Source organism: Pongo pygmaeus, chromosome 18 (genome assembly GCF_028885625.2).
Source record: "Pongo pygmaeus isolate AG05252 chromosome 18, NHGRI_mPonPyg2-v2.0_pri, whole genome shotgun sequence".
Classification (NCBI taxonomy): Eukaryota; Metazoa; Chordata; class Mammalia; order Primates; family Hominidae; genus Pongo; species Pongo pygmaeus.
Window position 1 is genome coordinate 27,728,623 of NC_072391.2, and position 135,313 is coordinate 27,863,935.

Consider the following 135,313-nt stretch of genomic DNA (forward strand, 5'->3'; position numbering starts at 1 on the left):
TATTCACACAAGTTCACACTATGGTTGCTTCTTGTGAGGCTGGGTGTTGGCCAGACTGAGGTTGTGTTTGAGGGATAGTTGAAGTAGTTTTATAATGCTTTCAGTTTTTTATAAGGAGCAGGTATTTTTGTATGCCTTGGGTAATTAAAATATTCACGTGTGTTAAGGATCAAATATTGTAAAATACACGAGTGTATAGTTGGTATATAAGAAAAATAGATGAATGGCAGAAAAGTATAAGTTGCATAAAAATTAAAAAATTTAAAGTTCAGCATGAAGTGACTCACACCTGTAATTCCAGCACTTTGGGAGGCTGAGGAGGATGGATAGCTTGAGCTCAGGATTTCAAGAACAACCTGTGCAACTTGGAGAAACCCTGTTTCCAATTAAAAAAAAAAATAGAAAAATTAGCTAGGTGTGCTGGTGGGCACCTGTAGTCCCAGCTACTCAGGAGGCTGAGGTGGGAAGGTCAAATGAGCCTGGGAGGTCTGGGTTGCCATGAGCCGTGATCACAACACTGCAATCCAGCCTGGGCAACACGGTGACAGCCTGTCTCAAGAAACAAAGAAAAAAAAAAGTAAAAGTTCTGTTTTTTGGCTATGTCCTACTCTTTTCCATTTCCCAGAAAACTATTATTAATCTGTATTTTTCCAGATCTTTTAAAAATATGTGCATGTCTGTATTAATGATAGTATATTATTCTCTGATATGCTTTCTAAAAAAAAATCACTACACTTTGGAGATCTCTTAAAATGTGAATGACTCCATTTTATTCCTTTTAAAAGTGGAATTTCGTCCTATAGATATCCTCCAATTCATTTCAACAGCTCCGATTCATCAGCCTTCAAGCAGTTTGTGCCCCAAATGCTATCAAATGTCTGTGGTCAGCTCCCTTGAGATCAATTTCCTTAAGGGCCCCTCCAAATCTTTATCACTTTCCTCAGGCATGATCATGCCTTCTACCCTCTCGCAGACATTAAAGACCAGCAGTCAAGACCCCCATGCCCCCTGCCTATATCTCACTATCCTTTCTTTATTCATCTCTACTCCTTCCCTTTTGCTCAGAGGAAAAGGGATCCAGCTTTGCAGTTGAAGGCTAACAGTCCCCTGGGCATTACTCATTCAGACTTCTTTAAAGACCTCATTCTACTGATCTCCCATTCTGCTTTGTCTTTCATCTGTCTCTATCCCTAAGCACACAAGTATGCCCATTTTTCCTCGCACATCACATTCTCCTTTCTGCTCCTCCAGCAACCAACCACTTTATCTGTCTACCTTTCACAGCCAAGCCTCTGAAAGATCACCATCTTGTTCATTGACTTGTTTTTGAAAGCTCTACAAAATCTTGTCTCACTCATGCCCCAGCTATTTTCTGTTAAATCCAATGCATACTCTTTGTTCACTTAACCTTTCCGTAGTGCCTGATAAATATGAAACACCACATCTTCATTCTTTACATTTTCTCTGCATTCTTCATTTTTAATGATACCACTCTCCCCAGATTCCCCTCCTAATGTTAGAACCTTCTTTATAAGTCTCTTTGGCTTATTGTTCTGACACTTTTTTTTTTTGGAGATGGAGTTTTGCTCTTATTGCCCACACTGGAGTACAGTGGCGCAATCTTGGCTCACTGCAACCTCTGCCTCCCAGGTTCAAGCGATTCTCCTGCCTCAACCTCCTGGGTAGCTGGGACTACAGGCGCCCACTACCACGCCCGGCTAATTTTTTGTATTTTTAATAGAGATGGGGTTTCACCATGTTGGCCAGGCTGGTCTGGAACTCCTGACCTCAGGTGATCTGCCTGCCTTGGCTTCCCGAAGTGTTGGGATTACAGGCGTGAGCCACCGCGCCCGGCCATTCTGACACTTATGTGAATATTCTCCAAGGTACCATCATCAGCTAACAGGATCTTCTTACTCTGCTTGCAGTCTCAGGACAAACTTATCCACTCCCATGATTCAACTTTCACTGGTATGCCAATGACTTCTGAATGTCTATGTCTAACCTCATCCTTCTCCTGATTCCACACTGGTTTATCTAATTGTTTGCTGGATACTTCTCAGGATGTCCATGGGCTTCTCAAAATCAACATGTCTAAAAAGAAACTCAATATATTCCATTATATCCTTATCACCCAAGGATGAGCCCTCAGAATCATGATTGATCTCTCTCTCTCATCCACTGCATATCCAATGAACGAACAGATATTTTCTAATTCTTTCCTTTTTTCTCCTGTTCCCATGGCAGTGGTCCATTCCTTCCTGTCCCCTGTACCAACTGGTACAGCTGACTCCCTGCTGATCTTGCTGGTTCCACCACTGGCCCCACCTTGAGTCCGTTCACATTGCTGTGAGGGTCCACTTCCTTGGATGAAAATCTGATAATGTTACTTCCCTGCTTAAAATTATATTAAGTTCCCACTGCCTGGAGTCCAACTTTAACAGGATATTCGAGGCCTTGCCTTTTTATCCTTACTCTTTACTGGTGACCTACAGACTGGTCTCCCCTCAGCCACATCTGACACTTTCTTTCTTTTTTTTTTTTTTCTCATTTTTTTGAGACAGATTCTCTGTCACCCAACCTGGAGTGCAGTGGCATGATCTTGGGTCACTGCAACCTCCAACTCCTGGGTTTAAGCGATTCTCGTGCCTTAGCCTTTCAAGTAGCTGAGACTACAGGCATACGCCACTATGCCTGATAAATTTTTGTATTTTTAGTAGAGACAAGGTTTCACCATGTTGCCCAGGCTGGTCTTGAACTCCTGGCCTCAAGTGAACCGCCCGCCTCAGCCTCCCAAAGTGCTGGGGGATTATAGGTGTGCCACCGTGCCAGGCCTGAAAATTTACTGACAGGTTCTTAATAGACATTTGTTGACTGGAATTGGTAATTGAATAATTAAATTCATAACTAGACAATTCCATAACAATTAAAAAAAATGACACATACAGAAAACTCATATAAAGAAATACAAATATAAGGACACATTCATTTCCACCTTAATGAAAAAAATTTAAATAGCTAGCAAATTTTTAAAACATACGTAAGCAACTAAGGTAGTGGCAAAAGGCGATACTTATCATGTTGTGTATAATGACATGCATTATAGTGCAGCATCACTTTCTGGAGAATAAATTAAATGACAGCATTATCATCTCAGGAAATTTGGAATTACTGTCAAAAATAAATATTAATTTCCTATAAATGTAGGAATTCTAAAGTCTACAGAATTCATTGGAAAAAAATAATTTAGGATAGAACAGATATAATCATAACAATGGTGACTACCACATCAGACAGAAGTGACAGCTAGATGACGAAAAGGATAAATCCAGCTCAAACCAGAAAAGCCAGTTGGATGACAATTATGAGTGCAGGTGAGAAACAATGAGCACTTGATGAAGGTAACAGGAAGGACAGCCAGAGAAGGAGAGACTGAGTCAAAAGATAACCAAGGAGGCAGCACTGCCAGATCACAGTAATAGCCAGGGTATAGAAGACAGAGGAGAGGCTGGGCACAGTGGCTCATGCCTATAATCCCAGCACTTTGGGAGGCCAAGGCGGGCGGATCATGAGGTCAACAGATCTAAAGCATCCTGGCCAACATGGTGAAACCCTGTCTCTACTAAAAATACAAAAATTAGCTGGGTGTGGTGGCATGCGCCTGTAATCCCAGCTACTTGGGAGGCTGAGGCAGGACAATTGCTTGAACCCAGGAGGTGGAGGTTGCAGTGAGCCAAGATCGCACCACTGCACTCCAGCCTGGAAACAGAGCAAGACTCTGTCTCAAAAAATTTGAAAAAAAAAAGAAAAAAAAAAAAAGAGGAGAAACAGCGGGACTGCCAAGTGTATGGTGAGTAACATGAGGGCATTCAATACCCTAGGGCAGGGGTCAGAATACTTCTTATTAAGGGCCAGAGAGTAAATACTATAGAACTTGTGAGTTGTATAGATCACTATTCCAACTAGGCAGCCCTGTTGCTGTAGTGTGTGGCTGTGTTCCAATAAACCTTTTGCATAAAACATGCAATGGGCTAGATTTACCCTGCAGGCCAAAGTTTGGTGACTCATATATGGACTAGGGGACAGAGGAAACGAAGCCAATTTGAGGATGAAGTTCATGGGTTCAATTTCATTTTATTTTGAAAATTTTTTATAATAAAATGAAAGAATGGAGATGAAATCTCCCTATGTTGCTCAGGCTGGTTTTGAACTCCTGTGCTCAAGCGATTTTCCCGCCTATGAGTTCAAGTTTAGCAGGCCATGTCAGCAGAGACATTCAAGATGGAGATGGCAGCATCACTCTAGGGATGAAGAGATGCCAGCACTGGAAGCATAAAACAGTCATCAGTCATGAGGTGACAGTTTTGGAGCTGAGATAACCCAGGGAAAAGATCTCAGAGGAGACGAAGGACATCTTTCTTTCCCAATATAAAGACAGATACCTAATGTTACTTCAGATCACTATGGCCCTGGAAAGGTAGAAACATTACAATCTAACCTTTTTTTTTATTTTTATTTTTTTGAGATGGAGTCTTGCTCTGTCACCCAGGCTGGAGTACAGTGGCACGATCTTGGCTCACTGCACGCTCCGCCTCCCGGGTTCATGCCATTCTCCTGACTCAGCCTCCCCAGCAGCTGGAACTACAAGCGCCTGCCACCACGCCTGGTCAATTTTTTTTTTTTGCATTTTTTTTAGTAGAGACGGGGTTTCACCGTGTTAGCCAGGATGATCTTGATCTCCTGACCTCGTGATCTGCCCGCCTCGGCCTCCCAAAGTGCTGGGATTACAGGTGTGAGCCACCGCACCCAGCTACAATCTAAACTTTTTAAACTCCTACTTTTACTATATCTATATCTATCTATCTATCTATCTATCTATCTATCTATCTATCTATCATCTATCTATCTATAGAGAGAGGTGGGGTCTCGCTATATTGACCAGGCTAGTCTCAAACTCCTGGCCTCAAGCGATCCTCCCATCTTGGCCTCCCAGCGTGCTAGGATTACAGGCATGAGCCACAGTGCCTGGCCACTAAACTACTTTTAAGGAGGGCTCCTATTTTTAAAGTGGGGCTTTCATTTCCTTTTCCAAGATAAAAAAATTTAAAGTTTCAAATTTGTAGATAAGAAGGAAACTTCCCACTGGCCAGAAAATGAGGCAGGTCTAAAATAAAGTGACTATCAAGTTGTCTAGGTTTTGTTTGTTTTTTGTTTTTTTGAGATGGAGTTTCGCTCTTGTTGCCCAGGCTGGAGTGCAATGGCGCGATCTCGGCTCACTGCAACCTCTGCCTCCCAGGTTCAAGTGATTCTCCTGCCTCAGCCTCCCGAGTAGCTGGGATTACAAGCATGTGCCACCACGCCCTGCTAATTTTTTGTATTTTTAGTAGAAATGGGGTTTCTCCATATTGGTCAGGCTGGTCTCAAACTCCCGACCTCAGGTGATCCACCCACCTTGGCCTGTCTAGGTTTTTTTATTATGAAATATTTTATACACAAAAACCATATAGCATATATATGGGGCGTAATGAATAATTACAAAACATATGTATCCATCCACATCTAAAGAAGTAATTAATTATCAACAACACTGACAACTTTTCATACCATCGGCATTAATCTGCAAACCAGAAGTAAAGCAGGCAGGCTGCAGCCAGATAAAACCTGCAGATATGTTTTATTTGGCTAATACAGTGGGTTTCTTTTTTCTTTTTGGTTGCCAATATTTAAATATCAAGAAACTTCACATGGAATTCAGCATTCTGGAGTATCATTAAAAATGGAAGATGAGGCTTCACTACTCCCACATTCCCCATGGCAATAAGTGGCCATGTTCCCCTTTGAATGAACACGTACAGTCCCCCCATTCCCTACTGTCCTATACCCGCCTCCCACTTATTTATTTTACTGGCCTTTGCACTTGAGTTTGTGACCCCTGCTTATACAATATAACTGTGGTTTCCAACCTTTTGGAATATGGAAAATATTCTTTAAAGTAAAAAAATTTCACAGACTCTCAATAGGTACTTATACTAAGACAGGTCCACAATCCCTATCTACCATTTTGAAATCCAAAAAGCTCTACAAAATAAGTTTTTTTGTAACTTATTTGGCAACAAAAGTTGACCTGAGTTGACACGAAGCTATGTATAATCTTTACGCATCCATGAAGTGTGAAAATATTCATACATTTTGCTATAGTAACAATAATATGTTTGACTATCAGGTGTTGTCCCAGAGCCCACAGCATTATATAACCACATCATATGTGCATTATTACTTTTAGAAAAATCTGAAACAATCTGAATTCTGAAAGTTATCTGACCCCAAAACTTCCAAATAAGAGACTGTGGCTCTATTGTACTTTTAATATCTAACTTTAAGGAAAGACACATACACCAAGCAGAAAGGAGTATGATTTTTTTGAGTCGGAGTCTCACTCTGTCACCCAGGCTGGAGCGCAGTGGCGAGATCTTGGCTCACTGCAACCTCTGCCTCCTGGGTTCAAGCGATTCTTCTGCCTCAGCCTCCGGAGGAGCTGGGACTACAGGCGCCTGCCACCACACCGGCTCATTTTCGTATTTTTAGTAGAGACAGGGTTTTACCATGTTGGCCAGGCTAGTCTCAAACTCCTGACCTCAAGTGGTCTGCTCGCCTCTGCCTCCCAAAGTGCTGGGATTACAGAAGTGAGCCACTGCGCCTGGCCAGGAGTAAGATATTTTAAAATGGATTTGTACTTCATTAATTACTATGGCATCTCCAACATCTGAGAAAGGGAAATAGAATGATATAGGCAAAACATCCTGTTGTCTGACAGAAACATGTAAACTACATAATAAGGCCATGAAAGCTTAGATTGAAAAGAAGCTGCAATGACACGGGATTTCTTTCCACCCCTGCTCTATGCAGAGGTTGATGGAATCCACTCAGACTGAAGCAAAGCACACATTACCTACCCCTTCTCAGAAATACTGTTCAGAGTTCCCCTAGAAAAGGCATAGTGAAGATCAGTGGGAGGAAAAGGACACAGTGGAGTGGGTGAGGGATGCAGAATGTTACTGCTGGCAACGTAAGGATAAGGTTTGTGATCATTAAATACAGGCAGGGCTGACTCGAGGAAGTGAGATGAGATTCATTCAATGCAACAGCAGGGGACTGTTCCGGGATCAGCAGGTAAAGACGCATTTTGACTCTGAGAATTCAGCGAGGTAGTGAGTCCTCAACTCCTGGAGAAGGTCATTAGATTTCTGTAATGAGAATTTACAGCTGTTTCAGAATCAGAAACCTGGGTTTGGGTCCATAGCTCTGTCATTTACTAGCTCGATGACCCCTTTAATCTCTGGCATCCTCTGTTAAATCAGGAATAAATAACATAACGTCTGAGGCTTGTTGTGAGAAAGGAGTGAGATAAATGTATGCAAAGTACCTAGCCATGCACCTTCATCAGCACAGATGTTTAATAAACATTCATCCTTCCCTGGTGAAGAGGCAGCCCAGTTCCTGTACTCAAAATGACATGAGATCCACCATTTAGAAGCACTGATACAACCGGGTGCGGTGGCTCACGCTTATAATCCTAGCACTTTTGGAGGCCAAGGCGGGCGGATCACAAGGTCAGGAGATCAAGACCATCCTGGCTGACACAGTTAAACCCCGTCTCTACTAAAAATACAAAAAATTAGCCGGGTGTGGTGGTGGGCGCCTATAGTGCCAGCTACTCGGGAGGCTGAGGCAGGAGAATGCAACCTTGCACGCAGAGCCTGCAGTGAGCCAAGATCTCACCACTGCACTCCAGCCTGGGCGACAGACTCCATCTCCAAAAAAAAAAAAACCCGATTCAAGTCTCGCCTCAGCCACTTAGTAGCTGTGTCATTTGGCAAGTTACGTTTTCTTCTTTCTAAGAAAGAAGTGATCATTGTCAGTAGGCGAGAACCAAGCCAGGAGGTTTAGCACAGCACTTTGTAAACCAAACCACCATAGAAATGTTGATGAGTATTACTATTAGACCTTTTAAAGATTTCAGTTAAGGGGCTGGGTGCAGTGGCTCACGCCTATAATTCCAGCACTTTGTGAGGCCGAGGTGGGCGGATCACTTGAGGCCAGGAGTTCGAGACCAGCCTGGCAAACATGGTGAAACCTTGTCTCTAATAAAAATACAAAAACTAGCCAGGCGTTGTGGCGGGTGCCTGTAGTGCCAGCTACTTGGGAGGCTGAGGCAGGAGAATCATTTGAACCTGGGCGGTAGAGGTTGCAGTGGGCTGAGATGGCACCACTGCACTCCAGCCTGGGTGACAGAGCGAGACTCTGTCTCAAAAAAGAAAAAGATTTCAGTAAAGGGAATGATGAGCTGCTCTTCAACAAATGCAAATAACTGAAAATGCTGAAAATGTAGTAATATCAGGGTACATTACAGGGAAAAATAAAATAACAAAAACTGTTAATTTCTGAGTACTTCCAGACAAGCAGTTGCCAACTGGTGACCCACATATTTTGTTTAGTTCCATGGAGTGTAAGGGTAGTTGCTTAATGCAGATTTCAGGCCCTTCTTGAAAATTACAAAGGTGGACCACACTGGGCCTAGAGCCACTTTGCTAGGTCCTGGTCCTCCAGGTCCCGTGAGATCCTCATCTGGCCCAAGTCACTGATTTTACTAGCCTGGCCCTCTAGGAATTTGCGTTTGCATCCTTGGCTTTCTAAAAACAACTATCTGGAAAAGCAGTTGGACCTCCAGAGGAAACTTCGATCACTGAAGAAATCAACACCGCATGACACACTCCCCACCAGAGCCTAGGCACTATGCTCTCTTAGTTATGTTCCTCAAATTCCTTCTGTTTCACACTTTCTCCTCATACCTTCAAGCTCCTCATCCCAGTGTATTCTTTTCTCCCTATTTGGGTTATCACTTCTCCCAAAATACCAACTGTATCCACTGGATTATCTGCATCTAAGGGTTTTTAAGAAACAGTAACTTATCTTTTAGGCCGGGCGCAGTCGCTCATGCCTGTAATCCCAGCACTTTGGGAGGCCAAGGTGGGCAGATCATGAGGTCAGGAGATCAAGACCATCCTGGCCAACATGGTGAAACCCCGCCTCTACTAAAAATACAAAAACCAGTCGGGCTTGGTGGTGCACACCACGCCTGTAGTCCCAGCTACTTGGGAGGGTGAGGCAGCAGAATTGCTTGAACCCGGGAGGTGGAGGCTGCAGTAAGCTGAGATTACGCCACTGCACTCTAGCCTGGGCGACAGAGCGAGACTCTGTCTTAAAAAAAAGAAAACAGTAACTTACCTTTTTTCAGCAGGACTACGAAAGGCACACCATGACCTTTATTGCTCGCCTGATTACCATCCATTCTCCCCGCCTGCTGGTGACAGTGCCCCAGTTTACCTTAGGGAACCAGCACTCCTCCACCTCAGTCCATATGGCTTGAGTGGTGCTGACTCAAGTCCATTTCTGGGGAAAGGTATAGGACCCAGAATAATTCAGAGCTGACCCTAGGACTCTGTCACAGTGACTGGGAGAAGAGTTTTCTTTCCCTCTGGAACTTGCAAGACTGGGGACTCTCCCAGTGGACTGTCTCTCTTTGGACCTGCCCAAAGAGTGAAACCCCTGGATGTGGCCAAATCTGCAGCCACACTACTCTTGGACTCTTGTGATTACTTAGGAGACAACTAATTCCTATCTTTGCTTGAGGAAGTTTTAGGTTTTCTTTATGGCCAAGAGACCTAATCAATACAAGTAGTATTTGAAAGCAGTGTTTAAAGACGAAAGACAAAGTCTCTGCTCAGATTTTTCATCTCTGGGTAGCTTTTGTTACCTCCCTCCATCTAATGACAGCTAGGTTTTGTTCAGTGCATTAGGTATCCCTCCATAAGCACACATCTTCCGTATACAAATTATTTTTGTTTGCCTGTGTTTCTTTTCAAGCATTCAAGCAGTACCAAAGGAACATGGAGAAGCAGCTGTCTCCAAATCCAAGAGGAAGAAGACTTTTTAAACTGGCACAAGGTGTCTCCCAATTCTAAATTTCTAAATGTCAAGAACTTGCAGCAGCAGTCAAGTTTCTAGGAATCCTGGTTTTTGAGACTGCACCACCTCCGAATTCCCTCGCAGGCGTTCTGAAATTCACTAAGCAAATCCGACTGGCTTTCATATATCCCTTTATTTCTTGCTACCATGCACTTAAAGGACTCCCAACAGCGGGTCAACCCGGAAAGTCTGACAATGCTGCCCCCCACAGCACAGCGCTCGGCACAGCGTTAGGGACAGAAGTCATCGGAGTTTTAGCACAGGGCAGCGGTCCCAGGCTGGCTGTGTCCTCCGGAAGAGAGGAGAAGGATCGGGTGTAGTCCTCGCAGGGCAATGCTCGCCGGGGTAGGGACAATGGGCAGGGGGCACCCGAGGGGTTGCTACAGAGGAGGTAGCGGCCCGTCCCAGCTGGTCGCCAAGGACCAGGGGGCGATTGAGCGGCAGCTGGCGTCCCGCTGGCCTCGGGCTGGGCTGTGGTCCGGTCCGGAGCCGACCCGCCCATAGTCAGGTCGGCCACCTGCTAATGAGGTTGAACTGCTTCTTCACGGCAGCGGCGGCGGCAGCCCGTGGGGCGCCGCCTGGCAGGCAGGGCTACACCCAGACGGCTCCTACATGGCTTCATAGCTGAGGTGACCGGCGGCGGCGACGACGACGCCTGCTGTAGCTACCCGGGCCATTGACCTCGCTCTCTCGCGTCACTTCCGGCGCGCCGTCCACCCGCCCTCTGGGCCGACCGTTCGGGGCCGAGGCCAGCCGAGCCGAGCCGAGCTGGACCGATCGGAGCCGAGCCCAGACGAGCCCGATCTGGCAAAGATCGCGACGACCAGGGCGCAGAGCAAAGTGGCCTCTGCGTGACTTTACCCCAGCCCTTGGTACCTCAGGTTCAGCGACGCCATCCACCTGCCCTCTGGCAGATGGTGGCTGAGAGGTCCTTGAAACAGGCAGAACATATTAGCCAAAACTATAATAGTCAAATATTTACCACATTGAAATTTAGTGGGATTCCCATGTATTTTAAGGGTCCCCTCCACTCTTCCAAATTCCAAGTCACGTGGTTTTCATCTCCATCAGATCACTCGTGGTGTGGATCTTCGGGGAAGTTATGGGGAAAGGGAGACCAGCAGCCTGCCCCGTGGGTGGCCATCCTCCTCCCCACGGGAGTGCCAGGCAATCTCCCCAGTGCTGGGGTCCACTCCCGGTAAGTACATTTTGTTTAGGGTCCAGCTGGGGCCATTGAGCCCCTTGACCGAATGCAAGCAACACTGCGAAACAAAGCCCAGGGTTGTCAGTTTGGAGTTTTCCATCAGGAGAGAAGTTGAACAACAAATGCCATTCCCTGTCCATTTTATTTTTTGCATCATCAGGGACTAGGCCACTGACTGCCAGGGATGTGCATTTCTTAGGGGTCAGGAGAACAGAGAGCAGCAGCAGGGCAACAGTGCCACAGGAAACATCACTACCCTTGCTTGAACAATTACTGTTAGGACACAGGCAGGGAGCCATTCCTAAATCTTCCTGGGGTGATGGGTGATGGTCTCCTTCCTTGCCACAAACAACGCAAAGGATTGTTTCCAGGACTGGGCTGGCGGCACACTTTCCTAACAGTGTCTCTATGGCTGTCCCAAGCAGCTAGTGATGGTCACAAGGCTAGACGCAGTGACCAAAAAGTTCTAACCCGAACATCAGTGAGTGGAACTCAAGCACCCACCGGTTAGGATGTTGTGTTGCTGCTGCCCCCAGGTGGGAGCCTCAGAGACCACGTGGCGGACACACAGGCCACACCTGATGGCACCTCCCAGGTTCAAGTGTGGCAAAAAAGAGAGCTCTGCTAATAAACTGAGCAACTTCCATTCAACTCCTGGGATTCATTCTGATTGGAACAACCTGGTTAGCCCTTCCCCCAATCCCCACCACCCTCTGAAGCATGGCAAGGTGATTTTGGGTGCCAATTGGCCAGACCTTGGCAAGTTTCCACCCCTAGAGTCAGGCAAGGAGCCTTGCTTTTTTTTCTTTTTCTTTTTTTTTTTTTCGAGACAGACTTTCGCTCTTGTCACCCAGGTTGGAGTGCAGTGGCACGATCTCGGCTCACTGCAACCTCTGCCTCCTGGGTTCAAGCGATTCTTTTGCCTCACAGCCTCCCAAGTAGCTGGGACTACAGGCACGCACCACCATGCCCAGCCATTTTTTGTGTTTTTAGTAGAGATGGAGTTTCACCATGTTGGCCAGGCTGGTCTTGAACTCCTGACCTCGTGATCCACCCGCCTCGGCCTCCCAAAGTGCTGGGATTACAGGCGTGAGCCACCACGCCCAGTCCACTCTAGCTATTTTTTTTATAGAAGAAAGAGATACTGGAGAGCCAAAGCAACAATTGTCCATTGTAGCCTTTTGGGGAGAGATTCCATGGTGAATGCCTAACTTTTGGCCTACAATATTAATGTCCAAGAGCTTTTACACTTCCAGGACTCTTCTCTTGACTTTGTCAAAAGATGCAGTCTAGTTGGCAGTGAACTTTCTCTGGCTAGGATATGGCTCAAAGACTACCCCAGCATTGTCTCTTGCATTAAGGTATCATTTAGCCTGAGATGGCTAAGCTTGCAATCTCCGGACTCCACTCTGTCATAAACTTTCAGACCCTCAACCAGGAACTTACATGGAATGAGCTGGCCCTGGAGGTCAGCTGGAAGAAGACTTTGAGATGACCAAATTCCTCTGAATCACCAGCTATTTTGAATCAAAGGCTCATCCAACAACAAAAGTGTATAAACCCATCTGCCTCTGCCTTCTTCCAGTCACCCTCAGTCTCACTGTCCTGACCTTACTATCCACTAACACCCATGGAATGTGGACACTGCTAAGCTGGGAGACGATGCTTGTGCAATAGTTTGTACTATCCTTTTGGCAAAGGACCACTCCAAGAAAATGGTGTATTTCATTCCATCAGCACTCCCCCTGGCAAAGCTCTCCACCCTTAGTCATTCCCCTGTTGTCATTTCTACTGTGGCTGTCAATGAGATCTTGTGCCTCCATTAGAATACTGAGCTAGCATTTGATATTTGACCTCACTCCAAGGTGTGTATTCTGGGTTTCTGTTGTTTATTTTCCTTTTAAAAAAATAAGTGCAATTCAAAGTTCTTAAAGTATATCTGTTCCCTGCTTCCAACAACTGACAGATAACAAAATGGAATATACAAACACATTTTTAATTTATAATGTATATTAAACATTATTATACATATACAACTTACAAGTGTTGCTTCTGGCTGGATTCTCTGCCCATCGCCCGAACACTGAGGATTCTGCTAGTTGTTCTGCCCTGAATTAATTATAGCTATACAATTTCATGACCAGCAAGAAACCAGGCGACTTCCCCAGTACATCTTGAATTTATACATATATTTTGTACTCGATTTAGTACAAAATAAATCCAGAACATCTTGAATATGCCTCATAATGAAACAGACACACGTGAACCCACTCCCACGTGACAAACTGAGGATGTGTCTATGTGCTCCTTCCCTGCCTCTCCCTCCCCCTCTTGTGTGCTACCCTCCCGGCTCCCTAAAGATCACCAATATCCTGATTCTTTTTTTTTTTCCCTCATGTCTTGCCTTTTCTGTACAGTATTTTACCATATATGTATGTTTCTCTAAACAACATTAGTTTTACTTGGTTTGAACTTTAGGAAAGTGTTGTTAGACTTCCTTCTTTCACTGAACATCGTGTTTCTGAGATTCAGCCATTGATGCTGCTACCTGGTAGCTCTAGTTCATTTATGATCACTGCTACATGGCTTCCTATTGTATTACTTTTCCACACACTACTTCCCTCACTACATTTCTTTTCTTTCTTTCTTTCATTTATTTTTTTGAGACGGAGTCTCGCTCTGTCGCTCAGGACGGAATGCAGTGGCGCCACATAGGCTTACTGCAACCTCCACCTCCCGGGTTCAAGCGATTCTCCTGCCTCAGCCTCCTGAGTAGCCAGGACTAAGGCGGCCGCCACCACGCCCGGCTAATTTTTGTACTTTTAGCAACAACGGTGTTTCACTATGTTGGCTAGGCTGGTCTCGAACTCCTGACCTCAGGTGATCCGCCCGCCTCGGCTTCCCACAGTGCTGGGATTACAGGAGTGAGCCACTACGCCCGCCCCCCTCACTACATTTCAAAGGCAATTTTGGGTGCAAAGCCCTCAGCACAGTCGCTGGCAGAGTCAGCACACAACAAAATTTTGTAAAATTGAATGACACTGAGCCCGGACTGAATGTAACAACTTACACATGTTGCTTCTGGCTGTATTCTCTGCCCTTTGCCCGAACGCTGAGGATTCTGCTAGCTGTTCCGTCCTGAGTTAATTATAGCTATAAAATTTCGCGACCAGCAAGCAGAAACCCGGCGACTTCTCCAGGCACCTAAGACTACACTTCCCAGAAAGGATTGCGATACTCTGTTACTGTTTAGTTTCTTTTTCCTATCGTCAAATTTCCGGGTTATGTGGGCGGTGCCAAAATAATTATCCAATGAGCAACTTCGCAGGCTGAGCGGGCAGGATAATTGCTCAATGAGCGACTCGGAAGAGGAGCCAATAAGCGGAGAGGTTGCTGGGGCAGCCGGCGTGGGCGGCGTCACTGAGCCGCGCCAACTGAGCCAGGTAGAGCCCTACCCTCTTCTGTTGCTTTCTGCGTGTGGCTCGCGCCGTTCCCCGCCGTCCGTCGACCCCGCTTCCATGTCCCTGGCGGACACAGCTCCCCGGAACCTCCACGCCCATGGCCACTAGGCAGAGGGAGTCGTCTATCACCTCCTGTTGTTCCACCTCGAGCTGCGACGCAGACGACGAGGGCGTGCGCGGCACCTGCGAAGATGCTTCCCTGTGCAAGAGGTGCCTGTCGGGCGCGGGGTTCGGGGCCCGCATCTGGGGCGCAGGCCTAGGTGGGAGGCGGGCCTGCATCTGAAGAATACGCTCAAGGCTGGCAGGGACGCAGCCCCCTCCTCGCACGACCCTCGCTTCCCACCTGTGAAGTGCATGGAGCAGGGCTTCATTTATTTAACGAATCGTTTCTGAGCTTTTGCTGTGAGCCAGGCAGGGAGCAAGCCTGGGTACCGTCGATGGAAGCAGACCCCTGAGCCAGACAGACGAGGCCTTGGGCTTGTTGGAGCTAAACGCTGCTGGAAAGACGACATGAAGCAAATAGTAGCTCCAGCCTCGATGGGTTACGAGGATGAGGGGTGTAGGTTCTCTCTCTTTTGTAGGTTGCATTCTTTAGGGGGTTGGTATGATCCCTGTTGTGCACCTGAAACTCAGGATGACGAGGGGAAATAACCCGCCCAGAGCCAAGTAATATCTCTGCAGAGCCAGTACCACACTAAGTCTCCACTGTTAAGGGTGTGGTGGTGGGGATGGGGGCGTAGCCAGCAGAGGTACATGTCAGAGAAAGAGAAAACTTGAGGCTTGAATGTCCGCCATTTATTCCTTCATTCAACAAAATTTTTTGAGACCTTACTTTGTGCCAGGCCTTTACTTTGCAGTGGTTAGTAGGAATTCAGTGGTAGAAATACACCAAGAACAAGACAGACATGGTGTCAGACATACTGGAACTCACAGCTTAGTTGGAAAAGAGAGACAGGAAGCAAATAATTACCTATGAAATATATAATTATGATTTTTTTGTGTTGAGTGCTGACAAATACAGCAGTGCCATTAGAGTTTGTAATTTTGTCAATGATGTTTAAGGTGAGAAGGGTTTGGGCGCGGTGGTTCACGCCTGTAATCCCAGCACTTTGGGAGGCCGAGGTGGGCAGATCACGAGGTCAGGAATTCGAGACCAGCCTGGCCAACATGGTGAAACCGCGTCTTTACTAAAAATACAAACATTAGCTGGGCGTTGTGGCGGGCTCCTGTAATCCCAGCTACTCGGGAGGCTAAGGCCGGAGAATCATTTGAACCCGGGAGGCAGAGGTTGCAGTGAGCCAGGATCGCGCTATTGCACTCCAACCTGGGTGAGAGTGCAAGACTATGTCTCAAAAAAAAAAAGTGAGAAGAAAAGGCTTGAAAAATAGGAAAGTTGTAGGAGAGTGTTCAGAGGAGTGTGAACTGTTAGAGGAACTCAAAAAATGCTTTTAAGGTGGGAGATGGAGGCTGAGGCCACGTAGTGATTGTAGAGTGGGGAAAACCAGTGTGTTGGATTAAACCTTGCACTTTTTATAGGTTCTTGGGGACTAAACATTCAGAGCATGGATTCTGGAGCTAGACTCTGTCAACCTGAGCGTTGCCACTTACTGGCAGTATAAAGTCGGGGAAATTACTAAACTTTTCTGTGGCTCAGTTTCCTGATCTGTAAAATGGGGAGTATAATAATGCATCATAGGTGGGTGTGGACAAAAATGATATTTAATATTAGTAGAGCACTTGGAGCAGTGTCTGGCATGTAGTCCGTGTAAGTGGTGATTGATTAAATTAATAAATACACAAGTATTAAAGTCTTAGAGGCAGTCCCTTGTGAAATTTGTGAATTTGAGTGGATTATACTCAGCTTTTTTTCTTCTGTGGCTTTCAGTTGCTATTGGCCACAGCTGTCTTGGCTCACTGTAACTTCCACCTGCCGGGTTCAAGTGATTCTCCTGCCTCAACCTCCCAAGTAGCTGGGATCACAGGCACACACCACCATGCCCAGCTAATTTTTGCATTTTTAGTGGAGACGGGGCTTCACCACATTGGCCTGGCTGGTTTCGAACTCCTGACCTCAAGTGATCTGCTCGCCTTGGTCTCCCAAAGTGCTGGGATTACAGGCATGAGCCACCCCACCCAGCCTAGTCTTTTCATTTTTAAAACAGTGATAATAAAGGTAACCTTTATGGGTGTCAGGATTAAATGAGATTATCGATGCAGAGGATCTGACACAAAGTGAAGCCCTCAGTAAATTATTATTGCTAGTTTTGATTTCCCTCCAGGCTGAATATTGTTTAGTTAAAGTTGCTGAATGTACAGTAGCTATGAGTTAGGGTGGTTCCTGCTGCCCTGAGTGAGTTATAGCTATAAAATAAAAAGCCAGTCAGCCTTCTGGGGTGGGGTACCTATAAATCTTTTACTTCTGTTTAGTTTGCGTCTTCCTTTGGTACAGAGTCCTTCTGCGGATAAGGAGGATGTTACCTGTCTCAGAGGATTGCTGTGCAGGTGAAATGTGGAGTGCTTCCAGCAGTGCTTGGCATACTGGAGGTGTTCAGAATTGGTAGTTAACGGTCATCACCACCCCTCATTGTCATCAAACAATTATCATCGTTATGATCCTGGACTTGTATCAGAAGTTTTCTGGTTGGATATATTAGGTTTACACTAATTCCATTTGACTCAATAGGTATCACTTGAGCACTTTTCATGGTAGCCCACTCTCCTTCCCTTCTCTGCTCTCCTTATGATGTCCATCATGCTATGCCACTGAGTCTGTTTTCCCCTCTTTTGTTTACCTGTGACCCAACCATCCCACCAACCCTTCACTGTGTCCTCTGCCATTACCACCTGATAATCAACATCAGCTTCTATTTTGTTAGCCTCTCCTTAGCCATTCCCTCCCTCCCTTTGCCTTCACCCTGACCCTTCCCCAGGGATATCCTGTTCTTGAAGCCCTCTCCCATGGCTCCTCCTTCTTCTCATCCACTGTGTATCTCAGGATCAGGGATTTGAGCTTTGTGTCCTCCTGTGTGTGTCCCCCGTCTCATTCCATGGAGATCCTTCCTGCCCAGCTGGAGCCCTCCTGATTGCTGTTGTTCACCTCTCCTGATCATTCACCTCATTCATGGAAGACTGGGGTGCCTGGCCCAGAGTGTCCTCTACCTCAGTTCATGACTTCACCTTAGGTGACCTCGGCATCCACATGAAGCCTATGCACGGGGCACTCACTTTCTTGAACACCTGGTCTGCAGTGATCAACTCTTCCTATCTGATTCTGTCACCCATTCCCACCGCAATACCCTGTGTTTTTATCCTGATGCCGCACTGCCTCACAGTTGAGAGTGCAACACTGTCCATCCCTGACCCCTTTTTCCAAGTTGCTTGACCAGTTATTTTCTATTTCCCATGCTGTGCCCATTTCTTCTTAGCACCTCAGTGGTTCTCTCTGTCTTTTAGATGTTCCCTCTGCTGTTACCTCTTAATTGATTACTTAGAGTTCATCCTTCATCCCTCGGTAATTCTGTTGACAGTGCATTTATCTTCCTTGCCCTTTGGTCTTAGTAGACCCAAAATACTGGTTTAACCAAACTATCCATTTTTGCCTTGAATACAGGTGCTAGAAGTCACACAGTAGGGTGGCTTGGTGCTGCCACAACCATGTCAGCCAACCTCAACGTGCCCTTAACAGAACCTGACTATCCTAGTTTGTTTCTCAGATCAACTCACTCTCCCTTTCTCTGGATACTTAATTCAGACATTTTTCCCTTTCTTCAGACTTCTGATTTACCCCACCCCTTTTTCATTCTCAAGATAATATCAGCTATTGCTCAACATAGAAAATGGGAGCCCTTAGAATGAAACTCCCTTAACCTCCCCCAAGAAACTTTGTCTGTTTTGTTTTGAGAGGGAGTTTGGCTGTTGTTGCCCAGGCTGGAGTGCAGTGGCGCGATGTTGGTTCACTGCAACCTCTCCCTCCCGGGTTCAAGCGATTCTCCTGCCTCAGCCTCCCGAGTAGCTGGGACTGACTACAGGCGCCTGCCACCACACCCAGCTAATTTTTGTATTTTTAATAGAGAAGGGGTTTCACCATGTTGGTCAGGCTGGTCTCGAACTCCTGACCTCAGGTGATCCACCTGCCTCAGCCCCTCAAAGTGCTGGGATTACAGGCATGAGCCACCACGCCCGGCCTTCTCCCAAGAAATGTAATCATCCTTTTTTACTTTTATAGTTGTGAATTCCTCCAATAAAGACCACCAGAAACACACCTGTAGTTAAGCAAGCTGGGTTTATTACTTGTTGCAAGGAGGGAAAACTCACACCATGAGGAACTGTGGGGCACATCAGTAAGAGAGTGTTAGACCTTTAGGATCTGGGCTTTGGCTGGGTGATTTGGGGGAAGGTCAAGGGATTTTCTCTGTGTTGAGTACTGAAAGGAGGTGGGAAAATTCTATCTAGTAGCTCTGTCTTTTCTAGAAGGAGATTTGGCTGGAGTAAGGCTAAAGCTGTAACATGTAAAGAAGCCACAGTCACTTCTATCAGCTGGGAGAAAGAGATGTCTGGTATTCCGTGGGTGGCACAGTGACCTTGCTTTTTTCTCTGCTTAGACAAAATGATGAGGTGGTCTCGTTTCATCTCCTGTCATCAGTGGTGCAGAGTGCCCTTGTGTGGGTGGTCTGCGCGATTGTTTATGTCCAACAGGAGAACAACATGGCCTTCCTGTAGGTGCCAGCCAGCTTCCAACAACATTAGGGCCTGGCCCACAGCACCAGGCCAGGTCCTGGAGGTCAGTGCCGCTCTTCTCTTTTCCACAGTGGAGGAGGTGTTAAAGAGATAAACTGGTAATCCTAGCACTTGGAGAAGCCAAGGCAGGCGGATCACTTGAGCTCAGGAGTTCAAGACCAGCCTGGGCAACATGGGGAAACCTCCTCTCCACAAAACAAAACAAAACAAAACAAAAAAACCCGGTGTCGCGGTGCATGCCAGTAGTCCCATCTACTTTGGGGCTGATGTGGGAGATCACTTGAGCCCAGGAGGTCAAGGCTGCACTGGGCTGAGATTGTGCCGCTGCACTGGGCTGAGATTTTGCCACTGCACTGCAGCCTGGGTGACAAAATGAGATCCTGTCTCAGAAAACAAAAAAAAGAGATAAACCAGAAACTGGGGTTTGCCAGGCAGAAGACAGTACCAGGAGCAGGGGCATGGAGACTGGAGTAGAGTGGTGTATTCGGTGAACTTGACAGAGAGGAGGGAGTGGGTAGCAGGTTAGAATTTAGAAAGCTGCTCAGACAGTGAATCGTGGAAGGTCCCAAGGAGTATGGGTTTTATCCTAAGGGATTTCGAGTGCAGAACTGATATGGTCTCGGTTTGTGTTTTAGAAAAATTCCTAGCAGCTATGTGGGAGAAGGGTTGGTGACAAAAGGGACATCTTCCTCTCTTTTCCACAACCGTAGCCCTTGCTTGGCTCTCCTCACTCACCTGATCTGTTGCAGTGCGCTCTTACCTGCTGGCCAGGGTGATTGTCAGGATCACAAATCTTATTCTGTCACTCACCTAAGATCCTTTTGATTCCCCATCAGCTGCAAGGTAAACATCTGCACTTTGTTGCATGACATACATACTGTACCTTTTCATGATCTGCTCACTCTAGCCTGACAGACCGCCAGCTGGACATCTCCACTTGGAAGTCTCAGTATTATCTCCAGTTCACTGTTTCGAAAACTGCTTCATATCAGCTCCTCGTGTTCTCCCTGCCATTCCAAACCTGCAACTCAGTGAATGGTGCCATGGTTTATTCAGTTCACAAGTTAAGGCCGGGTGCGGTGGCTCACACCTGTAATCCCAGCACTTTCGGAGCCGAGATGGGTGGATCACCTGAGGTCAGAAGTTTGAGACCAACCTGGCCAACATGGTGAAAACCCCATCTCTACTAAAAATACAAAAATTAGCTGGGTGTGGTGGTGTGCGCCTGTAATCCCAGCTGTTGGGAGGCTGAGACGGGAGAATCGCTTGAACCGGGGGAGTAGAGGTTGCAGAGTACTGGGATTGTGCTACTGCATTCCGGCCTGGGCAACAGAGGGAGACTCCGTCTAAAAAAAAAAAAAAAATTTGACATCATCTTGGAACTGCCCTTTTACTTTCTCTCTTGTGCAGTCAGTCACCCAGACCTGTTAACTTTTATCTGCTAAGTATTTAGGGGATGAGGGGATTACTTGGCTAAGTAAGGAAAGGAATCAACTTTCCTTAACCTCTGTTTCTGCCATCTGTGATCTGAACTATGGTACTAGTCTCCCAAATGGGCTCCCCCGATCTCTGTTACCTCTCCCCAATCTGTGTCTCACACTGAAGCCAGAGGTTTGTAAAAGGCCCATTTGATCTTGTCACTCCCTAGCTTAATGGCCTCCTGTTGCCATTAGAAAAAGACCAACATTTCTTACATGGGCTACAGGGCCCAGCCTGCTCTGTGTACTTCCCCAGCCTCACTTCATACCACACTTCCCTCCCCCGTTACCGCCATCCTTTCAGTTCATCTAATATGCCCTGTTTCTTCCATCCTTGGGGCCCTGGAGCATGCCATTCCCTCTGCCTGGAACGCTTCCTCCACTCTCCCTTGCCTGCTTAGTTCCACATTATCTCCTAGGTTAGTGCATTCACTCCACATTCTTTGTTGAGCACCTGCTTTGGTTATGGAGGTGCTGTCCTAGACCCTGCCAATGCAGAAGTGAGCCAAACACAGGATGCAGCTCTTATGGAGCATTGGTTCCTGGAGTGGGGGTGGGTCGGGAATAGCCAGGAAACAAATCAGCACAATATGTGTCGTGTGAGACGGTGGGAGATGCAGTGGGTGTGTTGGAAGGAGTTGTCATCTGAGATGAGGTGGCCAGGGAAGGCCTCACTGAGGTCAGTGCAGAGGAAAGGCTTGCAGGGGCAGGGAGTGAGCCTCTGGGTGTCTGGAGAAGCAGTGTCCAGCAGAGAGAAGCAGGAGAGTAGAAAGGTCCTGAGGCAGGAGCTGGCCTGACCTGTTCCAGGAGCACCAAGACTAGGGTGAGGGATGGGGATGAGTGCAGGATAGATCTCGGAGAGCATGGGTGCAGGAGGCGGGGGCAGATGCTGCAGGTCACGCGAGGGAGGCTCTTGTAAGGACCCGACTTTTCCTCTCAGTGGGATGGGAGCTGTTGGAGCATTTGGAACTGAAGAGTGAGGTGGTCTCACATGGTTTTAACAGCATTGCTTCAGCCTCTGTTAGGAGCAGACTGCAGGGGCAAGGACGGAGGCAGGATCAGTTAGTCGGCTGTAGGGGTGTCCCCTGTGAGACAGGCTGGTGCTTGGATGAGGATAGTGGTGATGGAGGTGCTGAGAATGTATCAGATTCTGGGTGCATTTTGAAGGTGGAGTTGATAGAATGTTCTGGCAGAGTGGATATGGGGCAAGACTGAGGGGCCCAAGATGACTCCAAGGTTTTTAGCTTAGCTGAAATGTGGCTCACTCCAAGAGGCCTCTCTGACACCTGCAGACAAGATCTAGCTTCTGTTAAATGTTCTCATAACACCCTGTTCATCTTCTTGGTGGTCATCGGCCCAGTTGTCATTTAGAAAGTGCCTAGTGTTCATCTCTGCCACTGGAATAGACGCGATACCGAGCACAGACCATTCCTACCTTTGCGACACATAAGCTGTATTTGTCAGCTGGCCACAGTGACAGGAACTGAGCACACATGTTCAAGATTGTGTTTCCTGATGAGGTCTTAACATTCTGGTTTTCTGTTTTACTGACTTTTAGTGGTCTATGTGTTCTAGAAAGCAGACCAGGGCTTATAAGGCTGAAATTTCATTGTGAAAATATAGAACTTAATCTCATTTTCAGCTGCATGGAAAAATGTTCTCCCCTTTAGCAGGTCACAAGGTCTCTCCACAAAGCCAAGTTTTTCCTCACGGCTTAGCCCAGGGCCTTTCCGGCATCCTGATGGCATCTTCTTAGCTATGCCCCAGAGAGTAAGGTCGAGATTGTGATCTGAAATATTTTCAAGGCAGGTGCTGCTTTCCATCCCCAGAGAAGACATGCCACTTCAGAGCTGGAACATTCTGTTAAACATAAATTAGCTGTAAAACTTGTCTTTCAGGCCAGGCGCGGTGGCTCATGCCTGTAATCCCAGCACTTTGGGAGGCTGAGGCAGGCAGATCATGAGGTCAGGAGATGGAGACCATCCTGGCTAACACAGTGAAATCCCGTCTCTACTAAAAATACAAAAAATTAGCTGCGTGTGGCGGCGGGCGCCTGTAGTCCCAGCCACTTGGGAGGCTGAGGCAGGAGAATCACTTGAACCCAGGAGGCGGAGGTTGCAGTGAGCTGAGATCACACCACTGCACTCCAGCCTGGGCGACAGAGCAAGACTCTGTCTCAAAAAAAAAAATTAAAAAAAAAAAAAAAACCTCGTCCATCAATAAAGTGAAATTTTATGGTTTTTTTTTTTTTTTTGAGACGGAGTTTCACTCTTGTTGCCCAGGCTGGAGTGCAATGGCGCGATCTCAGGTCACCTCAGCCTCCGCCTCCCGGGTTCAAGTGATTCTCCTGCCTCAGCCTCCCGAGTAGCTGGGATTACAGGCATGTGCCACCATGCCCAGCTAATTTAAATTTTATGGTTTTTGATTTCTTATTTTTTCTTTTTCTTTTTTGAGACAGTCTCGCTCTGTCACCCAGGCTGGAGTACAGTGGTGTGATCTCGGCTCACTGTAGCATCTGCCTTCCAGGTTCAAGCGATTCTCATGCCTCAGCCTCCCAAGTAGCTGGAATTACAGGCATGCACCACCACACCTGGCTAATTTTTGTATTTTAGTAGAGATGGGGTTTCACCACGTAGCCAGGCTGTTCTCGAACTCCCGACCTCATGTGATCTGCTTGCCTTGGCCTCCCAAAGTGCTTGGATTACAGGCGTGAGACACCGCACCCGGCCTTGTTTTTTTTTTTTTTTTTGAGATGAGGTCTTACTCTGTGGCCCAGGGTGGAGGGCAGTGGTATACTCACAGCTTACCGCAGCCTTTACCTCTCCAGGCTCAGGTGATCCTCCCACCTCAGTGTCCTGAGTAGCTGGGACTGTAGGACAGTGCGTCACCAGGCCTGGCTGATTTTTGTATTTTTTTTTTGTAGAGATGGGGTTTTGCCATGTTGCCTACACTGGTCTCAAACTCCTGGGCCTCAAGCAGTCCTCCCACCTTGGCCTCCCAAAGTCCTAGGATTATAGGCATGAGCAAACACAATTGGCCTTGTTTTCATTTTTTTAAGGAGCAGATTAAATTTTGGGATGTGTTTTCCGAAGTTGATGATTTTTACATCAAGAATATCAATTTTGGCCGGGTATGGTGGCTCACGCCTGTAATCCCAGCACTTTGGGAGGCCGAGGCAGGTGGATCATGAGGTCAGGAGATTGAGACCATCCTGGCTAACATGGTGAAACCCCGTCTCTACTAAAAATACGAAAATTAGCTGGGGGTGGTGGTGGGAGCCTGTAATCCCAGCTGCTTGGGAGGCTGAGTCAGGAGAATTGCTTGAACCCGGGAGTTGCAGGGTGCAGTGAGCCGAGATCATGCCACTGCACTCCAGCCTGGTGACAGAGACTCCATCTCAAAAGAAAAAGAAAAAGATATCAATTTCAAATTATTTTTTTCTCTTAAAAGGTTAATTTTTTAATGACAGAAGAGTGAGTTCTTTTTTCTCCCCTTAATGGCTGTATTAGTTTGTTCTCATACTGCTACGAAGGAATATCTGTGACTGGGTAATTTATAAAGGAAAAAGGTTTAATTGACTCAGTTCCCATTGCTGGGGAGGTCTCAGGAAACTTACAGTCAGGCGGAAGGCAAAGGAGAAGCAGGTCCCTTCTTCAGAGGGTGGCAGGGTGGAGTGAGTGCCAGGAGGGGAAATGCCAGTCACTTGTAAAACCATCAGATCTCGTGACATGAGAACAGCATGGGGGAAACAGCCCCCATGATCCAATTACCTCCACTTGGTCCTGCCCTTGACATGTAGGGATTATGGGGATTACAATTCAAGGTGAGATTTTGGGTAAGGACACAGCCAAACAGTATCAGTGGCGTAGTAGGAGCATATTGTCCGTGTCATTTCACAGAGATCTGCCTCATTGTTTTTAATGGCTGCACAGTGTTCTGCAGTTTCATACTTTGGCCACTCTTCTGTTGTTCATCATTTAGGTGGCTCTGGTTTTGCTCTGAAAATAGTGTTGTGATCAGCATTTTTGCACGTGTGTGTGAATTTTCTTGTGAAATAGATTCCCAGGGAGAAGTTTCTGCAAAATGCTTCTTGAAAGAGGTTATATCAGTTGTACCTACCTGTGGTGAATGCAGTGCTAATTATTGAATAGTCTCACTCTCTTTCGTTGTTCACCAGCTGCTGGGTAGAAAATAGGCTGTCTCTTTAATTTCTATCCTATAATCACTCATGAGGCTGAGCATTTAACATCTGCTCACTGTCATTGATATTTCTTATGTGAATCCTCTCTCCTGATTATTATTATTATTATTGTTTGAGACAGTCTCACTCTTTCGCCCAGGCTGGAGAGCAGTGGCACAATCTTGGGTCACTGCAGCCTTGACCTCCCTGGTGGCTCAAGTGATCCTCCCACCTCACCCTCCTGAGTAGCTGGGATCACAGGCACGCACTGCCATGCCCAGCTGTGTTTTTTAATTTATTTTTATGTTTTTAGTTTTTCTAGAGGCGGGGTCTCACTTGTTGCCCAGGCTGGTCTTGAACTCCTGGGTGCAAGTGATCTGCCCTCCTTGACCTCCCAAAGTGTTGGGATTACAGGTACGAGCCACTGCTTCCAGCCCATGTTATTTCCTGTTGGACTGGTTGTCATGTCTTGTTTGGTTGTGTTTTTCTTGCTGATTGGTAAGAACTTTTTATTTCAGGCGTAGTTATCCTGTGCCTTTGCTTTGCTTGCAGTATTTTCTGTCAAGCTGATGCTTGTCTCTTGGTTCAACTTGTATAGTACATTTCATAATTCAGAAATTGTAAATCTTTTTTTCTTTCTTTTGAGAGAGGATCTTGCTATGTTGCCCAGGCTGGTCTCGAACTCTTGGGCTCAAGTGATCCTCCTGCCTCAGTCTCCTATGTAGCTGGGATATAGGCACTTGCCCCTGTGCCTAGCTTCAGAAGTTTTAAATCTTTATGATGCAAAATCTGACAGTCTTTACCTTTATAGGTTGTGAGTTTTGGGCAATGCTTAGGCTATTTCCAATTATTATAACTTATCTTTTATCATTTTTCTGGCATTGGTTTTATGGTTGGCTTCTTCATCTGTCTTTTTTAGTGTTTGCAGTGTTAATTTTATTCCACATCATTAGCCATTTGTCCCCATACCAACTATTGAATGGTCTGTATTTCCCCATTGATTTGAGGCAACACTTGTATTATATATAAATTCTATTTATTTATTTATTTATTTATTTATTTATTTATTTATTTTGTGACGGAGTCTCGCTCTGTTGCCCAGGCTAGAGTGCAATGGTGCAATCTTGGCTCACTGCAACCTCCACCTCCTGGGTTCAAGCGATTATCCTGTCTTAGCCTCTGGAGAAGCTGGGATTACAGACATGCACCACCATGCCCAGCTAATTTCTGTATTTTTAGTAGAGATGGGGTTTCACCATGTTGGCCAGGCTGGTCTCAAACTCCTGACCTCGGGTGATTCACCTGCCTCAGCCTCCCAAAGCGTTGGGATTACAGGCGTGAGCCACCGCACCCAGCCTTTACACTAAATTCTTATTTACACTTTAACATTGCAATGTGTGTTTCATCCTTGACTTCCCGTTAAATTGATTTCTTTTTTTTTTTTTTTTGAGATGGAGTCTTGCTCTGTCACCCAGGCTGGAGTGCAGTGGCTCAATCTCGGCTCACCACAGCCTCTGCCTCTGGGGTTCAAGTGATTCTCCTGCCTCAGCCTTCCTTGTAGCTGGGATCACAGGCATGAGCCACCATGTGTGGCTAATTTTTTGTAGTTTTAGTAGAGACGGGGTTTCACCACGTTGGCCAGGCTGGTCTCAAACTCCTGACCTCAGGTGATCCGCCTGCCTCGGCCTCCCAAAATGCTGGGATTACAAGCGTAAGCCACTACGCCCGGCCTAAATTGCTTTCTTTCTTTCAAGTTGATAGCTCAAAATGTTGACTTCCAAAGGTTTTTAGTTGTAAATTGAGTCAGAGTTCCCGCAACTTGTTTCGCAGGGGTAAGGATAGGTTTTTACCTGGGAATTACTGAGTGTTCTTAGTCCATTTGAGTAGCTTTGCTCCAGGAGGGAAGAAGAAAAAGAAAGAATCCTAGGAAAGGACATCTGTCTCTCAAGAGTCCATTTCCTTTCATCGGGAAAGCAGTATCTTTTCAGGAAACTCTTACACAGTAGACCTGTTATTATAAAAGAGTAAAAAGTTGAAAAAGTTTAAATTTTTAAACAGCATATTTTTCAGAATGTATCCTCATCTTTAAGCAACACATGACTTACATGTACATGTATACAGACAAACACACATACATCATTTAAGCAACTCAAGTGTTATGAGGGAAAAAACAAGTGTGTATGGGGGGCAGATTTAAATCCAGGTGAGTAAATTTGAACACCTACATTAAACCTTCAGTTCTCTATGTTTATAGAATTAAGTTCCACAGCTGATGTAACTGACTTCAATCTGTAAAGCCGAGCCTGCCTTGTAGGATCTTATGAGGGTTCCTATTTGTGTGTATTCATATTTTGCCAAGCATTTGGAATAATGCCTGGCACATAGTAAGCACTTGGTGACTGTTGACTAAAGAAGTAAATGAGGCTCCAGGCTTGATCCTTATAGGCCGGGTGAGCAGGGAGGCCCCTTTTCATTCTTTGACGCCTCAGATGAGGAAATGCCTGTTGGAGGGGATTTCACACCTTTCACAAGAAGGCCCTCTTGTTCCAGTTGACGCTCGTGGAGATAGGACTCAGTCAGTAAATGCTTCTTGAATGAAGTATTAGGTGGTTGGACCAGATCTGTCTTTCCCATGGGAGGAAAGTGAGATGATTTTAGGTGTTACACAGATGCTTATCATTTTCGTAGTTAGCTGTTTATTACAGTGTTGTGTTAGCAGAAAATATTAGGCAGCACCTCAAACCTAAGTATTTTTAAAAAGTGAGTGATTTAAAGACACACTAAATTGAACAGGTGGCATGTGAATGTCATGGAAACTGAAAGCATTTATGGATTGAAAGAAAACTGGGAAAATCTTTGAGGTCTTTCCAAATCTGAGATGTTTGATTCTTTGAATCTGGGCTTTGAATATGAAATCAGGATATACAAATAGAAGTGATGTTCTCTGGGTTTTGGGAGCAGAGACGTGTAATGGAAATTGACAGGCAGAACTAGATGCACAGTGTCATGCAGCGTGCAGAGATAACAGTGTATTAACACTCTGGTGTCTGCAGTGGGCAGCCTTGTGTGTGTATGTATGTATTCTCTAACAAAATTGGGAACATCCTATACATACAATTTTATAATTAGGTTTGTTCACCTGATACTATAACTCTGTGTTCAGTGTTCCTGCAGAGAAATCTTTATGCCCATTCTTGATGATTTTCTTAGGATTAAGTCCTAGAAATGGGATTGTGTGGTCATTGTGTATGCATGTGTTTCAGGCCTTTTATACTTGTCATCACAGTGCCTTGCAGTATGATTGTGCCAGTTTAAGGTTCTGGCAGCTTGAGTGCCCTCTTCCCTATCCCTCTCCAAAGCCAAGTTAGATTAAATAATAGTTTTGTTGGGCTGGGCACAGTAGCTCACACCTGTAATCCCAGCACTTTGGGAGGCTGAGGCAGGCGGATCACGACATCAGGAGTTTGAGACCAGCCTGCCCAAGATGGTGAAACCCCGTCTCTACTAAAAATACAAAAATTAGCCAGGCATGGTGGCGGGCACCTGTAATCCCAGCTACTCGGGAGGCTGAGGCAGGAGAATCGCTTGAAACTGGAAGGCGGAGGTTGCAGTGAGCCGAGATCACGCCATTGCACTCCAGCCTGGACAACAAGAGCAAAACTCCATCTCAAATAATAATAATAATAATAATAATAACAACAACAACAATAATAGTTTTGTTGCCAATTTCTTCAGTAGTTGGTTCACTTACTCTCCAGCTGATGTCCTATAAATCCTGAAACTTGCTGCTTGTCTCCCTTCAGAACTCCCATCAGCAGCACCTGACAGCACTCTCCTCCTCAGTGCCCAACACTGGGTGGCAAATCTTTTCATCTTGGCCACTCTGATAGGCTGGACAGTGAGATCCTTCTTCCTAGGGCGCATGGAAACCTGTTGCGGAGTGGGAGGAGGGAAGTGTTAGGGGCACTAGGAGGTGGGAGCCAGTGGGATTTGCTGGCTGGGTGTGTTTGCATTATGGACCCGTGCATCTCACCACTCTCTATCACTGCACACCACTGTGACCACAGACAGGGTGCCTGCCAGGCCCTGCATCCTGAACCTGCTTCTCCCTCTGGCCTCCTCTCCAGTTTCTTACTGTCCTCCGGCCTCCCTGCCTCCTCTCTGTACTGGAGGCTCAGGTGTGTTCCCCAAGTCTTTCTGCCTGCCCTTCCTCCTGTCTAGAATGCCTTTTGGACACCTGACTCTCCCATTCTCCAGGGCTCGCCACGGCCAACCCCTTCTGAGAGAGGCCTCCCCCGACACCTTCATCCTCTCTACGAGTCACTGTCTTCATTCCTCATTATCTTGTAATTATCTGCCTCTCCTTTCTCTCCTTGTTTACCACTGTATCCTCAGTGCCTAGCACTTGGCAGATACCCACATGTTCCTTGACTACACTAGTCGTATTGAATAGTGTGAAGAATCCAGAGGTGAGAGGATAGAACCTGCTCTTTATTATCTAAGAGTCCAACAAGTTATGGCTTCCAGAGGGAGGCAAATTGATCAGGTTTTCAACAGAGCTGCATAGCAGTGGGGCGAGTGCCTTCCTTGGGGAAGTAGTCAAGCAGTGACTTGATGTTGTTGCATTGATTCCTGCACTGGATGTTAGGGTTGACGAGATCATTTCTAAGGTCCCTTCCAATCCTTGAAACTGTGGGATGAGTATTCTCATCTGTGCGTTGCTGGGCTGCCATTCTTGTTTCAACTGCAGATGTGGCTTTTACCACTAGATGACACTATATGATTTCTTTGAAATCAGTATTTCCCAAACTGGCAACCACATAGAGAAAATACATTTTTCATTGCACTTACACCCTCAACACACACTTAAAACAAAAGTAGGCTGGGCACGGTGACTCACGCCAGTAATCTCAGCACCTTGGGAGGCGGAGGTTGGAGAATCACTTGAAGCCGGGAATAAGTGTCATGAATGTCTTAATCCTTACTATAGGTGATGCATCCTATTTTTTATTTTACTTTGTTTGACATTTAAAAAAGTAGTGCAGGTTTGCAAATGAATTGATTTTATTGTATTAATGGGTCATGACTAACTGTTTGAAAACCATTTTTTTTAAGTATACTGTTATAAAACTGTGTGGGTATGCTGTTTTCCTTTGACAGTCTGGGCTTGTATAACAGATCATGCCCATTAGTGAATATTTTGCATGTTTCTGTGCTGAGTTGCTGCATGCAGCAGCTGAACATGTGCTTCCTTTTGGGTGTCTGTGGATGCAGGAGGTTGGGAGATTGTGCAGAATTCAATACTTATTGTAGTCAGGCCAGAGGTAAGCCTTAGTAGTAGATTTAAAGCTATATTATCTGCTTCTAGAAGCTGAGAGACATGACACACCCATACCCTAAATTTCACCTTACTTAGCAGGCAACAAGAAATGGGGACATTACTCAGGGTATCATTAGGATGCTTTGGGCTGCAAGTAACAGAAGCCTGACTCAAATTGGCTAAAAGGGTGAAGGCACTTATTATCTCACAAAATCAGTGTTCAGAGGTAGAGCAGTCTGCAGGCCCAGAGCAGCTGAGCATGGCCTTCGGGATCCCGGTTCTTTTCATGACTTTTCAGTCGTCCTAAAGCTGGTTCTACTCATGGTTGCAAGAAGGCTTCCTGTGCTGAATGAAGCCTTAACTCCTTGTAGTATAGACTGGCTAGAGAGAATTAAGGCTACTGTGGCATTTTCCACATTGTTTTGTTTGTGCTTGCTTTGTTCATTTCTTCCTAGTTTCTCCACTGTGACCTCCCTAAGAAGAGTGAAATGATTGGCACCTAATACAGAGTCAGGAGAAACACTTGGGTTAATTCATGCTGTTTGTCAAGTGTTTCTGAGTCTACCTTCCTCTGGGCACAGGCCTTTTCATTTAGTGGAATTAACTGACTAGCTCTGGCCTTGAGTTTGCAGAGTGAATAAATGGCTGCACATCTTCTGTAGGAAGCATGAAGTGAGGCTATTTGCTATGTAGGGTCCTGGGAAGTGAATTAGCAATATGAGGAAAGGGAGTGAGAAGCCCACTGTGGGCAATGTAATGGGCGGTGTAATGTGAACATAAAGATGAATGGATGGCTGCATCTTCACATGTGTAACAGGGCACTAAATGTGCACTTGGCCTTTTGAGGTGGATGGTTGGTTTTCCTCGAGTTCCTTGACCTGGTTCCTGGGAACCTGGCAGTGGACCTTGGCCTGAACCTACTCAATCTCTACTCACCTTCCTCCTTTTTTCTCCCTTTAGGTTTGCAGTAAGCATTGGCTACTGGCATGACCCTTACATTCAGCACTTTGTGAGACTGTCTAAAGAGAGGAAAGCCCCTGAAATCAACAGAGGCAAGTGACCATCTCCCTCCCAACCAGCACCTCATCAGCTGCCTGAGGTTTTAGGGGTTCATTCTTGAAGGAAGTCATGGTGTGCTCCCTTTCCAGCTGTGTGCAAAAGTGCTTATTTCCCCAGATCCTCACCAACACAGTGTGTTATAAAACTTGTTTGCAGCCATAAAAAGGAAGGAGATCACGTCCTTTGCAGGGACATGGATGAAGCTGGAAGCCATTCTTAGCAAACTAACAGAGGAACAGAAAACCAAACACTGCATGTTCTCACTCATAAATGGGAGTTGAACAGTGAGAACACATGGACACAGAGAGGGGAACATCACACACTGGGGTCTGTCAGGGGTGAGGGGCAAGGGGAGGGAGAGCATTAGGAGAAATACCTAGTGTATGCGGGGTTTAAAATCTAGATGACGGGTTGATGAGCGCAGCAAACCACAATGGCATATGTATACCGATGTAACCAACCTGCACATTCTGCACATGTATCCCGGAACTTAAAGTAAAAAAGAAAAAAAAACAACATCTACTTCCATATTAAAATCACAATAATTTTTGAAATTTTATTAAATTTAATGAGTTGGAAAAAAGTATTAATCTTTGTTAATCTGTCATGTGAAAAATGGTATCTTATTGCAATTTTTAAAATATTTCTCCTATTTATAGGTGACATTGAGGATCATTTTCATATGTTTGAAGCCCATTTAAATATCTTTCACTGTAAACTGTCCCTATCAGGAATCACTTTTTTTTTTTCCCCAATGAAAAAAATACATAAACCTTTATTTTTCACATCTGTATTCCTACACTAATTGGATAAATACGGAGAAACTGCTTTATAGTACAGGTATGAGGAGAAGAGTCTCTTAGAGTTTACATCAGACTTTTCCTGTGGTTGGTTGGTTGCCTATGGCTCATCTAGGTCTGTGGACTAATTATGTGGATTTAATTGGATTCTTCTATAAGGAGACATTCCAAAGGCTTTTGTATATTTCAGGCTGAGCATATCTTAGTTTTCACGCCTCTTGTCTGTGTATATGAATCTTCCCTAAGGATGGAAATTGAGGATTTCTGCCCAGTTGCGCAGCTTGAGGGTTATAAGTCTAGAGGACATGGGTCTTTTACAGCTTTGTTGATGTTCCTCACTGTGGGTGGGAAGGAAAGTGTTGTGAGACCTGGTAATTCTCAGATGAGGGAGGGCTCAGAGGTGCTGACAGCAGTAGGCCTAGGCTTAGGAGATTTGGCCCTTAAGATTCTTCACCAGGGCTGGGTGCAGTGGCTCACACCTGTGATCCTAGCACTTTGGGAGGCCGAGGCGGGCAGATCACGAGGTCAGGAGATCGAGACCATCTTGGCTAACATGGTGAAACCCCGTCTCTACTAAAAATACAAAAAATTAGCCAGGCGTGGTGGCGGGTGCCTGTGGTCCCAGCTACTCGGGAGGCTGAGGCAGGAGAATGGCGTGAACCCGGGAGGCAGAGCTTGCAGTGAGCCGAGATTGTGCCACTGCACTCCAGCCTGGGCGACAGAGCAATACTCCATCTCAAAAAAAAAAAAAAAAAAAAAAATTCTTCAACAGGGTTGGGTGCGGTGGCTCACGTCTGTAATCCTAACACTTTGGGAGGCCGAGGCAGGTAGATCACTTGAGCTCAGGAGTTCAAGACCAGCCTGGGCAACATGGTGAAACCTTGTCTCTACAAAAAATAAAAAATTAGCCAGGTGTGGTGGCATGTGCCTGTAGTCCCAGCTACTTGGGAGGCTGAGGTGGGAAGGTCACTAGAGCTCAGGCAATCAAAGCTGCAGTGAGCCAAGATTGTGCCATTGCATTCTATCCTGGGTGACAGAGCGAGACCCTGTCTTAAAAAAAAGAGTCTTCAGTAGATTTATTTTCCTCCCCGGCTCACAGTATGAGTAGTGTTGGCCATTTAAGTATTTATTTATTTTGAAGCTCGCACCAACAGGTAACTTGTTCCAGAACATAGCTAGAATATGGTTTCAGATGCCTGCCCCTTAGAAACTCCAGAGTGTAAAGAGAAGTCTCTCTCTGGATGTGCATGTGCCATGTACAACATTTGATTGGCAGCAGCCTGAATGTGTTAAGTCCCCAGTTCCTCTTTCCCAGACAGCAGAGTATGCAGGAAAGGTAGTCATTCAGCTCCATTCTGGCTTAGCAGTGTAAAGCCTGAGAGGGAAGAGATGGAGAATTACTTTTTGTTGCCTTATTTTAGTGTTAATGACACTATTAGGCTCTGCAGATAATTTCCATCAAGGAAATCAAAGGCTTTGAGACAGGAGCCTGCCTTATTCTCAGCCAGATTGAGAAATTGACCAAATGACCATAATTCTTGTGTGTGCAGGGAATCTTGGCCCTCAAGTTGGATCCTGTAGGTGGGTTCTATAAGAAATGCCAAGAAATTTTAAAGTGGTGGTTTCTGAAAACAAGGACATGCAATTTTATTTTGCATTCCCTCCCCTTCTCTTGAGGCAGATTTCCTAACAAATGCTGCACAGGCAAAGACCCCCACCCCACGCCCTGGCAGCACCCCTCTCTTCTACCCTGGATTTGAACCTTTAGAATGCAGCCAAATTGGAGAGTGCCTCCCAAATGGTGTATGGTGAGGACATTTTTCCCCCAATGTCCAATCCGTCGCAGATGATATCTCTGTAAAATACAATAGAAATGATCCAGAAAAATAAAATGAAAATGACATACAATGTACAATTCCAAATCATTTATTAGTAGATTGAACAGACTTGAAATTTCTCTGTCAAATTGTAATAAAGTTTCTAAATGCTATCAGATTTTTTTCTTAAAATAGTCACATACTGTTAACAGCCATGCACGTATTTTGAGCAGCAGAGTTTTAGAGCACAGACAGACCTTGTGGTCTTTTTTTCTTTATTTCCCATCTCCTTTTCCCCAGCCCTTCACCCAAAAACTTAACAGTGGCGCAATCTTGGGCCACCGCAACCTCTGCCTCCTGGGTTCAAGCAATTCTTGTACTTCATCCTCCCAAAAAGCTGGGATTACAGTTGTGCACCACCATGCCTGGCTAATTTTTGTGTTTTTAGTAGCAAGCTATTTTATTAGGCAGCAATTTGCTGGTCTTCTCTGCGACCCCCATTTTACATAGAGACTAACCCATTCAGGGTGGAGGTGAAGGGAACAGGATAATACGTATCGCTTGCTTTGTGTTAACATTTATCTGCTCAGTTTCCTGACCCATAATACTATTTTTCATATGGTCTCATATGAGTCTGAGTCCAGAGTAGCTTTCTCATATGGTCTGAGTCCAGAGTAGCTTTCGCTATAGCCATGAAAGGCACATTTCCAAGATGGACTTCAGACGTTTCAATGTAAAACACTTATTTTTCATACATAAAACTATAGCTCATTTTTTCAAAGGTAGTTAATTGCTTCATGAAATAGATTGTACTTACCTTGGTTCAGATGCCTTTAACAAAAAAAAAAAAAAAAAAGAATTTGAAAGTTGCTATTTCTCCCATAGAGTCTGCAGATTAACCTCTGACACTGCAGAAGGGCGCATGCTTTCTGTTTTGCTCTTCTCCTGGGGTGGGCTTCACAGGGATAATTTCTGTCATCACTGGGTGATAGCTTGTTTCTGTGCCCACCCCCCCCCTCCAACCTCCCCAGGATATTTTGCTCGAGTCCATGGTGTCAGTCAGCTTATAAAGGCATTTCTACGGAAGACAGAATGTCATTGTCAAATTGTCAACCTTGGGGCAGGCATGGATACCACCTTCTGGAGATTAAAGGTATGTTCAAATTCCCCTCCTTCCTCCCCAAGTGTTTAAATTTAATTTTTGGAAGATTTCACCTAATTCGCAATTTAAAAATATATTAAAAGTTATGCAGCGAAAGCCTGTCTCCCACCCCTGTCCCATCTGCCTAGATGCCCCTACGACTCTCAGTCCTGTTTTATCTCACCAGGGCCTTAGTGACAGATATTTTGGGTTGTCTCTAATTGTTGTTACAAATGGAGCTATAATAAAAATCCTTATATTTCCCTCAGTATGAGTAGAAATATGTCAGGAGGAGAAATTCTACCAATAGAATTGCTGGAATGGAGAGCTCATGCATGCATTTGTAACCTTTTTTTTTTTTTTTTTTTTGAGCCAGAGTCTTGCCCTGTCACCCAGGCTGGAATGCAATGGCACGGTCATGGCTCACTGCAGCCTCGAACTCCTGGACTTAAGCAGTCCTCCCACATCAGCCTCCCAAGTAGCTGGGACCACAGGCATGCGCCACCACATCTGGCTAATTTTTAAGTTTTTGTGTAGAGACAGTGGTCTCACTATGTTGCCCAGGCTGGTCCTGAACTCCTGGCCTCAAGTGATCCTCCTGCCTCAGCCTCTCAAAGTGCTGGGATTACAGGCATTAGCCACTGCGCCCAGCCTACATTTTTAATTTTGACAGTAACTAAGATTTTGTCAGTGTCAGGATAATGACCTCTTGGGTAAAATTTGGAGATTCACATGGCTGGGTGATGATAATATGTTGCCAAGCCATTTTGTAGTCTTTTTCTGATTTGGTCTCTTAACTGCTCTGTTAGAGTATGAATGCAGGTCTAATTACATTCTCACAGGGAAAGAAAACTGGAGTGTGGTCTTTGACTCCTGGGCTTAGGGTTTTTTTTTTTTTTTTTTTTTTTTTTTTTTTTGAGACAGTCTTGCTCTGTTGCCCAGGCTGGAGTACAATGGCACGATCTTGGCCCACTGCAGCCTCTACCTCCCGGGTTCAAGCGATTCTCCTGCCTTAGCCTCCTGAATAGCTTGGACTACAGGTGCACACCACCACACCTGGCTAATTTTTGTATTTTTAGTAGAGACGGGGTTTCACCGTGTTGGCCAGGCTGCTCACAATCTCCTGACCTTGTGATCTGCCCACCTCGGCCTCCCAAAGTGCTGGGATTACAGGCGTGAGCCACCACGCCTGGCCTCCTGGGCTTAGATTTTAATAGCCAAACCATTTCCCTGCAAAATCCTCACTAATTGGCCAGTCATGGTGGTTCACACCTGTAATCCCAGCACTTTGGGTGGCTGAGGTGGGCAGATCACTTGAGGTCAGGAGTTAGAGACCAGCCTGGCCAACATGGTGAAACCCTGTTTCTGTTAAAAACAGAAATTAGCTGGGTGTGGTGGTGGGCACCTGTAATCCCAGCTACACGGGAGGCTGAGGCAGGAGAATTGCTTGAACCCAGGAGATGGTGGTTGCAGTGAGTCGAGATCATGCCACTGCACTCCAGCCTGGGCGACAGAGTGAGACTTCGTCTCTAAAAAAAAAAAAGTCCTCACCAATTGCATTTTTTTTTTTGTAGGTTTGTACAGATTTTGTTTGGTTCTTCTGTCAGGTCCGTCATGTGACAGTAATGGGTACGTGCGTTTCTCCAGATTTTTTTGCGGATGTTGACCAAGACCCACTTATCTGTTTTGTCCCTAATCAGTTCACCTGATATGAAGGTCTTTGGTCATCAGAGCTCTCAACCCTTCTCTTACTGAAGTGAGAAATCAGTGACTTCAACAGAGCGTGGGTATTTGTTTGCCTCTGCATTCTCTTCTCAAGATATAATCACTAACATTATGAAGCGTTTTTACATATGTGACCTCATGAATTAACACGAGAACTCTGTAAGGGTGTTTTACACAGATGAGGGAAATGGGACTGCAAGATTGTCTTCCAGGATCCTGCAGCCAGAGGCTCTGGGGCAGGGATCAAGCATTGTTATCTGCCCATTAAACTCCAGATTTCTTCCTCTTTCCCGTGCACACAGCCTCTGTGGTTTTTCAGGAGGGTGACCTTCCCTTTTCTGTAGATCTGTTGTATCTTTGTTTTTCTGTCATTGTTGTTTTTGAGACAGAGTCTTACTCACTGTCTCGCCCAGGCTGGAATGCCATGGTATGATCTTGGCTCACAGCAACCTCCACCTCCGGGGTTGAAGTGATTTTCCTGTCTCAGCCTCCCCAGTAGTTGGGATTACAGGCGTTCACCACCACGCACGGCTAATTTTTGTATTTTTAGTAGAGCTAGCATTTCACTGTGTTGGCCAGGCTGGTTTCGAACTCCTGGCCTCAAGTGGTCCACCTGCCTTAGCCTCCCAAAGTGCTGAGATTACAGGTATGAGCCACTACGCCCGGCTGACCTGTTGTGTTTTTGTAATGAGTTGTCCCATGGTGTGGTGTGAGGAACCAGAGCACAGTACAGTGTGAGAGAATGTGCTATGTCAGTGTTAACAGGCCGCTGGAGAGATCCTGCCATTGGACCTGAGACCCCTTTGACTTGTCACGCAATTTGTTTACTTTTCTCCTGTCTTGTAGGTGGATTAATAATTAATAAATCTGAGCCTCTTATTTATGAGCAAAGTAACCTGAGGCTGTACGTACGCCTCCTAAGAAAAAGGCAGTCAGTCAGTAGTGAGGAAGGAAGACTGTATAGTGTCTGAAAGTTCTTTGTGGAAATGTTTTGGTTTTGATTGGTAATTATATTGGGCTGAAGGCCTTTTTTTTGGTCTGAAGTTTCTTTTAAAAAAGAAATATATATATATATATATATATATGAAACATTTGTTTGCTTTTTTAGAGCAGGTGTTACAAACTGTAGCCCAGGGCCAAATCTGGCCCACAGCCTGTTTTTGTAAATAAAGTTTTATTGGAAGGCAGCCACTCCCATTTGTTTGCATATTGTGCTTCAGCAGCCATATGACAATTATAACAGCAGAGTTGAGTAGTTACAACAGAGACCATCTGGCCTGCAAAGGCTAAAATATTTACTTTCTGGCTCTTTACGGAAGCAGTTTGCCAATCTCTGTTTTAGAGGTATGTGCGTGTCTCTAAAAGTGTAGCGAAAACATTGTCTGTGGGTCTTAGTGTCTCATGCACCTTCCAGCCGGAATGGTTCCTAGGTTGCACCAGCAGAGGTTTAGCTGTGAGTCATGGGTGTGAGCTTGTTCCATAAAATCTCAGGAGCCCAAGACTGTACAGTTAAAGACTCCCATCTGCTGGCAGTGAGCAGGAACAGGACAAAGAAGAGTTAGTCTTGTCACAAAAAAGGAATAAAGGGGCCAGGTGCAGTTGGTCACGCCTCTAATCCCAGCATTTTGGGATGCTGAGGTGGTTGAATTGCTTGAGCTCAGGAGTTTGAGACCAGCCTGGGCATCATGACAAAACCCCATCTCTACAAAAAATAAAAAAAATCAGCCAGGCATGGTGGTACACACCTGTGGTCCCAGCTACTTGGGAGGCGGAGGTGGGAGGATCACCTGAGCCCCGGAGGTCGAGACTGCAGTGAGCCAAGATCATGCCACTGCACTCCAGCCTGGGTGCCCAAGCGAGACCCTGTCTCAAAAAAAAAAAAAAAAAAAAAAAGGAAAGGAATAATGGGTGAGTGAAACCCTTTAAGGGGCCTCCATTTCTTGGTGTCTCCAGAATTCTGTTTCCACGGAACCAATGGATCCGTACAACCTGCTTTTCTCCATCTCCCTGTGGAGGGAAGCAGGGTCAATTTTGGCACTCTGTGAGGTGGTCAGCCATGTTGAGTCCCCTTTAGGTGCCCCATTCTTCCTGCCCTGTGGCAGCTGTTCCCAGTCTTGGTGTCTTCCATACTAGTCAGTTGCATGCAGGCTATTTGGAGTGAAATGTCAAAAGGGCCATCAAGAATCACAGAAGAAGAAGTTGAAGCATCACTTGTCACAGCCATTTTGCCCCTTTCTCAAGAAACAGGATATCTTTTTTTTTTTTTTTTTAAGTTCTGGGGTACATGTGCAGAATGTGCAGGTTTGTTACATAGGTACACACATGCCATGGTGGTTTACTGCACCCATCAACCCGTCAGAGTCTCACTCTGTTGCCCAGGCTGGATTGCAGTGGTGTGATCTCAGCTCACTGTAACCTCTGCCTCCAAGGTTCAAGCGATTCTCCTGCCTCAGCCTCCTGAGAAGCTGGGATTACAGATGCGCACCACTGTGCCTGGCTATTTTGTAGAGATGGGGTTTTACCATGTTGGCCAGGCTGGTCTTGAACTCCTGGCCTCAAGTGATCCACCACCCTCAGCCTCCTAAAGTGCTGGGATTACAGATGTGAGCCACCGCGCCCCACAGGATGTCTTTCTTAAGAGCTCCGGGTGTGCCTTTTATAAGCTTTCTCTGCTCTGACTTCTTACTCAGAAGTTTTACAAGGTTCTAATGCATGGGAAAGCTCTTTAAAAAGGAGGAAGTACCATAAGAGCTGCAGGGCACTATGCTGTCTTTCATTCATATACCTTTAATTGTTCTCATTGTCTTCTGGAATTTTAGGTGATTCTTAACTTCCCATACGCTGTGAGTAAACGTTCTTAAAAGGTGTTGTAGAAATTGAAATTCCTAGTGAAAGTTATTTCCATATCCCCTCTACCCATATCAGTTCTCCTGCCTCAGCCTCCCGAGTAGCTGGGATTACAGGCACCTACCACCATGCCCAGCTAATAGTTTGTATTTTTAGTAGAGACAGGGTTTCACTATGTTGGCCAGGCTGGTCTCGAACTCCTGACCTTAGGCGATCCACCTGCCTCAGGCTCCCAAAGTGCTGGGATTACAGGTGTGAGCCACTGCACCTGGCTCCTCCTCAAGTATCTTGAAATAGCTTCTGCATAACCCTACCCAGCAGGCATGGGCTGTACCTTTAAGTGTGATCAGCTCAGATTGATGAGCCCAGGTCTCCTTGGGTGGCTTTTTTTTTTTTTTTTCCCCCTTTTGTGACAGGATCTGGCTCTGTCTCCCAGGCTCGAGTGCAGTGATACAATCTCAGCTCACTGCAGCCTCCTCCTCCCAGGCTCAAGCCATCTTCCTAACTCAGCCTTCCAAGTAGTTGCACTACAGGTGCAAGCCACCATGCCTGGCTAATTTGTATTTTTGGTAGAGATAGGGTCTTGCTATGTTGCCCAGGCTGGTCTCGAACTCCTGGGCTTACGCAGTCCTCCTGCCTTGGCCTCCCAAAGTACTGGGATTACAGGTGTGAGCCACAGTACTTGGCCCTCCTTTTTTGTTTTAAAAAGATAAAGCCCAGGCTGGGTCCCCTGGGATTCCAGCAGAGGACTGGTCTTTATGTGGGAGGGCGCTGTATCTTTCAGCCCTGATGTTTGCTCTTAAGGGTCACTCACCTACTAGGATATGGTTGCTGGTGATTTCTGCCCCCATCATGCTGTCCACAGGAGGTCTGCTATGCCCCACTCCCCCCCCCCCCCCCCGGTATTCATCTGTCCTTCCATACCTGTGCTCCATCTCCTGTTACTGTCTCCATGAATGGTTTTCTTACCTGCCCAGTTGCTCCAGTCAGAAACAAGGTGTCACCCTACCTTTCCTTTTCCTCCATCTTGTCCTCTACCAGCAAAGCCATCACCAGGTTCTGGATGTCAGCAGTCTTCTTTGTTTTAAAAAAGTAGTTCTGTATTTCTGGGATAAGTGGAGAGGGGGAGAGGCTGGGCAGGTGGGCCAGGCTATAGAGTGCCTTGTTTCTTGCTGAGTTTTAGCAGGGTGCCGAGCTGCAGAAGTCCACCTGCAGTGGATAGTGCAGTACACAGCAGCGTGCAGCTTTGAGACAACAGAGGGGGTGCTGGGACAGTCTGGGCTGGAGGTGATAGAGCTCAGGAGGAGTGGAGGGATTCCAGAGACATCGGCAGGGATGAGGTACTGGGTGGCTGGATGGCGAGGAGGGCACGAAGAGAACACTAGGATGATAGGATGATGTGTGTGTGACTGGGTAGGGAGGGTGTAGCTACCAAGCAAGCCAGGTGACCCAGGGCTGTGTGTGCATGTGTGCATGTGTGTGTGTGTGGTTGTGTGTGTGTGTGTATGTGTGTCTTTCATATTTGTTTGACTGCAGGCCACAAGAAGAAATAAATGTTACATCCCGAGCCAGGGCCCCCATCGCTATACCTGTGTCTGTAACAATAAAGGCACACACGTGTTGATTCGAATGCTAGAGACCTCATTTTAGGGTGCTAAAAAGCTTTCCTTTGATCCCTGCCCTACTTTCCTTCTTGCCCTGGGACCTTCTTTCCAACACGTTGTGCAGTATTCAAAACGCAATATACCTTCCCTTATTGTTATAGCTCACAGGCTCTTTGGATCCCCGTGTGATAATTTTACTAAGGTCAGGCCCTTTCCTGTGAGCCCCACGTGTATTGCCTCATTAATCTTCACAATCCCATAAAGTGTTAGCATTTTCTTCACTTTTCTCTTTTCTTTCTTTTTTTTTTTTTTTATCTTTGAGATGGAGTCTCGCTCTGTTGCCAGGCTGGAGTGCAGCAGCGCAATCTCAGCTCACTGCAACCTCCGCTTCCCGGGTTCAAGCGATTCTCCTGCCTCAGCCTCCCGAGTAGCTACTTTTTGTATTTTTAGTAGAGATGAGGTTTCACCATGTTGGCCAGGATGGTCTCGGTCTCTTGACCTTGTGATCTGCTTGCCTCAGCCTCCCAAAGTGCTGGGATTACAGGCGTGAGCCACGGTGCCCGGCTTCTTCACTTTTCAAACAAGTAAATCCTGGCCCAGTGAGTTTACTGACTTTCCCAAGACCTTACAGCATATAAGTGGTGGAGCTGGGGTTTGAGCCCCTCCAGCTCCAAGAGTGCCTGTTCTTTAATCTACCGTACTTCGCTATCACAGGGAAAAATGTATCAGAGGCTGAGCACCTGTAATCCCAGCTACTCTGGAGGCTGAGGCAGGAGAATCGCTTGAACCCGGGAGGCGGAGGTTGCAGTGAGCTGAGATCGTGTCATTGCACTCCAGCCTGGGTGACAGAGTGAGACTCCATCTCAAAAAAAGAAAAAAAAAAAAGAAAAATATATCAGAAAATAATACCCTTAATATATGTGATGCTTTTGATACTAGCTGTTTTAACCTATTTCACCCAAAAAATAATGCTCATCAAAACCTACTACATTGATTTCCTGACCCTCATAATAGAGCTCAAGCTGCCTTTTTTGTTGTTGTTAAATCGTTTAAACTTTTTAATTTTTTCATATGGACAGGGTCTCGCTGTCCATGCCCAGGATGGCCTCAAACTCCTGGCCTCAAACGATCCTCCTGCCTCAGCCTTCTAAAGTGTTGAGATTACAGTCGTGAGCCACTGCACCTGGCCTCAAGCTGCCTTTTGAAAATACGGAGTATATTCTACTTCCAAAGCGCCTCTCAGCTCCTCCCCACCATCCCAGCTGCCACCTGCTAGCTCAGGCTCCTTCCTGGACCTTACCTTCTTACCTGGCTGACTCCTCTGGCTTCCTGACTTTTTACCTTCATCTGTGCTTGCTTCCCGCAAATCTATTCATGAGTAATTTGAAAAACACGTCTGTCCATATCAGTCCCCTGATTTAAAAATCCTTAAACACTCTATTGCTATTAGGTGCCTAGTGCTTGATATGTGAAAGATGATCAGCACATGTAAGATTAAAGAAATAAAAAGTATTGTGTGTTTTTCCCCAGGATGAAGATCTTCTCCCAAGTAAATATTTTGAGGTTGACTTTCCAATGATCGTCACGAGAAAGCTGCACAGTATCAAGTAAGTGTGGCATGGCCAGAAGAACAAGAGCCAGCTAGAATTCAGATCTAGCTCTCAAGAGATGGCAGATCTGAATGCCAGAGACTTCACTTTAGGGTCTTGCCTTCCGTTCACTGCCCCCCACCAACTTTTTTTTGCCCTGGCACTCATTCCAGCATGTTGTACAGTCTGCAAAATGCAATATACACTTCCTTATTACAGATCGCAGGCTCTGTGGCTCCCCATGTAATTAAAATTAACACTAGGCCAACCAGATTTCCCAGACAAGGTTTTTGTTTTTGGGGCTTGTACTCAAGCACTAGGCAGACAGCAGAGGTGCAAGGACTGTCTTGTTGGCTCCCTGAAGAGGCTTGCAGGGATGTTTTTATTAGCGAAGTGTGGGAATTGACATCATGAGTAAGGTATGCAGGCTGGGCTGGGCAAAGCACATGAGGGGTAGGAGATGCGGGTCAGCGTATCTGTTTGCGCTGGTTCTCTTGGTTAATGGGCCACTTGGTGGTCTGGCTGGCGGCAAGAAGACTGTCAATCAGTTGTTCAGTGTTCCTTCCTGAGGTGGGATACTCCATAACCTTGGTTTCATACTTAGATTTCCTAAGGCCAGTTCCTGGAACTTTAAGTAGAAGGCATGGTTAAGTATTATGAAGAAGCAACCCCATTCCATTTCTGTTCTATCTTTATTTCCCCCTGAGAGATTTCACCCTCTATTCTTAAGGAGAAAGGGCTGAAGATCTCATCTTCTGAAGCTACTTCCTGCTGAACAGGGATGTTGTCCCTACCTAACTTTGGGGGGTGGGGAAGTCTCTCACTGACTATCCTAAAGACCTGTAGGGACTGGGGTGCTCCTGGGATGGTATGGGTTGGAATCCTTGGGCCATCATTAGCTTGACTTGGAGCTATTGAAACCTGAAAGACACAAACTTTACAAAAAGGTTAAAAACACAATACCCCAAAAGTAATAGCAATTAAATGACCACTTAGGTCCGAAGAAAGGTAAAAACCATGTCATATTTTGTAGGTTTCCACTGAGGGAGCCCCAGATGGTTTGAGCAGTGGAGTTATTAAGATTATGTAGCCAGGTAGCCTCTTGGTAAATCTTTACTTTTATTTTCTTTTGGAGACAGGGTCTCACTCTGTCATCTAGGTAGGAGTGCAGTGGTGCCATCATGGCTCACTGCAGCCTCAACCTTCTGGGTTCAGGCGATCCTCCCACCTCAGCCTCCTGAGTAGCTGGGAATAAAGGCACATGCCACCAAGACCACCTAATTTTTTTTCTTTTTTTGTAATTTTGTAGAGATGGGGTTTAGCCATGTTGCCCGGCTGGTCTCGAACTCTTAGGCCCAAATGATCCACCCACCTTGGCCTCCCAAAGTGCTGGGATTACAGGCATGAGCCATTGTGCCCAGTCTTGGTACATCTTTTGAACTTGCAGTTTAACCAGTCCTGAACTGTTAATGTAAGAACAACAGATGTGGTTTATTACTGCACATACCTGCCCTTGTTCAGCGAGAAGATAGTCCAGGGCAAATCTGTTGTCTAAGACAGCATTGGCTAGGGAGTGCAGGGAGGCTTGATGTCCTTTTGTGGCTCTGCCTGTACTAGTTGCCAGTGTTTCAAGGGTTTGAAAGTTTCTCAAAGCTGCCTCACAGTATGCAAAGCCATCCCAAGGGGCTGCTAAGGTGCAGAGCCACCCCAAGGGACTATTCCAACTCCTGCCAAAATTAGCCCTATTGCCCTTTTAGATTTCCCATGTGTGATATTATGAACTGTTATTCCACTGGGACTTAAAGTACCTAACATGCATTCCTCATTGCGTTGTACATTATCCACACAAGGGCACGCTAGTGCAAGTAATGGAGAGGTGAAATTGGCTGAGGGGTAGCTGTTGATCAGATGGCAGTCTGGGTGTCCACAAAGGAACAGAATACCCCATGGGTGCACAAACTTACACAAGGTGAGAGGAGTTCAGGTGAGCAGCTAAGCTTTGGAGAGAGGTATGACTGTTTTGGCATGGGGGAAAAGATAGCCTTCCTGAGCCCAAGTTTGATTAGGGTTTTTCTTCACTGCTAAGAGAAAACCTGGTGGGATTTCAAAGTAGGCGGTCCAACTTCTCTTTTTTCCACCCTTTTCGGTGACCAAAGCATTTAGCAACCCAATGAGCTTTATACATTCAAAGGAAAGGGAGACACTTAGGTCCACCATAAGAGGTGCAGAGGTTATTTTAGGTTTCCATACCTCCTTTGTGAAGTTGGTAGTTGAACTTTTAGGGAGTGCAAGAGGCAGCCCCTCTGAGCCTGGGGATGATGGTAGCACACCCAGCAGTTGGACAGAATATTACCTGACGCTATAATGCCGGAAAGGTTGTGAAGAGAGTTTATTTCTTATCTTAGTAGGCCCAGCCTACCCTGTGCCCCGATGGGGAGGAGTAGGAACAAAGTAGAGTAGCATCTTTATACCCAGCAGGGACAAACAAAGTCTTTACCTGAGGGAGGAGGCTGAGCAAAGTGACAGAATAATGGTAAAACAATTAGTAATATAAGGAAAAGTATTGGACTCAAGATCTCTAATCACATTACTTCTCCAATGATGAATTGGCTCTCCTGAATTTGAGGTCTTCCACGGGTTTTCAGGAGTAAGATGGGCCTTCTGGGCGAGTCTGGAAACATTTAGGAGAAAGCATTTCTGATTGGGAGAGGTGTACCCAGCTAATGATTCCTTGTGAGTTGGCTGCAGTTGGAGTGGTCAGGATCACCCAGTAAGGGCCCTCCCATTTAGGCAAGGGGTGGTGCTCCGGGGAGCCTGCCCTTCGAGTCTTAGGAGGACTTGGTCACCTGGATTAACTTGTAAAGGGGTTTTCCCATCCTTAGTGGGGACTGGCAGGATTTTGTTTCCATACTCTGAAGTCGCCTTTTGAATCTGTCCTAAATCGATACTGTAATTTTTTATGTAATTCTTCACCTAACAGGAGGTCAATGGTGAGGAAAGGCCTCTGGTAGATCATCTCAGAAGAACTAAGTCTTAGGCTGCACGAAGGGGCCCTGCAGACCCTAAGAAGACTTGGGAGCATCTTAACCCAGGGCTTGTGCGTCTCCTGAAAAAGTTTGGCTAGAGTCGTCTCAAGTGTATAGTTCATCTTAACTTTCCCCGATGATTGGGGTGCCAGTTCATAATCTATTCCTAGGGTTGTGGAGAGGCTCTGAGTAATCTTAGCCATGAAGGAGAGCCTGTTACCACTCTGAGGGGACTTGGGGAGTCCAAATTGAGGAATTACTTTAGTGAAGATTTACAGACTTCTACTGCTTTTTCTGTATAGGTAGGGAAAGTCTTGACCCATCCAGTAAAAGTATCCACAAACACCAGGAGATATTTGTACCCTAGATTTGGAGGCATTTGGGTTAAAACTACCTGCCAGTCTTCTCCCAGATAAGTTCCCCTGTGTTGAACCAGTTTAAGTCAAGAAGGGGGAATTGGATGGGTTTGGGCATTATTCCAGGTACACAATTCACTGGCAAAGGTTACTTGTTTTACAGTTTTTCTCAGTTTCTTTCTGGTGAATATCTTATGGACAGAATTCCATAAAACATCTCTCCATTAATGAGTGGCATCATGGAGATGCTTAATGGGTTTCCACTGGTCAGTTCCTGGAATAAAACTTGTCACCATCTGTGAACCGTCCAGCACTGTTTTCCTGGTACCCCTGCCTCTTAGCTTCCTCTTGCTCTTGTTGTGAGTATTGTAAGTGATTAGGAAGGTTGGTAGGGTCTGTCATTAAGGCCAACACATTGTTGGGTTCCTATAATCAGGCTGCCTGTTTTGTGGTCCTATTTCCTTGGCTGATGAGGGACCAGTCCCTCTGGTGGCCTTTGCAGTGAATGACTGCCACCTGGCAGGGAAGTTGTGCCGCTTCCAGGAGAAGTTGGATTGGAGGATTGGAAGAAGTTTGCCTTGGGAATTTTTAACTGTTAACATTCCCTTTTCCTTCCATATGGCTGCATGGGCACACAGCAGGAGAAACATACTTTGAGTTGGTGTATAAATTTACTCCCTCCCTTTCTCCCAGTTGTGAGGCTCTGTTAAGGCCTTTAGTGCTGCTTTTTGTGCCATTTTGGGGAGGAAGGGCTTTAGTTTCTGTAGTCTCCTTCGGGCTTACTACTGCATGTCCTGCCTTTTGGGTCTCCCTCCACAAAGCTGCTGCCATCAGGATATCATTCTGTCTTTGCATTCTCAAGATGCTTATCTCACAAGCCAGGCCTGCTGGAGTCTGTTCTGTGGGCCCTGTGCATTAATGCTGTGAGTCCTCATCATCTGTGGTTGGGAGTGAGGTTGCCGTGTTCAAAGTCTGACATACCCTCAAAGTAATATCTAGGGTGTCTAATAAGAGAGCTTGATAGTTGGTCAGCCTCCCTGCAGTGAGCCAATGGTGTCCCTTGACTTCTAACCCAGTCTGAACCTAGTGGGGAGTCATAGCTTCTGTATATTGTCCCTGTGTCAGCTTAGATGCTTCACTAAACAGCAGGGCAGTAGCTGCCACTGCCCTCCAGCAGCCAGGCCACTTCTGTGCAACTGGATTTATCTGTTTTGAAAAATGAGCCACTGGCTTCGAACAGGTCCTAACCTTTGAGTTAAGACTCCCAAAGCTATTCCTAGTCTCTCACAAACATACAAGGTAAGTGGTTTTTCTCAGTTAGGGAGTCCAAGGACGAGGGCTTGACCCAGCTCAGTTTGTAGGGGTTCAAAAGATTGTTGACATTTCTTTTCCCAGTACAAGGGCTCTCTTTCTTCCCCTTTTAGGGTCTCACATAGGGATTTAGCCATCAGGCCATAATTTGGAATCCAAATGCTATAGAAACCCACCATTCCCAAGAAACCCTGGGGCTGCCTTTCTGTTTGTGGGACCAGCAATGAACTGATTGCTTTTTCCAGTCCACAGCTAGTGTTCGGGCTCCTGGGGTCAGAATGAACCCCAGATATCAGAACTTCTGTAAAGAAATCTGGGCCTTGGATGGGGCTGACCTTGTATCACTGCTCAGCCAGGAAATTCAAGGTTTTAATGATATTAAAATCTGAATCCTGCCATGTCTGGCTGACAATGAACAAGTCATCCACATATTGTAATAAAAGTCCCATTCTGTAGGCTTAGCTCCCTGCATTCCCAAAAAGGTGGGGGCCTTCCCGGAAGCCCTGGGGAAGCATAGTCCATGTGTACTATGTGGCTTTCTGGGTTATCAGGGATTTCTCCATTCAAAGCAAAAAGATACAGGGATTCTGGGTGAAGAGGACTACACAAAAGAAAGCATCCTTGAAGTGTAGTAGAGTGAAAAACTGAGCATCTCCAGGTATCTGAGTACAGACAAGCTTGAGACCAATGTTGGGTGGATGGGAATGACTGCCTCATTACCCCCCTTCAAGTCCTACACAAACTGATATCCTCCATTAGGCTTTTTAACAGGGAGGACCGAGGTGTTGCCTGGGGACTGGCAGGGTTTAGCCCTTGCTATAGGAATTTGTGGAGTAATGGCTGAACCCCATTCAGTGCCACAGGTTTTAGGAGGTACGATTTCCTCCATGGGTAGCCCATCCCAGGCTTCAGGTCTGTCTTTACTTGGGGAGCTTTATTAGCCTGTCCTAGGACTGAAGTGTCCCATCGATAGGGAAGGGGTGGCGTGATCCTTGCTTCCTTTGGGTATGTTTTGGGTCTCAAGTTCCTGTCCATTTAAGAGTGCTAGCAGGTGGATCCCCTGTTCTAGCTCTGCCTCTACTTGCAGTCTGTCCTCTTCCAGGGAGATGGTGGCTCCCATTTTGCTTAATAAGTCTCTACCCAGCAATGGAGTAGGACATTCTGGGAGGCATACAGAAATGAGGAGAAAAAAGCCTAGACATGGCCTCACAAGCAAGAGGGAAAGTAAGTTTTCTTACCTTAGGACACCTGTCTATTCCCATTATCCTGCGATTGCAATTGGAGAGGGGGCAAATAGGCTGGGTCAGGACAGAGCAGGCGGCTCTGCTGTCCACGAGGAACTGTTTTCCTACCTGCCACATCAAGGGTGACCTGAGGCTCCATGGTGTGATGACGATGGGAGTGTGCTGCAGTCAGAGCCACGGTGCTGTCAGGCGGTGCATATCAATCTCATCTGAAAGCTTGGTGAGGAGTGGGGGCTGGCTAGGGTTGCCTGCCGGCTGTCCTGTTTTAGGGAGGTCAGGGGCAGCCTCTCTTCCAGTGACCCTCCGTCCTGCAGTATGCACATTGGCTCCATCCAAGGTTGGCTGTCTTCGATTGGTTGGTCTCCTGGGCCTCCTAGGGTCACCCTGAGATGGTGGATGAGTTAGGGCAGCCAGAAGCTGTGCTGTTTTGGTCAGTCTCCTCTTATCTGCCGTCTCTGTCCTGTCCGTTATTGAAAACCTTAAAAGCCTCCTCTGCCAAAGTCAACAGCAAGGTCTGGGGTCTGGCCTCCAAATTTTCTGTAATTTCCTTCTAATGTCCGGAGCTGACTGAAGGATAAAATGCACAGTACGCGATGCCTCCCCTCCGCTGCCTCCGGGTCTGCATGGGTGCATTTCCCAAAGGCCTCAGGGACTCGATTGAGGAAGACTACTGGGATCTCCTTCTTTCTCTGGATAATTTTCTTGACCCTGTGATAGTGTACAGGTTTTACTATACATTTCCTTCTTCCTTCAGTCAGGCAGGTGACAAAGTGGCTCATTCTAGCTTTTTCTAGGTTTTCTCTGTAGTCTCACTCGCATGGAGACTATGCCTGGGACTGCATCTCCCCCTAAACAGATGACTGCATATTGGTGTTTAGTGACCACCTGGCTGTTGGCATATTCCTTAGCCTTTTCAAATATGCGTTGCTTTTCATCAGTACTGCAAAGTGACCATAACATCCTGCCACGTCAATGAAAAGGCGAGATTTAGTTTAACAAATTCATTTCTAAACTTACCAGGATCCTCTGAAAATCTACCAAAGTGTTCTTTACATAGTCCTAGATCCACCATCAAAAAAGAACCTGCACCCTTGTCACTCCCCCGTTTTCATCCGTTTCTCTGAGGGGAAAACAGCCCTGGGCCAGTGGGGAAGCAAAAGAGGGTGCCTGTTTGGAGTCTGATTGGAGCGCTGTCGGGGACAGCACAGGGGCTCCCCTCCCCAGGAGGCCTGCTTAGGGTAGGGAGGGAGTGCCTGGGGCCTGAGACTGTGGAGGTCCGCTTCCTCAAGTTCCTTCAGGAGGAACCTGGAAATAGGGGCCACACACACCTGAGAAGAATCCAGTAGCTTCGGGTCCTAGCATAACTTCATAAAAGCTTGTACCTAGGTATCTCTCCCCATTTCTCTGTCCATTCACAGAATAGGTCTGGCTGTAAGATAGTGTTAAAACTAGGAGATCCACTTCTGCCCATGGCCATTTTTCTTGATCTAATGTGTACTAGGGCAGGTTGTATTACAGAGGAAAACCAGTTTCTTTTTCTTTTTTGAGGCAGGGTCTCACACCATTGCCCAGGCTGGCGTGCTATGGTGACCACAACTCACCGCAGCCTCAACCTCCTGGGCTTAAGCGATCCTCGCTTTAGCCTTCCGAATAGCTGGGACCCCAGGAAGGCACCCCCACACCCGGCTCATTTTTCCTGTTTTTTGTAGAGGTGGAGTCTTCCTATGTTTCCCAGGCTGGAGTTTCTTTTTCTTTAAACCGTCTGATTTGGATTCCTTCCATTTAGAAATGATACATCCCAGATGTGAGTCTTGGAAGATGCCTGGGGCATTGCCCATGACTGTAGCCCCTGTGTCTGCTTGTCTTATTAAAGGGCCAGGGGCAGGGTGCAAGCACAGGTGTCAGGCGACGAAAAGAGAGTTGGCTCCCAGCCCCGCACAGTACAGCAGTACAGGTCACACGAGGGCCGGCGTGAGCAGCGAAGAGAACTCCCCAAAACCGAGTGCCAGCTTGGATGGTTTCTTTTTCTTCTTCAACCTTACACCAGGTCTAGGTTCTGCTGACCAGTGTCCTGCATTTGGTAGTAACCTAATGACAGTCAATAAGATGTTGAATTAAACACACAAAAAGGGAAAACAGATCAGGGCATGAGCTAGGCAAACTCCAGCCCCATGTGCCGTCAATTCTCCCCGCATAAAGGCAGCACGCCGAGTCCGTAGGCTCGAACACTGAACAGACCGAGGAAAGCTCACAGGCTTTCCTTCCCACCAGGTGTGGCAAAGGGAGGGAAAGCACTGAAAGACTTGAAGATTGTCAACTATTGGGTGCCGAAGCCAGGGCACCCAATAGTTCCTTCCAGCTGTGTCAGTCCGTCATGCACGGGTGTCTGTTCAGGTCGAGCCAATGAAGTTAAAAGTGAAGGAAGGAAAGCAGAAAGGAAGAAGGAAAAAGACAACAAATAGGAGACTCGAGGGAAGGGAAAGCATTGTCTGGGGTGGAGGTGGTGAGGAGTCTCGCAGAGACCAGAGGAAAACTCACCAGTCGCGGTGGCAGCGCTGAATCAATGGGGCCTCCCTCCGGCTCGCTGGCTCACAAGCCTCCCCTGCAGGGAGGGAAATTGCTCCTTGTGCTCCTGCCTGGCTCACCAGATAATCTGTTATGGTACCAAGCAGATTTCCCAGACAAGGCTTTTGGTTGGGGGCTTGTGCTTGAGCGCACGGGGAGACGGCAGAGACTCTGCGGCTGGCTCCCTGGAAGAGCCGGGAGAGACATTTTATTAGCAAAGCCTGGTAACTGACATCAGGAGAGGGCGTGTAGGCTGGGCTGGGCAAAGCATGTGAGGGGTAGGGGATGCGGGTCAGCGTATCTAGTGGCTGATGGTTATCTTGGTTAATGGACCACCTGGTGGGCTGGCCAGAGGCAACAAGGCTGTAATCAAGCTTGTTCAACCCCAGGCCTGCGGGCAGGCGACATGCGGCCCAGGACTGCTTTGAATGTGGCCCAACACAAATTCGTAACATTTCTTAAAACATTATGAGATTCTTTTGCAACTTATTTTTTTTTAAAGCTTATCAGCTATTGTTCGTGTATTTTGTGTGTGACCCAAGACAGTTCTTCCAGTGTGGCCCAAGGAAGCCAAAAGATTGAACACCCCTGCTGTAAATCAGTCGTTCAGTGTTCCTTCCTGGGATGAGACACTCCACCACCTTGGTTTGATATTTAGATTTCCTAAGGCTAGTTCCTGGGATTCTTTAAGTAGAAGGTCTGGTTAAACATGAAGAAGGAGCCGTATCCCATTCCTGTTCTTTTTCATTATGACTCTCCATCCATTAATGTAGTTTCCTGGAACAGTTAAAAAGTGACCCCATATTTTCATAATCTGAATTTTTATGTCTTTCGTTTACTACTTTATTCCAAGGGCATGTAGAAAGTTACCTGGCCTTGCCCGGGGACAGTGGCTTACGCCTGTAATCCCAGCACTTTGGAAGGCCAAGTCTGGTGGATTGCTTGAGCCCAGGAGTTCGACACCAGCCCAGGCAACATGGTGAAACCTTGTCTCTACTAAAAATACAAAAATTAGCCAGGCATGGTGGGTGCATCTATAGTCTCAGCTACTTGGGAGGCTGAGATAGAAGGATCACTTGAGCCCAGGAGGTCGAGGCTGCAGTGAGCTATGATCACACCGCTGCAGTCCAGCCTAGGTGACAGAGCAAGACTCTGTCTCAAAAAAAAAGTAAGTTACCTGGCCCAGAATAGATGTGCAGTAAGTGGGTTTTTGTGTATGTGAATGAATGAATGGAAAACTGAAGTTAGTTATTATAGATGAGATACTATGGGGGCCATTCTGAGTCCAGTATCAAGGAGTTTACAGAGTTGCAGATGACAAGTTTGCTAATATGTGCTGAGAACTTTCATAGCCTAGTACCATGTTAAGTGCTTCACTTGGATTGTTTCATTCAGTCCTCACAGCACACTCATGAATTAAGTGCTGCTGAGGCTTAAAGAAGTTAATTTGCCCGAAGTCTCCTATCTAGGAAAGGGTGGAGCTGAGATTCAAACTGTGACTTCAAGCTCAAGATCAAGGCATCTGAATAGTTTTCTTTTTTTTTTTTTTTTTTTGAGACGGAGTTTTGCTCTTGTTGCCCAGGCTGGAGTGCAATGGCACGATCTCAGCTTACCGCAACCTCCGCCTCCTAGGTTCAAGCAATTCTCCTGCCTCGGCCTCCCGAATAGCTGGGATTACAGACATGCGCCACCACACCTGGCTAATTTTGTATTTTTAGTAGAGACGGGTTTTCTCCATTTTGGTCTGGCTGGTCTCGAACTCCCAGCCTCAGGTGATCTGCCTGCCTCGGCCTCTCGAAGTGCTGGGATTACAGGTGTGAGCCACTGTGCCCGGCCCGCATCTTAATAGTTTTAACTACAGTCCCTCCCCATCCCCCCTTTTAAATTAGTCGTTTAAATAAAACCCTAATTCTTATATTGAAAAAAATGTGAGTAAACATTAAGTGTTTCAGCTGTCCTTAAGTCTGATCCTTATAAATTGGAAATAATTTTCAAGCTTTATTTTTTCTAGATCCATGAAAATAATGGATCACCCTTTCCTAATATATTTAATTTTATATTAAATATGCTTTTTAAGTGATAAATGGCAATTCTGATGCTCTGGGAACTGCAAAGTACTGGCTGGTTAGAACTCTGAGTGGGATAAGTGTAACTGGCTCTAGGTTAAGTCCAGAGATGGTTTCCTGGGACAGAAAGTGTGTTGGTGTTTGGTTATGGTTGTTGGGATATTGACGCGTATCTGATTTCTGATTTTTTGCCTATTCTGGATGGGGGGGGGGTTGCCACATAAATGTTACTGAACTTTAAGTTTGTGTAAGAGCCAGTTCTTCTGGCTACCTGTAACAAATAACAGGTATCTTTAAAAGTTTGATTGAGAATAGGCAGCAAACTAGAGATGCCCCCAAAAAACATTGGAACATTTGAAAAATTCTTGTTAGGCTATCTTTAGCTATTTCTAAGTCTAAATACTTCATGATCAGTTTGTGATTTGGACATCAAATGCCGAGTGTAATGGTTAGCTGATGTCACCTGAGACCTGTGTCCACTGAAGTTTTACCGTATGTGCTTACGGTCAAATGTAATTAAACTGAAGCTCTTTTTAGAGGGGCCCCTGCTTTGAACAATAGCAAATATATATTTGCCATTTTGGTAGTGAGTGTCTGCATTTGTGCAGTAAATGAGCTCATGAGTAAATTGAGGAGCAAATAGACTTATCTTTCTCCTCTTTCCCATCTTCCCATAGATGCAAGCCTCCCCTATCCAGCCCCATTCTAGAACTGCATTCAGAGGACACACTTCAGATGGGCAAGTATCAAGCTAATGCAAAATGGACTGTATCAGTATTTTTGCTTCCTACCCCCTTTTTGAAGATGGGGTTTGTGTTGGGTGGGTGGGTGTGTGTATGTGTGTGTGTGTGTGTGTGTGTGGTGTTGTACAATGTATTGTCAACTGAAGAATGATGAGGTTCGTAAATTTGGAAAGGAGAGCTTGCTTTCTCAGAGAGGGTTGCAGCCTGCAGGGTAGCTGTTCTAACAGGCTGGGAAGCACAGCCTCCTGCCAGAAGCCAACAACAGACACTTTGAAGGAGGGGCAAAAGGAGGAGGAATTTATGCTCAGCCGGATGGGCGAACATACATATTTAATAAGCCATAGGAGGAGTCATGAATATTTATGAAGGGCGAACTGTGTACGTGTGCAGTTGAGCTTCACACCCCATCATAGGTTCCATGTACAAAAAAATGGCAGTGTTAGCATGATCCAAGGGTGGAGGTTTTGGCCCTCTGACATCAAAAGGTGAGGCAGAGGACACAAAAACCCGCATCTTTTGGAGACTGGCCAGAACCACTCCCTGTTCTGTGGTCTCTTAGGAAGGAATGCTGGTTGACTGTTTTGAAGTGGCCAAAGAGAGGGGCAGCAGTCAGGCAGTTGGGTTGGATGACAGCAGCAGTAGTCTTTTGAAAGAGCTGGTTGCTGTTTAGCCCTTAGGGAAGAAGGCGTACAGGCAGTTAGTGAGCAAGGGGTTTGAGGAGGCATCTGACCTCCCATCCCCACGTGGCCAAGAACTCAGTTTTCAAGGTCACTCTGGGGTCTCCTTGGTTCAGGTGGCTGTGGAGCTTAGAATTTTATTTTTAGTCTACAGTAGACTTTTGCCAATACACTTAACACTTGGGTCGGGGTTACCACAAAGGAATTTTCGACGACTTTCTAAATGACTCTTAGATGTCCTTAGGTCTCTAATCTTTAGTCTTTCTGTAAAGACCTTGAGTTAGTTGCCAACATTTCAAAAATAAACTTCTCATGAAAAATCTCGATTTCTAGCTTTCCTTGGAAAAAATCAGAAGACGTGGTTAACATTAGGCCATGTAATGTTACCACGATTTCCACAAGGGAACAATTAAATAGTGGCTGCCTCGGTTAGAGGAGTTGCACATCCTCCAGTTCTGTCCCCACCACTCTCTGGTATCTTACACTTGACCAGCTTCACTCAATTCTGTTACCTGTTTGGCCCTGGCAGTCAATTTTCCCCGTTTTTTCCCTCAACTTTTAATTATGACTGTGTCTTAACAATGCTTTTCTCATTTCTGAGCCTTTCAAATTATGGGTAAATCTCTACCACAATCTTCCTTTGTTTTCAGTTTTTGTCTGAGAGAAGTTAAAGGGGTTTATTAGTAATTCAGGTCAGAGAACATGCAGAGAGGACAGCCTTCACCAGTAGTCAGCACAGGTAACACCGTGGGCATCAGGTGACTAGATGAGCCAGGTTTATTACAACAAGCAGGGACATGAGAGGAGGGAAAGTGTTCTCTGAGGCGGGGGTGGCAAGGAGTCTAGGCTTTTTCTAGCCCGCTCCTCCAGATTCTTCCAATCTCTACCCATTACCCAGTTCCAAATCTGCTTCCACATTTTCAGGTACTTACAGCCACAGCCCCTCTTCTCAGCTTCTGAGTACCAGTTTTCTGGTTTAGCTTGTTTTGTGCTTCTATAACAAAATACCTGGGACTGGGTACTTTATAAAAACTACAGAGACAGTACAGTTCTGAAAGCTGAGAAGTTTGAGGTTGAGGGGCCCACATCTGGCAAGGGCCTTCTTGCCGTGTCATCCCATGGAGGAAGGTAGAAAGGCAAGAGAGCATGACTGTGTGAGAGAGAGGTGAAGGGGTGCAGACTCAGAACCCACTCCCAATCCCAATCCCAAGAGAGTGGCATTAATTCATTCATTGGGACTGAATCACCTCTTAAAGGTCCTACCTTTCAACACTGTTGCATGGAGGATTAAGTTTCTAACACAACTTTGGAGGGACACATTCAAACCACAGCACCCTAACACTGGGTATATTGTGATTTAAAAAATTTTCTACCAGTCTGGCCGGGTGCGGTGGCTCACGCCTGTAATCCCAGCACTTTGGGAGGCCTAGGCGGGTGGATCACCTGAGGTCAGGAGTTCGAGACCAGCCTGGCCAACATGGTGAAACCCCGTCTCTACTAAAAATACAAAAATTAGCTGGGTGTGGTGGCGGGCACCTGTAATCCCAGCTGTTTGGGAAGCTGAGGCAGGAGAATTGCTTGAACCTGGGAGGCGCAGGTTGCAGTGAGCCGAGCTCATGCCACTGCACTCCATACTGAGTGACAGAGTGAGATGAGAGTCTATCCAAAAGAAAAAATTTCTACCAGTCTGGTAGGCTGAAATGATGCCCTATTATTTTATTTTATTTTTTTGAGATGGAGTCTCTTAGTCGCCCAGGCTGGAGTGCAGTGGCGCGATCTCGGCTCACTACAAGCTCCGCCTCCTGGGTTCACGCCATTCTCCTGCCTCAGCCTCCTGAGTAGCTGGGACTACAGGCACCCGCCACCACGCCTGGCTAATTTTTTTTGTATTTTTAGTAGAGACGGGGTTTCACTGTGTTAGCCAGGATGGTCTCGATCTCCTGACCTCATGATACGCCCGCCTCGGCCTCCCAAAGTGCTGGGATTATAGGCTGGAGCCACTGCACCCGGCCAGGTGTGTTCTTTGATAAACGTCTGTTGTCAACTTTTTTTTATTGAACTTTTTTCTCATTCTTTTACTTATCTTTTAACTTTGTGTCTCGTCGGTAAATTTTTTACTCTGGTTCTTTATAGTGTTTGATTTTGCCATCGTGCTGAGAAAGGAGAATTTGAATAAAAATGAAATAAAAATGTGAATGAAAATTTGGGCAAACTGATAGGTGATCTTAAAACTGACAAAAAATATTTGTTTAAAAATGACCTTGTTTTATCAAACCTGCAAGGCTGTGATAGTGAAAATCACCATTATTTATTTATCAGTAAGAAAGAAAAAGTGCTGACACAAGCTGACACATCACCAACTGTTATTAGATGCATCCTGATTTCAGGAATGTTAAAATGTGAAAGGATGCATCTTAGAATTGATGATGTATTTTTTTAAGCTAAAATCTGTCTAGGGTAAAAAAATCAAGAGTGTACAAATGGGCACACAATGAAAAGTCAGAAGGTGTTTTTAAAAAGGGAGGCTGGGTGTGGTGTCTCACGCCTGTAATCCCAGTGCTTCACGAGGCTGAGGTGGGAGCATTGCTGAGGGCACCTAGTGAGACCCTGTCACAAAAACATAAAAAAAAAACTAGCTGGGCATGGTGGTGCATGCCTATAGTCCTAGCTACTTGGGAGGCTGAGGTGGGAGGATACCTTTAGCCCAGGAGTTGGAGGCTGCAGAGAGCTGTGATTGCACCACAGCACTTCATCCTGGGTGACAGAGCGTGACCCTTTCTCTCAAAAGAGTGAAAAAGGGAAATTGGGTTCTGTTACCCCCTTGCTTAAAACTCCCTACTGGATAGGACCCATGTTGTTCATTAGGCCTCTGTGTGCCTCCTGATTTTACTTTCTTTTCTTTTTTTTTTTTTTTTTTTTTTTTTTTTGAGACAAGGTCTCACTCTCTTGTTGCTCAGGCTGGAGGACAGTGGTGCGATTGGTCACAGCTCACTGCAGCCTTGAACTCCTGGGCTCAAGTGATCCTCCTGCCACAGTCTACCGAGTAGCTGGGACTACAGATGTGTGCCACCACACACAGCTGATTTTAAATATTTTGGGGGGAGACAGGGTCTTGCTATGTTGCTCAGGTTGGTCTCAAACTCCTGGGGTCAAACAATCCTGCCTCAACCTCTCAGTGTTGGGATTACAGGCGTGAGCCCCCGCACCAGCTCCTGATTTTCCCTTTGACCACAGTAACTATGATCTAGCCACACAGATACCTTGCTGTTCTCTGACTGTGCCGAGCATGTTCTTCCCCTCAGTCCTTTTCATTTCCTCTCTCCTCTTTGCTTGATGGGCTCCTTCTCATCTGCTCAGCTGCCGCTTCCTCAGAGGGGCCCTCCCTGACTACTAGGTTAAAGACAGACCCCCTTCCTGCCGCCTTATGTCACACTCTTCTCTTTCATTTTCCTCATGGTACTAACTGCTCCCTGATACATTCTTGATTACTCATTTATTTAATGATTCACTTTCTCCCTCTTCTGCCAAGTAAGCTTCCTGAGAACAGGGACTGCTTCTGTCTTGTTTACCACTGTAACGCCTGCACCAAGAGCAGTGCCTAGCGCACAGACAGTGTTGAATGAATACTCACGTGACTGCTTGAATGGATGAATGTGTTTGTGTTTTTGTAATCCGCTTTAACTCTGGTGAAATTAGGCAGAAAAGAGAAAAGAACAGCAAGTGAAAGCATTTCAGAATGCGAACAGGATTTCAGCTGGGCTGTGAGAAGGAGATCCTACCTAGGGAACAGATGATCTCAGCCAGGGCACACTGAAGGAAGAGCTGGGAAGGCCAGTGTGGCTGGGGCTCGGGTGGCAGGAGGTGCGTGCTTCAGGATTGAGAAAGGTCGTAAAGCCGGCTGAGAATTTTATACTCCATTCTAAAGGGAGTCAGAAGCCTGTTTCACATGCCCCACGATACCCTGAACTTCTCTGTAGAACTTACCACACTTGCCCTGTTCTCTCTCTTTCCCACTGGATTATAAGCCCCATGAGGGCAGGGACCATGTCTTCTTGTTCATCAGTTATTCCCAGGACTTGGCTTAGTGCCCCATAAGTGTCAGATGGGTAGTCAAACAAACTCATCCTCTGTACAGTCTGGAAACCCGTCTGAGGCTGTCTCCATTTTACCTTTTTTTTTAAACTGAAGGATCCTAGGAAAATCTGTGAACCTAAAAGATCACTTTGCAATGCTTAACAACAATGATAATTAGTCTGTCATAGAAGATACCATGAATGGGACTGATGGGGTTCACTACAGATCCAACACATCTCTCTTGAAATGCACCTGGCGGTGATGGAAGAGATTATTAGTCATTTGATACACCAGCACTTGTGTGTGTGTGTGTATGTGTTTCACTACTGTGTTACATTGTGTAAGTCTTCAGTTTTCTCATGCCTTTTCACCTCATGACCTAATCACCTCTTAGAAGTGTTTAAGACTGGCTTGGTGGCTAACACCTATAATCTCATTACTCTGGGAGGCAGAGGCAGGAGGATCCCTTGAGCCCAAGAGTTCGAGACCAGCCTGGGCAACATAGGGAGATCCGTCCACCCGCCTATCTGTACAAATAATAAAAAAAATTAGCCAGGCATGGTGGTGCACGCCTGTGGTCCCAGCTACACAGGAAGCTGAGGCAGCCTGGGGGGTCAAGGCTGTAATGAGCCATGATCATGCCACTGCACTGCAACCTGGGTGATACAATGCAACCCTGTCTCAAAAAAAAAAAAAAACAATTAAAAAAACTGATTAGGACGATAAAGTATATGAACTTAATGAGGCAGATAATTAAAGCCTGTATCCATTAGCTTCTGCGCTGTAACAAACTGCTGCAAAGCATGTGGCTTAAAACAACAGCCATCTATTTAGCTCACAATTCTTTGGGTTAGGTTCATTCATGTGGAACTTCTCAGCTGGGCTCATTCCAGCACCTGCCTGGATTTAATCACTCGTGGTCGTCTTCACAGAAGACCTCTGCTGTGTAGCAGGCATTGGGCTAGGGCAGGGGGTCCCCACCTTTCTTGCTTCCCAGTAATTTGTCTCAGTAATGTTTTCATAGTACCCCTGAGCCAAAAAACACACTCAGCAGTTCTTTTTAATTAGTTGGGTTTAAACATCCGAAGTATTTATGTCCTAACAACTTATTAGTCATTTGAAAAAAAAGTACACATAAAATGAAAGAAAAATACCATTTTTACTTCATTCTTAAGCATCCAGAATTGCTTACTGAGATGCGTGCCCTGTAGGGCACTTTACAGCTTCACCTTGGAATCAGATTGGACACCATCCCTGTGTTCCACATTCACATTGGCACAATACTTGCATTTTTTTTGTTGTTTGGAGACAGAGTCTTGCTCTGATTTGTCACCCAGGCTGGAGTACAGTGGCATACTCTCAGCTCATTGCAACCTCCGCCTCCTGGGTTCAAGCAATTCCCATGCCTCAGCCTCTCAAGTAGCTGGGATTACAGGTGTGTGCCACCATGCCTGGCTAATTTTGTATTTTTAGTAGAGATGGGGTTTCATCATTTTGGCCAGGCTGGTCTCGAACTGGCCTTGAGCAATTTGCCTGTCTTGGCCTCCCAAAGTGCTGGGATTACAGGCGTGAACCACTGCGCCTGGCTGGTCTGTTTCTTTAGAAAGTTCTATAAGTATCACACAAAATGATTTCAGTTGCCTTACATTTTTCTCTCATGAAGTAGAATGTAGGAAAAGAAGGGATTGTAGATCTCATTTTGGCAACCAAGTTATCATTCCCACCAGCTCTCAGAAGCGTTCCAGACAGATAAGAATTTTTCTGTTCTCATGGCCTCTTGCCAGTGCTAGATTTTATACGAATGGCCTTATTTTCCCAGAATTATAAAACTCCTTCGAAACTTGCTCTGAGCCTGTCCTCCACAAATACATTCAGTTCCCTGCAAAATAATGGTAAGGCGTCCTTCAAGGATAGACAATGGACCTGTTATTTCCCCACAGCTTGAGTAGCCCCTGACTTAAGAAGAGCAACTGAATCATGGGATGCTGGTGTGTGTTACTCAAGTCATCAAATTCTATCATTCAAAGGGATCTCAAGGTCGTCTTGTCCAGTGTTTCCCATGTGGTATGCCAGTTTGCCACCACATACGGCTGGGTCACTGCAGAGTGGCGGGTGAGCCTCAAGTCACTGACTCCCTTCAGCTCAGATGTACCTTGTGTACAACTTACAAGAATAATCATGATGTGTGATTTTTTCTTTACATGCTAATGTTAGATCCTAATGTGAGTAAGAGAGATCTCCCCTGAACTACATGGTACTAGACTTCATGTGTTAATATTCTGGTGTATTATTTGTTGTTGTTTGGCCAGGGATGGAAAAACTCATTCCAAATGGGCTTATTATTAATATATTTGTTATTCGCAAGAAGTTACACAGGCATTTTGGAATTATTTTCGTAATAGGGTAGACAACTACCTTCATATTCTTTTATTTTGTAGAGACAAGGTCTTTGTTCTGTTGCCCAGGCTGGAGTGCAGAGGCACGATCATAGCTCACTGCAGCCTTGAGCTCCTGGGCTCAAGCCGTCACACCTCAGCCTCCGGAGTAGCTGGGACTACAGGCATATGCCACCTAGCTAATTAAAAAAATTTTTTTGTACAGACAGTCTTGCTGTGTTGCCCAGGATGGTCTTGAACTCCTCATTCAAGCCATCCTCCTGCTTGGGCCTCCCAAGTTGTTGGGATTATAGGCGTGAGCCACTGCGCCCAGCTACATGCCATATTCTTTATATTACTTTCCTGATTCGTGACATCCTGGGGCCAACTTTGGGTTCCCTGCTTGCCCTTTATTGCTTTCCTGACATCTAGCAGGCTCTTAGGAGGTGTTTCTTTAGCTTATGGTGTGTAGCTATATGTATTTGAATCAGCTGGATGGAGTTATCAAGATAATAAATGAGAACCTACTTACATGTTATAGGTTAGCCTTTTCAGCATTTTTTGCTGAAGTTCTCAGAGCCAAGAGAACCTGAATTATTAGCAGTAGTATGGGTAACTGTTGATGTTTCAGCTCCTGCCATGGTTTGTACCCTCAAGGAAGTTGAGCGAATAATGTCTGGAAGTTGAGTGAATAATAAAATCAAACAATTTTCTTTCTTTAAAAAAAAATTTAACTTTTTTTTTTTTTCCATGAGATGGAGCCTCACTCTGTCACCCAGGCTGGAGTGCAGTGGCATGATCTCGGCTCACTGCAACCTCCGCTTCCCAGGTTTAAGACATTCTCCTACCTCAGCCTCGCGAGTAGTTGGGATTACAGGCATGCGCCACCACACCCAGCTAATTTTTGTGTTTTTAGTAGAGATGGGGTTTCACCATGTTGGCCAGGATGGTCTCGATCTCCTGACCTCGTGATCCGCCCATCTTGGCCTCCCAAAGTGTTGGGATTACAGGCGTGAGCCACCGCGCCCAGCCACTAGAAATGTAAATTTCTGCTAGTGAAAGATGTAGTGAATCAGAAACTTGGGGTGGAGCCTATCAATCTGTGGTTTAGCAAGCCACCCAGTTGATTCTGATGACCGCTGAAGCCTGAGAATCACTATAAATAACCATTTCATCCCACCTCTGCTGGAGTCTTTCAAAGCAAATGCTGTCATTTTATTTGTAAATACATTAGTACATAAACTGTCTTTATTAAAACATAACACAAATTGGTGTAACATTTAGAGAGCAGCCTGCTAATGGGTCCCCATATTTAAATAGGCTTACCCTCTGATCCCTTAATTCCACTCATACTATCTACTTTAAAGAAATAACTGGACAGATGCTTCATGATGTCTATACAAGGATGCTTAAATGCCTAGATGGGGAAAACTTAGAAATACCACGTCTCATAGTGAGGGATTGGCTAAATAAGTTATGTTTTATCCAGTCAATGGAATGCTATGAAATCATTATACAGAAGGATGTCCCTAATGCTGTTGTTATGTAGGAAAAGCAGTTTTCAAACCACATATTGGGTAGTCCCATTTTCTTTTCTCTATTCAGGATTGTGTGTGTGTGTGTGTGTATGTGTGTGCACACCATGTGTGTGAGAGGGGATGTGTTTTTGTTGTGTGCAATAACTTAAGCACATAGGACAAAAGGCTGAAATGTTATACACCAAAACACGAATAGTTATCTTTGGAAGATATGATTTTGGTTAATTTTTACCCTCCTTTTACCTATTTTTTTTTTTAACAATGATGCATGTATTTTTATATTAAGGAAAAACCATAAGGCTACTATAACTTTGGAAAAGACATATTCATTAAAATTATAGCCTCTGATTGCATTTGCAGATGGACACATACTGGATTCTAAGAGATATGCTGTTATTGGAGCAGATCTCCGAGACCTGTCTGAACTGGAAGAGAAGCTAAAGAAATGTAACATGAATACACAGTGAGATTTTTTTTTTTAAACCTCTTCTGCGTTTGTGATTTTATGCTAATTATGAGATAAGGCCAATTGGAAGTGCAGCATGATAGTCATGTTCCATTTTTTATTCTGTAAGAGTTTTATCATTTCACTGCCACCTAGTTTTCTGAAAAAAATTTCTTTTTTTTTTTTTTTTTTTGAGATGGAGTTTCGCTCTTGTTGCCCAGGCTGAGTGCAATGGTGTAATCTCAGCTCACCGCAACCTCCACCTCCCAGGTTCAAGTGATTCTCGTGCCTCAGCCTCCCGAGTAGCTGGGATTACAGGCATGCGCCACCATGCCCGGCTAAGTTTGTATTTTTAGTACAGATGGGGTTTCTCCATGTAGTCAGGCTGGTCTCAAACTCCCGACCTCAGGTGCTCCGCTTGCCTTGGCCTCCCAAAGTGCTGGGTAGTTTTCTGAAATTTTTTAAGCAATACTGTTCTTCAAGTCTGTTTCTACATCAGAATCACCTGTGTTACTTTGTAAAAATACTAGTGCCTAATTTCATATAAAAGTTTGAGAGAAGATAATTGTATGGATAGGAACATATTTGTAACATATAAAGAAAAGATTAGCATCCAGAATATATAAAGAACAACTACTATTAAAAAAAAAAAAAACCTCATAGAAAAATGGGCAAAAGATAGATTACCAGGCAGCTCAAAGAAGAAACTGAATATCATATGAAACAGGTATTGGGCATCAGTGATAATCAGATGAAATTCTATTTTACTGTCACCACGCTGGCAAAAATGTAACAGCTGACAATATCAAGTGTTGACAAGGATGTCGGGGATAGGGAATGATACGCCACTGCTGGAAGTGAACTCGGTACAACCACTGTGAGGAGCAATCTGAAAGTATCTAGTAACATTGTAAGTATGTGTACCATACATAGCAGTTCCACTTTCGTGGGTGTCCCCTTGAGAAGATCTTGCATATATGCATAAGGAGGATGTTCATTGTAGTTCATGAGTCTGGGAACTGAGTCCAGCTGCACAGGTTTGAATCCTGACAGGAATACGCACTAGACCATGACTTTGGATAACTTACTTCACTTCTCTGCATCTGTTTCCTCTTCTGAAAAATGTGAATTATAGGCTGGGCGTGGTGTGCCTCATGCCTGTAATCTCAGCACTTTGGGAGGCTGAGGTGGGCAGATAACCTGAGGTCAGGAGTTCGAGACCAGCCTGGCCAGCATATTGAAGCCCCGTCTCTACTAAAAATAGAAAAAATTAGCTGGGCGTGGTGGTGGGTGCCTGTACCCCAGCTACTCAGGAGGCTGAGGCAGGAGAATCACTTGAACCCAGGAGGCGGAGGTTGCAGTGAGCCAAGATCATGACGTTGCACTGCAGCCTGGACAACAGAGCAAGACTCCATCTCAAAAAAAAGAAAAGAAAAAGAAAAATGTGAAAATGTGAATACTAATAGAACCCACCTGTAAGTGTTAGCAGTTGAAGATGTTGATAACTGTCAAAGAAATATCTGAGAAATGCTATTCATTTCTGTAGTTTTAGTTGTTGCTGATGATTTTGATGGTTCCTCGAAGAGAAGATAAAAATAATTCCTATCCCAATACTTAGAGATAACCACCTTAAAAAATTTTATCCCAAAATTTGTAAATATATGTTTTTCTTTAAAATGTGATCGTGTTATGTGTATAATTTTGGAACTTTTTATTTGTTTGGAGACAGGGTCTTACTCTGTCACCCAGGCTGGAGTGCAGTGGCGTGATCTGTGCTTACTGCAGCATGAATCTCCCAGGCTGAAGTGATCCTCCCACCTCAGCTTCCTGAGTAGCTGGGACCACAGCAGTGCACCACCACACCCATTTAATTTTTGTAGAGACAAGGTTTCACCATATTGCCCAGGCTTATTTTGAACTCCTGAGCCCAAGCGATCTGCCTGCCTTGGCCTCCCAAAGTGTTGGAATTACAGGCGTGAGCCATTGCACCCCGCCAGTTTTGGAACTTTTAAAAGAATCGGTCGGGCACGGTGGCTCACGCCTGTAATCCCAGCACTTTGGGAGGCCGAGATGGGCAGATCACGAGGTCAAGAGATTGAGACCAGCCTGGCCAACATGGGGAAACCCCATCTCTACTAAAAATACAAAAATTAGCTGGGTGTGGTGGTGTGTGCCTGTAGTCCCAGCTACTCGGGAGGCCAAGGCAGGGGAACTGTTTGAACCCAGGAGGCGGAAGTTGCAGTGAGCTGAGATCGCGCCACTGCACTCCAGCCTGGTGACAGAATGAGACTCTGTCTCAAAAAAAAAAAAAAAAAAAAAAAAAACTAATATATATGTGTATATGTACACATATAATCATTCGTTTGTTAGTCTATTCACTCATTTAGCAAATAATCAAGATTCTGTGAAGTACAGGTACTCACTATGAACAAAACAGCTTACACATTATTGTGTAAAAGAAATATTAAATAGCTAATGACATTTGACTGTTTAATTACTCTTGGGGTATCTGCTTTGAAGAAGTGCAGGGAAGCATCTGATAGGCCACTTGAATCTGGGGACCATGGATAGCTTTTGTGTCAATAAATACAGTCCCTGAAACATCATACTTAGGAGCTGCATAGCAGTCCATTGGGTAGGGCATACCATGTTCTTTTCAACCAGTTTCTTGTTGAGCTTAGCTGAGTGTTCTGCAGTTTGGGCTGGGCTTAGCTGGATGTTCTTCTGCAGTTTGGGAGTTTGGGTTGGCCTTACTTAGCTGGAGGTTCTTCTGCAGTTTGGACAGGGCTTAGCTGGATGGTTCTGCTTGGGGTCGGGTTTAGCTGATATTCTGGAGTTCAGTCAGGTGGACAGTGGGCAGGCCAGCTAGGGTCTGGCTGGCTGTCAGTTGGGATGCCTTCTTTTCCATGGGTCTTCTCCTATAGCAGGCTAGCTTGGGTTCCTTCACACAGTGGTTTCAGGTTTCCAAGTGCAGCAAGAGAGCAAGCACCAATGTGCAAGTGACTTTAAAGCTTCTGCTTGCATCATGTTTGCTACTGTCCTGTTGACCAAAGCAAAAGTTTCATGACCAGCCTAGATTCCAGGGGTAGAAGAATAAACACTTCTCAAATGAGGGAAGCTGCAGTGTTATGTTGGCATGGTGTGAGTACACAGCAGGGGAGAACTTGAAACCGTTTTTACAATCCACCACACATGCTCAACATGTTTTCATTGCCACACAAATCATTGCTCACTGCTCACCTTTTCACAGTAGAAAGCTCAGATTGTGATGGTATTCCACATGTATTCCTGTCCTGACTGGGGCTGTGCTTGCTCAGGCCTTCTGATTTCCCTGGGGCATGGACCGCCCCACCAGTACTGCAACATGTGTACAATTAGAGAGTCCTGACTTGATGATAACAAATTTATATGCCTTTTTTTCCTTCACTTTAAGATTGCCAACACTCCTGATAGCTGAATGTGTGCTGGTTTACATGACTCCAGAGCAGTCCGCAAACCTCCTGAAGTGGGCAGCCAACAGTTTTGAGACAGCCATGTTCATAAACTATGAACAGGTAAAAGGAAGCACAGGAGAACTGGATTCCGTACAGGATCCCCGTGGTGGCTTCCCTCTCCCAGCACTCTTAGGATAACTTCCCTTATCCTTTTCCTTCTGCCTCCAGCCTCTCACATATCTCCTTTATTCACCAACCAGCAATCTTAGTACTCCTGACCTCTTGATCTCCTGCAGACTTTTAGCCAGAGTTATTAGAACTTCTGTCTTAGCCTTTACAAAAGTTTTTCAAGTTCTTATTTTTATCATTACATGTACCATGGAGTCATAGAACATGAGGAAGGGGATTTTGGCTACCAGCATTTCGGGGTAGCCACTCAGATGCTGTCAGGGACAGGCAGGTGGTGTCAGTGGAGGAAGTCAGCCAGGTGTAATAGTGTAGGGTTTGGGGACTGTGGTGAAACAGAGCACCCATGTCCCATCTCACAGGGGTGGCCACTGCCCATTTACAGCCAGTTGTTATCATGTAGGCATGTGAGCCTAGAGCTGCCAGAACTCCTGATTTTTGAAAGAAGTTGGAAATGTAGGATTTTAATGTAAAATAGTCTAATTTCTAAAATTACCATGTATGATTTACCAGCTGCTTGTTTACTTCATCTGATTTATTGCAGAAAAAGTTCTGCTTTAGAGCTTTGGAATAGCTTAGTGATTGGGAGTCCATTCTCCGGAGATGGGCATTCCTGCTGTGTGACCTGGGCAAGTTACATAACCCCTCTGTGCCTGTTTCTTTCTTTCTTTTTTGCTTTTTTTTTTTTGAGCCAGAGTTTTACTCTTACTGCCCAGGCTGGAGTGCAACGGCACACTCTCTGCTCACTGCAACCTCCGCCTCCTGGGTTCAAGTGATTCTCCTGCCTCAGCCTTCCAAGTAGCTGGGATCACAAGCATGCACCATCACACCTGGCTAATTTTGTATTTTTAGTAGAGATGGGATTTCCCCATTTTGGCCAGGCTGGTCTCGAACTCATGACCTCAAGTGATCTGCCCGTCTCAGCCACCCAAAGTGCTGGGATTACAGGCATGAGCCACCATGCCCGGCTGACCCTCTGTTCCTGTTTCTTCATCTGAAAATAATAGTCCCTACTTCATAGCATTGTTGTGAGATATAAATTAGTTAATGTATCCAAAAGCACTGACAGTGTTGCCCAGCTGTAAGTAAGCATCAGCTATTTTTTGTTCTCTCTGAGCCCCAGTTCTTTGTTTTGAACTGGATGGGTGCGGTGGCTCACACCTGTGATCCCAGCACTTTAGGGAGGCCGAGGAGGGCAGATCACCTGAGGTCAGGAGTTTTGAGACCAGACTGGCCAACATGGTGAAGTCCTGTCTCTACAAAAAATACAAAAATTAGCCAGGCATGGTGGCGGACGCCTATAATCCCAGCTACTTGGGAGGCTGAGGCAGGAGAATCGCTTGAACCAGGGAGGCGGAGGTTGCAGTGAGCCGAGACTGCACCACTGCACTCCAGCCTGGGTGACAGAGCGAGACACTATCTCAAAAAAAAAAAAAAAAAAAAGAAATCATACCCACTCTCCAGATTAGTATGGGGATTCCTGAGATGATGGTCAGTAGCTTATCACATGATAAGCACTGATACATGCTCACTATTTTTATTGTTTATTGCTTTTTATTTATTTATTTGTTTGAGATAGGGTCTCACTGTATCACCCAGGCTGGAGTGCAGTGGTGGGGATCATGGCTTACTGCAGCCTCGACCAGGGGCTCAGATGATTCTGCCAGGTCATCCTCCCAAGTAGCTGGGATCACAGGTGCACACCACCATGCCCAGCTAATTTTTAAATTTTTTTTGTAGGGACAGGGTTTTGCCATGTTGCCCAGGTTGGTCAGTTTTATTTTTTAAATCTCCTTTTCTTTTTTATTTTATCACACATAAGAGCAATAAGGGGACTTGCCCAGTGTCACGTAATTATGGACAGATCTAGGGCTAGCCCTTGGTCTCTCAACCTCCTTCCCAGGTCCCTTCCTGCCCAGGTTCCTGTGTAGATGGTTCTCGATTGGTTGATTTTGCATCCTTCCCTCTCTTTAATTGGGAGCGCTCCTCAGACTCTGTCTTCCATCCTGATGGATGGATGTAATGGAAGCTGGCCTCACTGGTTTTCTTTTGATGTGAATAAATCCTGGAGACCCATCTTCGCTTTCAGGGTAACCACATCTGGGGAAACAAATTCCACTGTCCATACTCCACATGTTTTGGATTTGTACTGCTGCTTTCACTTTCCTTAGTTTGTGTATTCTTTTGTTGAACAAGTGTTTATTCAACATCATATGAGAGACTATGGATTCAGTGAATTCTGACCAGAGATCTTGTCACTTTGGAGCAAGCCTGGGAATGCGCCAGTTTTCAAAATGTTGTCCATAGCTGTCCCTAGACTGGTTCTGCTCCCACCCGCCACCCTCACCTGGTGAATAATGAACATTTAAGTTAATTCAGTAATTTCCTAACAAACACAAAATGATCAGCACCCTCACAACCATGTATTAATTGCTCACATGCTTTACATTGTTTGCTTTTCCTTTTTTTTTCGTCTTTTTTTTTTTTTTAGAGACAGGGTGTCGTTCCGTTGCCCAGGCTGGAGTGCAGTGGTGCCGTCATAGCTCACTGCAGTCTTGAGCTCCCAGGTTCAAGTGATCCTCCCACCTTAGTCTCCCATTAGTTAGGACTGTAGGTGCACACCACCACTCTCGACTTTTTTTATTTTTTTGGTAGAGACAGGGTCTTGCTATGTTGTCCAGGCTGGTCTCAAACTCCTGGCCTCAAGCAGTTCTTCCACCCCAGTCTCCCAAAGCCCTGGGACTATAGGCATCAGCCACCATGCTTAGCTTGTTTTCTAATTAGTAGTTTAAGATGACAAAACCACATGGATGATAGTAATTTCAATAATAATTCTAAAGCAGTGGTAGCAAATTCTTAGATTTTGCTTACTATATAGCAGGGACTATTCTATGAGTTTTACATATATTAACTTATTTATTTATTTATGTTTTGAGATGGAGTCTCACCCTGTCACCCAGGCTGGAGTGCAGTGGCACGATCTTGGCTCATTGCAACCTCCACCTCCCAGGTTCAAGAGATTCTCCTGCCTCAGCCTCCCGAGTAACTGGGATTACAGGCATGTGCCACTATTCCCAGCTAATTTTGTATTTTTAGTAGAGACAGGGTTTCACCATGTTGGCCAGGCTGGTCTCGAACTCCTGACCTCAAGTGATCCACCTGCCTCAGCCTCCCAAAGTGCTGGCATTATAGGCGTGAGCTACCGCATCCAGCCTTTTTTTTTTTTGAGACAGAGTCTTGCTCTGTTGTCCAGGCTGGAGTGCAGTTGTGTGATCTCGGCTCACTGCAGCCTCTGCCTCCCGGGTTCAAGTGATTCTCCTGCCTCAGCCTCCTGAGTAGCTGGGATTACAGGCACGTGTCACTGCGCCCGGCTGATTTTTGTATTTTTAGTGGGGATGGGGTTTCACCATGTTGTCCAGGCTGGTATTGAACTCCTGGCCTCAAGTGATCCACCCGCCTCAGCCTCCCAAAGTGCTGAGATTACAGACATGGCCACCATGCCTGGCCTAAAGTGGTGAGTATTTGAAAAAGCAATAGTGTATATACTACAATGGTGTACACTAATATTGTTTCCTGGCCTTTTTCATATATAATTTTGGGTTTTTTAGATTAGTTTTTGTAATTCAAAAAGTAATACCACATGCAGAGTACAAAAATTAAAAATACAACAGGGTAGACAAGGAAAAGTAAATCTCTCTCCTGCCCCAGACTTTGGTCCTCTAATCTGGGAAGCAAGGCTACCACATTCCAGAATTTTTCTATGTACATAGAGAGATTCTTTTTTTCCTTGAAGACAGATGGGCTGATACTATCCATATTCCTCTATACTTCACTTTTCAAGAGTTTACCCTAGAGGTCATTTCATGTCTATATCTGTCTTCCTTCTCTGTTTTCATGGCTATATATAATTTCATTGTACAAACATGGCAGGAGTTATTTCCAGATTCTTCCTATTATACCTAATGCTGTGATAAACATTCTTGCATCTTAGCATACATGTGTGAGTGTGTCTGTAGGATAGACTGCTTTTGGTGGAATTGGTGGATCACAAGTTGAGCATTTAAAATGGTTGTATCCTGCCCAGTTTCCCTTCCAGGGCTACCCAAGTTTATGCTCCCGCCAGCACCGTGCTGGTGCCCACCCCTCCGTCCTTTTCCTATGCTGGGTGTGCGTCATCAAGCGTCAGCCTCGGCTGCGTAAAAATAGGATGATGATTATTTATTTTGCATATTTAGGAAACCCTTAGAGTAATATCTTACCTTTTCTTTCTCTCCTAGGTGAACATGGGTGATCGGTTTGGGCAGATCATGATTGAAAACCTGCGGAGACGCCAGTGTGACCTGGCGGGAGTGGAGACCTGCAAGTCATTAGAGTCACAGGTCAGAGAGCAGGGACTGGGATATCCATTTGGACCCTTAGTCAACCAAGATATATAAAGGTCTTTCTTTGCAGATATGATCATGGAGAAGCCCTGTTCAGTGCCTGCCAGCATAGGCTGCTGAGCCTCCATGTGGGCTGCTAGTTCATGATGCTGGGAAGACCAAGTCCTGCTTCACCATCTTGGTGTAGAAAATACACGTTTACATTTCCTACACCCTATTATTTTGACTTTGTATTACGCTAATTTTCAAACAAACATAAAGGTAGAGGGCATGGTAAAATACACACACACATCCCATCACCTAACTTCAGTATTTCTTATTTTATCAGTGTTATTTCCTATATTCCCCCACAGTTTTTTCGTTGATGTTGGAATGTTTTCAGGCAAATCCCAGACAGCACATGATTTCATCCCTAAATATGCATGTGAATCACCTACCAATAAGGACTTTCTTCTCCCAGGATGATGATACCATTTCACAGATCATACAAATTGACAACTCCTTCATAGCATTTAATGCCCAGTTCATGTTCAGTTTCCCAAGTTGTTTAAAAAACCTTTTTTTTATAGTTGATGTGTTTGAATCAGGATTTAAACATTGTCCACACTTTGTAGATGATTGATATGTCCCTTAACTCTTTGACTCTATATTAATGCCCCCTCCCTTTAAAAAAGTCATTTATTTTTTCTCATAACACCTCCCACCCCTGCCCCCATATAAATAGGTTCATTTTTTTGGGCGGGTGTGGTGGCTCACACCTATAATCCCAGTACTTTGGGATACTGAGGCGGGCGGATCACCTGAGTTCAGGAGTTCGAGACTAGCCTGGCCAACATGGTGAAACCCCATCTCTACTAAAAATACAAAAATTAGCCGGGCATGGTGGCACACACCTGTAATCCCAGCTACTCGGGAGACTGAGGCAGGAGATTTGCTTGAACCTGGGAGATGGAGGTTGCAGTGAGCCGAAATCAAGCTACTGTACTCCAGCCTGGGCAACAGAGTGAGCCTCCATCTCAAAAAAAAATAAAGTAAATAAATAAATAGGTTCATTTTTACATGTCTTTTGTCACATAACAGTTAGAGTGCTTTAAAAAACTGTCACTCATAGAAAAGTTCTTCCTTTATTTCTCTTTGGAGGTACTTTAGTGAACTTCCCCCCATTATAACAATGCTTGTTCAATGTGGAAAGTTGGAAAGTTAAAAGAAGATATTAGGGTCTAGGATGGGCTTTTGAGAAAGGAGTCATCTCAGAGGAGGTCTGGTGTGCTTAAGAGCATCTCAGTACCAAGCGCACTGGCTCACACCTCTCATCCCAGCACCCTGGGCAGCAGAGCGGGGAGGATCACTTGAGCCCAGTAGGTCAAGGCTGCAGTGAGCTGTGATCACACCACTGCACTTCAGCCTGGGCAACAGAATGAGACCTTGTCTCTTTAAAACAAAATAGTGTCTCAGATTTATAAGCCGGTGCCTGGTAGTTCTCTGGTTCTCCATTTCTCTTCGTTGCACATTTTAGAAAGAACGGCTCCTGTCGAATGGGTGGGAAACAGCATCGGCTGTCGACATGATGGAGTTGTACAACAGGTTACCTCGAACTGAAGTGAGCAGGTATGGGGTTAGCAAGCGTCAGCTTGATGGGCATTCATTGTGAACTCAAGGCATGATTGCCTGTATTCTTTCATGCAGAAAAACAGAACAATATGTGGAGATTTCATTAAAAAACAAAAAACAAACAAATAAAAAACAAGGCCTGACACAGTGGCTCACACCTGTAATCCCACCACTTTGGGAGGCATAAGTGGGCAGATCACTTGAGGTCAGGTCAGGAGTTTGAGACCGGCCTGGCCAACATGGTGAAACCTTGTCTCTACTAAAAATACAAAAATTAGCCAGGCAGGGTGGTGCACATTTATAATGCCAACTACTCGGGAGGCTGAGCCGGGAGAATCGCTTGAACCTGGGGCGGGGGTGGAGGTTGCAGTGAGCTGAGATCGTGCCACTTCACTCCAGCCTGGGCAAAAGAGCAAAACTCTGTCTCCAAAAATAAAATAAATAAAAATACAAAAATTAGCCAGGTGTGGTGGCACACGCCTGTAATCCCAGCTACTTGGGAGGCTGAGGCAGGAGAATTACTTGAATCCAGGAGGTGGAGGTTGCAGTGAGCTGAGATGCGCAACTGTATCCAGCCTGTGCGACAGAGCAAGACTGCTTCTCAAAAAAAAAAAAAAAAAAAAACAAGACCCTAACTAGACCTATTTTGAAACAAGTTAAACACTGATAGCAGCTTAAAAGTAACTCATTAGCTATTAGCTGAGATAGGGCTTATGCCCAAACTGATTATTTTATTGAAAACAAGCAATGACACCTGGAAAACTCCCAGAGCAACCTTGGCAGTGGAAATTTTACATAATTCCTGCTTTGGAGAGGGAGGAAAACAACTTTGTTCAAGGACGTATAAGGGGCTGGCGGATTTTTAAATGGACTTTTCTCCCCGTTATAAAGGAAATCTGTGCTGCTTGTTCTAAAAAGTTCCTCAAGCATTATAAAGTGCATGAAGTATAAAGTAGTTGTCCGTTCTGTAGTCACACCTGGGAGGTGGCAGTTCTTAACATATTGGGGAATATTCTTTTCCTAGATAGATAGATAAATATTTATTGATACATAGATTTCTATTTTTTGAATCTGTGGATTCATAGTACACATACTGGTCTGTAAACCACCATCCTTTTTGAAAACAATAGATTGTATTTGCCTTTACATATCAAAATATTGAGGGTTGCCATATCCAATTTAAGGGTACATAGGGCCAGGTGCAGTGGTTCACACCTGTAATCCCAGTACTTTGGGAGACCAAGGCAGGTGGATCACCTGAGGTTAGGAGTTCGAGACCAGCCTGGCCAACATGGTGAAACCCTGTCTCTACTAAAAATACAAAAAATTAGCTGGGCATGGTGGCGGGCGCCTGTAATCCCAGCTACTTGGGAGTCTGAGGCAGGAGAATTGCTTGAACCTGGGAGGCAGAGGTTGCAGTGAGCCGAGGTAGCACCATTGCACTCCGGCCTGGGCAACAAGAGCGAAACTCTTGTCTCCAAAAAAAAAAAAAAAAAAAATAGGGTACATAGTATTTATATTGATTTATGCAGATATAGTATATTGATGATAATTTTTAAGTAATTAAAAATGTCTGTAGCTGGGCATTTAGTTGCGGTGTCTTGTTTATTCATCATGTTTTCATTTCCCTGTTATAAACAACACTGGAGAGAACATCACCAACGTGCATCTGTGTACAGCGCTAGTGCGCACTTCAGCTCTTTTTTTTGTAATCACTCTGTGCTTCCTGATTCATGCTTCCTTCTTGCCTTTGGAGACCTAAGATCTCCAAAGAGGGTTTGAGAAAGTGCTGTCTCCACGTGATCAGGTCAGTGCTTCCTGGATTCTTCCAGAAGCATCCTTCCCCACAGGCTGGTTTTCATTTGCTACATGTCAAGATGACTGTTTTGAACATTGCTGATCTGGCCCCTGAAATGGGGATGCTCTGGCACTGCTTCTAGATGCCCAGAAAGGAGCCTCTGACTAGCATCAACCACAAGGAAAGTCTCTTGCCTCCAGGCAGTCATTTGTCTCATGTTTCCAGGACCTTCTGTAGACGGCAGCATGTAACCCTCACGGGGGTGGCGGGTAAGGAGATTGGAAGGCCTTTGTCTATGCCAGGCCGAACAGCCTTTCCAGCTCCGTGAATGCCACGTAGTTTGTATCTGCTTTTGCCGGAAACTGTGGAGTATAATAGGAAGTCTAAGGCGAGCCTGTTCATTGAACAAATGCTGAGTGTCTGCTGTGTGCCCGGCACTTTTCTAAGCACCAGGGATACAGCAATGATCAAAACAGGACAAAAGACATTCCTGTCCTTGGGAGCGCTCATTCTTGTGAACAGCTTAATAATTAGTAGTGTCTCCTGATAGCTGTACTTGGTAATAACCATCCTGGAGCCTTCAGTATGGTACTGGATTTTTCTAGAACTTGGTATCAGATCTACTTTGGATGTCTCCTGGTAGAATGACTTGGGAAGCAACCACATTACTTTATGTGTAGTCATTCTTACTTCAGATTTGGCCCTGAGGCCTGCATACCAAGATGGGAATGAACTCACAGAAACATGCACAGACACACACGTGTTCACACCTGTGTGTACGTGCACACATATAACAGACAAGGCCTGGGCAACTGGCAAGACTCGTATGTTAGCAGTGGCTATTGTGAATAGTAGGAATATGGATCCTGTTTCTTTTTTTATTTTATTCTGTATACTTTTTGAAAATGCCTGACTTTTCCTCCACAGTGTGTACCTATTTTGACAGAAACTTTTCTTTTCTTTTTTTTTTTTTTGATAGAGATGGAGTCTTGCTATGTTGCCTAGGCTGGTCTCAAACTCCGGGCCTCAAGTGATTCTCCCACCTTGGCCTCCCAAAGCTCTGGCATTAGAGGCGTGAGCCACTGCTCCTGGCAAACAGAAACTTTTTTAAAAAGCTGTTTCCATATGTTTGTGCATGTTTCTCTGTGTCTGTATATATTTATTTATTTTTATTTTTTTGAGACTGAGTCTCACTCTGTCGCCCAGGCTGGAGTACAGTGGCGCGATCTCTGCTTACTGCAACCTCCGTCTCCCAGGTTCAAGCAATTCTCCTGCCTCAGCCTCCCAAATAGCTGTGACTACAGGTGGGCACCACCCCGCCAGGCTAATTTTTGTATTTTTAGTAGAGATGGGGTTTCACCATGTTGGCCAGGCTGGTCTCGTACTCCTGACCTCAGGAGATCCACCCACCATGGCCTTCCAAAATGCTGGGATTACAGGCATGAGGCACTTCACCCAACCTGTGTATGCATGTTTAAAAGTTTACATTTAAAAGGGTTTTTTTGAAAAGTCATACATGCATATAATTTTTTATAAAACCAGAATAAAGTAGTATAGTGTAAAAACAACCCTCCTCACTACTGGTCTACTACCTTCTCTCTCAAGAGACAACTACCATTTCTAGTTTCTTCTGTATTTTCCAAAAGTCTGTACATATACAGACAAATTTGTCTCACTTTTTCTTTACATAGAGAGTGGTGTAATGTGCACATTACTTGCTTTTTAAATTACACAACTTGCTTTTTAAATTCCATGATATATATGTCTTGGAGGTTATTGCATATTAATACGTATGGACCGACCCCATTTTTAAAAATGGCTGCATAGTGTCCTGTTTTGACAGTATGAATCTGCTTCAATTTACTCTGCCTGTCTCCTCCATTTGCCACTAGTTTTTCTTACTGAAGTTTAACAGCTCTTTATATAATAAGGAACTCAACCCTTTGCCACTTGAATTGCAAATATATGTTTCTAGTTTGGCATTTGTGTTTTGACTTTGTTTATGGTATTTTTTCTTCTTTTCAGTGAAAAGACATTAAAGTGGAGCCACATCATAATTACTATTTTATAGCCTTCTTCTTTCCACTTAATCTATCATAAACATTTTTTCATATCCATAACTATGGGCCATGATCTTCATTTTCAATGCAGACACCTGCATTGTTCTATTTTAATTCTTTCCACAGGATAGAATCACTTGAATTCCTGGATGAAATGGAGCTGCTGGAGCAGCTCATGCGGCATTACTGCCTTTGCTGGGCAACCAAAGGAGGAAATGAGCTCGGTTCGTGATTGTACTTTTCTTGCCTTGACCTGGAAATAGTGAACTTTTCTTTTTCCTGTTCTTTCCCTTTCTCTTTCCTTTTTTTGTCTTCCCTCTTTCTCTCTGTCTCTCCCTTCTTTCTTGTTTTGAGACAGAGTCTTGCTCTGTCACCCAGGCTAGAGTGCAGTGGTGCGGTCATAGCTCATTGCAGCCTCCAATTCCTGGGCTCAAGCGATCCTCCTGCCTCCTGAGTAGCTGGGACTACAGGAGCCTGGCTGATTTTCTGTAGAGGTCTCTCTAAGGCTGGTCTTGAATTCCTAGCCTCAAGTAGGCTGGGCGCGGGGTCTCTCACGCCTGTAATCCCAGCACTTTGGGAGGCTGAGCAGGGCAGATCACTTGAGGTCAGGAGTTTGAGACCAGCCTGGCCAACATGATGAAACCCTGTCTCTACTAAAAATACAAAAAAAAAAAAAAAAAAATAGCCAGGCGTGGTGGCAGGCCCCTGTAATCCCCAGCTACTTGGGAGACTGAGGCAGGAGAATCACTTGTACTCGGGAGGTGGAGGTTGCAGTGAGCCGAGACTGCGCCATTGCACTCCAGCCCGGGCAAGAAAAGCGAAACCCTGTCTCAAAAATAAATAAATAAATAAATAAATAAATAAATAAACAATTCATTCCTGGCCTCAAGCAATCCTCTTGCCTCAGCTTCCCAAAGTGCTGGGATTACAGGCGTGAGCCACTGTGCCTGGCCGGAACTTTTCTTCTTCCCAAAATGAAAGATACATTTGGAACTTTGGGCCCAGAAAGAACTAGAGGATCATGTACATGTATCTGTGAGCATATCCAGAGAACTTGCTGTTATATCTTGTGTGTTTTTATAGCACAAAACCCAAGAGAACTGTTTAAGCCATGTAGCCCAAAACAACCCTTGAGAGATGTACTGTGGAGTTCCCGCAGCTGGAAGGTAAAAAAGCTTGAGAGTTCAAAAAAACTCCAGAAAAGTAACCAGCGTTTGTCTTTTCTATCCACTTACAACCAGGTTCACTGGATGTTAAATGCACAGATCGTTATATCTCGCTTACAAAGCCATGCAGCTAGGGGCTGAATTTTCCCTCTTCTCATTAAGGTGCACATCCCTGTCTGTGGCCGAGTAGGGCCCCGGCGAACAGGCGTGGATCCATCTCTGTTTCTTGTTACCTTGGTCCTGGTCCAGCTCCTTTTCAGCTGCCCCCTGCTGGGCTTGCTTCCCCTAGTGGTTAGGCTTTGAGTGTCTCTCCAGCCCGATGGAGGCCACTTTAGATCCCGGTTCTGGCCTTTAATGGAATAGCTGCCCTTCAAGCTTCCCGCAGATGTAATCCACATGACATGCGATCACAAGCAGGCAGCTGATCCGAAACAGAACTTGACAGAGCCAAAGACCATTCCCTATGCAAAAATTCCAGGTTGACATGAGACTGATAATCAGCCCCTTTGGACTTGTCATTCCACACAGATTTGCCTAGCTATGCAGCTCAGCCCACACAATCCTTTCACATTTGTTTTGTTTGGTTTTGGTTTTGTTCTTTTTTTTGGCTTTTTTTTTTTTTTTTTTTTTGAGATGGAGTCTTGCTCGTTGTCCAGGCTGGAGTGCAGTAGCATGATCTCGTCTTACTGCAACCTCCGCCTCCTGGGTTCAAGTGATTCTCCTGCCTCAGCCTCCTGAGTAGCTGGGATTACAGGCATCCAACACCATGTCCAGCTAATTTCTGTATTTTTAGTAGAGATGGGGTTTCACCATGTTGGCCAGGCTGGTCTCGAACTCCTGACCTTAAGTGATCTACCTGGCTCGGCCTCCCAAAGTGCTGGGATTATAGGCATTAGCCACTTTGCCTGGCTTTCACATTTGTTTTGAATTTAAAGTCATTTATTGTGAACTGAGTGCAGTGGCTCATGCCTGTAATCCCAGCACTTTGGGAGGCTAAGGCAGGCGGATCACCTGAGGTCAGGAGTTTGAAACCAGCCTGGCCAACATGGTGAAATCCCGTCTCTACTAAAAATGCAAAATTTAGCTGGGCGTGGTGGCGCATGCCTGTTGTCCCAGCTACTTGGGAGGCTGAGGCAGGAGAATCTCTTGAACCCGGGAGGCAGTAGTTGCAGTGAGCTGAGATGGCACCACTGCACTCCAGCCTGGGCAACAGAGCGAGACTCTGTCTCCAGGAAAAAAAAAAAGTCACTTATTGGTGTATTTTTATATTATCCTCCTCTTAATTATATTAAAAAATACTTCTTAGTAGGAAACTTAAAAGCTTCTAAAAAGTATGACAAAGAAAATCCACCTGTGTGCCTGTCAGTCAGAGATGACCTCTTGTGACTTTTCCCTTCCCCTCTATTTCTAAATAGTGTTTTGTTTGTTTTTATAATAAGAGTTGAATTTTTATATTTAATGCAACTTTGATTTCAAGTGTTTTCAATTTAATATTATAACATTAGCATTTTCCACTGGCAATTAAAAATGCTCAATGAGCATAATTGTAATGGCTTTATAATATTGTATTATGTCACTATGGCTGAATTAATTTTTCCATATTTTTGGAAATGTAGGTTATTTGTAATACTTTTAAGTGAACTCTAGTTCTTACAAAGGAACAATATATTGAGCATTTTAATGTCAGGAATTTATTTTGTCCCCACTGACCCGTGGCTGCTTTGGGACATCAGTGCTTGTCTGTGTGTGTGGAAGATCTGTATCTGCCTTTGCTCAAAGTTCAGCACATAAAGGGTAGATTTTTGGCGTTAACTTCAGACAGTCTATAAACTGTTAGAATGTTTTCTTAATCCTTTTAAAACCACCCATAAACACAGTCTTGCCCAACCTTTTGTTTCCTTGCGAAACCTCATTTTATGTAGCAGGAGGGCGGTGCTACAGTGGTCAGCAGTGTGGCTGGTGCCCCTGAGCCGGTCACTGGGGGTCCTCTAGGGGCCTCTGTTCCTGGCCACCAGAGTCTCCTAATGGTGTCTGTGTGTCTCTCCCCTCAGGGCTGAAGGAGATAACTTATTAATCTGTTGAAGGCTTATGCCGAGCCAGAAGCCGAAGCCACTTGCCCTCCTGGAGACCTGCAAGCTCCCTGAGCAGTGGGCGGGCCTCGTCCGCAGGTCTCATCCCACAGTCTTGAGAAGCCTCGGTCACTACAGTGGTCGCACATGTTCCTCTTCCTGTTCCTGTTGACATGTCGTTGTTTAAATAAATCTCACTTGCCACCAGTCGCCTGTGGTTGGACCTCTGCTGGCTGCCGCTGCTCATTCTGTGCCCCATGGGTTGGGCGGGCCACGGTGCACCTCTGTGTTAGCTAAAGCCAAGGACCCCAAGTCTGCTTTGACCTTGGCTTACTCCCTGTGAGTCACACCCGGCCCATGACCTTGAGTCCATTTTAGGATCTACTCCCTCATGTGTTGTTCATTGCAGCATATGACATTGTGCCTCACACCCTGACCCCTGGCCTCCACCAGATGCGAGGCTAGTGCTCTTCTCGGGCTCCTGTCTCCGCCCTCGCCACACTGGCCTGCTCAGTTGCCTCCTTCATCTTGGTCATGGTGGCAGGCTGAAGAATGGCCCCTAAAGTGTCCATGTCCTGATCCCCAGAACCTGTGAGCGTGTGTTACCTTCTGTGGCAAAGGGGCTTTGCAAATGGGATTAGGGGTTTGAGGTGAAGAGGTGGTCCTGGGTTATTCAGGTGGGCCTGATATGATCACGGGGTCCTCATTAGAGGGACAGATGAGGCGTCAGAGTCAGAGGAATAGGCGCCCAGACAAGAAGCAGGGGCAACCAGGGGATGCTACCTAGGGCAATAGCAGTAGACCCTCTCTTGGCCTCCAGCTGGAACTGCCTGCCAACACCTTGATGTTAGCCCAGAGAAATTGATTTCAGATTTCTCACCTCCAGAGCCGTGAGAGAATACATCTGTGGTGGTGGTTTTTTTTTTTTTTTTTTTTTTTTTGAGATGGAGTCTTGCTCTGTTGCCCAGGCTTGGAGTGCAGTGGCGCATTCTCGGCTCACTGCACCCTCTGCCTCCCGGGTTCAAGTGATTCTTCTGCCTCAGCCTCCCAAGTAGCTGGGATTACAGGTGCATACCATCGTGTCTGTCTAATTTTTGTATTTTTAGTGGAGATAGAGTTTCACCATGTTGGCCAGGCTGGTCACGAACTCCTGACCTCAAGTGATCCGCCCGCCTTGGCCTCCCAAAGTGCTGGGATTACAGGCGTGAGCCACTGTGCCCAGACTGATCTGTGGTGTTTTGAGCCATCAACTTGGGGGCTTAAACTTACAGCCACAACTGGAAGTCAATGCAGTTATGAGACAGGTTCATAGGGCCCCTGAGTTATGACCTCATATTTCAGAAACATAAGGCCTGTCCCATACCTGTCTGCTGAACTCCCTGAGTGATGGGTAGGCCTTGTCTACAGGGACTTCTTAAGTTATGTGACTGGCGCTGTGTGCCTGAACCTGCATGTGCAGGGCGGCACTGCAGAAGCCCCCAGCGCTCTCCTCTGCTGGAGAGGTAACATTCCCTCTTCTACCATTCAGAATCCTTAAATCAGTGTCCCCTAGAGTGTGGGCCCTGCACTTCTAGTGGCATGCCAGTTGATGGGATGTGTTCCTATCAATAAATACCTGTGATAAAATGTATAAATTAGGTGCAGTAAGATTAGCAACAATTTAAAAAAAAAATTATAACAATATGTTAAGGTTATATGAATGTGGTCTTTGAAGATATCTTAACTGGCCGGGTGCGGTGGTGCACGCCTGTAATTCCAGCACTTGGGGAGGCCAAGACAGGCGGATCATGAGGTCAGGAGTTCGAGACCAGCCTGGCCAACATGGTGAAACCCTGTCTACTAAAAATACAAAAAAAAAAAAAAAAAAAAAAAAAAAAAAAAAAAAAAAGCCGGGCTTGGTGGCAGGCATCTGTAAGGCAGGAGAATTGCTTGAACCCCGGAGGCAGAGGTTGCAGTGAACCGAGATTGCGCCACTGCACTCCAGCCTGGACGACAGAGCAAGACTCCATCTTGGAAAAAAAGAAAATATCTTAGCTATACTCACTTATTTTTGGACCTCAACTGACCTCAGGTAACTGAAACCTTGGAAAACAAAACCACAGGAAAGGGGGAACTCTGGTATATGTACAGCAATAGCAGAAACAATGTTTACTTTTTTTTTTTTGAGACAGAGTCTTGCTCTGTCGCCTAGTCTGGAGTGCAGTGGCGCGATCTCAGCTCACTGCAAGCTCTGCCTCCCGGGTTCACGCCATTCTCCTGCCTCAGCCTCCCGAGTAGCTGGGACTACAGGCACCCGCCACCATGCCCAGCTAATTTTTTTTTATATTTTTAGTAGAGACGGGGTTTCACCATGTTAGCCAGGATGGTCTCGATCTCCTGACCTCGTGATCCGCCCGCCTCGGCCTCCCAAAGTGCTAGGATTACAGGCATGAGCCGCCGCGCCTGGCCCCACAATGTTTACTTTTTGTTGTTTTCAGAAGGGGTCTTGCCCTGTCTCCCAGGCTGGAGTGCAGTAGTGCAGTCATAGCTCTCTGCTGCCTCAACCTTCTTGGGCTCAAGCGATCCTCCTTCCTCAGCTTCCTGAGTAACCGAACCATAGGCACACACCACCAAGCCTGGCTATTTTTAAATTTTTTTGTAGAGACAGGGTCTCCCTATGTTGCCAGGGGTGGTCTTGAACTTGGGTTCAAGTGATCCTCCCATCCGTCCTATTCCAAATTTGATATTGAAATTAGGCCAGTTAATAACCCTACAATGGCCTCTACGTGCTCAAGTGAAAGGAAGAGTCACAAAGAGTCACATGCCTTTCACTTTAAATCAAAGCTGGAAATGATTAAGCTTAGTGAGGAAGGCACGTCAAAAGCTGAAATAGGGTTGGCCGCGGTGGCTCATGCCTGTAATCCCAGCACTTTGGGAGGCCGAGGTGGGCGGATCACCTGAGGTCAGGAGTTTGAGACTGGCCTGGCCAACATGGTGAAACCTCATCTCTACTAAAAGTACAAAAATTAGCCCGGTGTGGTGGCAGGCACCTGTAGTCCCAGCTACTTGGGAGTTTGAGGCAGGAGAATCACTTGAACCTGGGAGGCGGAGGTTGCAGTGAGCCAAGATCACACCACTGCACTCCAGCCTGGGTGACAGAGTGAGACTCCATCTGAAAAAAAAAAAAAAAAACAACAACAACAACAAAAAAACTGAGATAGGCCGAAAGCTAGACCTCTTGTGCCAAACAGCCAAGTTGTGAATGCAAAGGAAAAGTTCTTGGAGGAAATGAAAAAGTGCTACTCCAGTGAACACATGAATGATAAGCGAAACTGTATTATTACTGATATGGAGAAAGTTTGAGCTGTCTGTATAGAAGATCAAACCCGCCACAACCTTCCGTTAAGCCAAAGCCTAATCAAGAGCAAGTCCCTAACTCTCTTCAATTATGTGAAGGCTGAGAGAGGAGAGGAAGCTGCAGAAGAAAAGTTGGAAGCTAGCAGAGGTTGGTTCCTGAGGTTTAAGGAAAGAAGCCGTCTCCATAACATAAAACTGCAAGGTGAAGCAGCAAGTGCTAATGTAGAAGCTGAAGCAAATTGTCCAGAAGATCCAGCTGAGATCATTGATGAAGGAAGGTGGCTACACTAAACAACAGATTTTCAACGTAGGCAAAACAGCTTTCTCTTGCAAGAGGATGCCATCTAGGACTTCCACTGCTAGAGAGGAGAATTCAATGCCTAGCTTCAAAACTTCGTAGGAAAGCGTGACTTCTTAGTGTCGTATCAAATGCAGCTGGTGACATTAAGTTAAGGTCAGTGCTTATTTACCATTCTGGAAATCCTAGGGCCTTTAAGAATTATGCCAAATCCACTGGGTGCAGTGGGTCATGCCAAGGCAGGCGGATTGCTTAAGGCCAGGAGTTTGAAACTAGCCAAGCCAACATGGTGAAACCCTATCTTTACTAAAAAATACAAAAATTAGCTGGGTGTGGTGGTGCATGCCTATAGTCCCAGCTAGTTGGGAGGCTGAGGCACGAGGATTGCTTGAACCTGGGAGGTGGAGGTTGCACTGAAGTAAGATTGTGCCACTGCACTCCGGCTTGTGTGACAGAGTGAGACTGTCTTAAAAAAAAAAAAATGGTGCCAAATCTGTGTGCTATAGAAATGGAACAACAAAGCCCGGGTGACAGCACATCTGTTTACGGTGTGGTTTACTGAGTATTTTAAGGCCATTGTTGATACCTACTACTGAGAAAAAAAAATTACTTTCAAAATATTACTGCTTATTAACACTGCACCTGGTCACCAAAGAACTCTGACAGAGATGTACAAGGCAATGAATGCTGTTTTCATGCGTGCTGACACAACATTCATTCTGCAGCCCTATGGATCAAGGAGTAATTTTGACTTTCAAGTCTTACTATTTAGAAATGCATTTTGTAAGGCCAGGCGCTGTGGCTCACGCTTGGAATCCTAGCACCTTGGGAGGCCGAGGCGGGTGGATCACAAGGTCAGGAGTTCCAGACCAGCCTGGTCAATATGGTGAAACCCCGTCTCTACTAAAAATACAAAAATTAGCTGAGCACGGTGGCAGGCAGCAGTAGTCCCAACTACTTGGGAGGCTGAGGCGGGAGAATCACTTGAACTCGGGAGGAGGAGGTTGCAGTGAGCCAAGATCATGCCACTGCACTCCAGCCTGGGTGACAGAGTGAGACTCCATCTCAAAAAAAAAAAAAAAAAAAGAAATACATTTTGTAAGGCTATAGCCACCATAGATAGTGGTTTCTCTGATGGATCTGGGTAAAGTACATTGGAAACCTTCTGAAAATGATTCACCATTCTAGATGCCATTAACATTAGTAGCCAAGCGTGGTGGCTCATGCCTGTAATCCCAGCACTTTGGGAGGCCGAGGTGGGCGAATCATTTGAGGTCAGGAGTTCAAGACCAGCCTGGCCAACATAGTGAAACCCCCCTCTCTACTAAAAATGCAAAAATTAGCCGGGTGTGGTGGTACATGCCTGTAATCCCAGCTATTGAGGAGGCTGAGGCAGGAGAATTGCTTGAGCCTGGGACGCGGAGGTTGCAGTGAGCCGAGATCACGCCATTGCGCTCCAGCCTGGGCCACAGAGCTAGACTCCATCTCAAAAACAACAACAACAACAACAACAACAAAAGCATTAGTGATGCATGGGAGGAGGTCAAAATGTCAACCTTAATGGGTTTGGATGAAGTTGATTCCAGCCCTCATGGATGATTTTGAGGCATTTATAAGACTTCAGTGGAGGAAGGAATTGCAGATGGGGTGGAAATAGCAAGGTAACTAGAATTAGAAATGGAGCATAAAGATGTGACTGAATTGCTGTGATCTCATGATCAAACTTAACGGATGAGGAATTGCTACTTATGAATGAGCAAAGAAAGTGGTTTCTTGATATAGAATCTACTCCTACATCCTTGAAGATGCTGTGAACATTGTTGAAATGACAATAAGGGATTTAGAATGTTACACAAATTTAGTTGATAAAGCAGCAGCAAAGTTTAAAAAGAATGACTCCAATTTTGAAAGAAGTTCTACTGTGAATAAAATGCTGTAAAACAGCCTCTCTTGCTACAGAGAAATCTTTCGGGAAAGGAAGAGTCAACCACTGAGGCAAATTTCATTGTTGTCTGCACAGCCATCCACTGATCTTTCAGTAACCACCACCCTGCTCAGGCAGCAACCATCAACATCAAAGCAAGAGTCTCCACCAGCCAAAAGATGATGACTTGCTGAAGGCTCAGATGATCATTAGCATTTTTAAAGCAATAACTTATTTTTAAAGTAAGGCATACACATTTTAAAGACATAATACTATTGCACATGTAATAGAATACAGTATAGCATAAACATAATTTTTATATGCACTGGGAAACCAAAAAATTCATGTGGTATTCACTTTATTGAGATGGTCTGGAACTAAACCTGCAATATCTCTCAGGTATTCCTGTACGTGAAATCTTTCATAAGAACAATATTTGTTCTTTTTTTCTTTTCTTTTCCTTCTTTTTTTTTTTTGAGATGGAGTCTTGTTCTTGTTGCCCAGGCTGGAGTACAATGGTGCGATCTCTGCTCACTGCAACCTCTGCCTCCTGGGCTCAAACGATTGTCCCGCCTCAGCCTCCCAAGTAGCTGGGACTACAGGTGCACAACACCACACCCAGCTAATTTTTGTATTTCCAGTAGAGACGGGGTTTCACCATGTTGGCCAGACTGGTCTCGAACTCCTGACCTCAGGTCATCCACCTGCCTTGGCCTTCCAAGGTGCTGGAATTATAGGCGTGAGCCACTGCGCCTGGCCTGGATTTCTTATATATAAGATCATGACAGACATAATGTTACTTCTGTGCGATTTTGGATGCCTTCTCTTTGTTTTTCTTGCACAATTTCTCTGTCTACCTTCAATACGATATTGAATAGAAGTAGTAAAAAGTGGACATCCTTGTCTTATTCCTGCTATTGGAAAAAAAGCTTTTAGTCTTTTGTTGTTGAGTATATTAGCTGTGTGTTTCTTTTATATGGTCAGGTTGTGTATGGTGGCTCCTGCCTGTCATCCCAGCAGTTTGGGAGACTGAGGTGGGAGGATTGCTTGAGGTCAGGAGTTTGAGACCAGTCTGGGCAACATAGGAAGACTCTTTGTTTACAAAAAACTAAAAAATTAGCTGGGCACGGTGGTGCATGCCTAGCTACTTGGAGGCTGAGGCAGAATGATAGCTTGAGCCTGGGAGTTTGAGGTTACAGTGAGTAATGATCATGCCACTGCCCTCCAGCCTGGACAACATAGCAAGATCCTGCCTATAATAATAAAGACTATAATAAATAGTCTTTATTATATTGAATTAATTTCCTATTTCTAATTTTGTAGAGTGCTTTTTTCTTAATCATGAAAGGATATAAATTTTCTCAAATTCTTTGTTTATATCAATTGAGATGATCGTGTGGTTGTTTTTTTCCCTTTGGTTAACGTGGTATATTACATTGGTTGATTTTTGTACATTGGACCACTCCAGGAATAATTCCACTTGGTCATGGCATATAATTCTTTTAATATACTGCTGAGTTCAGTTTGCTAGAATTTTCATTGAAGATTTTGGTATCCGTCTTTTTTATCAATTGTTGTTGAGACAAAGTCTCACTCTGTCGCTCAGCGTGGAGTTCAGCGGCTTGATCACGGCTCACTGCAGCCTCCAACTCCCTAGCTCAAGTGATCTTTCCACCTCAGCCTCTTCAGTAGCTGGGATGACAGACATGTTGCCACCATGCCTGGCTTTTTTGGGTATTTTTTCTGTAGAGACGAGGTTTTGCCATGTCACCCAGGCTGATCTCAAACTCCTGGACTCAAGCAATCTGCCCACCTCAGCCTCCCAAAGTACTGGGATTACAGGCTTGAGCCACCACACCCGGACTAGTATCGATCTTTTTTTTTTTTGAGAAAGAGTCTCACTCTGTTGCCCAGACTGGAGTACAATGACACAATCTTGCTCACTTAACCTCCACCTCCCAGGTTCAAGCGATTCTTGTGCCTCAGCCTCCCGAGTAGCTGGGATTACAGGCATGTGCCACCATGCCCAGCTAATTTTTTTTTTTTTTTGAGATGGAGTTTCACTTTTGTCACCCAGGCTGGAGTTCAATGGCACGATCTTGGCTCACTGCAACCTCTGCCTCCTGGGTTCAAGCGATTCTCCTGCCTCAGCCTCTCGAGTAGCTAGAATTACAGGTGCCCGCCACCATGCCTAGCTAATTTTTTGTATTTTTGGTAGAGACGGGGTTTCACTATGTAGGCTGGTCTCAAACTCCTGACCTCGTGATCCGCCTGTCTTGGCCTCCCAAAGTGCTGGGATTATAGGCGTGAGCTACCATGCCTGACCAATTTTTATATTTTTGGTAGAGACGGGGTTTCACCATGTTGGCCAGGCTGGTCTTGAACTCCTGATCTCAAATGATCCACTTGCCTTGGCCTCCCAAAATGCTGCTGGGATTACAGGCATGAGCAACTGCACCCGGCCTCAATCTTTATATGAGATATTAGTCTGTAATCTTCTTCCAGGCTCTTCATCTAGCTTTGGTACTGGGGCCATGCTTATAGAATCAGTTAGGAAGTGTTTCCTCCTTTTGCTTTTTTCTTTTGAATTAGTTTGAGAAGAACTGGTATTAATTAAACGTGCATTTGCTGCATGTGTGTGGAGTGTCCTGCACATGTCTGTTAGGTCCAGTTTGATTACAGTGTTGTTCCTGTCCTCTGTTTCCTTATTCATCTTCTCTCTAGCTGTTCTCACCATAGGCTTCAGACTCCAAAGCTTATCTGAGACCTTGATCTTTTTTCTTTTTTTCTTTGAGACAGAGTCCTGCTCTGTCACCCAGGCTGGAGTGCAGTGGTGCAATCTCAGCTCACTGCAACCTCTGCCTCTTGGGTTCAAGAAATCCTCCCACCTCAGCCTCCCTAGTAGCTGGGATTATAGGGAGTGTCACCATGCTGAGCTAATTTTTTGTACTTTTAGTAGAGATGGGGTTTTGCCATGTTGACTAGGCTGGCCTCGAACTCCTGACCTCAGGTGATCCACCCGCTTTGGCCTCCCAAAGTGCTGGGATTACAGGTGTGAGCCACCGCGGCCGGCCTGAAACCTTGATCTTAACCCTAATTAACCAAACAGAGGGAAAAGTCTGATGTCTCCTAGACGGAGTTCCCAGGAGCCTATCTTAACCTCTTCTTAGGTGACTCACCAGCTTCTCAAACTCAACATTTCTGAAACCAAATACATCTTTCCCCTCTCCTAAATAACTTTTCTTTTCTTTTTTTTTTTTGAGACGGATTTTTGCTCTGTCGCCCAGGCTGGAGTGCAGTGGTATAGTCTCAGCTCACTGCAGCCTCCGCCTCGCAGGTTCAAGCGATTCTCTTGCCTCAATCTCTGAGTAGCTGGAATTACTGGCATGAGTCACCACATCCAACTAATTTTTGCATTTTTAGTAGAGATGAGGTCTTCCCATGTTGGCCAGGTTGGTCTTGAACTCCTGACCTCAGGTGATCCACCCTCCTTGGCCTCCCAAAGTGCTGGGATTACAGGCGTGAGCCACCGCGCCTGGCCCTAAATAGCTATTCTTTAATGAGCTCTGAATTCCTTCCCAGCAGGACCTCCACTCCACTCAGCATCCTCAGAGTCATCGACTCCTTACTTCTCCTTGTTGTCCTCACTGGCTAGGAGGCCATGTTCGGTTCCTTTTCCTCAATCAGCCTGTTTATCACATCTGTCTCTACTGTACTGCTGCCACCCAGACTCAGTCATCTTCTGTCTCACACAGAATCTTTTTGGCCTTTGTTCTCAGCCTCCTGCATTCCTGTAGACCACAAACCGGTCCCCTGAAGCCCTGAGCACATCATTCCCGTGACCAAAGACTGTCAAGGCTGCCTCTTTGCTTAATGCCTGAACGCCCAGCTCCTAGCAAGGCAAGGAAGATGCTCTGTGATTGGGCCTCATCTTACATGTAGTCTTATTTTCTAGTCAAAAAACCAGGTGCCACCAGGCTGTATCTAATGCCGGCCTCTCTCCCTGGCCTGTGCTTTCTCCGGAGTTCATGCATGCAACTCTGCCCACCTTCAAAGCCCACCCCAAATGCAAACTTCCTTGACCCTTTCATTTTTTTTTTCCTCGAGATGGAGTCTTGCTCTGTCGCCCAGGCTGGAGTGCAATGGCGTGATCTCAGCTCACTGCAACCTCTGCCTCCCAGGTTCAAGCAATTCTCCTACCTCAGCCTCCCGAGTAGCTGGGATTACAGGTGTGCGCCACCACACCCAGCTAATTTTTGTATTTTAGTACAGATGGGGTTTCACCATGTTGGCCAGGGTGGTCTCAAACTCCTAACCTCAGGCAATCCGCCCACCTCGGCCTCCCAAAGTGCTGGGATTACAGATGTGAGCCACCGCACCTGGCTCCTTTCATTATTTTATTATTTCATTCAATGAAAGATAAGCACCTACTGTATAAGCAAGACAGACATGACATATGCCCTTAAGGAGCTTTCATTCTTTTGGAGAAGGATGGTTAAATATGCCTTATCATAAGGTATGACAACCTTTATGTGGGAAAGCCCTGGATTCACCTAACAAAAGCAGTTTATTGGCTGGGTGCAGTGGCTCATGCCTGTAATCCCAGCACTTTAGGAGGCCAAAGCGGGCAGATCACTTGAGGTCAGGAGTTCAAGACCAGCCTGACCAACATGGTGAGACCCTGTCTCTATTAAAAAAAAAAAAATGAAAATTAGGCCAGGCGCGGTGGCTTACGCCTGTAATCCCAGCACTCTGGGAGGCTGAGGTGGGAAGATCATGAGGTCAAGAGATCGATACCATCCTGGCCAACATGGTGAAACTCCATCTCTACTAAAACACAAAAATTAGCTGGGCATGGTGGCACGTGCCTGTAGTCCCAGCTACTCCGGAGGCTGAGGCAGGAGAGTTGCTTGAACCTGGGAGGTGGTGGTTGCAGTGAGCCGAGATTGCGCCACTGCACTCCAGCCTGGCGACAGGGTGAGACTCTGCCTCAAAAACAACAACAACAACAAAACTAGCCTTAGTGCAGCGTGGTGATGCACACCTGTCATCCCAGGTACTCAGGAAGCTGAGGCACGAGAATCACTTGAACCCAGGAAGCGGAGGTTGAGCTCTCAGTGAACTGATATTGCACCACTGCACTCCAGCCTGGGCGACAGAGCAAGACTCTGTCTCAAAGAAAAAGAAAAAGAAAAAAAAAGAAGCAGCTTATCCATTTAGGCTGGCTGAGGAAGCTTTCCTGAGACTGTCATACAAAGTCCCCTAGGCAGATGGATTAGTGTTCGCAAGAGAGCATGCCTGTATACCCGTGTCTTCCGTCATTACTAACCAATTGCATATTTGTGCCTCTAATTGCTTGTGTTAATTTATTCTGTCCCTATAACAACTCTACGTCAGTTTGTTTTAATCCTCATTTTTTTTTTTTTTTGAGACCAGGCCGCACTCCTGTCACCCATGTTGGAGTGCAGTGGCATAATCGCAGCTCATTGCAACCACTTTGGGCTCAACGGATCCTCCCACCTCAGCCTCCCAAGTCTAATTAGCTAGGACTACAGGCATATGCCACCATGCCTGGCTAATTTTTTATATTTTGTATAGATGAGGTCTCACCATGTTACCCAGGTTTGTCTTGAATTCCTGGGCTCACACGGTCCTCTTGCTTTGGCCTCCCAAAGTGTTGGGATTATAGGCGTGAGTCACTGTGCCCAGCCTTATTCTCATTTTAAACATGAGGAAATAAGGGTATGTGGAAACTGTGTAATTTGTCCAAGGTCATACAGCCAATCAATGATGGAACTGAATTTGAAACCAGGCAGGTTGGCTTTAGAGCCTGTGCTTTTGACTGCTATGTTATATGTGTCTCTTTTCTCCCTGCCCTAAATAGCACATAAAATCTTTTTCTTTTCCCCCAGCACCACCATTACATGAAGGTGTGGGGTCTCATTTCTTCCCATTTGTCAGACTGGCTTATTTCTCCTTTTCTGGGCACCCCTTGATGCTGTTGATGAAGAATGACCCTCTCCTCAAAAGTCTTACAGTTCTTAGTGAGGCTTTTGAATACTTAGTTGCAGAAACGGCTTTTGAAATGCACTATCTAAATGGTTTCAGGAATACGCCATTAATTGATGAATGCCACCAAGGGCTTGGATTCGTGCCTTCTGCTCTGTCTTCCTTGGCATGTTGACTTTTTTCTTTTTTTGGAGACAGGGTCTCGCTCTCTCGCCCAGGCTGGAGTGCAGTGGCGTGATCTTGGCTCACTGCAACCTCTGCCTCCCTAATATAATCTGTGAGTTATATTAACCACAGATGTGCACATTTTATTGTCTCGCACAGATGCTGGAAGTAGGCCACAAATTTGACTTCCCCCAAGTCCTCTCAAGGATTGAAACATGATTCAAGTGCCTCAGCTTCCTGAGTAGCTGGGATTATAGGCATGCGTCATCATGCCCAGCTAATTTTCATTGTTTTTTTGTGTGTGTTTTGTTTTATTTTTCAGTAGAGATGGGATTTCGCCCTGTTGGTCAGGCTGGTCTCGAACTGCTGGCTTCAAGTGATCCACCTGCCTCGGCCTCCCAAAGTGCTGGGATTACAGGGGTGAGCCACTGCACCTGGCCAGCATGTTGACTTTTCATCTTCAGCTTGTTGCCTCATGATCACAAAGTAGCTCCCAGAGTGCCAGGCATCACAGCTGCATTCATGGCAGGAAAAAAGATGGGTCTTTTTTTTTTCAGTAGTCTCTGTCTTTTTTATCCAGAATAAAATTGTTCCCAAATATGCCTAATAGACTTCCCTCTGTATCTCATGCTAAGAACTGGGTAGGGTTGCCAAATGAAATACAGAATGCCTAGTTAAGTAGAATTTCAGTAAAGAACACATAATTTAAAAAATATATAACTAGGACCCATGTAATATTTGGCACATGCATACACTAAAGAAATAATGCATTGTTTACCTGAAATTTGCAATATACTTACACTAAAAACATTATGTGTTGTTTACCTGAAATTCAAATTAACTGGGCATTCTGTATTTTTTTTTTTTTTTTTTTTTTTTTGCTATATCTGGCAACCCTAGAACTAAATCTATTTGGAAGAGATGGTGGGAAATAGAATATCTGGCTTTCGAGCTTTTATAGTACAAGATGGGCAAAATACTCAGAACTTTTAGATCATCGGCTACCCAGTGTGAAGTCATTTTGGTTGTGTTTGCTATGGTGTGGAGAGAACTGGTTTGTTTTGTGTTTTGTTTTGTTTTGAGACAGAGTCTCCCTCTGTCGCCCAGGCTGGAATGCAGTGGCGCAATCTCGGCTCACCGCAACCTCCTCCGCCCGGGTTCAAGTGATTCTCCTGCCTCAGTCTCCCGAGTAGCTGGAATTACAGGCGCCAACTACCATGCCCGACTAATTTTTGTATAATTAGTAGAGATGGGGGTTTCACCATATTGGTCAGGCTGGTCTGGAACTCCTGACCTCAAGTGATCTGCCCACCTTGGCCTTCCAAAGTGCTGGGATTACAGGTGTGAGCCACCATGCCCAGCTGAGAATAGGTGTCTATAACATCAGAATATTTATGAAGTTTCAGGCAGGGTCAAATGATATTTTTTCATCTTATTGTTATTTTTTGTTTTGTTTTCTTAAGAGATGGAGTCTCACTGTCTCACCCAGGCTGGAGTGCGGTGGCATAATCACAGCTTTCTGCATCCTCAAACTCCTGACTCAAGGGATCCCATCTTAGAGGCTTTTATGCCTTTCATTTTTGGGTGGGAGGAGTGGATATCTGATCATGAATAAAGCATCCGTTATGGGCAGGAGATATATTTATATTTTGGTTTATTTCTTTATATCCCTCCTTGTTCTTCAAGGGGAATTGAGATACCTGATAAAACTACAGCAACAGGCCGGGCATGGTGGCTCACTCCTGTAATCCCAGCATTTTGGGAGGCTGAGGTGGGCAGATCACAAGGTCAGGAGATCGACACCATCCTGGCCAACATGGTGAAACCCCATCTCTACTAAAAATACAAAAAATTAGCCGGGGGTGGTGGCTACTACCTGTAATCCCAGCTACTCAGGAGGCTGAAGCAGGAGAATCACTAGAACCTGGGAGGTGGAGGTTGCAGTGAGCTGAGATTGTGCCACCGCACTCCAGCCTGGCGACAAAGCAAGACTGTCTCAAAACAAAACAAAACAAAAACAAAAAAAACTATGCAACAGAAAAAAAAAACAATTAAATGCTTAGGGAAGTTTGAACATGAGGTTTTTTTTTGTTTGTTTGTTTTGTTTTGTTTTAAATGCCAGGAGTTATATTAGCCCATGGATGTGCACATTTTATTGTCTCACATAGATGCTGGAAGTGGGCCATAAATTTGACTTCCCCCAAGTCCTCCCTCTCAAGGATTGAAACATGATTCAGTTTCCATAAAATTACAGCCAGCCACAGGCTCAAGAGAGGCACAGCTGTTCCTGCAGGAGACCCTGGGGAAGCTTCTCCCAAACACCCTCAATGAGATCCCTGTGATTCGCTGTTTGTGGACCTGGGTTTGTAGCTGATGCCCCACGGTCCCTGGATGCAACTGATGACTTAATGCTGAAGTGAAATTCCATGAAGGTGATTCTATGAGGTCAAAGCAATGCAGTCTGATTATTTAGCTCTGGGAAGCTCGATTTAATGACAGAGTAGAATTTAGAAAATCTGGAAGGACTGAACCGGGAATGGTGGCTCACGCCTGTAATCCCAGCACTTTGGGAAGCCAAGGTGGGTGGATCACTTGAAGTCAGGAGTTCGAGACCAGCCTGAAACCCCGTCTCTACTAAAAAATACAAAAATTAGCCAGGCGGCTGGGCACAGTGGCTCAAGCCTGTAATCCCATCACTTTGGGAGGCTTGAGGTAGGCGGATCATGAGGTCAGGAGTTCGAGACCAGCCTGACCAATATGGAGAAATCCCGTCTCTACTAAAAATGCAAAAATTAGCTGGGTGTGGTGGTGCACGCTTGTAGCCCCAGCTACTCAGGAGGCTGAGGCAGGAGAATGGCTTGAACCTGGCAGGCAGAGGTTGCAGTGAGACGAGATCGCACCACTGCACTCCAGCCTGGGTGACAGAGTGAGACTCCGTCTCAAAAAAAAAAAAAAGGTACAAATAGCATACCAACATTTTCTTGTACTCATAAGTTAGAATACAGAATTATTCAGAAATTCAAAGTTACCTTTGTGATTGCATTTTTGTATTACATTTGGATTTTTTTTTTTTTTTGAGTCGGAGTCTTGCTCTGTCACCCGGGCTGGAGTGCAGTGGAGTGATCTTGGCTCACTGCAAGCTCTGCCTCCCAGGTTCACACCATTTTCTTGCCTCAGCCTCCTGAGTAGCTGGGACTACAGGTGCCCGCCACCACACCTGGCTAATTTTTTTGTATTTTTAGTAGAGACGGGGTTTCACCATGTTAGCCAGGATGGTCTCGATCTCCTGACCTTGTGATCCACCTGCCTCGGCCTCCCAAAGTGCTGGGATTACAGGTATGAGCCACTGTGCCTGGCCACATTTGGATTTTTTAGAACATTTAATTTTAATACAATATGGGAAGTCTAAAAAAATAAAATAGATATTGGGTAGATATGAACATTGCTCTGGTATTTGCATTTTATTGTGTACCTTCAAAAGAATGATATTAATAGTTTTAACTTAAAACTATGGTGTTGGCTGGTCACAGTGGTTCATGCCTGTAATCCTAACACTTTGGGAGGCCAAGGCGGGCGGATCACTTGGGGTCAGTAGTTCGAGACCAGTCTGGCTGACATGGTGAAACCCTGTCTCTACTAAAAATACAAAAATTAGCCGGGCATGGTGGTGCATGCCTGTAATCCCAGCTACTTGGGAAGCTGAGGCAGGAGAATTGCTTGAACCCGGGAGGCGGAGGTTGCGGTGAGCCGAGATTGCGCCACTGCACTCCAGCCTGGGCAACAGAGGGAGACTCCATCTCAACAAAACAAAACAAAACAAAACAAACAAAAACTATGGTGTTTATAATGTACCGTAAATTACATTCTTTGCAACTACAACACAAACACATACAAATATATCCTTTAAAATTTTTGCCCAAAAGTGCTCATGCCCTAAACATTACACTTAACCTTACTTTTTTCACCTAATAAAATATTTTGCACACCTGTAATCCCAGCACTTTGGGAAGCCGAGGTGGGCAGATTGCTTGAGCTCAGAAGTTCAAGACCAACCTGGGCAACATAGTGAGACCCCATCTCTACATAAAAATATAAAAATTAGCCGGGCATGGTGGTGCATGCCTGTAGTCTCAGCTACTTGGGAGATTGAAGTGAGAGATCGCCTGAGTCTGGAGTGGTCGAGGCTGCAAGGAGCCATGATCATGCCACTCCACTCCAGTCTGGGTGACAGAATGAGATCCTATCTCAAGACAAAACAAAACACAACCCAAACATTTTGGAGATCTTTCCATGTGAGTATGTATGGATCTACTTATTTTTTATCAGCTACATGGTATTTCTTTATTTCAATGTAGCAGAATACATTTAACTGTTAATGATTATTTCAGTAATTTCAGGTTTTCATGCTTTTATGTACAATGCTACAACAGGTAACCTTTGAATACCCGTTACAGGTAATTTTAGCAATGGGATTGCTGTGTCAGAGAGAGGTACCTTTTACATTTTGAAAAGTGCTTTCCAAATTTTCACCCAATAAAGGCTGCACTTTCCACCAATGGGGATTGGAAGTATGCTTTTCAGATCTCTGTCAGCCTGGAAAAAATCTAAAATGTCCAATTGGTTAAAAACAAGATAGACAGATAAATAGATAGATAGAGATAGAGATATATCTTGTTTTGATTTGCATTTCTCTGTGAGTGAGGTTAAGCCATAATGAGTGAGATTGAGCAACTTTTCATATATTCATTAGCCATTTATATTCCTTTATCAATGTCCTGCCTGGTTAAAAGCTGGGTTGTCCTTTTCTTTTCTTTTTTTTTTTTTTTTTTTTGAGATGGAGTCTCACTCTGTTGCCCAGGCTGGAGTGCAGTGGTGCGATCTCAGCTCACTGCAACCTCTGCCTCCCAGGTTCAAGCCATTCTCCTGCCTCAGCCTCCCGAGTAGCTGGAACTACAGGCACCCACCACCAGGCCCGGCTAATTTTTTGTATTTTTAGTAGAGACGGGGTTTCACCGTGTTGCCCAGGATGGTCTAGATCTCCTGACCTCGTGATCCGCCCACCTCGGCCTCCCAAAGTGCTGGGATTACAGGCGTGAGCTACTGTGCCCAGCTGGGGTTGTCCTTTTCTTAATAATGTATGAATACTCTTTGTCAGTTAAGAAATTAATTAGACCTATGTCTGTCATATGTATGGCAAATATTTTCCTAGTTGACTTTCTGTCTTTTATCATTGTGTGTGTTTGTGCTTTTTTTCATCTATAGCTGCTTTAGAATTTTTATAAAATCTTATCTTTAAAATAAAAAACAATTTTTTTGGCTGGGCACAGTGGCTCACACCTGTAATCCCAACACTTTGGGAGGCCAAAGTGGGCGAATCATTTGAGGTCAGGAGTTTGAGACCAGCCTCACCAACATGGCGAAACCCCATCTCTATTAAAAATACAAAAATTGGCTGGGTGTGGTAATGCGCTCCTGTAGTCCCAGCTACTTGGCAGGCTGAGGCAGGAGAATTACTTGAACCTGGAGGCGGAGGTTGCAGTGAGCTGAGACTGTGCCACTGCACTCCAACCTGGGTGACAGAGACTCTGTCTTAAAAAAAATAATAAAAAATAGAAAAATGTTTTTGATTGGGCACAGTGATTCACACCTGTATTCTCAGTGCTTTGGGAGGCTGAGGCTAGGATTACAGGTATGAGCCACCGCTCCCGGCCCCTCATTTAAAAATTTATTCAATAATTTATTTTTATCAGTATGGATTCATGGACACTTGTTGTATACCTTGGGTTATAATCCGTTACTGCTTTATTTATTTTGTCATGTGTAGGTTAAAAAAAAACCAAACTATCACTGGGTGCAGTGGCTCACGCCTGTAATCCTAGCACTTTGGGAAGCTGAGGTGGGCAGATCACTTGAGGTCAGGAGTTTGAGACCAGCCTGGCCAACATGGTGACCAGCCTTGGCCTCCCAAAGTGCTAGGATTACAGGCATGAGCCACCGCGCCTGGCCCCGTGTTCTGTATTTTCTTTTATTTATTTATTTATTTATTTTTATTATTATACTTTAAGTTTAAGGGTACATGTGCACAACGTGCAGGTTTGTTACATATGTATACCTGTGCCACGTTGGTGTGCTGCACCCATTAACTCGTCATTTAGCATTCTGTATTTTCTCTGGTTCAGATGATCAATCGTTCCATTTATGAGAAGCGTCTGGTATTCATGTCAAGCCTCTCCCTCTCATGACTACAAAAACATCCACCCATGTTTTATTTTAGCGCTTTTATGGTCCCTGTTTTACATTTTAACCTTTGTTTCATTTAGAATTTATTTTGAACTAAAGAAGGAGGCAAAGATCCAACTTTTTTTTTGTTCATTTGTTTTTTATATGAGGTTACCCAGTTTTCCTAACACGATGTAGGGGCCAAAGGAAAACTTCCCCTTTGCCCTCCGAAGGTTTGCTGAAAATCACTGACAAGAGGCAGAATAGTAGGAGAAAAGGCGTATACAGTTATTTGATCATCGTTTTATGTGACATGGGAGCCTGTGGAATGAAGACCCAAAGATACAGGGGCAACTGTCCATTTTTAAGCTTAGGTTCAACAAAGTATGGACAGCTGTATAGAAATAGGATTGGACAAAAAGGGTCTGATGTACTGCTAATACACTGAGTGGGGAAACCCTGCACGGCCTGTCTGTGTGGATTCTCCTTAGCCTCTCTGAGCAGCTCCTTCCTTGTTGGTGTGGGGCACGACCCTCTCTGGAATGGGGGTCTTATGAGCTACACTCTAACAAGATAGGTCAGATAAATTCTGGGTCAGTTTTAATACCGAAAGGCAGAGGAAAATATAGAGTAACATGTTTAGGTTTTATGGCTGGCTTGGGGGAAAAGGGGATCTGGTTTCTATCACCAGTCTTAGGGAAGAAGGATTCTAGTTTCTATGACTTGCCTCAGGGGAGGAAGAGGGGCCAGAGACAGGAGGGCAAGAGGGCAGAGAAAAACTTTGATTTCTGAGGCCTTCATTTTAGGGTATCATTTTCTGAGCTCCAACAACTATTTAGACATCTTTTTTTTTTTTTTTTTTTGAGACTTAGTCTCACTCTGTTGCCCAGGCTGGGATGCAGTGGCACGATCTGGGCTCACTACAACCTCTACCTCCCAGGTTCAAGCGATTCTCCTGCCTCAGCCTCCCCAGTAGCTGGGATTACAGGCATGTGCCACCGCGCATGGCTAATTTTTGTATTTTTAGTACAGTCGGGGTTTTGCCATGTTGGCCAGGCTGGTCTCGAACTCCTGACCTCAGGTATCCACCTGCCTCGACCTCCCAAAGTGCTGGGATTACAGGCATGAGCCACCATGTCCGGCCTTATTTAGGCATCTTTAACTCATGACTGTAAACATCAATATAAATTTCCATGTGAGTGTCTGAGTCTAAAAGGACTCCTTTAAAAAACCTATGGGTTATCAAAGAACTGTGTATTTTGATTCTTGCAAAGTATTCACTCTTGGCCTTAAATGAAGAATTACTTGAAAAAAACAAGGTATGCCTTATCTTTAAGAGGAAACTATTTTACCCAGTAGCGATTTGTATACACCTGTAATCCCAGCAGTGTGGGAGGCCGAGGCGGGCAGATTGCTTGAGGTCAGGAGTTCGAGACCAGCCTGGCCAACATAGTGAAACCCCATCTCTACTAAAAATACAAAAAATTAGCTGGGCATGGTGGCAGGCACCTGTAATCCCAGCTACTTGGAAGGCTGAGGCAGGAGAATTGCTTGAGCCCAGGAGGCGGAGGTTGCAGTGAGCCGAGATTGCTGTTGCACTCTAGCGTGGGTAACAAGAGTGAAACCCTGTCTCAAAAAAAAAAAAAAAAAAATTCTTATGATTTAGGTTAACATGATTGTTTGTATTTCCCCTAAACAGAAGGATACGATTATTTAGAATTTAGACATATAGCTATACTAATGTACATTTCTACTGTATCTGTATATATGTGTAACCATGATTGTGGAAATAAAATAGTTTGCAGTGAGTTGCCAAACCAATATATATATAATAACCAAAATATATATATATATAACCAATATATATCCTATATATATATATAACCTATATATATATATATATATTTTTTTTTTTTTTTACTTTAAAGCTATTTTATTAGGTGCATACAATTTACAGTTGTTAATAAAAAAAAAAAGATTGTAAGATGACATTTTACCACGTTTGAAGAATAAAAAGAAATAAGGTACTAGGGCCAGGCATGGTGGCTCATGCCTGTAATCCCAGCACTTTTGGAGGCTGAGGCAGGTGGATCACGAGGTCAAGAGTTTGAGACCAGCCTGGCCAACATAGTGAAAACCCATCTCTACTAAAAATACAAAAATTAGCTGGGCATGGTGGCGGGCGCCTATAGTCACAGCTACTCGGAAGGCTGAGGCAGAGGAATCGCTTGAACCCCGGGAGGCAAAGGTTGCGGTGGGCTGAGATCGCACCATTGCACTCCAGCCTGGGCAACAAGAGTGAAACTCCATTTCAAAAGAAAAAAAAGTACTGGCTGTGGAAACAGACTTATAGGCTTGGTTGAATTCCATCTCCGCTATTCATGTGTGTGGTCCTTTACCTCTCTGGGTCTCAGCTCCCTTGTCTGTAAAATGGGGATGATAATTATGATCCCTACCTCACACAGTTGTTGGGTGGACTAAATAAAATAAACAAAGCCAGAATCCACTGTTCCTGGGGCTACCATTGACATCCAGACCTGTGTTCTTAATTTAAACCCCACCCCAACTCACACTGATACCTTCAATTAGCTTTCAGCTTCTGGGTGGCCTTATTATTATTATTATTATTATTATTATTTTTGAGACAGGGCCTCATTCTGTTGCCCAGGCTGGAGTGCACTGGTGCGATCATGTCTCACTGCAGCCTCAAACTCCTGGACTCAAGCGACCCTCTTGCCTCAGCCTCCCAAGTTGCTGGGACCACAGGTACGCACCACCATATCCAGCAAATTAAATTTTTTTTTTTTTTTGAGATGGAGTTTTGCTCCTGTTGTCCAGGTTGGAGTGCAATGACGTGATCTTGGCTCACTGCAACCTCTGCCTCCCAGGTGCAAGCTTTATATATATATATATATATAAAGACCAGGGCTAGTTCAGGCACAACTGGACCCAGGGCACAATATGGATTCATCAGTCTTGCTCCACCTCTGAGCTCTGTTTTTCTCCGACTGGCTCCCTTCTCTTCTGGCCCATCCCTTCTGGTGGTGAACATGGTGGCTGGCAGCCTCGGGTCTAAATCCTCACCCTCAGCAATCCCATTGAAAGGGTATGTTAGCCAGAAGCGGTGGCTCACCCCTGTAATCCTAGCACTTCGGGAGGCTGAGACCAGTAGACCACTTGAGGTCAGGAGTTCAAGACCAGCTTGGCCAACATGGCAAAATCCCATCTCTACTAAAAATACAAAATTAGCCGGGCATGGTGGTGCATGCCTGTAATCTCATGCCTGTAATCTACTTGGGAGGCTGAGGCAGGAGTATCACTTGAACCTGGGAGGCGGAGGTTGCAGTGAGTAGAGATCGTGCCATTGCACTACCGACTGGGCAACAAGAGTGAAACTCCATCTCAAAATAAATAAATAAATAAAAATACAAAAATTAGCCAGGTGCAGTGGTAGGCGCCTGTAGTCTCAGCTACTCAGGAGGCTAAGGCAAGAGAATTTCTTGAACCTGGGAGGCAGAGGTTGTAGTGAGCCGAGATGGCACCACTGCACTCCAGTCTGGATGACAGAGCCAGCTTCTGTCTCAAAAAGAAAAGGCGGGGGCGGGGGCGGGGTGGGTATTTCTAACTCCCCAAAGTCTCCAGATTCCCAGCTTGGCCTGACTCTGATCACGTGCCCATCTCTGAAGTATGAAGTATGGCCTGGGAGAGGGAGTGTCTGATTGCTGGACCCAGGTCTGATATGTAACCTTCAAAAGGGTAGGGCAGATGAGGTTGGGGAGCTGAATGATGGTGGGGAAGAGGATCTGCTCTACCCAGATCATGTGAACCTAGAGTGGAGGAATAGTGGCTTCCTCAAGGAAAATCAAGATGCCGTCACCTAAGGAAGGAGGAATGAGATCTTGAGCAGATATTCATGCGAGATATCCATGGACCATGGGACATAGCCAGAGACATAGCATCAGAGACGGAGAGGGAGAGCCAGAGCCAGATGGACCGTTAGGGAAGCCAACCACTGACACAGGGGAAAGAAAGAGACTTTTGTAATTTTAAGAAGAAAAGTGACTTGTTTTAATAATCAAGAAACAGAGCTGGGCGTGGTGGTTCATGCTTATAATCCCAGCACTTTGGGAGGCCAAGGCAGGAGGATCACTTGAGCCCAGGAGTTCGAGACTAGCCTAGGAAACATAGAGAGATCCCCATCTCTAAAAACAGTTTTAAATTAGCTGGGGGTGGTGGTGCATGCCTATAGTCCTAGCTATTCAGGAGGCTGAGGTGGGAGGATTACTTGAGCCCAGGAGTCCATGATCAGCCTGGGCAACACAGGGAGACCCCATCTCATATTTTAAAAAGGAGAAAGTAAAAAGAAACAGTTATTACACGGATGTTCATAGCAGCATTATTCACCACAACCAAAAGGGGGAAACAACCCAAATTTTCATCAACAGATAAATGGATAAACAAGGGCTGGGCGTGGTGGCTCACGCCTACAATCCTAGCACTTTGGGAAGTTGAGGCAGGTGGATCACCTGAGGTCAGGAGTTTGAGACCAGCCTGGCCAACATGGTGAAACCCCATCTCTATTAAAAATACAAAAATTAGCCAGGTATGGCGGTGGACACCTGTAATCCCAGCTTCTTGGGAGGATGAGGTAGGAGAATTGCTTGAACCGGGGAGGTGGAGGTTGCCATGAACCAAGGTGGTATTACTGCACTCCAGCCTGGGCAACAGAGCAAGACTCCATCTCAAAAACAAACAAACAAACAAAAAATGTGGTCTATACCTACAATGGAATATTATTCTGTCATCAAAAGCAAGGAAATTCTGACACATGCTGCAATAACATAGGTGCCCCTTGAGGACATTATGCTAAGTAAAATAAGCCAGACTCAAAAAAGTATATATCGTGTGATTCCCCTAAAGTAGTCAAATTCATGGAGACAGAAAGTGGAACAGTGGTTCCCAGGGCCTCGAGGGAAGAGGATTAGGAAGTTAATGGTACAGAGTTTCAGTCTGGGAAGATGAAAAACTTCTGGAGGTGGGTGGTGGCAATGGTTGCACAACAATGTGAATGTATTTAATGTCACTGATTTGAACTTAAAAATGGTAAAAGTAGTAATTTTTATATTATGCATATTTTCCCACAATAAAAATTAAATTAAAAGAAAGAAACAATCGCTATTGGGACTGAGAGGAAGAAAGCGATTTTGCCCCACACCTTCTTGGCAATACACTTAACTCAGACTTTGCCTAGTGCAGTGCCCTGCAAATAGAATAAATAAATAAAAATTTCCTGGATATATCAATAAAGCAACTTGAGCTGTTCTGACCCCATCATGAAGCCAGCGATAGTTTCTTTTCTTTTTTCTTTTTTTTTTTGAAAGGAAGTCTTGCTCTGTTGCCCAGGCTGGGGTGCAATGGCACAATCTCAGCTCACTGTAACCTCTGCCTCCTGGGTTCAAGCAATTCTCCTGTCTCAGCCTCCCAAGTAGCTGGGACTATAGGCGTGCACCACCATGCCCAGCTAAGTTTTTGTATTTTTAGTAGAGACGGGGTTTCACCATGTTGGCAGGCTGTTCTCAAGCTCGTGACCTCAGGTGATCCACCCACCTCGGCCTCCCAAAGTGCTGGGATTACAGGCATAAGCCACCTTGCCAGGCCACCAGCAGTAATTTCTGAGCAAATGTTAAGATCATCATCCTCTGGCCCAGCACTTTGGGAGGCTGAGGTGGGCGGATCACCTGAGGTCAGGAGTTCGAGACCAGCCTGGCCAACATGGTGAAACCCCATCTCTACAAAAAATGCAAAAATTAGCCAGTCATGGTGGTGCACACCTATAGCCCCAGCTACTCGGGAGGCTGAGGCAGGAGAATCACTTGAATCTGGGAGGCGGAGGTTGCGGTGAGCCGAGATCACGCCACAGAACTGCAGCCTGGGCAACAGAGCAAGACTCTTGTCTCAAGAAAACAAAACCAAAAATAAACAAACAAAAAAAAGTTATCCTCCACATGTCATATCATGGCCCTGAATGCTTGAGTCTTTGTGGGAACCTCAGCATTGTCTCACGCAGACCTGATCATCAGCATGTGGCTGTCAGCCTTCCCCAAATAGCCCAAATCCCCTTCAGTTCTCAACCCTTCTTGCCCGTAGAACACATCAGGCAATATCTAGAGATTTTTTTTTTTTAGATGGAGTCTTGCTCTGTTGCCCAGGCTGGAGCACAGCGGTGCCATCTCGGCTCACTGCCACCTCCACCTCCCAGGGTCAAGCAATTCTCCTGCCTCAGCCTCCCGAGTAGCTGGGATTACAATTTTTGGTTGTTATAACTGGGGGAGCAGGGAGATTTCATGGATAGAAGCCAGAGATGCTGCTAAACATGTCAGAATTCACAGGACAGATCCCAACAACAAAGTTATTCAGTCCTAAATGTCGATAGTTGCCAAGGCCAAGCCCACCTGGGAAGTCCTCTTACCTGTCCAAAAGCTCAAACACACACGTGCACACACACACACCCTCACCTATGTCCTCCTAGGTACCTTCTTGGTCTGTGTTAATTTTCAATGAATCACAAGAAGTTTACAGCATAAAAATACACTTCTAAAATTAACTTCTTGCTCAATATCCTTTATAGCAAAAGGCCACGCAATAAATTTGCCTTGGGTTTAATCCCATGCTTGGGATTCTGCATGACAGGGTACGGGCAGGAAGTGGAAAGGAAAGGGAGGGGCATTGAGATGCACCCATAGCGCAAACAATAAAGACCAATGCCCTCTCCCACCCAGCTGGGCCCCACTGAACCATCCTGACCTCAACACACCGATATAAATCACCAATCACCAATATAAGGTGCAACACACAGAACGGACTTTCTGGAGGTTGCAAGGAGGGTTAAGGGGTAAAGAAGGGAAATGTATGCTGTTTGAAAAAATATGTTTAATATAATCATACAGCCAGGTGTAGTGGCTTGTGCCTATAATCCCAGCACTTTGGCAGGCCAAGGCGGGCAGATCACCTGAGGTCAGGAGTTTGAGACCAGCCTGGCCAACCTGGTGAAACCCTGTCTCTACTAAAAATACAAAAAATTAGCCGGGTGTGGTGTAGTCCTAGCTACTCAGAAGGCTGAGGCAGGAGAATCGCTTGAACCCAGGAGGCAGAGGTTGCAGTGAGCTGAGATCGTGCCACTGCACTCCAGCCTAGGCAACAGAGCAAGACACTGTCTCAAAAAAAAAAGAAAATATATATATATATATAAATAAAATAAAACTGTATGATTTTACATACAACAAAACTGTATGATTTATATACATATATAAATATATGTGTATATACATATTATATATTATATACATATATTATATATTAAAATATTAAATATTATATACATATATAAATATTATATATGTATATAAAATCATACAGTTTTATTTTAAAAAGCGAATACATATTGGCCTTTCTGTGTTTCTCGAGAGGTGGTTTAACTTACAGAATGTTGCAGTTTGACACTTTTTATCAGGCCAGAAGTTAAACTTTCTACTTGAATGACAAAAATTCTTTTTGTGAAACAAAGTTAGAAAAATAAAAACAAAAGCAAAACAATCCAATTACTCTACATATTCCTCTCCCTGCTTTTTTATTTTATTTTATTTTATTTTTATTTTTTGAGACAGAGTTTCACTCTTGTTGCCCAGGCTGGAGTGCAATGGCACGATCTCAGCTCACTGCAACCTCCGCCTCCCAGGTTCAAGCCAGTCTCCTGCCTCAGCTTCCTGAGTAGCTGGGATTATAGGCATGAACCACCATGCCAGGCTAATTTTGTATTTTTAGTAGAGATGGTATTTCTCCATGTTGGTCAGGCTGGGCTCGGACTCCTGACCTTCGGTGATCCGCCCTCCTGCTTCCCAAAGTGTTGGGATTGCAAGCATGAGCCACCACTCTGGCCCCTCTCCCTGCTTTTAAATGTTTTGTATCCAGACAGCTTCTGGGTGGATGAATTAGCCTCGACAAATTTTTTCCCCCTAGGTGTTTTGTTTTGTTTTGTTTTGTTTTGAGACAGAGTCTTGTTCTGTCACCTAGGCTGGAGTGCAGTGGCTCGATCTGGGCTCACTGCAAACTCTGCCTACTGGTTCAAGCAGTTCTCATGCCTCAGCCTCCCGAGTAGCTGAGAATACAGGCACCCACCACCGTGCCCAGCTAGTTTCTGTATTTTTAGTAGAGATTGGGTTTCACCATGTTGGCCAGGCTGGTCTCGAACTCCTGGCCACAAGTAATCCACACACCTCAGCCTCCCAGTGATGGGATTACAGGCGTGAGCCACCACACACAGCCAATACCCCTAGGTTTTAAATGTATACTATTGCATTTACATTTTTTTCTGTTACATTAAATATAATAGAATTACACATTTAACTTATGGATGACTATATAACTTATGTTTGTAAAATCCCACTCCATTAGACCAATGACTAGAAGTATAAGAGTGATAGTTATTCAATAGGATTCCAACAAAAAATGCCAAATTGGCCAGTCTTTTCTACAATTTTTCAAAGAACAGAATACATGTGGCTCTGATTAAGCAAGATGTACGTTCTAATTCAACAAATATGTATTGAACATATATTATAAAGAGTTATTAAAGTTCTATGCTAGGTGCTGTCATATGTATTTGGCTTAGTAATCAAAACAGTAAAACATCTTATACAGAATATTTTAAAATGCATATAAATAATCTTTGTAAACAACTAGGAGCACTGCATGATTTTCCACCCTTTCTTTTATACTTATTGAATGATTTAGATGACTGGACAGGTTTTTCTTTTCTTTTCTTTTCTTTCTGTCTTTCCTTTAGTCTAGCTTAGAGGGTCTCAATTGTGATGTTCATAAGAATTGTGAACATTAGGGCCAGCGCAGTGGCTCACGCCTGTAATCCCAGCACTTTGGGAGGGTGAGATGGGCAGATCACTTGAGGTCAGGCATTCGAGACCAGCCTGGCCAACATGGTGAAACCCCATCTCTACTAAAAATACAAAACGATTAGCTAGGCGTGGTGGCACATGTCTGTAGTCCCAGCTACTTGGGAGGCTGAGGCAGGAGAATTGCTCGAACCCAGGACGCAGAGGTTGCAGTGAGCCATGATTGAACCACTGCATTCCAGCCTGGGCAACAGAGTGAGACTCCATCTCAAAAAATAAATTAAAAAAATAGGCCAGGTGCGGTGGCTCACACCTGTAATCCCAGCACTTTGGGAGGCCGAGGCGGGTGGATTACTTGAGGTCAGGAGTTTGAGATCAGCCTGGCCAACATAGTGAAACCCCATCTCTACTAAAAATACAAAAATTAGTCAGGTGTGGTGGTTGGTGCCTGTAATCCCAGCTACTCGGGAGGCTGAGGCAGGAGGTTTGCTTGAACCTGGAAGGTGGAGGTTGCAGTGAGCCAAGATTGCACCATTGCATTCCAGCCTGAGCAATACAGTGAGACTCTGTCTCAAAAAGGAAAAATAAATAAACAAGTAAATAAAAGTCTGAATGTTTTTCTCTAAGTTCTGAATAGAATTTCTAGGTCCTTATTCTATTATCTTTTTTTAAAGTCTTAATACTTAACATTTAATTTTTAAAATTACTAATGTTTCCTTATCTCTAAGCTCACTATTCAATCTTTTTCTCCTATTATTGGGGTCAAATATGCCTCTGAGTTTTTGAGGAAAGCATATTTTTCTAATTAGACTAAATTATTTGTTTTTTCTGAAGACATCAGAAATTCTTTCAGACTGGGCAAGATGACGAGATGCCATCTCTACAAAAAATGAACAAATAGCTGGGTGTAGTGGTATGTGCCTGTAGTCCCAGCTACTCGGGAGGCAGAGGTGAGAGAATTACCTGAGCCCGGGAGGTGGAGGCTGTAGTAAGCTGAGATCACATCACAGCACTCCAGCCTGGGCGACAGTGAGAATTCATCTCCAAAAAAAAGAAAGGAAAAAGAAAAAAAAAAGAAAAAAAAGAAGACATTTTGGAGAATAAGAAGGAGAATGAAATAATTTTGGAGAAGATTCTTAATTAAGACTAACATCTGTTCCCAAACTCTGCCCAGGGCTTTTTCATCCAGAAGTCAATTTTCGCAAGTGAAATAGAACCAAATGACTTTGTCAAAAGGTATTGCTTGTTCCTGTTTTCCGGTGGTTTCTCTCCTGTAGAGATATTTTACCTGTTAAAAGCAAAATTTTCCGAGTTTGCAAACTGATTCAGATCCTAATTATATAATATATGACCTTTTGTGAGTCACCAGGACTTTGAACTTTAGTTTCCTGCAAAATGGGAACGATACCTACGTTACAGGATTGTCACGAGGAGTAAGTAGGATGGTGTTTGCTAAATGCTCTGTGCAAGGCCTGGGCTAGGACTTACTGCATGTTAACCTTTATTCTCCTTGATAACAATTTCAATTGCTGTCATAAAGAGCATAGTAGAGGCTCCTGTTTTTTTTGTTTTTTTTGTTTTTTTTAGACGGAGTCTTGCTCTGTCACCAGGCTAGAGGGCAGTGGCGCAATCTCGGCTCAGCTCACTGCAACTTCCGCCTCCTGGGTTCGAGAGATTCTCCTGCCTCAGCCTCCTGAGTAGCTGGAACTATAGGTGTGCACCATCACGCCGGGCTAATTTTTGTATTTTTAGTAGAGATGGGGTTTCACCATGTTGGCCAGGATGGTCTCGATTTCTTGACCTTGTGATCCGCCCACCTAGGCCTCTCTAAGTGCTGGGATTATAGGCGTGAGCCACCACGCCCCACCTTCTGATTTTTTTCTTTTCTTCTTCTTTTTTTTGAGGAGGAGTCTTGCTCTGTGGCCCAGGCTGGAGTGCAGTGGCGCCATCTCAATCTCCACTCACTGCAACCGCCGCTCACTGCAACTTCCGCCTCCCGGGTTCGAGGGATTCTTGTGCCTCAGCCTCCCGAGTAGCTGGGATTACAGGCACCCATTACCACGCCAGGCTAATTTTTGTACTTTTAGTAGAGACAGGGTTTCACCATATTGGCCAGGCTGGTCTCAAATTCCGGACCTCAAGTGATCCGCCCTCCTCGGCCTCCCAAAGTGCTGGGATTACAGGCATGAGCCACCGTGCCCAGCCGAGGCTTCTGGTTTTTAGAGGCAATTTCCAAATGTGCTTATTTATTTGTTTAGACACAGGGTCTTACTCTGTCGCCCAGGCTGCAGTGCAGTGGTATGATCAGGACTCTCTGCAGCCTCGAAGAGATCCTCCCACCTCAGGCCACCCCCAACCCCCAGCCCCAGTAGTTGGGGCTACGGGAGTCTGCCTCTAGGCCAGGCTAATTTTTTTAAATTTTTTTTTTGTAGAGACGGGGTTTCGCCATGTTCATATTGCCCAGGCTGGTCTTGAACTCCTAGGCTCAAGTGATCTGCCCTCCTCAGCCTCCCAAAATGCTGGGATTACAGGCATGAGCCACTACGATTGGCTTATATTTATATTTCATGGTGATAAATGTTATAGCTGACAGCATGGAGTTTGAAGTCAGTATTATCTTCAGCATTCTCTTCTTAGGTACCAAAGTACAGATTTCCTCTTATGTCCAGCAGGTAACTGTCTGAAAACAGTTTGGTTTTAACTTTTTATTCAAGTATACCATACACACAGAAAAGCACACGTATTGTAACAGCTAGATGAATTTTCACGAAGTGAACTCACCCATGTAGCCAGCATCCACACCAAGAAATAGAGGTATCACCCCAAAACTCTCCATGTGCCCTGGGCAGTAACTAACTCCTAAAGCTAGTAGTGTGGCCAGCTTTGCTTCTTTCTGGGTTTTAGAATCCACAGTATGTACTCCTTTGTGTCCGGTTTCTTTCACTTTATGTTTGTGAGATCCATCCAATTGCTAACCAATACATGTGATTTGCATTTCCCATGATGCTTTCTCTCTTTCTCCCTTTCAAAACATTATCATTTCTTGGTCTGTAATCCCAGCACTTTGGGAGACCAAAGTGTGCAGATCTCCTGAGCTCAGTAGTTAGAGACCAGCCTGGCCAACATGGGGAAATCCCGTCTCTACTAAAATACAAAAATTAGCCGGGTATGGTGGTGGGCACCTGTGGTCCCAGCTACTCGAGAGGCTGAGGCAGGAGAATTGCTTGAACCCAGGAGGCAGAGGCTGCAGTGAGCTGAGATCGCACCACTGCACTCCAGCCTGGCCGACATGGCGAGACTCTGTCTCAAAAAAAAAAAAAAATTATCATCTTTTTATCCTTTTATCTTATATGCAGTATATCAATTATGTCTCAATAAAGTTATTATAAAAAAACAAGAAAATCATATATATATATTTTGTTGTTGTTTTTTGTTTGAGACAGGCTCTCACTCTGTCACCCAAGCTGGAGTGCAGTGGCCCAAACATGGCTTACTTCAACCTTGGCCTCCTGGACTGAAACCATCCTCCTGCCTCAGCCTCCCATATAGCTGGGACTACAGGCACATGGTACCAAGCCTGACCAGCTTTTTAATTTTTAATCTGTAGAGATGAGGTCTCACATTCTTGCCCAGTCCCCCAAAATTATTTTTTCTTAGTTGAGACTTGAAGGATGGGTAGGTTGTCATCAGCATTAGGGAGCAGTTTAGGTAAAAGAAGTAGACTGAAGACTTGAACAGTGAGAGAAACTATGGGATGTCCAGGACACCGAAAGTAGACATTCATCTTTTTTTTTTTTTTTTCCTATGATGAACAATGATGAAGTTGGCCAGGCGTAGTGGCTCCCTCCTGTAATCCTAGCACTTTGGGAGGCCCAGGCAGGTGGATTGCTTGAGCTCAGGAGTTCAAGACCAGCCTGGGCAACATAGTGAGACCCTGTCTGTATAAAAAATACAGAAACAAAATTAACCAGGCCTGGTGGCGTGTACCTGTGGTCCCAACTACTCGGGAGGCTGAGGTGGGAGGAACACTTGAGCCTGGGCGGCGGAGGTTGCAGTGACCTGAGATAGCACCACTCTACTCCAGCCAGAGTGATGGAAGTGAAACCCTATCTCAAAAAAATAAAATAAATAAATAAATAAAAAGATGAAGTCAATGTCCCTGTAATTATATTCTCATCTACCAGAGCTTTTATTTCTGTAGCCTAGAATTTCCAATTTGAGGTTTGCTGGGTCAAGGGTGTGTATATCTAAGTATTTAACAACAAATATTTCAAGATGGTGTTACAAAATATTGTAGCAATTCCCACTTCCACCAGCAATGTATAAGTTTGCCTGTTTCCCCATCTTTTCTTTCTTTTCTTTTCTTTTCTTTTTTTTTTTTTTTGAGATGGAGTCTCACTCTGTTGCCCAGGCTGGAGTGCAGTGGTGCGATCTTGGCTCACTGCAACCTCCACCTCCCGAGTTCAAGCAATTCGCCTGCCTCAGCCTCCCAAGTAGCTAGGACTACAGGCGTGAGCCACCACGCCTGGCTGATTTTTGTATTTTTCATAGAGACAGGGTTTCACTATGTTGGCCAGGCTGGTCTTGAGCTCCTGACCTCAGGCAATCGGCCAGCCTCGGCCTCCCAAAGTGCTGGGATTACAGGCATGAGCCACTGCGCCCAGCCTGTTTTCCCCTTCTTTGTCAGCACTGTATGTTAATCAGTTAAAAAACTATTTCTACCTATCTAATGGTGAAAATGTTGTTTCTGTTGCTTTAATTTGATTTTTTTTCTGGCTATTGCAGAGATTAAGGATTTTTTGGTCTGTTTATTGATCATTTGGATTTTTTCTTCTGTAGAGTTATTTAATTTGGATGTAGATAAAAAGGATAAAAGAGATAGAAAAAGAAGATGGAGTGCCAAGCTCTCAGTAGGTTCTCAGAAAATGGTAGTCATTTTTATTGTTCAAAATGTGCAGATGAAGAGAAGCTGGACACTTGCTGATAAGACTTGGTGGACTTCTTCCTTCCTTCAAGGACTTTATGTCTGTAAAGCATTCTGAAATAGCCAATATAACTGGTTACTTGTGATTCAAAAGACATTCAGCACCTTGACCTTGACACTGCAGGGGAAAATAGAAAGAGCTGGTGACTTCTATGAGGAAGGAAGTTGCTCAAGTGCAAACTAATCTTGCAGTGTGAGAAGACAGAAAGGTGAAAACTAGACTTACTTCCAGTGGCTGGTTGCCCTGAGCTCCAAGTGGTAATACATTGAATACAATTGCAAATCTACTGAGATGGAAAGAAAGCAGTTTCAGAAGAGAATGAGAGGTTCTGCTTTAAGTTTCTGTGGTTGCCTACAGAGCACAGCCTAAATTGTCAAGTCTCTGTGTTATAAATGGTGTCTAGTTTTGAGAAGAAGTTATTAACCTGAAACCCAGTATCTCTGGAATTTGGGGATGATGTATCTGCAAGAACTGTTCTCTTCTGCAAGTACCTGAAATACAAGAACATACATTCTTTAATTCAGAGGACCCCAAACTTTGTTGGTTCACTCTGTGCAGAGGCCCCCTTCCCAAAAAAAAAACCTAATAGCTCTATTAAGGAATTAGGTTCAAAACACTTAAAAAGTTCTTATGTTCTAACAACTTAATAGCCATTTGAAAAAAACCCCACATGTACACAAAAAATTCACATATTATTCAGACATACACTGAATAAGACACGTACATTAAAAACATATTTTATTTATATTTGTATTTCATTCTTAAATAACTACATAACCTCCCAGCAGGTTCACCTTGCCCGCTGCCTAGACAAAGCCAATTTATCAAGATAGGGAAATTGCCATAGAGAAAGAGTAATTCACGCAGAGCTGGCTGTGCAGAAGACCAGTTTATTATTACTCAAATCAGTCTCCCCGAGCATTCGGGGATCAGAGTTTTTAAGGACAACTTGGTGGGTGGGAGTAAGCCGGTGAGTCAGGAGTGCTGATTGGTCAGACATGAAATTATAGGGAGTCGAAGCTGTCTTCTTGTGCTGAGTCAGTTCCTGGGGGAGCCCACAAGATCACATGAGCCAGTTTATCCATCTAGGTGGTGCTAGCTGATCCATCAAGTACAGGGTCTGCAAAATATCTCAAGTATTGGTTTTAGGTTTTACAATCATATATATGTATATTTTATATATATACATATATATTTTATATATATACTTTTTTTATATATATATATATATATGTACTTTTTTTTTTTTTTAGATGGAGTCTTGCTCTGTTGCCCAGGCTGGAGTGCAATAATGTGATCTTGGCTCACTGCAATTGCTGCTTCCCAGGTCCAAGTGATTCTCTTGCCTCAGCCTTCTGAGTAGTTGGGACTACAGGTGTGTGCCACAATGCCCCACTAATGTCTGTATTTTTAATAGAGATGGGGTTTCACTATATTGCCAGGCTGGTCTCAAACTCCTGACCTCAGGTGATTCACCTGCCTCGGCCTCCCAAAGTGGTGGGATTACAAGCGTGAGCCACTACATCTGGCCTATGTATATGGTCCAAGATGGCTGCCACAGCACCAGCATCACATCTGGCACAACAGTGCAGCCATCAAGGCAAGAAAGAAGGGAAAGGTGAGATGCCAGGGTAAAATGTGACCTGCTTCTACACTCCATCTGGACCTGGTGGGGGATGGCAGACAGGTATGGATGCAGAGAAGTCTTGTCAACCAAACACGGATACAAATTAGAAGCCTTGGTCATGTTAAACAGACCTGGATTTGGAAAACTAGGAAGTGTGCCAGCCAAGGAATTTCTTAGGAAGACAGTATCGCCTTAGCCCACTAGGTTTTTCAGTGGTTTTGAGAGACCAGTATATTGTGTATGAGGACATCAGGACATACTCTAAAACTCTCATGTAGTGGAAATATGTTGTTTTGTCTGAATGGCATTCAGGTTTTCCCTGGAAGCCACTAGTTTTCTTTTTCTTTCTTTCTTTTTTTTTTTTCTTTTTTTTTTTTTAAATTAAGACGGAGTCTTGCTCTGTTGCCAAGACTGGAGTGCAGTGGTGCAATCCTGGCTCACTGCAATCTCCGCCTCCCGTGTTCAAGCAATTCTCCTGTCTCAGCCTCCCGAGTAGCTGGGACTACAGGCGCGTGCCACCATGCCCGGCTAATTTTTTGTATTTTTAGTAGAGACGGGGTTTTACCGTGTTAGCTAGGATGGTCTCGATCTCCTGACCTTGGGAATCACCCGCCTCGGCCTCCCACAGTGCTGGGATTACAGGCATGAGCTGCCGCACCGGCCTAGTTTTGGAATTATGGAATCCAACCTTGCCTTGAGCAAGGGAAGGGTGTTTTTAGAGGACCAATAGGTAGTTTGCCCAGGCATCAGAGAGGACATAATATCTGATCTGAGATCTGAATGAGGAGTAGAAGTTGGCCAAGAGGGCAAACAAGGACTCCAAACAGAGGGACCAGCATGGACAAGGCCAGGTGAGGGTACATAGCTTATCTGATAAATTGTTTAGGGTTCATGTGGCAAGAGATGATTCAGGGGCTAGGAACTGAAGTCTCCGTGGCTAGCTAAGGGAGTCTGGGTTTGTCTTGGAACCATGGGAGACACTGAATGATTTAATTCAGGGAAAAACTCGACTAGAACCATGGTCTCTGGGAAAGCAACAATTTCTAGTATGTGGCAGAAATTGCTCGATATTCATAAAATGCCTTTCTTTTTCCTCCTGGGCACAGGGCTAGGCTACAATTCCCAGGCTCGATTGCAGCCAGGTGAAGCCACGTGACTGAGTTTGAGCCCATCAAATATAGATGAGAGGGATATATGGTATTTCTAGGCCCAGCCCATAATAATTTCCTGCACAGCCCTCCACATTCTCTCTTTCCTATTTTGCTGGAGAAGATCTGAGGACCCAGATGGGGCAGCTCCAAGATGGAAGTGGCCTGGATCCCTGAGTCACCGTTTGGAGACAAGCCTGCCATGGACTATTATGTGAGCAAAAAATCCATTTTTTTGGGGGGTGGGTGGGGGTGGGATGGAGTGTCGCTCTGTGGCCCAGGCTGAAGTGCTGTGGTGTGATCTCAGCTCACTGCAACCTCCGTCTTCCAGGTTCAAGTGACTCTCCTGCCTCAGCCTCCTGAGTAGCTGGGATTACAGGCGTGTGCCACCATGCCCAGCTAATTTTTGTATTTTTAGTAGAGATGGGGTTTCACCATGTTGGTCAGGCTGATCTTCAACTCCTGACCTTGTGATCTGCCCGCCTTGGCCTCCCAAAGGGCTGGGATTACAGGTGTGAGCCAGTGCACCCAGCCTAGTTTTTCTTTGTTCAAGGGACTAAGCAAGAACAGATGAAGGCATGGGTGAAAACAAGAGAGAATTATTCTGGAAGTAGTACTGGCAGGATTTGAGCAAATAATGAGGGGGATGGGGAAGCCTTGGGTCAGACTATCTTATGTTGCTATTTATAGGATGTGGAAGGAAGGGTCTAAGAAACATCTTGTATGATGTGCTGTGGGATATGTGGGATATGGAGGAGGTAGAGAACAGGGCTAAAGATAACCTTCCTAGAGGTGCAGATATTCGGCAGAGACCCTGTATTCCTGGGCCTCTCGCTGACATGGGCTGTCAACAAACTGTCATGCTCTTCTCTAAATATGTCCACTTCTGTCCTAAAGCAGATATTTTTATGTACACAGCCATGGGTGAGTTCTTTAACTTCTTTGTGCCTCACTTTTATCATCTGAAGATGGTGATAATAAGTGATAGGACTTATCTCAAAGGGGGGTTACGAATATATACCGAGTGTTTAGCATGGTGTTGGAGATGTAGTGAGTACTTGAGAAATGTCAGAAATGATCATTAAAATTCCTTTAGCTCTAGCATGACTTCTCTATCAGTGCATACAAACACTCAGAGATAAAGCTATGAGGCAGAGCAGGATTTTGCCTGTCTTGTTCACTGCTACATCTCCAGCCAGCTTAGAAGAGCGACTGGCTTGCAGCAGCTGTTTAAATGTTTGGTGAGTGAATGAATGAATAAAGAACTCATCTCATTTTCTTTCCTTCCTCCTTCCTTTCTCCCTTCCTTCCTCCCTCCTTTCCTTTCTTTCTTCCCTTCTTTCCATCCATCCATCCATCCATCCATCCATCCATCCATCCATCCATCCATCCATCCATCCCTCTTAGAAAGGCAGTATTGTGTAGTGGGTTAGCTCACAAGTATTTTTTTTCAATTGTGGCAAAATACACATAAAATAAAATACGCCATTTTAACCACTTTTTTTTTTGAGATGGAGTCTCGTCCTCTCACCCAGGCTGGAGTGTAGTGGTGTGAACTCAGCTCACTACAACCTCTGCCTCCCAAGTTCAAGCGATTCTCCTGCCTCAGCTTCCCAAGTAGCTGAGATTACAGGCGTCCACCACCACATCTAGCTAATTTTTGTATTTTTAGTAGAGATAGGGTTTCACCATGTGGCCAGACTGGTGTCGAACTCCTGAAATCAAGTGATCCACCTGCCTTTTGGTCTCCCAAAGTGCTGAGATTACAGGTGTGAGCCAAACACGCCCAGCAATTTGAACCATTTTTAAGTGTACATTTCAGTGACATTAAGTACTTCACATTGTTGTGCCACTATATCATCCATTCCAAAACTTTCCTCCCAAACAAGAAATCTATACCCACTAAACACAAACTCTTCATTTTCCCTTCCCCTCGGGCCGTGGAAACCACCATTCTACTCTGTCTTTATGAATTTGACTAGTCTAGGTACTTCATACGAGTGGAATCATATACAGTATTTATCCTTTTGTGACAGCCCACAAGTTCTGTGATCATATAAGCTGTATAATCTTGGGAAACTCAATCTTCCTGACACTCCACTTCCTCGTCTGTGAAATGGTTGTAATAATAGTACCTGCTTCACAGGGTGGCAGTGAGGTTTAAATGAGATAATAGAAGGCACTTAGCCCCAGTGCCTGGCACATAGAAAGTGCCCACTATTAGCTATTAGTTACAGCTAAGCATGTATTGTAAATTAGTGGACACTGGTATTGTGTGTCTAGCACTGTCCTGAGCACTTTACCCATATTATCTCATTTAAACTTCCCAACGACCCTATGACATGGCGCAACCACTAACATCCACACCTAACAGATGAGAAAACAAAGGCCCAGAGAGGCCAAGTCGTGTGCCCAAGGGTTACATAGCTAGTTTACAGCAGAGCTGGGATTGAACGCCAGGCAGCCTGTTTCCAAAGTCCATGGGTCTTGCCGCTGCATTGCATTACCTCTTGCCAGTCTCTGCTACCTCTGTCTGTGAAGGATCGTCATCTATACACTCAGTCCTGGCTCAGGCTGTCACGGTGACTGCAGGTGTTTGAAGCTGTGGGACTCAGTGGAAAAATAATTGAAAATGGGTTTGCTGTTTCTTTCTTTTCTTTTTCTTTCTTTCTTTCTTTTTTTTTTTTAGACAGGGTCTCACTCTGAGGCTGGAGTGCAGCAGTGGCACGATCTTGGCTCACTGCAACCTCTGGGTCCTGGGTTCAAGTGATTCTCATGCCTCATCCTCCTGAGTAGCTGGGATTACAGGCAAACACCAACACGCCCTCTCTTTCTTTCTCCTTCCTTCCTTCCTTCTTTTCTCTTCTTTTCTTTTCTCTTTTCCTTTCCTTTCTTTTCTTTTCCTTCCTTCCTTTCTTTCTCTTTCTTTTTCTTTCTTTTCTTTCTTTCTCTCTCTCTCTCTCTCTTTCTTTCTTTCCTTTCTGTCTTTCTCTTTCCTTTTTTTTTTTTTTTTCAGAGCGTTGCTCTGTTGCCCAGGCTAGAGTACAGTTGCACGATCTTGGCTCAGCGCAATCTTCACCTCCCAGGTTCAAATGATTTTCCTGCCTTAGCCCCCCAAGTAGCTGGGATTACAGGCATGCACCACCACGCCTGGCTGATTTTTGTATTTTTAGTAGAGACAGGCTTTCGCCATGTTGGCCAGGCTGGTCTCGAACTCCTGACCTCAAGTGATCCACCCGCCTCGGCCTCCCAAAGTGCTGGGATTACAGGCGTGAGCCACTGCACCTGGCTGTTTGCTGTTTCTTAACATGTGAGTTTCCAACCCAGTGGGTCCCACTTACATGTGCTGTTCTGCTTTGGACCGTAGGGAGCTGGGGTGCTGGACCCATCTCCCACCTTCTACAGCCTGGAGAGTGCTCCCAGATGACACAGCCAAGCTGGCGTGTTTTTCCCTCATTGGCGGAAAGTTCAGCAATCCCTGACTCCCTCACCCTGCCCTCTTGAGATTTAAAAAAATTTCCTCTTCTGGGCCTCAGAGCCGCCTCCTACCTGAGGTTTATTGCTTTCTCTGCACTTGCATTGAGCCTCTGCAGCCCTTTAAAAGGGGCAGAGCCTATAGTGTGATCAGCAGGTCCTGTCCCTAGGAGATAAGAGTATCTTGCACGGCAGGTGCAGGTTTCCCAGCAGCTCAGGCAAGAGTCCGATGTTTGTGCCATCCGATCCTGATGTCTGGAGAGGTGAGCCCTCTGTCGGCATCTTCCTCTCCAGGCTGGCAGAGCAAGGGGGGCTGTGAATTAATTCAAGGTTGGGGGTCGGGGCCTTCTATATCTGGATTTGCCTCCCACCCGTTTCTTCTATCCCTTTTTCCCTACGGCAGATAGCCATGTGTGAGCCTGAATTTGGCGATGACAAGGCCAGGGAGCCGAGCGTGGGTGGCAGGTGGCGAGTGTCCTGGTACGAACGGTTTGTGCAGCCATGCCTGGTCGAATTGCTGGGCTCTGCTCTCTTCATCTTCATCGGGTGCCTGTCGGTCATTGAGAATGGGACGGACACTGGGCTGCTGCAGCCGGCCCTGGCCCATGGGCTGGCTTTGGGGCTCGTGATTGCCACGCTGGGGAATATCAGGTGAGACCAGCTCTGAGGATTCAGCCTGATGCTGACTTGGGGTGCTGGGGGTGGAAAGCAAAGCCACTGTCAAGGACCCCTGGGCACATATGTATTCGGGATTTCAAGGAGCGCTCTGGATAACTATGGGGTTGGGAGTTAGACTGTCTGGGGTCAACTCTGGACCCTGCAGCCTGTGAGCTTGTGACTTTGAGCAAGTCATTCTCTTTTTGAGTAGCTGGATCACAGGCATGCGCCACAGCACCCAACTAATTTTTAAATTTTGTTGTAGAGATGGGGTCTCACTACGTTGCCCAGGCTAGTCTTGAACTCCTGGTCTCAAGCGATACTCCTGCCTTGGCTTCCCAAAGTTTTGGGATTACAGGCATGAGCCACCATGCCTGGCTGGCAAGTCACTCTCTAAACCCAAAGTTCCCCACCTAGAAAATGGGAATAGTAGCTTTTAAACGATTTTTTTTTCAAGCCAACACATCTATATTGCTAATCATGTACCAGGCACTAGTCTAATTACTTTATAGATATTAGTTATTTAATCCTCACAAAAGCCTTGCGGGGTAGGTCCTGTTATTAGCCCCATTATACAGCTGCAAAAGTGAAAGACTGTGTAATCTGTCCAAGCTTAGAGGGCCAGAAAGTGGCAGAGCTGGGAGTCAAGAACAAGCTGTCTGGCTCCAGCGCTCAAATCCAAGTGCCTTATGGGGGAGGCATGAGAATTAAATGAAGTAGAGCACCTGGCACACACCAAACATACAATAGGCATTGGTTGCTGTGTTATTGTTACCACTAGAAGGGGGTTTTAGGGAGAGCAGAAATGCTTAGAAGACCTGAGCCAGGTTTTCCCACGTGGCTATGCAGGGATCTGCAGTGGTCCTGGCTTGTCAAGAGGTGATCAAGAAGGAGGGGCAGGGAAAGGGACAGGCTTCTCTGGCTTAGCTCTCGTCTGGGTAGAGGCTCAGTGGGGAGGTCTGTGGACATGGCTGCTGGTTCCCAGGAGAGCCAGCCATCACGACGAAGATCTTGAATGGGGTGCCTGGCAGGGTGATCTGGGACATGGCTGGTCTGTATTAAATCTCACTCAAAAAATAGATCTGAATGAGGAAGCAGAAATACTGTTTCTGAGAAAACCAGAATGGAAAAGAGCTTTAATATCTCTTTAGGCCAGGCGCAGTGGCTCACGCCTGTAATCCCAGCACTTTGGGAGGCTGAGGCGGGTGGATCACCTGAGGTCAGGAGTTGGAGAGCAGCCTGACCAACATGGTGAAATCCTGTCTCTACTAAAGATACAAAAATTAGCTGGGTGTGGTGGCAGGCACCTGTAGTCCCAGCTACTTGGGAGGCTGAGGCAGGAGAATTGCTTGAACCAGGAGGGAGAGCTTGCAGTGAGCCGAGATTGCGCCACCGTACTCCAGCCTGGGCAACAGGGTAAGACTCGATCTCCAAAAAACAAACAAACAAACAAAAAACAAAAAAAACACATGTCTTTAGATGTCCAAGGGAGGCTGCAAGTGAAACAAAAAGTACATGATCTTCCCTTTGGACGGATGTGAGATTGAAGGCAACCTTTATCACTTCTTAGCAAGGTGACCACAGCAAGTTGCTGAAGCTTCTGTGTGCAGTGGTATAAATGTGAGTAATAATAATAGCTGATGTTTATTGAATGCTAACTACATAGATACTACTATGGGCTGTGCACCTATTAATTCTTTATATCTTTGCAATAGCTTTATCAGGCAGAGATCACTGAGGCACAGAGAGGTTATGTAACTTGGCCAACGTCACATAGCTCTTCAGTGGCAGAGTTGGGCTTTGAACCCAGGCCAGCTGGCTGGAAAGACCATCTCTTTGGCACTGCAAATACTGCCTCTCTGTTTGGCTTTTTTGACAAATATTTATTCAGCACCTACTGCGTGCCAGACACTGACTTTGAGGTTGTTCACTGGATCCAGGATGTATGTAAGTTATGTATGTAAGTTATAAGCACCCAGCACAGCACCTGGCACATAGTAAGTGCCAGAGAAATATTTGCTGAGTGAACAATGAATGAATGAATGAATGAATGAATGAATGTGTCTTGATTGTTTTATTGCTAATGAGTGTAAACCAGGAAATGTGTAGTTTTCGTTACCTGGCCCTCCTGGTAGAGCCATGCTCTGGGTGACAGTTTCTCTCCCCTTTGGGGCTCCTGTGGAAAGTCACCTCACCCTGACTCCATCTGTGTATCTCAGCAGAGCCCAGGTTAAGCTACTTAAGGCCAAGTAGGCCTGGCTGCCCCTCTTCCCAACCTGTGGAGTCTGAGCACTGGCTGGTGCTTTCCAACCATGCATGGAGGTCAGGCACGGTGGCTCACGCCTGTAATCCCAGCACTTTGGGAGGCCAAGGCAGGTGAATCACCTGAGGTCAGGAGTTCGAGATCAACCTGGCCAACATGGTGAAACCCCGTCTCTACCAAAAATACAAAAATTAGCCGGGCTTGGTGGCATGCCCCTGTTATCCCAGCTACTTGGGAGGCTGAAGCAGGAGAACTGCTTGAACCCAGGAGGCAGAGGTTGCAGTGAGCTGAGATTGCACCATTGCACTCCAGCCTGGGTGACAAAGGGGGACCCTGTCTCAAAAAAAAAAAAAAAAAACAAATCAAATCAAACCATGCATGGAGCTTATCTGAGGGCCTGGGCCCAGAGCTGAGCCAGACAAGTTGGGCTAGCTGGTCTCGAGGTATCAGGGTATTGGACAAAGTCCTTTTGTGCAGAGCTGAGGTCCTCTGTCCAGTCTCAACTGAATGTCCTATGTCCTTTGGAGGATGGGTAAACTCATTGGTGGGCTCTTTACATTTGGGGGGCACTTTGGTTCTTGCGTGACATGGGGAGTCTTGGGGTCCCTTTCTCTCTCACTGGGGAGTATCCATTCCTGGAAACCAGATGGATTCAGGAGGCCAAACTGTGACAATATTTCCTCCATCAGAGTGGGACTGGTTGGGACACCGATGTGAGTGCAGCCACCCTGGCTCTGGAGCCTGGGCTGGTTGAACATCTTGGTGAACACGAAGGCTCTTTACCCATGAGCCAGGGAGTGGCTGATCAACTGCAACCTGCCCTTTCACCTCAGGTTCTGACTTGTCTAATTCCCTTCCACACCCCAAACTTGCAATCCCAATCCCTAACCTGGTCATGAACCTCCAACTCCACCCCGTGATTCTCAATGCCATTTCCAGCCTGAACTCCAAATCTGCATTTTACACCCATCACACTTTCAGACCACAAGTAGGGTTTTCATTGGCTGAGCAGTTCAACCAATCAGGAGGTCTTATTCAGGGCCTAGCTACTCATAAGGGGAGACCTGGGCCGGGCACGGTAGGTCATGCCTGTAACCCCAGCACTTTGAGAGGCCAATGTGGGTGGATTGCTTGAGGTCAGGAGTTCGAGACCAGCCTGACCAACATGGTGAAACCTCGTCTCTATTAAAAATACAAAAATAAGCCGGGCGTGGTGGCACACACCTGTAGTTCCAGCTACTTGGGAGGCTGAGTCAGGAGAATTGCTTGAACTCAAAAGATGGAAGTTGCAGTGAGCCAAGATCACACCACTGCACTGCAGCCTGCACGACAGAGCAAGACTCCGTCTCATAAAATCAAACAAATCATAAGGGGAGGGCTGGATACGGCTCTTGGGCTACTAACTTGGAGCCTTGGTGTCTTAATCTGACCTGTGGCCACATCTCTAAAGGGCTGGAGGGAGGCTTGGAGGGAGTCAGGGAGGAGTTAAGGGATGGTCTCCCTACACGCTCTTCCTCCAGGGCCATCCTGGGGGCTGGGCTTCGGACTTAGAGACTGCCCTTTATCTCTTACCCTCTGCCTGGCATCTCAGGGAAAATGGAAGCAATTTGGTGCTTGAGCTGGGCCTTGGACTGACTCTCACCCTGAGAGGCCAGCCTGGTGGATTGGCTGGGACACGCTGTCTCAAGTGCCAGCCATGTGGTCAGCCCTGGGCTCATGACTTCCTCTGCTCTTGTGGGTTACAGTGGTGGACACTTCAACCCTGCGGTGTCCCTGGCAGCCATGCTGATCGGAGGCCTCAACCTGGTGATGCTCCTCCCGTACTGGGTCTCACAGCTGCTCGGGGGCCTGCTCGGGGCTGCCTTGGCCAAGGTGGGTAAACCCCAGGGGCTGGACTAGTCTTCCTCTCTGATGGGGCTGCTGGAGTTGCATGATGTGTGTGTGTGGGGGACAGTGGGGAGTGGGGAGTGGGGAAATGTCCAGTCTTTTGCTTGTTTCTGCCAGTGGAATTGGTGGATGTTTTTTTTTCTCTCTTTCTTATTGCATTTTATTGTATTTTTTATTTATTTGTTTTTTTGAGATGGAGTCTCGCTCTGTCACCCAGGCTGGAGTGCAGTGGCCTGATCTTGGCTCACTGCAACCTCTGCCTCCTGGGCTCAAACAATTCTCCTGCCTCAGCCTCCTGAGTAACTGGGATTACAGGTGCATGCCACCACGCCCAGCTAATTTTTGTATTTTTAGTAGACGGGGTTTCATCATGTTGGCCAGGCTGGTCTTGAACTCCTGAGCTCAAGTGATCTGCCTGCCTCGGCCTCCCAAAGTGCTGGGGTTACAGGCGTAAGCCACTGCGCCTGGCCTCTCTTTTTTATTTTAGAGATAGGGTCTCACTCTGTTGTCCAGGCTGGAGTGCGGTGGTGCAATCACAGCTCACTGCAAGCTGGACCTCCTGGGCTCAAGTGATCCTCCTGCCTCAGCCTCTTGAGTAGCTGGTACTATAGGTGTGTGTCACCACACCCAACTAATTTTAAAAAAGTTTTTGTAGAGGTGGGCTCTCACTGTGTTGACCACATTGGTCTCCAACTCCTGGCCTCAAGTGATCTTCCTGCCTTGGCCTCCCAAAGTGCTGGGATTACAGGCATGAGCCACCGAGCCTGGCCAGCCACAGAGTTTTCATAGCTTTATGCATAAATCCATGGATAGACTTTCTCCCTTCATCCCTCTTTTTCTTTTTTTTTTTCTCTCTTTCTTTCTTTTCTTTTGCCCTTAAGTCTCGGTTCAGCCAGGGACACTTCAAGCCCTTCAAGATGTGGGCCTTGCTTGGCGTGTGTGTAGGGGGTCGTGGATGGGGGAGCCCTGTTAGCTTGGCTGTGATAAGGTCTGAGGCTGTAAGTGCTGACCCACCACTGACTTTGTTCTCAAGCCTCACTTTACTGTCATCCCCTGCTGTGGTCTCTCCATGTCCCAATTTGAGAGCCACAGCCTGTTCCCCAGTCTGTGGAACACGCCTGGGACCTTCCTTCTCTGCTTCTGCTCTGAAAAGCAGTGGCCAGACTCGAGTTCAAGCCCTGCCACTCAAAACCTGTCAAATATGGTTCTGACAGTTGCGGGGCAGCAGGGTTCCCTAAGCACATTCTTCCTGCTAAGTGTTTTACACATATTCTCTTATTTCATCTCCCAGCAACTTTACGAAAAACCATAGTCAGTTCATAGAGAGTGCTTACCTTGTGCCAGGCACACCAATGGCCTTGTCTGTGAACTGGGAGCTGTCAGTATCATCTCTATTTTATAGATGAGAAAACAGAGGTGCAGAGAAGCAGGTAACTTGCTCAAGTTCAAACGTGCCTGTAAGCAGCACAGCCCCGACTGGGTCCAGAGTCCAGAAGCTTGTGCACTGCACTGTCTTTCCCCTTAGGGGCTGTGATAGCCCTGAGGCCGATTGCCCATAGAAATAATTGAGCTCAGGCTTCAGGGCTCTCTGCACATGCCCCTTCCACGGTTCTATGGAGGCTTAGCAATGAGTTCACCTGATCATATGTGTTTGTAAAGTTTCTGAGAGTAAGGTATTTTTAGCTGCGCATGGCGGCTGATGCCTGTGATCCCAGCATTTTGGGAGACAGAGGCGGGAGGATCACTGGAGTGATCCTAGGAGTTCCAGACCAGCCTGGGCAACATAGCAAGACCTTCCATCTCTACAAAAAATTTTAAAAAAACATTAGGTGGGCATGGTTGGTATGCACCTGTGGTCCCAGCTACATGAGAGGCTGAGGTAGGAGGAACACTGGAGCCCAGGAGGTCGAGGCTGCAGTGAGCTGTGATCGTGTCACTGCACTCCAGCCTGAGCGACAGAGCTAGACTCTGACTCAAAGAAAAAAAAAAAGATAGTTTATGTTCTTTTTCTCAAAGAGGATCATCTAAGTTACATAAGCTTTAGGCCTGTAACCTGGAGCCATGACTGGGTTATCCCCGTTTTTCTTTTTCTTTCTTTTTTTTTTTTTGAGATGGAGTCTTGCTCTGTTGTTCAAGCTGGAGTGCAGTGGTGTGATCTCAGCTCACTGCAACCTCTGCTTCCAGAGTTCAAGTGATTCTTGTGCCTCAGACTCCTGAGCAGCTGGGATTACAGGTGCCCGCCACTTCACCCAGCTAATTTTTGTATTTTTAGTGGATATGGGGTTTCACCATGTTGGCAAGGCTGGTCTTGAACTCCTGGGATCTAGTGACCCACCCATCTCAGCCTCCCAAAGTGCTGGGGTTGCTGACGTGAGCCACCACACCTAGCCCCATTCCTATTTTTCAGCTGAACAAAGTGAGGCTCAGAGAGCTTCAGTAGTTCACGCAGGGTCACACAGTAAAATCTGGCAGAGCTGGGATGTGGATGCAGGTATATCTAACTGAAATTGGACATAACCCTTCACTGGCCCTTAAGGTGGGTAGGCATGTGTGTTTTAGGCCCTCTCCCCTCAGTTTCCAGCTGTCTCTGCCCCACTGTGAGGCTGAGCATCTTCTCTGTGCAGGCGGTGAGTCCCGAGGAGAGGTTCTGGAATGCATCTGGGGCGGCCTTTGTGACAGTCCAGGAGAAGGGGCAGGTGGCAGGGGCGTTGGGGGCAGAGATCATCCTGACGATGCTGCTGGCCCTGGCTGTATGCATGGGTGCCATAAATGAGAAGACAAAGGGCCCTCTGGCCCCGTTCTCCATCGGCTTTGCCGTCACCGTGGATATCCTGGCCGGGTGAGTGTCCCTTGGCAGTGGGGTGACCATGCCCAGATCTGCACTGTTCAGCTCTGGGGGATTTCAGGCCTGAGGGTCACAGATTCAGTTGCTATTAGGGGCTAGAAAGGTGCTGCAAATGGGGAGGTGGGCTGGCATCAGGCAGACAACAGGGAGTGGTGGGGACTGCGGTGTCAGAGGTGCTGCAGTCAGTTCAGCTCTTGTCAATTATTGCTGGGTACATGGGTCTGGGGTGATGCTTTCATTCAAAGGAAGTCAGAAATTTAAATCTGTATGTGATGTTTTCCAATTTTGGTAGTGTAAATACAACATTTCTGTGAATTGTGTTCATTCAGTTGGCGGACAGCCAGGTTTTAGCCTCAGGCTTACAAAGAGCATCTGTAGCTGTTGTCTCATTTATTTTGAGACTCCCAGCAGGCTTTGGAAGGGATTAAGGAGACAAGACTGGGGATGATGTCTTCCGTTTTATAGATAAGGAAACTGAGGCTTAGAGAGGACAGAAGTAACTTATTTAAGGTCAGTGGGCAGTGGCAAATTAAGTGATAGATTTGGGACAAGAGGCTGAGTGAATCCTTTTTATTTTTCTTGTAGAGATGGGGGTCACCCTATGTTGCCCAGGCTGGTCTTGAACTCCTGGCTTCAAGCCATCCTCCTGCGTTGGCCTCTCAAAGTATTGGAATTACAGGCATGAGCCACAGTGCGTAGCCCAGGGAGCCCCTCCCTAATGTCTGACTCTTTCCTTTCGTTTGGACACAGAGCCAAGTCTAACCTTTCTCCTGGGTCAGCTCTCCCTCAACTTTGGGAGGTGGAGCCTGGGGCAGGCTGGGGAATGTGTAAAGCTGTGGCCATGCTTTGCTGCCCCCTAGTGGCCTTTGATTCACTTACAAGCCTTTTTTTTTTTTTTTTTTTTTTTTTTTTTGCTCTGTCGCCCAGGCTGGAGTGCAGTGGGGTGATCTCGGCTCACTGCAAGCTCCGCTTCCCAGGTTCACGCCATTTTCCTGCCTCAGCCTCACGAGTATCTGGGACTACAGGCGTCCGCCACCATGCCCGGCTAATTTTTTTTTGTATTTTTAGTAGAGACGGGGTTTCACTGTATTAGGCAGGATGGTCTCGATCTCCTGATCTCATGATCCGCCTGCCTCGGCCTCCCAAAGTGCTGGGATTACAGGCGTGAGCCACCGCGCCCGGCCTACTTACAAGCTTTTTGACTTCGAAGCTGGACACAGGGTGGGGATGAGGTCTACAGGCCGCCAGCTGGAGAGAATGGGGTAAAGACAGAGCCCCAGAACAAGAGGGGTGCACCTGGGGAAGAGTCTCCTTGTAGGAGATTCTGGGTCTTAAGCTTGTGGTGCAACAAGGGCCTCATCTGGACCAGCTAGATTAGTTAATGCTTTTCGTACATTAATTATATTCGAGGTGTGGGCTCCATTTGCATTTTCTCATTCACTCCTGATGACAACCTATGGGATAGTCACTTTCACCTCACTTGAACACAGAGAGGTTCATGGAGGTTCCCACACTTAGAACTATCTGGGCTGGGGTTTTTCTTTCTTTATATATATATTTTTTAATTTTTGTGGGTGAACCTAGTAGATATATATATTTCTGGGTTACATGAGATGTTTTGATACAGGCATGCAATGCATAATTATCACATCAAGGTGAATGGGGTATTCATCCCCTCAAGCATTTATTTTTTGTGTCACAAACAATCCACTTACACTCTTCATTATTTTATTTTATTTTTAGTTTTAGTTTTTGAGACAGAGACTTGCTCTGTCACCCAGGCTGGAGTGCAGTGGCATGATCATGGCTCACTGCAACTTCCAACCCCCAGGTTCAAGCGATTCTCCTGGCTTAGCCTCCCCAGTAGCTGGGATTACAGGCACATGCCACCACACCTGGCTAATTTTTGTATTTTTAGTAGGAACGGGGTTTCACCATTTTGGCCAGGCTGGTCTCGAACTCCTGACCTCAAGTGATCTGCCTGCCTTGGCCTCCTAAACTGCTGGGATTTCAGGCATGAGCCACTGTGTCTGGCTGAGGTTACATGAGATGTTTTGATACAGGTACGCAATGTGTAACAATCACATCAAAGTAAACGGGGTATTCATCCCCTCAAGCATTTATTCTTTGGGTCACAAACAATCCTATGATACACTTTTCATTATTTTATAATGTGTGGGCTGGGTTTTGAATCTAGGTCAGCTTAACTCCAAAAGGATTGAAACTGATTGACTTTCCTTTTGTAGACTTTGGAGCAGATGTAGCTCCAGCTTCTCTTCCTGCCATCGCCGAGCAGGCATTTTTGCTGGGCATTCTGGGAGTGCCTGACTGCACGCCCAGCGGGGAGCCACGCTTTCTGCTTCCTGGTGCTAATAGCCCCTCTACCTTCTTTAGGATCTACCTAGGAGCTCATGATGTAGGAGTTTAGAGAGGGTTTCTGGGTGGTGTGTGACTAGGCCTAGTTGGGGACATGAGGTGAGGTGGGGCCTGGCTGGGATCCTGGTGACCTTGGTTGCCTGGGTGTTTGCAGGGGTACTGTGTCTGGAGGCTGCATGAACCCCGCCCGTGCTTTTGGACCTGCGGTGGTGGCCAACCACTGGGACTTCCACTGGATCTACTGGCTGGGCCCACTCCTGGCTGGCCTGCTTGTTGGACTGCTCATTAGGTAGGAGTGTGACACAGGGTCACCGGCCCATTGGATGGGCACTTGGCAACATCTCCCAGAGAGTCCGGGGCTAGAGGGCTAGGCTCTCACCTGGGTTTGGAAGAGAAAAGAGGGAGCCTCTTTAGAGGCAAAGAAAATGGCTCCATCTAGAAGCTTTGGTTGCAAGTGACAGAGATCTATTTCAAAACAGCTTATGTCATAAAGAGGAATTCATTGGCTCACATCATCAAAAACTTCACAGGTAGCAGTGGTTTCAGATGGTGCTCAAACAATGTCTTTAGGACTTGGTCTTTCTCTTTTTTTTTTTTTTTTTTTTTTGACAGAGTCTCCCTCTGTTGCCCAGGCTGGAGTGCAGTGGTGTGATTCTGGCTCATTGCAACCTCCGCCCCTGGATTCAAGAGATTCTCCTGCCTCAGCCTGCCAAGCAGCTGGGACTACAGGAGCCGCCACCATGCCCAGCTAATTTTTATATTTTTAGTAGAGTCAGGGTTTCACCGTGTCGACCAGGCTGGTCTCGAACTCCTGACCTCATGTGATCCACCTGCCTGGGCCTCCCAAAGTGCTAGGATTACAGGCATGAGCCACCGCGCCCAGCCAGTTTTTGTAAATTTTTTTTGGTAGAGATGGGGCTTCACCGTGTTGGCCAGGCTGGTCTCCAACTCCTGACCTCAAGTGATCTGCCTCCCAAAGCGCTGGGTTACAGGCGTGAGCCACTGCACCCAGCTTCATTTATTTCTGGGCTTTCAGAGTGGCAGCAATGAGCATCTTCAGGAAAAGGGTTAGAAACCAAGCAGGACCCGGGCATGTGGCTCATGCCTGTAATCCCAGCACTTTGGGAGGCCAAGGTGGGTGGACCACTTGAAGTCAGGAGTTGGAGACCAGCCTGGTCAACAGGGTAAAACCCTGTCTCTACTAAAAATACAAAAATCAGCCAGGTGTGATGGTGCTTGTCTATAGTCCCAGCTACTCGGGAGGCTGAGGTATGAGAATTGCTTGAACCCAGGAGGTGGAAGCTGCAGTGAGCTGAGATCATGCTACTGTACTCCAGCCTGGGTGAGTGAGACTCTGTCTCAATTAAAAAAAAAAAAAAGAAACCAAGCAGGAAACTGTCTCTCTCTCTGCAAGGGGATCTGGGTATTAAGGCTGGGGAGGCTCAGGAAGTCATCTCTCTGGAGACTTCTGAGCCTGGAGACATAAGGCGAAGGGCCGGGTCTCTCCTCCAGGGCAGAGACCTTACTGGGTCATCTTTCTTGCAGGTGCTTCATTGGAGATGGGAAGACCCGCCTCATCCTGAAGTCTCGGTGAAGCCGAGCTCGTGGGATTCCTGCTGCTCCAGGTGTCCTCAGCTCACCTGTCCCAGACTGAGGACAGGAGAGTTCCTGCATTTCCTGCCAGGGCAGAGGCCTGGAGGAGCCACCCCCCGCTTCCACTGCTTGGGCCTGCTTTCTCAGATGGACTGACTGCTGAGGAGGCTCTAGGTTCTTGGAATTCCTTTGTGCTCATCAGAGACCCCAGCCTGGGGAACACGCTGCCCGCGCTGCCCAGAGAGCAGTGCAAACACCACAACACGAGGGTGCTTCTTGAGAGGAAGGTCCCCGAGTTGGACAAGGAGGCTGTTTCTGCACATCAGAAACATCATTTCCTGCACCCCATTTCTTTCTTGATTGCTTTGTTGTAGAAGGGCCTTCTGGGGCCCGGCCACTTCCTTGCTTCTCAAGCTGACAATTCTCACTTTGCAATAAATAGTCCAGTATTTCCTTCCACGTGCCACTGGCTTGCCTTTCATTTGAGAAATGGGCACTGCTGAGGAGAAAGCAAGCACAAAAAAGTCTGGGGTTAGGCCTTGGCTGTCCAGAGCAGCTGATCCTATAGCCCAGCTCAGAGTTGTGGGCCACGGCAGGCACTTGAAGTTGAGGCCAGACCAGAGCCTGTCTCCACTTGGACAGGCCCATCCTGGAGCTCTGTCTGGAGCTCAGAGTGTATATTGAGTCCAATTTGGAGTCTAGTCAGAGTCAATTCCAGATCACAGACTTCAGGATCCTGCTGAAAAGCCCCAGGCAGAGTCGAGAGTCTGGCTGAGTGCCCAGTGCTGTCCCTACTCGAGTGCTTGGTGCTGTCCGGGACATGGGTCAGCCCATTCATTCACTCTAGGTAGGAAGGTGGGGGGGTGGGTGGGCTTCGGATGGGCTGCAAGAATTCCCTGAGGAAATATTAGGTTGGTGCAAAATATATATATATATATTTTTTGAGACAGAGTCTTGCTCTGTCACCCAGGCTGGAGTGCAGTGGCACGATCTCAGCTCACTTCAACCTCTGCCTCCCGGGTTCAAGCGCTTCTCCTGCCTCAGCCTCCCAAGTAGCTGGGATTATAGGCGTATGCCACCATGCCCAGCTAATTTTTGTATTTTTAGTAGAGACGGGGTTTCACCATGTTGGTCAGGCTGGTCTTGAACTCCTGACCTCAAGTGATCCACCCACCTCGGTCTCCCAAAGTGCTGGGATTACAGGTGTGAGCCACGGTGCCCAGCCAGTTGCCCAGCCAGCCCGTTACTTTCAATGGCAAAAACTGCAATTACTTTTGCACTAACATAATAGAATCCTGAACAAGAGACACAGTACAGGCCTGAAGAGCCAGTGGCACTTGGGTGCAAGATAGGAGTATAACAAATAAGAAAGGACGGAAAGACACACCCTGGAAGTCACCCCTTTGAAGTAGAGTGTGTGTCTTCTCCATAAGAATCGATGGGTCATTTATGGAAGATGATCATTATAACACCAGAAAGAAGGGCCAGGGAGAAACCACTCTCAACAACAAGTGAAAACTCACCCCCTTCAACGAGATGAGCAAAATGCTTACTTGGGCAAAAATGAAGAAAATCACCACTACAATAAGAGACTGCCCATGGAGGAAATAGATTCACGATATAGCCACACATCCAAACCATTCTCAGAGAAAAGGAGAATAGCAAACAAGAATAACGATGACAATCCGACAGAATAGAAAAGGGAAGGAAAAAATATGATACAATCAGAAACAAGCAAATTAGGACATTTACAGAGTTAAAAATGGGTCAGTCATGGTGTTTCACGCCTGTAATCCCAGTACTTTGAAAGGCCGAGGCAGAGGATTGCTTGAGGCCAGGAGTTCGAGACCATCCAGGCAACATGGCAAGACCCTGTAACTACAAAAAATAAAAAAATTAGCTGGGCAGGTGGCACTGCTTGTAGTCTCCTCTACTCGGGAGGCTGAGGTGGGAGGATCGCTTGAGCCTGGGAAGTTGGGACTGCAGTGAGCTATGACAGCACCAATGCACTCCAGCCTGGGCAACAGAGTGAGATCCTGTCTCAAAAAAGAAAAAAAAAAAAAAAAAAAGACCAGGCGCTCTGGCTCACACATGTAATCCTAGCACCTTGGGAGACTGAGGTGGGTGGATCACTTGAGGTCAGGAGTTCAAGACCAGCATGGCCAACATGGTGAAACCCCTTCTCTACTAAAAATACAAAAATTAGCCAGGCATAGTGGTGGGCGCCTGTAATCCCAGCTACTTGGTAGGCTGAGGCAGGAGAATTGCTTGAAACCGGTAGGTAGAGGTTGCAGTGAGCCAAGACCACGCCACTGCACTCCAGCCTGGGCAACAGAGTAAGACCCTACCACAAAATAAAATAAAAGAAGAGTAAAAAAATATTAAAAGTTACTATTTTTTTTGGTGAAATAATGAAATAAATCTTTGATAAACCTAGTAAACAACAAAAGTTATATATCCATATATATGTATACTTATATGTATATGGGTAACATTTATGGAGAGTTTGTTACATGTTAGGCACTGTGCTGAATGCTTTACACGTATTACATCATTTACTCCCTACGACAATCCTATGAGATAGTACAGTGGGTTGAATAGTGTCCTCCCGAAATCTGTGTCAGTCTACAGTCTTAGAGTGTGACGTTATTTGGAAATAGGGTCTTTGAAGATGCAATTAAGGTATGGGTCAAGATGAAATCCCACTGGATGAGGGTGCCCTTTTCTTGTAAGAGATAGTAAAAGAGGCACAGAGACACAAAGGAGAAGGCCACGTGAAGATGGAGGCAGAGGTTAGGGTTCTACTGCCAAAAGACAGCACCAGGAACCACCAGGAGCAGCGGGAGGGAGGGAAGGTTCTCCTCTAGAACCTTCATGGGAAGCTTGGCTCTGCTGACATTCTAATTTCAGACTTTCTGGCCTCCAGAACGGAGAGATAATAGTTTCTGTCATCTTAAGCCACAAGTTTGCGGTGTTTGTTCGAGCAGTTCCAGGAAACGAACAGATAGATTCTCTCATTATTCTAATTTTGCAGAGGAGCCAGTGGAGGTTCTAAAGGATGGTGTTAATGCTAAGCTACACGGTTAGTGCACTGGTGGGCAACTGTTGAAGGTCAGGTATATCTGGCTGCAGGGTCCATGATCTTTGTCATCATACTTTTCTGTTTCTGAATAAGGAACAATATTATGTCCTCTGCCTAGTCTCTTACTTGCCTATTAGTTCCTCATTAAAAAGGGGACAGAGCCATGGTGGCACGTGCCTGTAGTCCCAGCTACTCAGAAGGCTGACGTGGGAGGATTGCTTGAGCTCGGGAGATCGAGGCTGCAGCGAGCTGTGATTATATCATTGCACTCCGGCCTGGGTGACAGAGCAAGACTCTGTCTGGGAAAAAAAAAAAAAAAAGGAGGACACAAAGACATTCATTGTTACTCCTCATTTCAAACTTGCAATTGGATTTTAAGTTGTGGCTTTCATTTCAATTTCTAGACTATAAGCTCTCAAGAGCAAGATGGATATAAATTCATCTTTGTATTAAATAACTGTACACTATGCGTTTGGCATTTGCTGAATAGAATGGATTCAGTTCTTTTTTTTTTTTTTTTTTAAATGGAGTCTTGCTCTGCCGCGCAGGCTGGAGTGCAGCGGTGTGATCGCGGCTCACTGAAACCTCCGCCTCTCGGGCTCAAGCGATTTTCCTGCCTCATGTTGGCCAGGCTGGTCTTGAACTACTGACCTCATGTGATCAGCCCGCCTCGGCCTCCCAAAGTGCTGGGATTACAGGTGTGAGCCACCGTGCCTGGCCAGAAGGGACTCAGTACTCACTGACTGGAAGAATGGCATAGGCTGATCCCAGTGACTCCCAAATTCATTCTGACCCTACAGAGTGGAATCCAAAACTGATCCAGACCACCAGGTTCATCTCTATCCCAGCTCCCTTTTCCTCAGTAAGAAGGAAGTCACAGAATTTTGGGGTGTTAGAGCTAGAAACTCTATTACAGTAGTAAAATATGGTGGCTGTAACTTTACATCCTGAGGAAGATCCAAGTTTAAATTTCAGAACTGTCACCTTTTTCTGTATGTGCTTGAAGAAGCTATTGAAATTCTTTAGCCTCAGCTTTCTCATCTATAAAATGCAACTACTACCTCAGAATGCTTATGACAATATGTTTAGAAAGCATTAGCACAATGCCCAGTACATAGTAAGTACACAATGTGTTAGCTCTTATATTTATTATCAAATGTTTTGCAATTTGCAGGTATCAGAATCATGACAAGGGGTGGGGTTTGGCAAGGAACAACTTCTGCTTTTTTTTTTTTTTTGGAGACAGCATCTCGTTCTGTCATCCAGGATGGAGTGCAGTGGTGCAATCACAGCATGCTGCAGCCTCGACCTCCTGGGCTCAAGCGATCCTTGAACCTCAGACTCCTGAGTAGCTGGGACTACAGGTGTACATCACCACACTGGCTAATTAAAAAAAATTTTTTTTGTAGAGATGGGGTCTCACTGTGTTGCCCAGGCTGGTCTTAAACTCCTGTCTTCAAGTGTCCTCCCACCTTGGCCTCCCAAAGTGTTGGGATTACAGGCGTGATTACCAGCCTTGGCAAGAAACTTCTAAATGGACTTGGGACATATGTATTTTCTCAGTCAAGTATTCTCATATAGGGACCATTAGGGCCTCCCGAGGGAAAAAGGTTGGAACCCCTTCATCCTGTCCAACATCAAATTTCAAAACCCAGAGAAGCTAAATAATTTGACTGTAATTACAGAGTTGTCTAGCAGCAGAGCTCAATTAGAATCCAGGATCTTGGACACACAGTCTAGTGCCCTTTCTACTGCAACACGTGTGTACTTAATTCTCCAGACCCTTGGGGTACAAGTACCGAGCCATTTCCTTTTGCCAGAATTGTGCTGAGGTCCTCGCATGCCATGTTGTTGGGAATCCTAGTATCCCTACTAGGATTATATTTTCCAAGAACCCTGGGGGTTTAAGCAAGCCAAAAGGGAAGTGTACCAATCTTTTATTAATACTTGCATGGGCTGGGTGCGGTGGCTCACGCCTGTAATCCCAGCACTTTGGGAGGCCGAGGTGGGTGGATCACCTGAGGTTAGGAGTTCAAGACCAGCCTTGCCAACATGGTGAAACCCCTTCTCTACTAAAAATACAAAAGTTAGCCAGGCGAGGTGGCGCACGCCTGTAATTCCAGCTACTTGGGAGGCTGAGGCGGGAGAATCTCTTGAACCTGGGGGGCGGAGGTTGCAGTGAGCCAAGATGGCGCCATTGCACTCCAGCCTAGGTGACAGAGTGAGACTCCATCTCAGACAACAAAACAAAACAAAACAAAACAAAACAAAACGAAACATAACACCTTGCACGTTGTCGTAGGGAAAATTTTACTTCGTGCCGGCAGCTGCTGTTCTCTCCGCTGCCACATGGTGCCGCTGTTGGAAGAGGTTCGCAGAGATGCTGTATGCTACAGCAAAGTCAC

The 135,313-nt window shown here is 45.6% G+C and overlaps 2 protein-coding genes and 1 long non-coding RNA gene across 6 annotated transcripts; 2 read left to right on the plus strand and 1 right to left on the minus strand.

The window, feature by feature from the left end:
• Positions 1-5,657: 5,657 nt before the first annotated feature.
• On the minus strand, positions 5,658-14,428 carry LOC134738565 (uncharacterized). Its single transcript, XR_010124369.1, has 2 exons — positions 14,301-14,428; positions 5,658-7,244 (listed from the first exon to the last, which is right to left on the minus strand). It is a non-coding gene; the product is annotated as an uncharacterized LOC134738565 (long non-coding RNA).
• Positions 14,429-14,602: 174 nt separating this feature from the next.
• Positions 14,603-80,322, plus strand: LCMT1 (leucine carboxyl methyltransferase 1). 3 transcript variants are annotated; one of them, XM_054452865.2, is made up of 11 exons: positions 14,603-14,901; positions 31,367-31,458; positions 35,114-35,235; positions 42,930-43,006; positions 54,234-54,295; positions 63,324-63,426; positions 66,842-66,962; positions 71,306-71,407; positions 72,927-73,018; positions 77,006-77,103; positions 80,097-80,322. In XM_054452865.2, exons 1-11 carry the CDS (start codon positions 14,789-14,791, stop codon positions 80,117-80,119), a joined length of 1,005 nt encoding a protein of 334 aa, XP_054308840.1. In that variant the 5' UTR covers positions 14,603-14,788; the 3' UTR covers positions 80,120-80,322. The 3 variants fall into 3 exon arrangements, with proteins under 3 accessions (XP_054308840.1, XP_063510765.1, XP_063510766.1); XM_063654696.1 differs by lacking the exon at positions 31,367-31,458 and having other exon boundaries at positions 14,625-14,901; XM_063654695.1 differs by lacking the exons at positions 54,234-54,295; positions 63,324-63,426 and having other exon boundaries at positions 14,611-14,901.
• Positions 80,323-117,292: 36,970 nt separating this feature from the next.
• On the plus strand, positions 117,293-130,285 carry AQP8 (aquaporin 8). Of its 2 annotated transcripts, none has more exons than XM_054452867.2 (6): positions 117,293-117,323; positions 118,609-118,856; positions 122,871-122,997; positions 125,637-125,851; positions 128,388-128,522; positions 129,779-130,285. In XM_054452867.2, the coding sequence occupies exons 2-6, from the start codon at positions 118,615-118,617 to the stop codon at positions 129,825-129,827; spliced, it is 768 nt and encodes a 255-aa protein (XP_054308842.1). In that variant the 5' UTR covers positions 117,293-117,323; positions 118,609-118,614; the 3' UTR covers positions 129,828-130,285. The 2 variants fall into 2 exon arrangements, with proteins under 2 accessions (XP_054308842.1, XP_054308841.1); XM_054452866.2 differs by lacking the exon at positions 117,293-117,323 and adding an exon at positions 118,291-118,468.
• Positions 130,286-135,313: the final 5,028 nt, after the last annotated feature.

Excerpts from the sequence above, each read along its gene's own strand:
- LCMT1 (XM_054452865.2), top strand. The coding sequence starts at position 14,789 with ATGGCCACTAGGCAGAGGGAGTCGTCTATCACCTCCTGTTGTTCCACC. Across the intron at positions 35,236-42,929 it reads CCACCTTCTGGAGATTAAAG|GATGAAGATCTTCTCCCAAG; the intron begins GTATGTTCAAAT and ends GTTTTTCCCCAG. Across the intron at positions 54,296-63,323 it reads AGAGGACACACTTCAGATGG|ATGGACACATACTGGATTCT; the intron begins GCAAGTATCAAG and ends TTGCATTTGCAG.
- AQP8 (XM_054452866.2), top strand. Across the intron at positions 118,857-122,870 it reads GCCACGCTGGGGAATATCAG|TGGTGGACACTTCAACCCTG; the intron begins GTGAGACCAGCT and ends TGTGGGTTACAG. Across the intron at positions 128,523-129,778 it reads CTTGTTGGACTGCTCATTAG|GTGCTTCATTGGAGATGGGA; the intron begins GTAGGAGTGTGA and ends TCTTTCTTGCAG.